Genomic DNA, 118,026 nt, shown 5'->3' with positions numbered 1-118,026 from the left:
TTTGCCGTTGATATCAATGATCCCGATGAACTTCAGTGTGCCAGGGGAGATCGCACATGTCACGTCTGTCATTCTACTGTAACATCACCTTGCACTGGCAGCGAATCTGAAAGGTCTTGACCTCATGAGACAGATTGGTGGATCCCTGTTGTAATACCGCAGACCTCCAGAGCATCTGCGTCTGGTGTGTTCGCCAGGACTCATTACGTCAAGCTTTGAAAACAGAGTACCCACAACTGGATTGTCATTGTACTCCTCTTTATTACACCAGTGTTATTGTCCATTAAAGCAGAAATACATTTCTGTCCTGCTGTTAGAGGGACAAAAATGAAGCAGAGCAATCAGATATTTCCTGGACCTACTTAATTTTGGTAACCACTGGTTCCTCCACAACTCATTCACACTTCTGATGTGAAAAATAGAAATAGCCCCCTATGGCACTGCTTCCTCCTCTCATTTTCTCTACCATACACATTATTCTGGTATATAGGGAACATGTATTTCCATTTTTACACTCCAGGGCATGAGAAATACTAATTCACATGTTTTTCCATTGTTGTCTGATTGTCAGGAGTTTATTCCTTAATGTCAATCATTCTGTAGGCGTATTTGTATCAGACCTTTCAACAACAAGGTAAACTAGAGTTATTTTCCGTTAGATATAAAACAGAAACAAAAAGACACAGCAAGTTCAAAGACAAGCATTTAAGATTAAACATGATAAGAATAAAGAGATGTGGTGTGCACCAGAAAACCCAAATGTTGTGGTCATTGCCACATAATGATCTCAATGTAAGAGATTTTTAGATGTAAAATATAGATATAAAAGTTATTGATTGATTTTATTTTTTATGATTGGATCTGTATATACAGTGGAGTCGTGGTTAAACCAGAGGTGTGTTAGAAATGTTATAATATGAAGCCTGTTTAGATGTTTGAATGAGTGAATATTAGTGTCCAAAAACTCTCAAAAACTACTGACATAAAGATTAGATGTGTGATAATGATCTACATTATGTATAGTATATATCTCCATACAACAGGATGCAACATTTGACTTCATTTGTCGATTTTCATCAGTGTGTTTTTGTACCCTGCATATCACCCGTGTCATCTGCAGCTGATGTTTTTCTTACCTAGCAGTCACTTGGTTAAAAACCATGCCAGTGACCCTGGTGCGTCACTGACAGCTCACCTCATCCCTCACCTCATCCCGCGCCTGCCAACAGAGAGCAGATTCGTTGCTCTGGCTTCCAGATATTAACAATCCTGCACGCTATCTTTCACCAAGCGGGCTGACAGATGATGAGGATCAGGAGGAGCCGCGCTTCACATCTTCACTGCCATATTCTCCAAACACTCTGCATAACAATGTTCCTCATCCATTCATGTCAAACTGCCTCCTCTCCTTTCTCGTGAATAATGTTAAGATAAAGTTAGTGTAGTACAGCACCAGTTAAGTACAAATTACCTCTAAATCTGTAGTTTGATTATTAATTATAATTTGAACCATCTGTAATATATCCCATCATTCATTGCTGGAAATCTGGAAATTTAAGTTAATTCAAATTTTGTTTTCTCTTCTCTTCCATGTGGTATTTCCACTGCCACCTAATCCAGCCCTCCCTCCTTGGCATCCCCGCGTCCCTCCACACTCAGACAATAAACACCATATCTTTTTAACCGTCCGCCTGCCTCTCTGCCCTCTGGTTTCAGAATATGGACTACAGTAATGAACAGATAATACCAGCTCTCATAATCAAGCTCCTTATCATAAAAAAAGGCATAAAGCTGTCCTGGTTTTTACAGTCAACAAGTTAATTTGTTGTCTAACAGGTGCTTATTAACTGCGGTGAAGAGTGGGAGGAGGAGGGCGCCCCGTGAACAGACTGGCTCTGTCCTTGCACTTCAGGGTGGTCCATGTGCCGTGCAGGCCTGACCCAGTATCTCTTTCTCTCTCTGTGCTGCTCCAAAGTCATCTCCATATCTGTCTGTTGTTATCTGCCTGTCAAATGATCAGTCTGTCTGTCGTCTATCTGCTTGTCTCACTGCCTATCACAGTATCACAGACATGTGATTCTGGTCTGTGTTAAAGTTCCTATGTAAACATGGTACTGTCCCAAAGCCTGAGCTGGAGACTGAATGTGGCGGTGAGGGATGAGTTGCAGGCTGCACAGCAAAGGATCACTAATGAGTGTTTTGGTTTTATGGGTATTTTTTGCTCTGGGGAAAAATAATCTCATTCATTGAGTTAATTCTCAGTAAGCAGAGCCGAACACCCACAGTTTCTCTGACTGATGGAGTTAAACTCTGGGCTTGCTGTGGTGGTATGTGTGTGTATGTTCAGCCGGTGGGGATTAGAGACCACTGTGTGTGTCATACACTGTGGAAGCCAAGTGTGAATGTGCTGCGGGTGACTTTTAAACTCCCGGCTCTGATCTCTCTCACACACTTTAATATATTGTAGAATTGTGGGTGTGAGACTAGTCTGAACTTTTTCAGTCCCAGGGGGAAAGTATGGTGTTATTGATGATGTCATTAAATTGTGACCATTCAGGATGACAGATGCAGAAGATAAAGTGTAGAGAGTTATAATTCATCTCTATGTCTTCAGACAGCATTAAAATAAGTCCAAAGCACCAACTACACCCACTTATCTAACTTAACATTATATTTGAGTAATTAATGGTGAGTTGTCATTATAACTTTACATACATTTATGGATAAGAGAAAACCTCGTAAATGTCCTCTTTGCTTTTAGGTAGTATCATGTAATGTGTTAAAAAAATGAAATAAGCAGGGACAACTAAAAGCGTGCTGTCACGGAAGTATCCCACATTTCTGAGTTCCTATGAACGCAGCATCACTCTTCGGTTGCATGAGTGCTTCACTGTCCAAAGTTAACAAACGTCCAAAGTTAACAAACGTCCAGTTATCATATTTAAATTACTTTAGTGACAATCTTCTAGAGAGACCCCTTTATTCTGGTCTCCTGCATGACTTAAGTGAGTTTTTAAAATGTATTTTTATTAGCGCTTTTACTAGTAGTTAGTTAGCTAAGTTGACGTTAGCTGGCTAGGTAAAGCTGCCTACCATGGTAACGCTCAGACTGTAGCTAGCTAGCTCAGTTCCCATGAAACAGCTTGTGTGACATTATTTACGTTATTTGCTTCATATTTACGTTTCATGTAACTAACAAGCTAGTTAGCTACTCAACAAAGTCTAAATCTAAAATCCTAAAAGTGACATCTCTGGCTGACTGACATATTTAAATGAAAATAAAGAAGCTCTTTTTATTGTGTCAGATAATCAAATTAAATGCTGCATGAAAGCGACTGCTGTCAGGACAAAGACTAAGAAATAAATTCAAGCCCTAGGTAGTTACTTATAACACTTAAGTTCTCATAGTTTGATACACATTTAAAGGGCCATGCATTCATACATTTTATTTCCTCCGTTTTCCTGTGATAACGAGTTAATTTCATTTGTTTTCTCGAGATCTCGAGTTATTATCTCGAAATAACAACTGCCGTTTTCCCGAGATAACGGGATAATTTTGCTATTACAGATAATATACACATCGTTATCTCGAGAAAATTATCCCGTTAGCTCGGGAAAACGGCAGTTGTTATTTCGAGATAATAACTTGAGATCTCGAGAAAACAAATGAAATTAACTCCTTATCACGGGAAAACGGAGTAAATAAAATGCATGAATGCATGGCCCTTTAGGGCTTCCGTACTCACCTTAGTTCTTCACACATGCATTATGACATTTTCAATTCTGTGGTCCAAACCTGCCACAGAATGAGGAGGAGACTATTAAGAAACAAAAAAGTCATGGTAGGAAAAAGTACAGGTGCTCCCAATAACTTTAATGATGTCTGTTGTATTCAAGTGTCTCAGTTAGCCATGACAGTGAGCCAGCATGCACAATGCCACGGCCATGAAACTAAAGCAGGGAAATGTAATTCAGCCATTATTCGTTTAATTATATACACCTGTGCTTTTTTACTATGACAAATGAAATAGCCTCCACTGAAAAATGCCTACTAGTATTGCGACTACCTTGTTTGCACGGGTAAAGAGGAAAAACTTAGCTTGACAGCTTCTTCTGAGAAGGTAGGGACGATAAATGCTGTGGACTTTGAAGGTAGAACAGGTCTTTGTTGTTTGTATTTAACATGTCCTTTTGTCTGTACGGTTTGTTAGCTAGTTAGCCTAGCTACTGTAGGTATTGGTAGTGATTTAGCAATTACTCAGGCTAGCCACACTGTCTTGGTACATAGCTTGCTAACTTCCAAGATTATGCTGGCTAGGGTTGCAGCATAACTGTTTAAATTAAGTATTTAGCTAAACTTTTTACCTTCCAAGATTAATGTGATTTCTCAGCATTTTGTCAGAGTTTAGCTTCAATTACATTTTATGAATATTCCTGTTACTAATGTGGATGTAATGATAAAGAGTACATTTCTAATTGAAAAACAATATTAGTGTTGACTCCAGGGGTCTTCATGTTTTTTTAGCTGACACCACCTACATGACAGGCAGACAGACTTTAACCCCTGTTGGCCTGCTGTTGAGCTGCAGGAGGCCCTGGCTTAGACACCGTGGAACCAAAGGTCACCGGCCAATCTGACCCCTCATTTCACTACATGACCCAAGCTGATGGTCTGAGGTATAGTGATATGCTTGAGACAGATCAGTATTGTCTATGGACTTTTCAACTTACTGTAAATTAACCTGATTTGCTGTAAAATTCTATGTATAACAGGAAAGTTTAGAAGTGGTAATCTTTAAGATTCAGTATGTTGTTTCTATTATTCTCTAGTTCTACACCGTCGTGGTGTTTTTACACATTACCTACCAGAGATCACTTGTCATTCTCACAACATGGACGACATACGTCATGAAATGTATTGAGTTAGTAATTGAGATTTGTAGTTTGATGCTCTAGTCTTTGCCTGTTCAGCCATGGTGTCTGTGGCTGCTCGTTCTTACTGAGGTTCTTTGTTCTTTTCTGATGATGCAATTTTTTTATAAAATAAAAAAGTGTCCTGAATGTCACAGGATTTTTCTGGGGAAAGACTAAACCAATACTAGGGATTTCATAACTGCTATTTTAAATAATTTGATAAACTATGAATAACATGTTTTTTTAAAAAAAATTCTGCTTGAGTAATATTTAAGTCCAGTAATAGTACTTTTATTTCAGAATCTTGGAACCAGGAACCTTGACTGAAAAAGCTCCTGGCTCGCTTTTGCCCATCAAAGGATTTTGACGGCAACTTTCTAAGGTATGTGTGAAGTTGTAAATTCACAGTTTAATGTATATTACCCAGTAGGAGTTGGACTTGCAATTTAAGTACAAGAATCTACATAACCTTCTTTACAAGACTTGACACTTAGTTGTTTGCTAGTTAGTGTAGGGCCTGTTCAAGTCTATAAAATGTGAACGTGTTAACAAACTCTCTACAATCTGAGCTGTTTAAAGCTTCTCAGGTTTGGGACTAAACCCATTTACACAGGAACTGATGCAGGTTCCACAGCTGCTGTTAGTGTCGTTCAGGTCCATAAAACTTTAACTGTTTATACACCATATTTTAAACGAGCCATTTTTCTTTTTGTCCTCTATAAAGCCAGTAACATGATTGGGAAATGGTGATTCTGTATGCGGTAGCACGGCTGCGTCACTGTGTAATTTTAGTTCAACAATAAAAAAATGCAACTGCTGTCGTGAACAATGGAATTTACAAGCTGTTGTTGTCAGTGTTTGCCGGTGCCTCATTCCTTTTTTAAGCTCGTTTTATGAGGTCATATGTTCTCTAGATCCTTGGCCAAATGCTGATAGCTGGTCATAACTTCTTCTGAAGTCTGGGTTAGCCACGAGGACACCGGTGTCTATCCTGCAAATGACATTTGCCAAAGTGTTTTTATGTTGTGATTGAGATTAAAATGTGAATGTAGGTTTGTGTCTCTGTCTCTGTGGCTGTGGTTGGACAGTTCTGTAAGTCGATTAAATGGCCCACGTATGATGTCAGAGCAGAGAGAAGTGAAGTGAAGCTATGTTTTAAGTCAAGCCGCTTCAGGACTTGCAGTGAAGTATGCATGCCTTTACTTTAACAAGATAGCAAGAATCCAAAGAATTTTCTTGGCATGGGCACTGATGGCAAGTTTTAGTTTTATGTGCGTGTGTAAATTCTCTGTCATAGACTATCCCATCCTGCAAAGTATACACTTCTGTAAGAATAAAAGAGAATGTTTTCTTATTGGCATAAGAATGATTCATTTGAAAATATATAATTAATGAATAGCTTTAACCCAAATCCAGATACACACTATTGTATAATGTGTATGTCAGTAGTGCTCTCTGCTGTGCCTATTCATGTGTGCACACAATAAAAGGGGCCTACTGAAATGGATACCTTCTTCTCATGCAATAGCCATAACCACATTTGACCTTCAGTGTGTATGTGTGTATGTATGTCACATGTGTTCATGAATGAATTTGTGAGTCTCGGCTTGTCACATACTGTAGCCTGCTCAGTTCTGAACATAGAGGTCTCACTCTAATGAGGCTAAAGGTAGAATATTAGAATGGCTTTAATTAACAAACTAAGCCCGCTTAATGGCTTCACACATGTCAGCTTAAATCCTCTGCAAAATAAACATTCCCGGTCTTCATGGGAATGCTCAGCTCCGAAGTGGCATTCTCAGCTGCACTGGGAGCAATTCTGGAAAACTGATCGCATGGAAAGGGAGTCGCCTCTTACTTAGCACAGTCTTACTTTGGCATTTGGCAAATGGTGTGGATTGTTATGGTTGTCGTTGTTTCACTGAATTATTGTGTCACAGAATATAATGGTGATACTGATACAGAGAAATAGTGGTGCCATTACATTTTTCACCCAACGATTAGCGCGAGGAACAAACCATCTCACTGTTCCCTTTAGAGACACTCTAAATATTTTCTTATGTATTTTCCATCACACATAACTTTACAGTATATTAGAAGATTAAAGTTGATCATATTTTTCAGCCAACCATCATATAAAACCTGCAGGCTAGCTGCCGAGGCTGTACATTCCTGTTTTTAGTGTATCAGCATAGCAGCATATACAGCAGAGAAGCATCATATACACATACTCTGTAGCACTGACAAAGTCTTTCAAAAGTAATAATTCTTCAAAATTTTAACTCCCATCGCATATAGAGTTCATCATTTCAACTGTAAAAAGCACAGTGCAACACAAGACTAAACCATTGTCTCAATGTACACACGTAATTGATTCCTTTAGTGATGAATAAAGAACAATAGTAGTAAAAGACAACCACTTGTTTGATTAATGTAAATCATTTTGGCACTGAGAGCTGAATCTGTGAGACCTGACATTGTCTGAGTGCTGAGAAGTTGTGTAGTTGTTCTTTGCCAGGTTTCTGCCACTCTCAATCATCAAAAAGGACTTTTCCTCGCTCGGCTTTTCGACCACAGCTGGCTACACTGACTGTGACAGATCACTTCTCAGCATGCACTCGACAGTTCACGTGACTGTGCTTATGTTAGCTGGTGAGGCTGTATTGGTGAATTAAGGGAAATGAGGTTTGCTGGCACAGTTTCAGAGTAGTGAGAGGGCTTTGCAAATATTCGGATAGACTACAAATACCATGATAATTAGAACTAGAGAGCAGTTTTACATAGACTGCACACAGATGGACACACACACATACGCAGATTCATTCAGATGCAGGACTGTGAAGTTCTTTCATGTCACTGTGGTACGATTGGAGTAGCAGCAATGATGTCTGATGTGTGCATGTAGGTTTAGTTTTCAAAAACTTCTCCATTCCCTAAAAAGCTGCTGCTGTAGCGTAGTGGCTCATACTTCTTACATTTCAAAGAAGATGATGTACTATATATGACAACATACTGTATGACTGCATGAAACACTTTCACTGTTGACTTAAATTTTTGAATGAAGTCCCCTCTATTGTTTAGTCTTGCCCCAACACCTTATTTAAAGTGGATATATATCAGACTGAAACAGGAAATTACAACCTGCCTTTACCGTTTCTTGTCCGTCTCCTGATTGTTGCAGTGTTCTCTGGTGAGGCCCTCTTGTAAAGCCTTTTCTGAATCTAGGGCTCATTAAAGAGAAGGGAACTGTCATACTGTATGTAAAAGAAACATCTGTGGAGGCAACTGTTGTATTGTGAATGTGGAGTTTGATGGTTTTGGATGATTGCAGGAGATCCTCTGCACAAACAGTTTAATTGTAATACACCTCTGTTACTGCCAAGCTCAACACTGAGTCATTCAGGCATGCACCATTATAGAAGCCACTTCATGCTACAGTGGTATCTGCTTTCTCACAGGGCCAAAAATAAGTGCAGGGATTGTTATGTAGAGTGGTCACATGAATATATGCTCGTGCTTGCACACACACAACGCATAGCAAGAGTTTGCTGGTGGTTGTCAACAAGGAATCTTTGAATTTTGCCATTCATAATCTGAGCAGAAAACGTGACGATGGAGAGAATGCCTCCTCTCTTGGCTGATGGTTCACCATGATTTATAATTCACATCCTTGTAAACTGATGGAAAGGAGGCAGTACGCTTTTGCCTACATCAGCTGAGTTTTCGGGTGATCAACATTGTCCCTCTAAAGGAGACAGTAACTCTGAAATACACAACGCACAAAGACCATAAACATGTGTTCAGACAGAATGTAGAGCAATTTTTTTGCCTTGCCTTATTGCTTGATTTTGACTGTTTTTTGCAGTCTGTGGGGGGGTTTTTGGCCTCAGACGGCTAATGTATCAGCAACTGTCGTAAGCTGTAAGCTAGTTTGCAATGTATATGCACCAACCGTGTGTGGACTGAGTCTGTGTGTGTGTTTGTGTGACAGCGCAGACTGTGACCGAACTCAAATTCTTTGGATTTTCCTCAAGTCTGTCTCCTTTTCCCTCTCGTCTCTGTACATTTCTGAAGTAAATTTATTAAGCCCCAAGATAAGTCCAGATGTCTGATTACACCTTAATAATGCTTGAGATATGTGGCCAGCCAAGGCCAGCTGTTGCATTGTTTTGTTCACATTTGAACATTTCATTTATTTGGCATTAGCCAAATGTCTTTTAATCTTTTGCAAATCTTAAATTGAACAATCCTTTTTAAGCAAATATTTAGTTTCAAATGATGTTTTTACATGGAGACAGTTTAAGGAAATTGGAACTCAGATTTCCAGATTGATCCTTTTGAGACATTCCAGGTTTCCAGTCACAATATCAATTCCCCTGCCGAATGACAATTACCCAACCAAAACAAATAAATGAATAAATATATAATTTAAAACCCAGCCAGGCAACACTTGAAGCCAGACCCTGTTTCTTATTTTTGAGATGTGATGTTGTTTTCAATGATTGCTGATGTGCTCTCACTCAGTACTATTCTTCCCCTAATCATGATTTATTACCAAACGCGCCCTACCTTTTGGCTCACAGATGCGAAACTTCAGACTGCCAGGCCATTACAAAATGTGAATAATCTGACACCGTGTTCCAGGGCTGGAGACTGGATCCCTCCAATGATTCAGCAGCTAAATTGATCCCGACACCTACTGACTGACTGATGGCATTCCCAGAACCCCAGTGCATCCCTTCATTGGCCAGACTATGTGAGGGTGTGTGTGTCTGTGGGTGTGTGTTTGTGTGGGACTGCAGAGGTGATAATCAGCAGTGGCAGGAGGGACTTTCTTGTCCCTGTTGTTGTGCCGCGTGGAGCTGTCCCGGTCAGGGACTCCCAGTTGGTCCCTTCAACTCACCCCCCTTCTGCTATCCCCTGAGCCCACCTCGTCTGTTATTCCCTCTTAAACTTCACTCAGTCAACCTCCTGTTTCTCTTTGAAGAGGCTCTGCTCTGATTTTCCCTTCTTTTGACACTGGCGAGAAGAGGGGAATTGAAGGAAAGTCTTGCAAGGGCATAGAGCGTAGTTTATAGGGAAAAAGAATTGGAGAGAAAAGGCTGAAGGGAGCTTTGTTGCCTATGCTGCTGTCGATCAGGAGTAGCTGAGTTGAAGTGCTTATTTGCTGGTCTTGTCCCGCCTGCTGGCCTTTCTGTCAACTGTCCATGCAGTTAGGGGAGAGAAGAACAGAGCAGGCTAAAGAAAGTTGACTCATCACGATACGCTGTCTTTGGAGTGTGGCAGTTATTTTTGAGGCGGGTGGTTAGGGGTGTTAAGGCTGCAGGTGGTGCTAGGGAGTTTGTTTTGCCATGCATCAAGCTTGGGATCGGACAAGTAGCACTGAGAGTATCAAGAAAGGCAACACAAAAATGCTTGGAAAAGGACAAAGTGGTGGATATCCTCCTGAGACAACGAGTGAACTCTTGCAGAGGTAAGAGGAAATTATGCCCACCACAAAATCAGAAGGTATATAAAGTACAGACACATGTGTGCTCACGTGGCTGTATGAAACATTTGTACCACGGGGATTTGAGTGATGACATACATGAATACACTGTAATTTCCAAAAGAAGCTCTGTTGGTCAGAAGTATTTCTGGAAGATTCATTATGTCTGTGAATGTCCACCTGAGTGAAATCTCCCGCAGTGTGTCTGGTAAAAAATGTTGTTAATATAACTAGTATCTGCAGTCTGTCTCAAAACTAAGTATTTCATATTTCTTATGAAGTATATGTTGTATTTACACTAGACTACATTCTTAAAACGAAACTGTAAATATAAAGAAGAGTATGAACAAGCTGTATTAAAATTAAATAATAAGATAATATTAATAAATTCTCCCTATTAACCTGCCCATTCTGTGACCTAATATTTAGTGGTTTGACCTATTGAAGGATTATTGAATATTTATTTTTTTTAAAAGAGACACAATCACATAAATGTCAAATTATACATAACAAACAGATGTGTGTCTAAGTAATGACTGACATGAGTACATCTGTATAAAGGTGAGAGTAGACAGAGATCATTTGATTTGAATTTTTTACAATTAATTATCGAATTTGTTCCTTGTTCCCTAAAAATTGTGACGAGGTTGTAAATAAAGAAAATGTTAACTGGCTGTAAACTATTATTTAAAACACCTTATGTAGGGTTAAGGTTTGTAGTCGTTTTTACAAAGACAAGAATTTGGGAAAGGTTGAATTTTATCTTACATTTTTACAACTATTACATGCATTGTTCACATCAAGGAGAATACAATTAAATTACTAAGACTACTTTGTAAAAGCTATATTAATAGAAAAACATCAATTATATTTAATATGTGACCATTACACATCTTTAAACTCTTATATGATAAGAGTTAAAAACTAACTGCACTGCTACTTACTGCTGTGTTGTCTTTATCTTTATTTGCATCTGTACCCACAGTGGGTAAATAATTATTTTCTCAGAGTGCAGTAATGTACATAATTTAATTTATATGGCTTGGTTAAATACAGGCACATTTTTGTGTTTATCAGCAACAATCTTTTCCTGGTAGTTAAGTTAAAATGATAATACAAAATAAGATGTTTGTCACTCTATTGTATACATAGAACTACCAATTTCATGTTGAACATAGCATACCTTGTCCATAAGACTTTAAAAGACACTTTGAAAATTGTGCTTATTTGGAATTGTGAAATTATGCTGTAGTATGAACTAAAACAAAATTGCATCTGGTAAAGGCATCAAGTCAGACCTCTTGCTGTGAAAACACGCCACGGCCCTATGTTCAGTCCGTCAGCATATATATAGATATATAAATATATATGCTATATAGCTTTCTCAGCACTGAGGTTATAAGAGACTTTACACATCTCACAGCTGAACCAAAGTCCAGTGCTTTGGAGCATTGCATGTTCAGTGAGGATTGAATGTTATAAATTAGTATTTTTGTCCACATTTGCATACAGTGATGGTGACAAACATGTTGTTTGTATTAAGGATTATATATCAGATTATTGCCATTTAAGAAAGTGTTGTCCATAGCAGCCTTAGTGTGTGCTGTACTGGATGCTACTGGAAACTGGCTTTAATGGTCAAAGAGTTGTCGTGGACCCAGTAGTGATGATGAAGAGGAGCGTGGAATGAAATTGTGTGTATTTTGTGTAAATGTGTTGTTGAGTCCAACAGTCCATACATGGATTTTCAGTCTGCTGCTTATTTTAGATCATCAACGAATTAAGGATGTGCTGCCCCACATGATATCCTGCTGGGTTGTCTAGATTTTGTGTTAGCAAATAAGATTACTTCTGAGAAATATTTTTGCATAATGGTCTGTTAATAGACAACTACTTAAAAACATAAACACACTAGGTTATATATTTATGTCATTATAATTGCAGATACTGTATGTTACCATTTTACTTGCTGTACTGATACAATAGTGTATATTGCAATTAATTTATAGTTACACTCAAACTAATTGATTGGCCTACATTGCAAAAACAGCATATGAGGCCTACAATATAGTTAAGTCAAATCAAATACATTTTATTTATTTAGCTCAGTATCACAAATCATAAATTTGCCTCAAAAGGCTTTACAATCTGAACAACCCTCTGTCCTTTTACTCCACTTGTTTTCAAGCTTTTCCAATACTTGTTGGTTACAAAATGGTTCAGTATAGGAAAACCTCATATTCCAAAATTAATAGATTAAAAGTGCAGCTGTGCTTCATGCAAAATAGCACAAAATTAAAATATTCAATTGTTCTTTGACAATTGAGGATCCATTAGGTATTGTAAGTAGGCAAAAAAGTAAAATACCAAAATAACAAATAACAAGAAAATGAGCAGAAAGTTGTAACATAAGGAAGACAAATTAAGATGTAATAAAACCAATGCAAGTCAAATGAAACATGACCAAATGGAGAAGGGATATTGCACATAAAAAATAAAGACCAATAGCAGTTCTTTACATGGACCAGGTCCAAGAGGGATAAGATCTGGGATGTGATTGGGTGAAGGAATAAGGGAATGGGGGCAACTTGGAGGGACCAGCTGTCTATATCTTAATCCTTTTTTAACACTCACACTCTTTTTTAACAACCTCTTGCAGTTTTCTTTAATCCCGTCTAAATGTCCACTTTTAAGAAAAATTAAGGACAAACTCATAAAACATATAGTTTATATATTTTGAGTGAATAACATGGACCTTGTTCTGTTCGAGTTCTGATTATAATGCAGTCATAGTTGTCATCTCAACTCTTGTCAGGGTTTCAGCTATACTGTTACAGGATCAAGATTGTGGTTTTAAGTCCCTTAAGGGGTTAAAATCTATTCTGTGTTGGTCAGGCCATCAAATATTTAATTTAATTTGTTAATTTCTCAAACTGTTAATATATTCCTGACAGGTTAATCTACAAATCTTTCTTAGAGAAGGTATGATGCTTTTGCCATTGCTTTAGCAAGTCCGTGAATACGGCTGTAGGCACCAGGTGGCCAGAGTTATGGTTGAGGATAAGCTCACTTTTCTTTTGGTTGATGATGAGTACTCTGTGATGGATTGTGCCTCAAGAGAATTGTTGTCAGAGACAGAGATTAGTTAAGCGTGGTTAACATGTTTTGACTCATCATTTTCACATTACCATTTGTCCTTTCCCTGTTTTAACAATTTCACTTTCCTCACCGCTCTTTCCCACCTGCTGGCTCTATATCACTCTGACAGCATGTCACAGACGGGAAAGTGGTCTAAGCAAATTTTACCTTGTACCACAGTCCCTGTTGCTCTTCATCAGTACACTGACGTGTGAAAATGCCGCGGGAAAGGTAAATCTCACTGAGTTGTGTTTTTCTGTCATTCACTCTGCTGTTTTGGGTGTCATGGTTTATGCGTTTATCATTTTGCTTTTTTTCTTGAACTGCGGTGCCAGCAAAGTGCATTTCACGGCATAACCTGCTGGCACCAGATGGTTTTTATATTGCTTTCCCGACACTCAGCGGTGTCAAGGGTGCCTTTTGCTGTGAAGCAGTATAGAATAAATCCTTCAGATGTCATGTTGCCTTTTCTCTTTGTAGTTAGTTGTAAAACCTGCTAGTTAGTTCACATCGCTCCTGTGTGTGTAATTTCAACAACGTTAGAACAGATAAGTAATGATGGAGTAATGGAAATATATACAAAAAGATTGCAAGGAAATTTTTTTTTTAATTCTTCAGCCCCTCATTTATTTATTTATTTATTTAACCTATTTTTATATATTTAACTATGGCTCAAAACTGGTGGCATTGTCACTGATTTAATGGAAAACATGCATTTGATTTTTCTGCAGTCATTATATTCTACACGGTTAAGCCATTAATGTTTGTTAGTTGAATCCTGCACTTTGCTATATTGTAATGAAAGATGATTTTTCTGTCTAGAACAGGAGGTTTGATTTTATGTTGTTTTTACTAGTTCCATAACTGATCTATAATCAGCCCATCTATCTCTGTCTGACTGGATATGTGGTTAAATCTTTAAAATCTTACAACAATTACAAGTAACCTGATTTGTGAAGTGAGAGTTTCAGTCCTGTCCCACATGATTAACAGGAGCTAATCTTTCCTTCACCTCATGTAACTTGTCCCGACGCTTGTCTGGACTTAGATGTGACGATTGATTAGGGAGCTGGCTTTACTGCTCGGTGACATTGGGGAAATCTGTGGCATCTGTTTGAACAAGACTGAGCAAAATCAATGCTGTTTGTATTTTATTTTGATGGACACAAATGTTTTTTCTTCAAATCCTGCGACTCAAATGTGGTTCAGAGTTCACCCATACAGGCTAGGTGGTGATAGGAAAAGGAAAGGAAGTGTTTAAACAATGGCCAGTGTGTGTGTTGCCTCCGACAAAATGTGTTTAGGGTTATACTATTTAAGGTTGTTTATAATATTAACATAAAAGCCTCTCTGGCCCAGGGTTCGATGTTATCTCTTCTTCAGCAACAGTTCCTATCAATAGGCTACATCTTATACGGATTCAGTAGATGTTTCTCTCCCTTTGCTTACAGGAATTGTATATTTATTGCTCCACCTTCTGTAGTCTTGCTACCATCTCCCTTCCCACCACCACCTTAAGCATGTGTTCATTGCTGTGTTGACACGTGGCAACAACTGTGGCTAATCTTGATGTTAAATGGCTGACAGTTGCATGGCACCAGGCAGGGACCGCTGAAGCCACAAGTCAAGTCTAGGTGCATCCTATAATTACATAATTAAAACAGCATGAAAAAAACACCCAAGATATCAGCCTAAATCACAAAGAAGTATGCCCCATTCCCTCCAACGTAAAGATAGCAAAGTTGCCCTTATTTGTCCAAAAGAAATTCTACTGGCAGAATCAAAATCCCGCTGTTGATAATTAAAAGTCACAAAGCAACATAATCTTGCCACACAGCTCTCGGAAAAATGCGTTTAACTTTTTACTTGGGATGGTTTGCAGTCTGTAAAATATGTTCATGGCAAAACACATTTAAATAATACCCAGTATTTGTGGAGATGGAGCTTAGATGGAAAATACAAGAGTGTGTTCATTTTTAAATACTAGTTTTGGCTACTGCAGCTTTAAAGGTTCTGTAACTCTTCTGCTTAGATTGTTTTATTGGTATCAGTTGGTTTGTGGTATTATTGCACACATCAAAGAACTGTCTGAAGTCAATTTTGTCTTTTGGCTTTCGTTTTACTGTTATACCAGAGTTCGTGCAACCTGCTGATGTCTGATTTCATCAGTAAACGTCACCAAATTTCCACCAGTACTGTAGATTCGATATAGTCTGTGGTTCTCGTCCTGAAGCCTACAGTATTCTGCCCTAGTGGGAAAGGGTTTACAGGCGTTGAGTTGGTAGACTTAGCAGGGCTAACTATCTGGAACAAAGGGAGTGGGCAGAGTTAAAGAGGCTTAAATGTCTTTATACACTGTACCAACATTAAAAGATAGCAATGAGAAAAGAGTGTTGTCAAATATTTCCATCTGTATATATTTACCAATGAGATTTGCACATAACTTGGACAGGCTTGAGTGGGATACACCAGTTAATCCTGAAATCATCACAGTTTCAGAGTTTTGGTCTGGTGCTGCTATAAATGTAACTGTAATGTGACCAGTGGTCTCAAGTGATCGTCCTTTTACGTGATACAGAAAAATGTCAATCAGTTAATGAAATGAGAAGCTGTGATATAATTTCTGGTTTCATGGCTTGATTAAATTCGTCTGGAGTCATCAGTAGCAGCGGCAAACTGACATACAATAAAACATAAGACTGGGCAGATACTATAATGGTTACTTATAACACTTTTGCTCTTGAAACTGTCCTACACTTCATTGCACTGAATAAATTTGTCAGTACAGATGTGACATTTGAATAAAAAAGAATGACTGTAATAGTTTATATCTACTTTCAGACCAAAAGTTACAATCATGCGAACAAAGAGTTAACTTTGGTTGACTTTGACTCCCTTGATTATTAAGCAGGAGTTGACCTTAGCTCTAACTATAATGAATCAATCAGACCTTTGGGATTAACTCTTCATCACTACTCTCCCAGTCTCTAATGCTTAAATATATGACCTGGCAGAGTTTAAAGGTCTTAGTGTGAACACAGTCTAAATTTAAAGGGTTGTTCATATGAAACTAATGAAGTGCACAGCCCCTTAGGAAATATAAGGTGCAGGCCGCAAGCATCATATTAACATGAGACAAATATGCAAGTGTTAATTTTGAGGTTTGATTGAAGATCTGAAACTTGTGTATCTGTCTTTATGTGTGTGTATAGGGACTGTGTGTGTTTTTTTGTGTTGTGTCTGGGTTTTTATATGTGCTTAAATGAACATTTTATGCATTTTTCACTTGAATTTTATTCAGTCCACATTTACACAACAGCACTAATCACTAGTGATTTTCTTACCAATTATAAGATATAATGTTTTTGAGGAAATTACTGTACAGTTAACCTTCTCTATGTCTAGAAATAATATGAGATTCTAACTCACTTTTTTTTGCTTTCATATTGCAAGGCCATACCCTCGGACGCTTAACAGTATTAAGGTCAGAACATAAGAAAGAAAATCCAGGAAATGGCAGACAGAAATGGCAACAATTTTGTGCACATCCAAACCATATGGCATAGGCATTCCTCATGCCACATGCACATTTGAATGGATCATTGTATTAACATTAACCAGAAGTCAGTCATTCCACTAAATGATGACTGATGGACCATAAAGGACAAGTGCCCCCTTGTGACAATCAAATCTTGAATATATTTAAATATCATGAAAATTCTGCGTTGAAACTCAACCATCAGTGCAAATACAGGAAGTGCTCCGCTGTGCTGCTGTGAAGATCGACAAAATAGCCAAAATAGCAGTTGTAAAAAATTTTTTATCACATTGTTGGAATGTATCACTGTATATTAATGACAATGTACGATTTGCCTGAGATCAAAATCTGAGTTAAATGTTTGTATGTGAAGTTTTTCTGTTCTTTGAGTCGAGAGCAGTTATCGCATTCTTCTGCACCAACTCCTTTTCTTGCTTCATTTGTATAAATCCTGCAAATCTTTTAGTGAGGCTTAAAAAAAATGTATGTCCACAAATTTAAGTAGTAAAGTAAATGGCTCTTTGGCAGTGAAGTGTAGGGAGGGTGTATTATACACCAAGACAAGACCATTTGGGAAACACTATAATATAATTAATAATTGATCACTATTTGGTGTATGATAGCTCGTGTCTTCCTGTTTTCCTAATTATTTTAAATAAATCACCTTGCAATACAGCAACCATTAGCCAAGGTCACACTTCATACACAGAGTTCACTGAACCGCCTCAGCTACAAATTTTGAGAATGTACTGAAAGCATGTTGCCCTCCAGTTTTACCAGGAGAGTAGGGGTGTCTAAGTGACACATACACCCACCTCCTGTTTTAAGTCCCACGCAGCCGCTCTGCTCTGCTCTGTTAGGCCGGCACCAACAGCTGAGACCAGGGGAGATTGTAGCACGTGTGCTCACCCCAAAGGCATTTTGCTTTCGTCCACATGATGTGAGGGCCAGAGAACAGGAAATCAAATTTACTGTACCTCCGCCACACACAGGTGCAGCACACGCACACACACACACACACACACACACACACACACACACACACACACACACACACACACACACACACACACACAGTTAGTTACCTTGTGTGATCTTGCAGTTTAATAGTTTTACATCTCTATTTTGTATTTAAGCATTTAAGCATTACTATAGTGACTTGTTTGTTGTTTGGGTAGTAAAGAAACATGTGTAGGTTTTAAAACAAGCATCTTACAGATCCAGATTTATGAGTCTGGAGTCAGCAGTGTCCAACAAGGTCATAGATGTTATTTTATATCAAAGGAAGATTATTACCATCAGTAGTCTTATCAATCAAATTAACTGTTTATTTGGTGTCACCAAATTATTACACTATATGTATGAGACTCCAATAAACAAGTCAGAGAGGCAACATAAGCACTGTTCACACTTCTATATGCTTTGGATCTTATGTGGCAATGAGTGGCAGCTTGAGGGGGCTTGGTGATTTGTGGTTGTATTAGGATACAGTCGGTCATGTAATAGGGTTGGCTCATGTTGCTTTTTCGACCCATTCCTATTTGTTTCTCTCGTCTGAGGCATGAGGAAAAGCTGAGGCAGTGGATGATAGCGGCTGTTCTCAGTCTGGCACATTCAGAACATATGCTATCTGGAGGGTACCAGGTGGGAAGTGTATAAATTATCTATCCAACCCACCCTCCAGCCCTCCCCATCGGCTTTTACCAGCAGGTGTATTTGGTATACTGGGTATTCAGACTTGTATTCAGAGTTAGAGGTTAATATATAACTGTACAACTCAACAATTGTCATTTGCAGATAGGATCTACAGCATTGCTAATAGATGGAAATGTCTGTAATTCACTGTGGAGTATTGGGAGTCGATTGTGATACCAGCCTCTGCCAACTGAGGAAGCAGGTGAACAGGACCACTGACATTACGTTGAGTTGTTGACAGTTGAGATTGCCTTGTTGCCTTGTGGCTGATGTAAAAATAAATGAAGGCTGTTGATACTGTGCCATGGTAGATAAATAAAAAATGTCTTTTAGTCTTGTAACATAGTACAATCAGTTTTATTTTATGAACTGGTCCAGCATATAGCATTTGGATTGAAATGATGATATTTGATATGAGCTTTAAGGATGTTTGTGGGTGTTCACATAGTGTACATACTATTTCAGTGGTGCAGGACTCCTAGCCCTATTTTAGCCCTCGATTTTAGGACAATCCGGCAAATCAATCATCAGAAACACACAAGTACAGTAAGGCAACTGTGAAGTAATTTGGGACAAAAAGCCTATAGAAACCAGCAAGAGTGAGAATGTTTGCAGGTACCAAGGGGTGTCTTTGGATCTTACACTTTTTGCAGTTATTGACTACAAGGGATCTGTGACCACATATTAAAAGAAGACTTTATTTGAGTAAAACTAACTGATGAAATTAATACTCTTCCCTTAAAATTGGTGGACTACATATGAAAAGGACAAGGGTCCTTGTATGTTTTATCTAATCTTAACACATTGCAATTAAAGCTAAGCACTAGCCCTTTAACCTTATAGTAACTGACAATGAGTCCATTGTGCCGGAGTACAAAGTCGACATGACATCAAATGTGTCAATGCTCTCCTATTTTCCAACTCTACTGTCTGCCTCATATAGAGTCATAAGCAAATCCATCTCATTCATCTTTGATTACTTCCACTTAAAATGAACTACATTTTTTCTTTGCTTTGATGGATTTAAATGTGGACAGTGTTTTTTACATGAATGGTCAACTGTTCATTTGTGACCTTTGAGACCTTTGCTGACTAAGATGATCAAAATACTTACTTTATTTAATTGCTTGTTATATCTGTCCGATGTTACAAAAGCCCTACCAATGATTTATTTTAGGTCTATGTATCCATCCTTTTGCAATCTAAGTTAAATGAATCTAACCATTACTGTTTGACAATTTTTTTCGCCATTATTTTAATATACATTCCCTTGGCATGCTTAAAACTAAAGGTATTAATATACAACTATTACCCCTTTCACACAAAAAATCCAGTTACACCCGAAATATCTGGCTTTTGTCTTTAATGTGGGTGCAATTTGCATCCACTCCCACGTCGAATGACTCAGCAGTTGTCGCAGGTGATGGTTGGCTCCAGCTCCGAGCGGCTGTCATGGAGACACGACACAGAGGTGGGTGGCCACCATAATTTTTGCCCATTGTCAGTCGCAATGCTGTGACCTGTATAAAAGTTAAGGACGCCGGCTTGTTAGAACTTTTCCATCCGTCTCTGTTCAAGGCGGGCTCGAACATCGTTCAGTCGGCACCGAGTTTGAAAGAAAGACTAAGATATTTTCATAGTAACAACAGTAACATAGTCAGTGTCTTCTGTGTCACTATCTGAGCCTTATCAGCTGTCTGATCAGTAGTCAGATCATATGCGCATGTGCAACTCTCAACAGAGATGAGAATGAAGCAAGATGGCTCAGTCCTTAGCTACAACCATCATCAATTCCAGGAAAAAACATTTGTCTAATTCAGAATGCTATTGATTTTTTTTTTCCTTTAAGTTTAATGTCTTCTGGATGAAGTCTGATGAGGCATATGATCTGCTGCTTTCTACTGTTCTCTTTTCTTTCAGAGCATTTGTGATAATGAATTTGATACAAAAACACACAAAAAAAGCAAAATTAAAAGAAACAAAAAACAGAAATGCAAACTTCGTCTCCTGGTAATAGAAAAGAAATCAATCTCCTATTTTTAGTATACATTTGACTTGTGTAGTAGTGTTTCTGTGGAAAAATATTGATGATGCTGTCCACAGTGTCTGTCAGTTGCTGTGGTGAGAGGAGAGTTTCATGTTGCAGTTTGTCTCCTGGGTACTGTAAAGAGTACTACGTTTACAATAAAGGACCTCTGTTTTGCAGAAAACTGTAGCTACAGTTACACATGAACTTAACCACTCTTTCCTATTTCGCACTTTAGCTGCAGATTTAACACCAGTGGGATACACACAACTTTGGAACGGATTTACATTTAGGGATTAAATTTAAATGGGCTAAGCAGGGTGGCAATAGGAAGAGTGACTCTCATGAGACTTCATCGCCACCAGTGAGACCCACTCAATCTGTCATCAAGCCCACTTTGTATTATCTTTCCTGTAATCAAAAACCATGGCACTCTGCCAAACTCTCTGCACCATAATAGTAAATGAATTTAGGGCAGTCATTTATGAATATGTTTTCCAAACTCAAAAACTGAGTTAATTTCACAGAGCATCCCTGCAAGGTTGATCAGCATCTATGAGTATAAAAAGTTTTAACAACTACATGAAAAAAAGATTTTTCAGAAGAAATTGGGAAACAGGAAAAGGAAATTAGAGAATGTGGTAATGTGTTGTGCAATAACATGGTGATATCATGCATTTACATGCAGTTGGTCAGTAATCAGAGATGCCCCCTTAACCTACCAGAGTGGCTAATTTAATGCACTTTAAAAGCAATGCTCTATTAATTACCTGTAGTGATATATGACTCTGCAACTTGAAGAGTTTTATTTTTCTCTTTTTGGTCAGAGTAGTTAGACTTAGCTCAGTGAGAGGACTGGCTCTGTAGTGGGAGAGCGCAGAGTATTTTTATACTGTGTTTGGGTTTTACAAATAGCTTACTCGGCTCTCTTGGCTTTTCTCATATAGGATTATTTACTTATTGGATTTACTCATGTCCAAGAAATCAGGTTTCTTCCTTCAGAAATCCAGCTGAAATGGTTTAACCCTATCAGTCCTAGCAGAGTGCAGGCATCCTATCCACCATTAAAGTGAGGCTTCCACACAAACTGACCGGTCTATCTCACTGTCAATCAACATATCAGAAGGCCTGGTCCTTATCAGCAAAACAACCAGTTACACTTGGTTTATTTTCAGATTAAGAAGACAATATGGTACTGCAGAAAGTTATAGTACGAGTGAGCAGGCTTAAAAGCAGTTTTGTCTTCTGGCCACAGACCAGTGCCTCTGGACCTGTTTGATGTTAGATGGCTTGCTCCACTAATTAGTAAAGTGTGTTATTTCTTACCTTTAATCTAAAACTGCAAAAGTTGACCAAAATCAAGTCATGCAGTCAAAACATGGTTTTCACAAAACCAATGGAGCCGCAGCAGGTTTATAAGGAGGTGACTGTTGGTTCCAGCAGCATTACCTGGGAGGCTATGTGCCTTTGCATATATTCATGAGCATATGTCTACCTTTGTCTACAATCATCCCTCAATTTCAAGAGTCTGATCTGTGATGAAGCTCAACCTCCTCTTAAATTTAAGTGCCATTGAGTGTCATTGTGTGGAGCAGCAAAAGTTCAAAATGTAGTATATTTTGGGTGTAGTGGTGAGTCATGTAAAGGTTTGTGGGTCTGGAGTGAGTCACAGCAAAAACCTTACATAACACTAAAATAGTTACTTTGGAAACTAGGTCAGGTCATGCATCATCATTGTGTTGATGTAACAACAAGTTTGAAGCTCAGAGTGAATTGCTGGGTGTTGGGATTATTATTAAAAAAAGCTCTTTAGCTTTAATAACAGTGTTATAACTGTTCTTACAGTTCATTGGTCTTGCAGGTTAATGGCAAGTGAGTGAATGAAAGCAAAATAATCCTCTTCATTCTATCATTACACTTGACTCATCACTGTTTTGTAACTTTTTTTCCACCAATATAATCTTTTTCTCTTATATTCTCTTCCCACATGGATGCACATTTGTCTACACATGCATACTCACCCACATAAGTTGACCGCATAGAGGTATAGTTGGTTTTGGCTTACTTTTGGTTTGACATTTTGGTTGACCGTGTAGTCCAAACAAATCTGATTCCAGTATATCCAACTTTAGGCAAGTGTGATGGACTTTTCTTACCATCCTTTCTAGTGTTCATACTAGACAAGACAGTCATGTGATTACCTGGTGATGTGGGAAGAGGTAAAGCTACAGCTCAGGGTTTCAAGGTAAACGAGTACCCTAGTTTTACTTCAAGAAGCTCACAAACTATGCTACTAGAGACATTGTATCTCCATGTCTTGTTTGTGGCTCAACCTGGAATAAGAGTTTACATTTGCATTCTTAAACTCCCCATTTCCAACATTAGCTCATGTTGCTGGCTCCAAGGTGGAACCAATCTTACGTCAACCTCCACTTTCCTGGCTTTTATTAGTCTCACTGCTGCTGCAATCAGGGTCAGGTATGGATGAAGGGTTGTGTGTGTGTTTGCATGACTAAAGAGAGGAAGAAAATAGGATGTAAGACAGGGTGAAACGGAAAAACTTTAAATAGGTAAGGAGACGCTTAGAGAGCGAGTTGTAGATGCATACACAGAAAGAGAAAATGATAGAGCACTGCTGTAATGCCTGGCAGTGGGGGATAGATTAGAAATCAGGCATGCTAATTGGCCACCTAAAATACCCAGTGTGACGAGGGAGGGGGCCTAGAGGGTCTCTGTTTGTCAGCACAAGGTCAAAAAACCATACCAGAGAGCTTCCTGTTGATTAACCTCCCAGGTAATCAATTGCCCCTCAGGGAGGTGGGAGGGCACATGTGGCAGCTTATGAGCTGCCTTTTGAGATTGTTGTTATGAAGTAATTTGCTATAACAGCACTGCTGATATAAATCTGTTCTTCCTTGTTTATCTCACTAACATGAACTGTCATGGCTAAAACCTGTACAGTGTGAGTGCGTATAGTGCAAATGAAATAAATAAAATTGCATTCATGTTTGTGTGTGTGGGTCTGGAACAACTCAGATGCAGCTGTCAATGACTCATCAATGTGAAGGTAGCTTAGCAGTAACCTTCCTGCCTCAATGCAGTGTGGATTTTCCAATTACCCCTTGCAGACAGTAAAGTGAGGATAAAACTCTCCATCTCAGATTGACTGTGTGAAAAGGTATTGTCTTGCACAGGCGTTAATAATACCTCCCCGTATAATTCACGAGCACTTTCTGAACAAATAAGTCAATCCCACCATGTCATTTTTTCTTCAGATGTGACACGCTTGGCCTGGCAGGTTTCCCCAGTCTCAGATGCTGTGTGGAAAAAAGCTTAATTTTAGTTTAGTTTCGAATTATACACGAATGAAACTCAAGCAAGATCTTGATACTGTATATTTGTGGCCATAAAAATATAAAACACAAAATTAATAGTCTTATTTTATTGTTTCTATTTTATGAGAGTGTATTATTTCAATGACCAGGCTGCATAGAGAAATCCCTCGATAGTCATTACGTCGGGGCATAGCCAACCCATTCTGTCCACCGGCTTTGAGGGGGATTTCTCACTTACACTGGGGTTTTGCTGGGCAACTTTCTCTTTTTCCTTTTCCCTCTTTTGTTCATGTGTCATTTTGGGGGTTTGGCAGAGCAGCTGTTCGAAAAGTTGCTGAGTTCAGTCACTTTCATTGTTTGTGTAATTTGTACTAATGGCTATTTGAGCAGCCTGTGATGCCAGCAGCTTCCTGGGGTGAGACATGTCGAGCCATATGGCATCACTGCCCTCCCTGTCACTGTCAGACCTGTATTGTGTCCACCACGTGTGTGCGTGTGTGTGTGATTGGCTGTTTTCCCCTGAATGTTTCACCCATCTGTTCTCTTCACTTTAAGCAAGGTTGCCTTGTGGTGTGCCTATTGATTTATTTCTAAAATGTGATAGCACGATACTGTATTTCAACATTTCAGGACACTTGAGACAACCATATTAATCCATTTTCATTCTTAACTCAAGATGGCTGAACTATACTCATTATTTGAGTGGAATCCATCTTAGTTAAACAGTTGTCAGTACTGTAATTTTAGCAGGAATGATCAGATTCTCAAGTATTAGCATCACCATTCTATTATTTACTCTAATCCTCATAACCTCTGTACTATGTCAGTGCTCACTATTGGGTCGCTTAGATGTGCCAAATGTTGAACTTGCTTATGTGACTCAACGATAGGCCATACCATTATTTATCATGTCTTTATCTTTCTCTGGCTTCCTTCAGACATGTTTGCATGGGACCACTACTAACCAAGGGAGTTGTCCTCCTTACTGTGCTTTCAATCAAGTTCCCCTCACTCTGAACAGAATCAGAATTAGATATATTATCTTTAAAAAGTTGTTTCCTCCAGTCTTCTATTTTTCTTATGCTTTTTTCTGTCTGATTTTGTACAGGCACCTTCATGTAGGGAATCATGCACATGCTTGCCTTGGTTCTTTATCATTTTCAATTACATTCTTGATGCAAAAACTGAAGTGTTGAGTTCCACCCTGGAAGTCACTCCAGAGGTGTTATGGCTCATGTAAGTACTAAAATGCAATTTCCCACATCTTAGTGAGAGTATGTGGAAGGTGGAGGTCTTTTAAAAACAATCTTTAAACAACTTTGTTACTGTATGTTATATGTTATTATTATATATTATACATTTTATGATTGCTCTTATTTGGTGTATATTACACTGAGTGAACAGTATTATTTGTGATCTTTTGTTTCCTGAACAGTAGTTTCGACCCTCAGGGCTTCCCTTGGCAAGCATGTTCAACCACCTGCCGCAGTCGTGCTGGTCTTGGACTGCTTGTTTCCTCTCAATACATTTTTTTAAAAAAATTAAATTTTTTTTATCACTAATGCTATATTTTGATTTGTTTTGAAACCTTAAGGCTAGCTGTCCAAAAGGAATGAAGTATTTTTCAATGATGAGAGATGAGAAGGGTGCTGTACTGCCATTGGCTAGGAAGTCAGCTAGTGGGACGACGTAACTGGGTTTCATTGGTATTTGTAAGCATGACAGCAGTGACAGATGGTAAAATGCAATACTTGCTTTGGACAGAAATGGAGCAGAGTGGGAGTGAGGTAAGAACCTGAGAGAGAGGGTGATGTGAAATGAAGAACGGAGGGAGAGAGGGATTGAAGGAGGGGTTTTGGGAATCATTGCTACGTCACCTTGTACACCAATATAGCTCTGATGTTGCTGACCACTGTCAGGGAAGACTGTGGTTAGGTGTTCATTACTGTAACCTGCAGCTACTCATCAGTAGAACAAATCAGTAGGCCTGTGAAAAATGTAATGTGAGATTTCATACGTTTATAGCTGGAACTGCAGAATTTCATAAATGAAAATTGGACAGCACAGCAGCAGCCAGTGAAAAAGAAATTTACTGTCTACACCCGGGCAGCAGCTATAAATAACTATTTCAGAGCTGCAGGAAAAATGGCTGGCCAGGCTCAGTTGTCAGAGCCAACACAATCTTCCCCCTCACCTCGTATTACTTCACCTCAGAGTCTTGTGATGCTTCCTGTGGTTGAATCCCTACCTGGGAAATATTTCTCTAACAACTACTAGATTAAATTGCTATAGAAATTCTTTCTTTTTTCTTTTTTTTAATCTAATAATTTGGGCTCTCAATTTCCCTGTAATTCTGCCCCTTATTCACTTAGCTCTCCCTCATTTGTTTGACTGACCTGAGGATTAAGAAACAAGGAATGTTTTTTTGTCAAACTACTGTGTCGGTAGCTATAGCTGCTGTAAGGTTAGACTTTCCCTTCAGCCTGTGCGAACTCCATACTTCTTTTTGTCGGCAGCAACTTTGACAAGCCAGCAAGATCTCTGATGTCGCTCTGTCCAAGCAAGCTGTTCGGAGACTTAGTCACCTGGCCCACAGCTCTCAGCACCCAGTTTGACACTCAATGTCAGCGGATCCCAGGTAACTGGAGGGCTTTTCTTAGCACTTGTCAGCACTCTCACATCAAAACTGACCACAGAACAACTGATAGGCCAGAAACGAGGGGCAAGTGTTGATAATCTGTCAGAAAAATGGTGTTGTTGGAATTTATGGTTTACTTTTTAAATACGTGCACGTGAGCACATTTTTAAAATACATAAATTGTGTGTTTTACAACGTTGTTAAACATTGTTCAGTTTTGTTTCTTTTCCTTTTTTTTAGAAGTTTGTCATCAAGCTTCTAGTGATATTTTATTGCATAGCAAATGCCCCAAACAGATGTTATCCTCAGTAAACAGTAAATCCAAGGACTCAAGTGAACACTATGTCAATAGAGGACTGAAGACTAATTGCAGTTTCCTGCTCGGGGACTTTTTTATTGGAATGCTCTTAAAGTTCCACACTTGGAAGGCAGCTGTCAAGTCAGAAGGTTCCTTTTGACCTGTATGTTCCTCTTTGACCCCAGTATCCCGTGTTACACGTCCCTAATGGTTGAAACACGATCACCTACAGCTACCACGTGTATGTGAGAGACAAGTGGAGAAAAATGTTTGTCCAGCGTAAGCCTCTTAGACTTTAGTTGCATGTATTTTGGGTCTAATGTGCGTTTGTGCGTGACTAGTCAGTGACTTAATGTCAGGCCTGTGACCCTATGGGCTTATTTGATAGTGATAGGCCACATGGGATTTAGTTACCTCACAAAGTTTTGTTTACTTTTTGATATCACATCATAAAACCCTATGACTGATCCCCAACATAAATCTGACCATTTTACAAGCATCATCGGAGAAACATGGTATGAATCAAAGTGATGCCTCACTGTGGACGCGCCGGCCTTGTGGTGGTCGTCAGGGGCCAGACCCGGTGTCTCTGTGGCCAAGATATCTCAACCATTGCTAGGGTGCCATAAATCAGGAACCACCCCCGTTTGCAACTGTGCCAAATGTGGAGCACAGCAAGTTGACCCTGCATCCTCACCCATACCTCGCCCCATGAAACCGTCTCTCATGGCATGATGGTAGCTATATGTTGACTATGCAGGCCGCGGATACGTGTCTGATTTGTTGAAAAGTTAAATTAAGGCTCCGGCATGTCAGTAACTGTCTGCCATATTGGGAAGCGTAAGGTTGCATGTTCTCTTGATCAGCGTCTTGAGTCACATATTCTGAAGTTCATGCGTCTGGGTGCATTTGTTGTGTGCAGTGAGCATGTGTATATGGCTGTAAAACAGTCTTTAAGCCAACTGTTTATAAGGTATTGGAAAAGGTGTCTTGTAAGCACTTTCATCTTATACCAAAGGTGACGTACCAAAGTGACATTATGTTTTAAGTCATAGTGTGTAAGCAACTGCCTGCAAATTGTGTTCTACCAGGCTGAACAGGAACTGCTGATGAAAATGAGTACAGTGCCCTCTTATGGCAGGCTGATACATCCCTGTCAGACCTCCGGGGCCAGTTGTGGCAATATGTGGCACCACCTAGTGGGTCATGGGAAAAGTGTTTTTTGAGACAGCCCTATGTGTGTAGGAATGTGCCTTTTTTTCCCCCATGACAGCCCTTTCCATGATCATAAACTCATCATCATAAAATTTGCTAAACAACAATTACAAATAAGCAAAATAAAATAAAAAAAATAATACAATTTCTTAAGCATCATAGAATCAGATTAGCAAGGAGTGGAAGGTTTTAGGTAAATACAAGTGACTAAGATGTGTTACTGGTCTTAATTTCTGAAAGGTTTTGAAAATATTTCCTGGCATACATAATTATGCATTAATCATTATCATACATTGGTCATACAAGGTCATACATTTGTGTACTAGTATAAGACAGACTATGTTATTGCCAGAGATGGTAGTCCTTATGACACTGAGTGGACACTCGTCTGGGTCGGATTGATGTAACCCTTCCATTATAATAATGATATAAATAATAATAGTGGTAAGAATGCACTCAGCTGATATTGCTTTTTATTATCATATAGCACTTATGGTATTGGCACTGGATGAAACGTGGCTTGTCCTCTCTTTGCTGTCTGGGTGTGATGCTAACAGATGGAGTGACTGTAAATCTGTCGGGGTAATACCTCCCTTGGAGCTGAATACTTGTCCGCTTAGGTAAAGTGCTCATTTACAGCTGTTAAAAATCTACAGATGGAGCTCTATAGAAGAAGGCAGATACGAAAAATAACTGATACAGTAGATGAAGTTATAGGCTTACATGTAGCATTTTTCTGAAAGATTAATTTTTTCATTTGACACCAGTCAGTTTTACAGTGCACACTTATCAGTTTTCTATTTCCTGGAACAGACCCAAACTGTGATACATAATTCTGAATAAGGTTGTTCACCAAAAGAAATACTGTACCATGCCAAAATAACAAAATCAAAACAAAACAAAGGAGGAAAGAGATGAAAAAAGGGTCCTGCATTCTTATATTACTGCTATCTTTAATTGAGTGATAGAACATAAATGTAATCTAAACAGCACCCTTAGTAAATGGTATATCGAAAACAGAAAGATTAATTAATTAATAATGTATGCAAATATATTATTATATTGTTGCAATTTTAAATTAATTAAAAAAGAACGTTCAGTTTCCTCTCTTCAGTCACACAATGACGGCACGATGAATAGAATTCACTCTGGCTGCGGTGTGTTAAAGCTCGCCACGCTTTTAAAGAGAAAACATGAAATTAGGGATGGATCATTCACAATTAGTTCTTTTAATTAAGTCACAACGTCATCATAACTGCATATATATCATTGTGTGTCATTAGAAATGTGGTTGTACAAAAAGGTTTGTATGTGACAATTTCATGCTTTATCTTCCAATTGTAAAGCTTCAGCTTGTGTAATGCTTAACATGTGATATTTAAAATTATATCTTCTGGCCTTAATTACCATTTTCAATTTTACTCAACATTCTTATGAAAATGGGAGTAATACACTTGTTTAGTCACTCATACAAAGAGAGGCTTATTGATTGACTTCATTAGGATTGACTAAGAAATCATTAACCTTATAGTTTATCTTAAAATTATACAAAAGTGTGGTTTGAGTTTATTTGCTTTTCTGGTTAACAAACCAACCTTTTTTATATTTTGAATTTATTTTATTTGTTAAATGTTCCAAAAAACGTCCCTTACAGTTTAGTCAATGGCAGCTTATTGATACTTGATACTAAAAGCAGAGCAAAAGTCTAAAATGCACATAAAACCTTGCTCAGTAAAATAGAATTAAACACTAATTATTTCATGCTCAGTTTTTACTGTAGTTGCTCAAACAAGAGTAGTGCCAGTATGTTTAAATTTGTGCCAGCCATCAAGGAACTCTTTCTTTACATTTTGAAATAGAGAGAGATTTTTTTCAAAGCACAGAGAAGCCACTTGTGCAGTATAAGCACTTCCACACGGCAATAAAATCCATTAGTTGAAGTCTTGTCACTATCTAGTTGGCTGTTACAGAAATGAATGTGAACATTGCTTTTTGCTCTCTGTCTGTCAATCCCCATGAAACACAAATCTAAATCTCTGCCAAGAAACAGTCCATCAAAACCGCTTTGCCTCACACATTAAATGGCCTGTATCTGTGAGTGGCATATTGATTGGTGTTTTTAAAATAATGTGTATTTCATACAGCTTCGAGAGAAGGGACGGCATATTTTTATATTTGATATGTTACATTCAGTATGTGCCGAGAAAAGATGGATGTGGTTGTGGGTCAGCAGTAATTAGACATTGTGCTTTTTTCTACTTTGAACCTGACTGCCAGCTGTCCATTAAGCTTTACATTGGACAAGCTGTGGACTGTGTGGACTGACTACTGTGGATGGGGCAGCTTCATTGCATGACTGCACAGCACTACCCCAAGGCCTCCTCTGTAAATACTTTCCTCCCTGTGAGTTGGTCTACCCCCGTCCTCTCACACATGCTAACCACTTGTGACTTTTAATCACATGTGTCTCCTCTGCCTGTCCAGCGTTCAGTAACACAAGGAAGCAGCGTCTCTCACACAGTGTGAAGACCCTTAGCAGTGATGTTATGCTAATGTACATGTGCTAGCATTAGTCGTCATGTTAGAGGGTAGAGACATACGTCAGTCTCAGCTGCTGAGCAGAGGTCAGGCTATAGAGAAGCAGTGCAGAGTTTAGTATCAGAGGTGCAACTTGGACCTCCGCTGCCTGTCTTTTTAAGGTTAGTGTGTTTCTTTATTATCCCCAGGTGAACATCTCAGCATAAGCCTGTTGTAGTGTCGTGAATGTGGTGGTAAGTCTCGTCAGCTGTACTGTGTACTGTGTTGGGGAGCCATGTTGAGGCAGGATTTATAGCTGTCTGTGGTGCAGCTGTAGTGTGTTTGGACGTTGTGGGATATTTTGTTGGATGTCTCATTGGAGTCAGTGTTCTGTAGTTGGACTGCACTTGAATCCTTCCTGTAATGGGTTACTTCCTCCGAGAATCTGTGGACTGATTGGGCCCATGTGGCATTTTGTTATGACTATTTAGCTGTCTTTGATCTTTTTGAAAGTATGTGTTTTTGTTGGGTTTCATATCTTGTTGTGTTAAAAGGCCACCGTGGATACATGTGTTGAGGTATGTAAAGAGTATTGTTGAGCTTTCAGATCAGTTGAAATGTTTCAAAATATTTGTGCATATTTAACGGAGCATTATAGGAAACCATTATCATTTAGTATCTTTTCATGTCAGCTGTTTATCATTGGTATTTAAACTGTATTAAATCTCAGATGACTGTTTTTGGCAAACTAAACAAAGATTTAATTATTGTCATTTGTTGCCAGTAAATGTTTATATTGAAATGTTACATTTAATCTTCTGTTCATTGTATAATTTAATAAAAAAATGTTCTTAGGAGTCGTGTTACTTACTATAAACATACTTAGTACCTTTTATTGATGCAGGGCAATGTGTAGTTTTATCAAGTATTAGTATTGTGTATTCTTCAATCAATCAATCAATCAATCAAACTTTATTTGTAGAGCGCTTTTCATACATGGTAATGTAGCGCAAAGTGCTTTACAAAAATTAAAAAGGGCAGCAGCAACAATTAAAACAACAGCCCCCCATCCAGCCCCCGCACCCACCCCACCACACACACACACACACGCACGCACACACACACACACACACATAAACACCCACACCCAGCTACTTAAAACCCAACAGGAAAAATAAAAAGGTGAGTAATAATAAATAACTAAATAGTGATAAATGAAACACGGCACTAACAACAGGTATTGCGGAACTGAGGAAACGCTATCATTATTAATAAAAGGCTGTTTTTTATCATCAGTTAATAATATGCAGACATAGATAAACATCATGATGTGATGTTATGCTTGTAAGATACTTTGTTGTGCAGGAGAAGAAGGCATGCAACGACTATCACATTTTCTTCTTGTTCTTTGTACCTGGGTCTTGGCGCTGGATGAAAAAGTCAGCAACAAAATCAGTAAGAGGTGATTTTAAATATCACGGCCATTTTTGATATACAAATATTTGCTTCACAAATTCAAAATTTAGATTATATGTTTTCACAAATTGGTCACTAGACGGAGTTCCAATGCATAAGCCTACACATTATCACTAACAGCAGTGTAAACGTTTACAATTTCCCATGTTCTTTCAGTAGATACTTTGTAAAACCCGGACAAAGTAAGAAACATTTTTTTCTCACATCGCTGAGACAAAATGGGTGACCCTAATGAGAACAATCAATAAGAATACAATCTCACTCATGTCTCAGAGTTTAGTTTTTAGATTAAAGTTAGAAAACAGTAAAATGGACTCTTTCTAAGCCATTTGAGCTGCAGGTTAAAGCATTGTTAGATGTGAATAGGGTTGCAGCGGTATACTGGTATCAAGTTATACCACAGGGAATTGATGGTTACTATACCATGGACATTTGTGTGCCTACAATATTGAATTCTCAATTTTAGTATTATTTTAAAAGTTTATATCAAGTTTTATGTCTGTCAGACAGTTTGTAAAATTATAATAAAGCTTTTTATTCAACCAAAAACCCTTCTGTTTTCTTTTCTTTAAGGGTCATTGTAACTGAAAATACTACTACTACTAGTACTACTACTAATAATAATAATAATAATAATTGTGCCATAACATATATCGTAATCCCATTAAATTGTGGTACTTTTTTGAGATGGCTATCGTACTATTAAAATCTCATGCCGTTGCAACCCTAGCTGTGAAAATACAGTGGTCAGCACATGAGTCAAACGCAAATTACTTGGAATCGTCACAAATTGTACTTTAACATTGATGTCATACATTCACTAGAAATAGTTCATTTTTTTCTTTAATTAAACCTGTTTTATATGTTTTGTGTGCTTTTTAAATGTTTAATTGTGAAACAGAAACAGAAATACTTTGATTCACATACATTTGCAGATTTGTTGTAAATGACGACATAAAGCTATTTCTAAGACTTGAATACTGTGTTGCTATGACATGACTTTGACTTTGAGAGGCTATGTTTCAGCTATGAAAGGTTAACAGTAACAAATGCAAAATGGACTGGCATTATAATTGAAAAAGCTCTTTGGGATGTAACAATACAAGTGTGTAGCGAGATTGAAATAATGGGAACTTGCACCCTCTGAGGTCTCTAGTACAAGATAGAGATCTGTTGAATTGAATATTTGGTATATTGGTATATACCAAAATGGGTTTATACAGACATGTGGGTCTTTGTGTGCCCTCTTGAGATAATTCTTCTGTATGGAAGTAAAAGTATGTATTTTATGTATTTTGATTTACGCCAATGGGGACGTGTCCATGTGATGTGGCTGTCTGAGTCTTTCAAAATAAGATGATAAAATCACAGCGAGACACTGTGAGACTTTTCTTCATGATTTAATTAGCAAGCCGTTGTGTCTTGTCATCTTTATCTATAATCTCCTGTGTTACTTCCCTTCCACACCTGGTTGCAGTTTATTTGACACCTACTTTCCCTCTTTTCATCACAAGATTGGTCTGAAGTGTCTAGCACACTGTGCCAGCTGCCCAGGAGTCCATATTAGTCTATTAAGGACACTGTGTGTCAGGATGGCAGAGGGCAGCTCTAGTATTTATAGCTTTGAGTCATAAGCTGGAATGGTGTAAGTGTATATCTACATCAGCATGCCTGCTCACCTTAGTGTGTGTACAGGCGGCAGTGAAACTGGGGATTGTTAATTGTTTCAAAGTAAGTCACTTATCATAATTTAACTTGGGAACTCCTAAGACCATGGTACGTGACTTTGTATGAGTAAACAGCTTTTTCATGTTTTTGATATCGCATGTACCGCAAATATATCAAACCTAACCCGTGCAAAAACAATATTAATACCACAGTTTTGTATAAACCTTTTTTGAACAAAGTTACAAAGTGCTTTACTGGGAGAAGTGCAGACATAACAAACTGATTTAAATAGATTTTAAATATAATTTGACATAGCATTTTAATGTATTTTCAGCATTGGTCTTTCAATAATACTTTAACTGACTGACGTTGCCTAAATTAGTTTTTATAAAATCTGTGAAACAATGTCATCTATTATTTGTGAAATTTGACAACAGTAAGTGAAAGTGATAAACTGGTAAAAATCAATAAATTGTTTACGAAATTAGAAAAATAGAAGTTGTTATTTAAGAAGAAGACTTTTATATATGAAAAAGCAGCATCAGTGGATTTCATATCCACTGTTTCCTTAAAATATTAATATTTTTAGTATTTAGTCCATCGCAAAATTATCTTGTTATGTGTCCAGTTGCTTAAGGACTTCAGTCCAGTGTGTCAGACTGCTAACCAGTGAGGTTAAAGTCTGAACTGGTGAGCAGTCTGAATCACTGTCTCTTTCAAAATTGAATAAATATTATTATGGTCATAACTTTAATATAGAGTATAACTAGTAAATAGAACAAGTAAGCTGAAAGCAAAGTTATATCAAGCCATGTAGACCTGTGAACACGAAATCTGTTACCAGCTGACTTTATATTAATTTTGGATTATTTGATTCCATTACTGTTATTATTTTCCAGCCATTACACCACAGTGTGAAGTGTGTTTACATAACCTGCATTACAAAATCTTAAGTATGGTTGTGATATGATGAGTTTATGATGTGGCAATGTAATTGCAAGACAGTCCTAGAGGTGATAATCCTCCACAAGATTCAGTTGCATAGATTAATATTTGAAAATGTGTCTCAAACTTTTTGTTATATTCAAGGACAGCCACTACCTATTTTATATTCCGTCTCTCAACATGTGCAGTACAACCGTTTAAGCACGATCTTCGTAAACATGATCACAAGTAACTATGAATTCATTCCGTTGGTGTTTCTGCATACAAAACTTCACGGCTGATGTATCTTTGTCTTGAACAAATTGGGATTTCATCACGTCTAATCCAATTGGTCTGTCACCTTTCTGGGAGCTTGGGAGCAGTGGCTAGATAGGCCAGTGTCAAGTGCTTAGCATAGATGATGTGATGAATAGCTGAGTAGACTAAGTTTAGACAACATGTGAGAGCATTCATTGGAAATTGGAAGGAACAGCCCAGTCAAACAGGGTCAATATGCACTTGGGCAACCAACCTCTTGATATTTGACCCGTGCTCTATACAGCTGTCCCTCTTTACTTTCAACTACTATCACTTTATTAAAAAATGCTAAATGTTAAATAATCTTCCATATGTTGGTGAGAGCTAATTGAAATTTGCAGAGCTTCAAAAATTATTCTTTTTATATTATGTCACAGTCTCGTGTGTAAACAGCTAATTTGCTGGCTGAATGAAAATGTCCTCAATCTTCCAGGTAGCCTCTTTGATAATATATTTGTTATAGTGATGAAACTACATGCTTAAAGTAGTAAGAGCATAGATTGTATGACATGAAAGTTATTACCCACTAATTTACTTTGCATTGCCTTATAATATGTTAGCTCTGGTTTGAACAGATTATATCTCAGCAGTATTGGTAGCAAGAGGAATGAGACTGAATAGTGGAGCAGAGACAGTCTGTCCATGGTAAATGGGCCAGTCTAGTGATACAAGGTAGTTGTATAACTAGACTACTTATATCTATAGTCTGAGAGGAGAACTTAAGAATGAGTTGTCTCTCTAGATGTTCACTGACCTAATGGGTGAGTTTTCTTGTTAGTAAACTGGACAAACTTACTGTAGCTAATGGGAAGTGTAGTGACTTCTGTACACATTGCAAGTTGCATTAATTAACATTGGCTCAGTTTATAAACTGACATAATCATCTTTCCAAGCTACTTTCATCAGGCATGCAAGCAAAGGAAAATGCATTTTCTGACAATAAACAAAGACATTGTTAGGTTAGAGAACAACTTCATCAGTAGCGAACTGCTGTCTAATACCTCTTGGCAGGGATTATTTCCTTTGGTTTATCCTAAACCCAGCAGCACTGACAGACAGTTGATGGCTGTGCCCAACTGCCGGCCATCTGCTGGTCAATCACTTGTAAGACTCGCCTTGTTTGCTGATGCTAGCTGTGAGGAACGCAATTGTGTGAATATGGAGAGCAGCAGAAAATCAGTGCAGTACTGAGTAAATGTCTCTTTGTATTACCTAGTAATTCGTTTTTTTTCTGTGTAGTTTCTAATGTTAATGAGAGTAGCTAATGTAACGTAGCTGCTGGTGGTTACTAGTTAGCCTCATGTGAATGTTCGTTAACTCTATCTAACTGAACAAAAGTGGTCATTGTTAGGTAGTTTTGTAATAGTATACAATTTGCGTTGTTTGTACTATATTTACATAAAACATAAACACTTGTTCCAGGCAGCTAACCAGCATTACATTCTAAAAATGTATGCAGAGCCACAGTTATTACAGTGGTATTGCAGTAATTGTTATAACAGTGGGAACTTAGCTGTAGACAGAACAGCGTGAACAAAATCGCATAGGGACATTTATTGTATTAAGTGATTCTATATCCTGTTCAACCAGTAGTTATTTTTGAAAAAACAAAAGTCTTTGCCGTTACTTGCTGATTCTCAAAATAGACATGCATGGCTTGCATCTTAGTGTTGGCACCATTCAACCTCAGTCCCATTGGTCCCTACTGGCATTGTCTCTACATTCATCCAGTTTAGCTTGGCTGGATTCATGCAGCTGCGGCTGTATATTAAACTTGAGTGATAACGGTTTCTGGGCCGGTAACTCAGAACATCTGAGTTGCAGACAAGAAGCCACAGTGAAGTGAAGAGAAACCACAGAATTTAAAACAGCCAATTAAAGGCAGCTAGTCTGAACCCCACTTCAGGAGCATGCATGTGATAATGACACAAACATTAGAAGCTAACTTCTCAGCTATTGTGTTACATTTAATAAAGCCTGTGTATTTGTCCTTTGAGATTCATGAGGATTGTGATGTCTTCTTTTTCTCGATAGCATCAGTGCGGTGCCTGTCGACAGCGCCGATAAGAAGGGCTTCCAGGTGGGGGGCCAGCTGCAAGGTGTTGTGCAGGCGGGGTCTCAGCAGCAGAACCAGCAGCTCCTCCTGACACCAGCCAGCCTCCAGCTCGCACAGCTCCAGGCCCAACTTACCCTCCATCGCCTCAAGCTGGCTCAAGGGGGCAATACAGCCACTGCCGCCACTGTTCTCAATCAGGTTCTTTCCAATGTCGCGATGTCCCAACCCCTGTTCAATCAGCTGAGGACTTCGACTATGGTTGGGAACCCTCAGAGTGCATTCCCCACGGGAGTGCTAGGGTTTCCCTCCACAAATTCAGCCTTGGGGGCCTTGGTGGGTGGGGGTTTCAACCAAAACCCAGGGAATGTGAGACTGAACCATCCTGGTGGAGGTGGCACACTGGGCCAACAGGGTGCAGAGTATGGTAAAAAGTCAGGGTCAGCTTACCCCTCTGATACTGACAGGCGTCTTCAGTACAACTTAGTTGGGGGTACATCTCCAGCATCAGGAACTGCTGGTGATAGTCATTACTCAGCGATTAACTCTCAGGTAAAAAACATGAACAATGTTGGTTTTCAGAGAGATTTCTATGGGCATGATATGTTGGGGCAACAAACTGGGTTTAGTGTCAATGAGCAGAACATGAATGTTTATAACTCCACTGGGCATAAGGAGCAATGGAAAGGCCCCGCTAACCCGAGTCACACTGGAAAGATGGATATGGTTTCTAATGCTGCCAATGTGTGGACAGCAGCTGGGCAGCCAATTAGGCCCAGAACGGAGCTGTATAACCCAGAGGAGCCGACCCCTGACCCCAAATTCAATCCCAGTAGTGGGATTTCCTCTTTTGGTTCAAGTGGCACGCAGGGGTTTGGGGGCTACCAGGCCCTGCGTGGAAGTGAAGAAGCTCTATCTTCAGGTACCAGGACCCTTCAGCCTTACCAAGTCAATGATTACCACGCCGTCACACCCACTCAACTGCCACACCAATGTAGCATCTGTGACAAGAAGGTCTACAACCTTAAGGTCAGTGAACTCATCAATCAAAGCATAAATGCATGTATGTAAATGTATGAGGAGTTACTTGTAATTGTAACTGTGGCTGTAGAAGACTTGAAGATTAAGAAAATTATTGCATAGCACTAACCTCCCACTAAATAAAAAGTACTAATATGCATTTATATGCACTTATATGTTCCTACCTTCAGCACTTACATCATAGCACTTATGGAAGGTATCCTCGATAAATAGCACCTACTTTGCTCTGATGAGGGCTTGAATATTGTTTCTATCTTTTCTACTTTATCAACAGAGATATGTTGTGGTTTCTTTCTTGTGACAAATGTACTTATTGTAAGTCGCTTTGGACAAAAGCGTCTGCCAAATGCCCTAAATGTTAATGTAAAATTATTCACCTGCATATGTTACATTTGTCTGTCCACACTTGAATTAATAGACAGTAGAAAGTTTAACAAGCCATCCAATTCTCAAGTATTTTGTCTTTAAATAAAACAGGAGTAAGTGTATTTCAAATGTTTTGATTTGATGGGCAACCACAAACTAACTTGTTTCTTTACTACTCTCAGTCGTGAGCTTATACAAGGGGTATGATGGGAGGGCAAGCAGTGAGCCTCTGGTGTGTACAAGCCATTTGAATCTATGTTTGGATGGTGTGTGTGTGTGTGTGTGTGTGTTTGTTTTTAGGACTGGGACCAGCATGTGAAGGGAAAGCTACATCTGCAGAACCGAATGTTGTACACAAATGAAAGGTGGGTTATTTGGGACTCTATTATTAAATTGATTTGACAGAGTTTAAAGTAGGTTGTAATTGCTGTTTTACTACTGAAATACAATCACAGTTCTCAAAGCTCATGGCTTCTCATGGTTAAGTCTGTTTTTAATTGATTTTCAAACAATTTAAGGTAAAAATGTTTGTTCATATTGATGAGTTCAGAGAAAATATCTCTCTTGTTAGAAACATTTTGTTTTCCTTTTCCTCGCTCTATATACAGCTGTCTTAATGTTTCTATGAATATGAGCTCTGTCACAAGATATGCGTGAGCAAGGCAGGGGAGAGGCAGCTATAATCAGCCTTCAATGATTGTTGCAGCTCCGCAGCGGTATCAGCTGGAGCTGTTCACTACGGTGTCGGCAGGCCTTCTGATGGAGGTCTGAACACAGGAGGGACGAACTCCATGGTGTACTCTGCTCAAAGTCAAGGTAGGATAACCCATTAGCCACCATGAACGTCCTTGTTTACTAGCATTATTATGAGTGATGTTTTTCTCGTCGTTGGAATACGTGAAACGGAGTGATAGATGGAGGTCAGGGAGTATTTTTAGTTACATGAGGGTATGAGGCAGCATGTTTTTAGAACTTGACAGTGTATTTTGATACGTTGATGTATGCTGTTTGAAGAAAGGGATTTGAAATCCATAATATGGTGGACGAGAGCACCGATCCAAATCTTAAGTTGTACTTGTTGGGGGTGTATGCCTTTTGGTGCGCATATTATAAGAGTAAACCGTGGAGCTGATGACACATTTGAAGTACTTTTCTACACAGCAAATTGAGCACCTGTTTTCTCGGCGGGTCATTTGTGGACACGCCAGATGCCAAGAGAGCGAGGAAGTCATTGAACGTGACGAAACGTAACATGAATAAAAACTCCCATGATCCAGCACAACTTCACAACATCATCAAACTATGTTTTCATTGTTTTCATTGAGTGACCCCCAGCAGCAGAAATCACAAACCAGGCGTTTAAGTATTCATTTTTAAAAAAGGATGCAGTTAACAGCTATAAATGACATGGGAAAATTGTGTCAGATTTTCAGCGACTAAATAGACAGCTGTTGTAGAAAGCCAGCACCTTGGGCCATTGTAGAGAAATCCTGAAGCCATATCATTATAATTACAGCACATTCAGCATATTCTATGTTCAGGAAATCTTCGCTGGAACAAACCACAGAGTGTATCTGAGAACCTGACAGTATATTGATATCACAGTAGAGGATGACCACTCTTACCAGATGTCAGTTCTAAGCACCGATGCATGTTTGTGCTGCATCTATAATTCCAACATAGTGTTTTCAAATGCATAATTATACAAAAGTTAGACAACTAAAAAGTGAAAAATCAAGTAATGATTTCGATTGATACAGATTTTAGGTCACATTTAACACATTGAACCAGAAAGTCAAAAAATGTCTTTCCCTCTCACTTGGTTTGCTGCATGAATACATTTTAAATCAAGATTTCAAATTGTTTCCACAGATGCATCTTCAGGAGCCAATACACCATACTTACCAGCTCCAGCCATGAAGACTTACCCCATGTCAGACACAGGATTTGCCCCACACCAGCCAGAGTCAAAGGTCAGACAAATGTATGGATGTTTTCTCAGGATAGTGATGACGTGGTAAAGGACAGTCACCATCCTGGATTGATGACATTACATAACAGGAATCTAGCTATACCTTGATTATATCTTGTATCATGAAAATGTTCAAAGTGATGAATTATAAATATTTGACTAATATCAGTAACGATCAATAATAGACTTGGATGGTGCTGGCTAGTTTCATTAGTGTTCTTTAGTGCAGAGTATGTTTGTCAGACTGATGATATGGTATTATACTTGTCTAATTACGCACTACATTTCTTGTAAATAGGCTGTTCCCTTCATATTTTCCTATGAGTTCAGAACAAAGGAACAAATGTTTTTTTTTTTTATCAAAACAAGAAGTAGCAAGAGAAATAACAACAGGCAAGTACATTACTGTCCAACATTTCATTTAGAAATGAATACCAAAATGCAATGAACTAAAAACATAATAGATAAAAAGTAAACTGATCATGATTAAGATTAAAATAATTAAAATACATTTTAAAAATGAATGAGTTTCTCTGCTTTTCACAGGGGTTCCCCAATTATCATATTTAAGTTTTCTTTTCGTTATTTGCGTGTTAATGTCCAGCTCAAATACACAGTTCTCATCGCTACAGATTTTGTAGCTTAGCAGCAGGAAAAAGCGTACAAGGTGCGTAATGAATTGGCCCTCAATGTATTATGTATCGTGAATGGACCCATATCGCCTTGTTGACAGCTGCTGGGGCCCGACAGCAGGCCCCGCTGGACTTGACAACTCGTTCCCACTCAACTGTATAGCCTGGCAATTAAAACGTTGGCTAGAAACTGTGAGATTTTTTTTATATAATCGTATTTCACCACTTAATGACTGCCCAACTATTTGATTTGTGAAATGCGGATATTTGCCAAAATAGCTTCTCTATTGAGGATGTTTGTATAGCATGTGTCAAGTTATCCATACCTTGTCATTTTAGTACATTTTCTATGCTGCACTGTCAGACATTCTGCTGCTAATAACAATTACTGATTTATCGGTTCCATTTTAGGTGGGAACACATGTTCACATTCACAAGTGCGTCCTACTATAAAAATGTCTTAAACGGACTCAACTCGGCCGTGTCGTTAATTGTGTGCCTTTCAGAACAGAAACTGTTTCATGTTAACTGCAGCAGCTGTCTACACAAGCTCTGCAGAGGCCCATGCTCCAACTACATTGCACACATGTCCTGTAACTGCAGAGTGAACTGAAAGTGTTTATTTGCACGGCAGAAATCTTTTTTTTTTACTCTACTCACACGTGATGAAGTCGTCTACGAATATAACTCCTGCTCCTGCTACACTGATGGAGGATTTGAATAGGCTGCTGAAGAGCTACTGCAGTAACACTCGTAGGACATGACACAGTAAAACGAAATCATTAGTAATAGTGGGACACCAACAACATTTATGGGGACAATAAAAATAACAAGCATTAGTTCAGAATGTTTTATCTGTATTGTAAAGACAGGAGCATATTTATCAATGACTAAACATTTATTTTACAAGTCCTGTTAATTGTATTAAAACAGGGAATAATAAAAGGTAAATTACTTTTTCTTCAGCTAAGATTTATTAGGAGTATATGAAAACGTATCTGTAACTACTTGCTGCCGTAGTCAGTGTGCCTGTTCAATAGTGCTGGACATTGACTGGTTGACTAGGGTTGAAAAACAGCAGCTGTTGACGGTCGTCCATCATGAAAGAAGGTCTCTTGAAAAGCACATTGCAGATGATGAGCGAGGTGAAAACTTGCCCCGGCAAACCAGGGGAAAGCCTAATTTGTTGCCCAGCGAGCAGCTTTCAACAGTTAGCAGGCATTAATACGCACTCAATGCTGGAGCACATACCTGTACACAGACACATACTGTACACACTTGTACAGTGTGTACAGTATGTGTCTGTGTACAGGTATGTGCTTGTACCAGCTTACTATGTAATTGAAAGACTTTAAATGTTTTGTCAGTCAGTTTATAATCAGTTGTCCTGTATTTCAGCAGGATGTATTTTGTTATGTTTGGACATTTTAGGACTTTTGCAGAAATATAAAATAATGTGCACTTTATATAGTGTAACTCGACTGCACAGAATATAAATAAACATTTATACAGACAAACAATAATAAAAGCTCAAAGGTATAGTGAAAAATACATTGTTTAGTGAAGAGTAAGATTAAAAAAAATATACAGGACAGTTTGGGCTCCATAAAGAAATGTTCCAGATTCTCAGGCCATGTTGTTTAAACTCCATCCATCACTATAAAACTTTATTGTGTACGCCATTTGTTCTTTTCTTCATTGCCAGGGGAACCTATTCAACAGGAGCCAAGACTCTGTGCTGTGAAAGTCATATGCGTCATTGGTTGGTTATTGACAACAGGATTTATTGTATCAGCCCAAAAATATTTACGGGCTGTGCTACATGAGCTAATGTTAGTTGCCATAAACACACACCTGTCTAAGCAGAACAGGTGGAGTTTTACTGTTCTTAATTCCGTGTTTTGAACAGAGAGTCACACAAATGCACCGTACTGCCACATGTGATGATAATTTGAGAACTTATTTTCTGTATGATAAGTTTGATTGGTGATTGTACACATTGATAATAAAAAAGGAAACATTTTAAATAAGATTTGTAGAAACTTAGTAGAAAATTGTAGAAATCAAAGAGAAACCTCTTTGTAAAGCGACATTGAAGAAACATTTCTATTAAATACATTTTTCAATCAACATAAAGTAAAGCAATTGTTACAATCTGTATGAAAATGCCAAACACCCATATTTGCATAACCACATGCATGCATGCTTACACATACATAGCCGTCCTGTTGTCCAGCAGCCCAGCTTGAAGTTACACAGTAGCTTCATGTGATAACATAACTCAAACGGAGATAAACACAGGATTACAGCTAACTGCTGTTAGGAGCACAGACCTTAAGACCCCCGGGTCACACCCCCAGGCGGTGGTATAAAGTTTCAGACTGTTGAGAGACTGTTAAAGCGATCTGAGGGATCAGCGTGCGAGCGCTCTGCATCGGAACGTGGAGAGAAACTGTGAAACCAGACTGGCCATCTCCCTGGATCCTCCAACATGGGTTCTGCTTTGCACAAATAAACAGACATGTCCTTGAGTGAGATGCCAGCTTATGTCAGTCAGCATGCTGTCAATGAGAAACAGCAGATCGCCGTGTGAAATGGTTGTTATCTTTTACACCATTCTGCCCTAACTTGGTAGGTCATAGTGTTGAGAGTGTGAAGTTTTCAGCAACAGAACATAACGCTGAACACACTGTGGCAGGTGAAACCAGTACCTCTGTTGAATGTAGTGAAGGGTGCAAATTGTTTGATCAGTGATTTATGAGTAAATATGGGGAAAATTCAGTGTTTTTAATAATTGTTTAGTTTAGGATTAACTTCAACTCAAAGGGGTTTAGTTACACAAGGTACCATCATAGCTAATTACCAGCTCAATTTAATTTTTCTTTACCATTTTTTGGTGCAGTCCAAGGCAAAGTAGCTTCAGAATGACAAAGTATTCCCTCTCATGTATTTCTTTATGTAGTTGTGTTTTTAAATTAATTATTAGAATCAAGCTGTAGCGAATGTTAGTGCCTAACCTTTTGTGCAAGTGACTCAAAACCTCCTTAAACAGTGGCATTGTTAGGCTAAGATACAGTTGTAACTGAAAATGTAACTTCATCTGGAAGTTTTGTTTTTGTTGGTCTATCAATTGAAAGTCCCATTTGCAAAAGCAATCACTTAAGGAGGCCCTGGCAGTGTAGGTCCTCCTTGTGAGTATGCAATGACATGACAACACTCTGCGCCTCTGGTTTGCGGTCAACAGAAATTGCTACTGTTTAAATCCTCAGCCAACCTTGACAGTGATATCAATGCTGTGGTCAAACTGTCTGGCCAGTCAGACACAGACGACATTTTACAGGTCAGACATTAGTGAGTGCAGTGAGCAAGACTCTTGTTCTCTCTTAATATCCCAAGGACATAAACTCCCGTCTATTCTTGGATGTGTTTATTGAGCCAACCTGCATTGACCTTTATGTATTCTGATGCTGTGGCTGTGGCACTGGCACTTCATGGAGCTGTTAATAGAATTATCACTCATATCTGAAGCTGTTGATGTCAGCTTGCTGGCCAGAAATCATTAAGTTGTGTCATAGAAATTCAGTTATTAGTCATCCAGATCATCTTTTGATTGTGGTTGTATGAACAGTAATATGGCCTTTCTGCCATTTGTGAATAGATAAAGTCTGATGTGTAAAAGAGTTGTATCATTATCCAAAATTGCTGTTTTAAAGGAAAGTATGAGTCTTCAGTTGAAGAACTACTTTATCTGTATTGTTATCAGTCAGGTTTTTGTGAGACACAGCCACTTGTTATTTATGGATTATTTCGGATTAGGCCTTCATGTATGTTTTGACTACTGATACACTTGCCTCTGATTATGTTTCAACATGCATAGTAAAGTGACTTTGAGACTGTAAAAGTTTCCTCCACGCCTTTATTCATGCTACACTTGCTGGCTATTGGACCCGGTGTGAAGTGTCTGTTAGGATTGGGTTTTCCCTGAACAAATTCCCTGTAAAAACAGAGACCCTGGCTGCTGGTCCGAGTTGGAATAAGGATCCCAGTCTATCCCACACATGGAACTGTCTGTCATGTCTATCAGCCAGAGAAGCAGGAAGAGGAGGAGGGGCACTGTAAAAACTGCAGCTGCAGCACAATAGTTGCAGAAATAAGACTCCCTGATATGACAAGCTGAATTTACTACCGCAGTGATATTAAAAGAGGTGTCAAGCGGTATGTCCACTGGCTGGTTTGGTGATGAATAAAGATAAACACATTAAACTTGAAAGGGGTTCTTGCCTTTGTGTTTTTAAAGTTGCAATATGCAGAAGGTAAACTGTTCAGCAGAACAATTAACCTGAACAACATACAGAGCCCCTTCTATGGGGAAGTTATATACTTCTTAAGGTTATCTTATAGATAGAGGCTGAAAAAAAAAGAATGGATTAATAATAAGAAATCTGACAGAGAAACAAATTAAAGAAAAAAATCTTCATCTGCCTTACAAATGAAGCTATAAAAGTAAACAATGATAATCATAATAAATCAATAGATTCAGAAATAGTAATAATAAAATGTGTAGAACCAAAACAGATTAAATTACCAACATCTTGTCTGTATTGTCTCTATGCAGCCCACTGTGTGTCTCCATGAAGAAAAGTATAATAAACCGGTCATCTACCCACTTTTCTTCAGATGAAAAGGGGGGTAGACAAAGGGACAGCCTGGCAGCCTACAGGGATTTGTGTCAAATGTGTGAAATGTCTGGGGACAGTCAGCTGACAAGTCTGTAAATCCAAACAAGAAAACTTTCATTATCACTGCTGCACTACTGCCAAGGAACTATTAATAGATGCAATGAGGTGGGCTGTATCAAGGAGGGAAAATGACATGACATCCTGTGTGATAGTGTTTCACTGATGTTAGACAGACTAGTCTCACATATTGTTCAAAGATCACACACACACTTTATCTAGTATGTCACCCATTTACAAATAGACAAGGAGTCAGTGTGGTTGGAGAAGTTAGCTTACAAATCTGACGAGTCGCTGACCAATGACAGCTGGGTTTAAAAGTCCTGTCCTCGTTATAGGGTTGGCAGGTTTTGCCACTACAGTTAAGAAAGATATAAAACCAGATGACTAGCCCAGTAAATACTGGTAATGTTGTTAATGTCATTTTACTGTGAGGAGGATAAAGTTTCTTGATTTAGTGGAAAGGCTGGACTCAATTCAAATTCAAAAAAGATATTCAATACATTGAAGACACTGATCCATGCAGAATTTTAAACAATACTCGCAGTTGCTCTAAGTTTGTATTTTTTGTTATCTGCAGACATTTCCACCGAGAAAGGCAACTGTAGGGCGAGTCATTCACATCTGCAACCTTCCTGAAGGCAGCTGCACAGAGAATGATGTCATCAACCTGGGACTACCATTTGGCAAAGTTACCAACTACATCCTCATGCGCTCAACCCATCAGGTAACAGGACATTATTATTTATAGATTATTTGTGACTCAAGTTTATCGCTCAATATTTTCATTTTCTAATGTACTTTCTTGGATATCATGTCACCAAAAGTCATACTTGAGTAAAAGTAAAATATTGTGTTGAAATATTTCTAACTTATAAAAGTGAAAGTTATTCAAACAAATAGTACTCGAGTCTTTTTAAGTGAAAATAATTATCTGGCCATACATGTGCTTAAGTATCAAAAGTAAACATAAATTATACATATATTTACATGTGTGTATATACAGTTTACTGTCGGTTGACTCATTATTGCATGAGATAATAGGAATCAGTGTTTTCTCATACCATTACTGATAAAATAATTAAATTAAGGATGTGCTACTTTGGCACTGATGCAGCATGCAAATCTGCAAATTAACTAGTAACTAAAGTTATCAAGTAGATGGAGTAAAGTAAAAGTACAACATTTATTTATTTTAAAGTTAACCAACTTGAAAATAAACACCATAAGTGTCCGGGGTAACAGCTGCTTGTCAGACCTACAGTAGGTCTATGGCCGTTAATTGGTTCAAACTAAAAGTCTTGCTCTGTGTGTGTGTGTTTGCAGAGACCTCTGTTCTGATGAGCTCCTGATGATCATGTGAATATTTAGCTTGAAAGAAATTTGCCAAAAAGCAAATCACCAAATAATCTATGTGCATTTTTATGATTATCAACAGCTTTTCTGTGCTGCAGCTGTTATGTGATATTATGTACTTTGTCATAACTTACTGGCTGTTTAACTACTAGTACATGACAGCTCACTCAGGCTCCCAGGTTTCAGTTATCAGAACTCAGCTGCAACATGAAGATCACCCCTATCAAATTTAAAGCATTCCTACCAAAATCATGGGATTGGTTGCAGGGACTAAAGCGATGGTTCTTGCGATTTATTATGGTCATGAAATGTGATAACTCGTAATGATGATTTTCAAAGATTTGCCTGCATCCCAGTCTGACATATGAGATGTGAAATATGTTTGTGCAGATGTCCTGCAAGGAAGACCATATAACTGTCAGAGGGGGATTATTGTTTACAGCAACTTTGTGTTCTCCCATCAGGCATTTCTGGAGATGGCGTATGTTGAAGCAGCTCAGGCCATGGTTCAATACTACCAACTCACTCCAGCTATGATTAACAATCAGAAGCTTCTCATACGAATGTCTAAGAGGTACAAGGAGCTTCAGCTCAAGGTATGACTAAGATCAAAGTAAACAGCAGGTTATAGGCCATAATAGCCAATTACTTAACTTGAATTTCTTTTTCTGTGTAGAAACCAGGTAAAGATGTTCAGTCAATCATCCAGGATATCAGCTGTCAGCGGGAGCGGGATGAGATGCAAGAACTTGAACAGTAAAGAAACTCTTCATTCTCCCTCTAGTCTCAAATGCGTCTGTGTGATCTGGCTGGCGTGTGCATTTGCTTTGAAAGAAAGTTGAAAGAATGTTTTTCTTTTTTTTATTAATGTGTCTATTTGTGACTATGTAAGATTAATAACTGTAATAGGACGATGGTGAAACATATAAACTTTAACTTAATGCCGTGCTGTACCGCCAGACTACAGACCCCTCAATTCATCCTCAGCAATCTGCCATAAAAGAGTCTTATCTCATCTAACCATGATAAGTCGGACTCAGACCCACTGACAGCCATTAAGAATAACTATAATTATTACACAGAAAGAACCAATCTTCTCACTGATGGTCTAATTTACCTTTATAGGTCATAACGAGGCATCAGTATTAAATTGAGACTGTTTCATAACTAGTTAAAAGTTTCTTGTAATACATTTAAGTTGAATCAGTGTTAGATTTCGGATAGAAGTTTGTGCTTTAGAAAATGTTTCCATCTAATCTACCTATCATATCCCTCCAGCTACATGCCAGAGAGAGCACGCTCCCGCAGCCCTATCAGCCGCTCTCTGAGTCCTCATTCCCACAGCCCCAGTTTTACATCATGCAGCTCAGCCCACAGCCCCCAGGGGGCACCGTGCAGAGGTCCGGAGAGAGGCAGCAATGGCATGGGCCCCCGCAGAGGCTCTTGGGATTGGTCAACACACATAAGAAGGGGTGAAGACGAAAGGGAGAGGGATGACCCATGGAGAAACGGGGGCAGCGTGGATGACGATCGGCCTAATGGACGGGCAGCCGACCGTCGGAAGGCTTACCAGAAACCCTTGGATCATGTCAGCTCAAGATCTGCAGATGAACGAGGAGGAGGAGGTGGAGGAGGTGGAGGTGGTGAAGGGATGAGGGCCAACAGAGACTGGCACCCACGAGGCAGCCCTCAAGGCATGTCCTTCAACTCTTACAGAAACATGGAGGACGACTTCTACATGAAGGAACAAATGTACAAGTCTGACAAGCCGCCCAGACCTCCATACCAAAGGCACGATGCAAAGTCAAAGAGAAGGGATGGTGGTGACTACCACAGTAGATCAAGGCATTCAGAGTTTGAGGTGACTGAGGAGCCACTGCGCAGAACCCTGGAAGACAAGAGACAGGCGTCACCAGGCAGGGACAGGAGCAGGAAGACAAGCAGGAGGCACACCACTGCAGAAAAACATGACGGGGAAAATGCTGCTAAAAACTCTGTGAGTAACTCATGTAAATGTGCATTATTCTTCTATACCTGCTTGACATAGCATATCCTTGCAGCTGCTAAGTAATTTCTTTTCCCAGGATCGCCAGTCAAAAGAAAAGTCTGTGTCACCTCATCGAAGCAACAAGCCAAAAGAGGCGACAGAATGTAGTCAAGATAGAGACACTGTAAGTGAGCATTTTGATCTTTATTATACATACAACTGTAAAGTTGCAGGATACTGCTACTGTATTTGGAAAAGAGTATTTATAATTCTTTTCTTGATCCATTTGTGTAGGTGAAGGAGTGGGAAAGTGGAGATGACACTGATGGAGAGTGTTGGTATCCTAAGAACATGGAGGAACTGGTCACTGTTGATGAAGTGGGTGGAGAGGATGATTCCATTATTGAGCCAGATCTTCCTGAGCTGGAAAAGTATGTGTCTTGCCCCAAAGAGTCTGCAGAAGAAGAAGTTGTAGAGGAGCATATATTACCAGCTTCCTCCTCCTCCTTGGAGGTGCAGGAGACATCTAACGAGAAGTCTAACCAGGACAAGTTCTGTGAGGATGTTGGACACCAGGCAGAAACATCTGCAACTGTGAAACCAGAGAATGTTCTGACTACAATGAGTCCTGAAGACCAGAAACTCCAATCGCCCCAGTGTCCAGTGGCTCCTGCGCTACCATTACCTAACCTTAATGATTTCCCCAGTGAGGAGTTCAAGGCTGCGCTGGAGGAGACATGTTTAGAGGAAAATGCAACCAAAAGTGGGCCATCGGAGGAGTCAATGGAAAATCACATTTGTGCATCAAAGGACAGCAAAACCGTGGAAGTGGGACAGGTCACAGAAACGGTCAATAATGGGGTTCAGCACAAGGATGACAGTCTTAAAAAAGGTGCATTTCAACAGAGAAGTCAAATGTTTGCCATACATTATATTACATGACTTTAAGCATCCTGACAGTCTAATCCAATAGGATATATTAGGCTATTATTCAATTAGTCAATTGTCAAAAAATGTGCAACTATTTTGTTCATCTATTAATTCAATTATTAATGTTTCTACCAAAAATGCATTCTGAAGTTCAAAGAGGAAGTTGATTCATTTCAAATGTACAGTTTTTATAACACCAGAGTCCCTCTGTGTTTTCTTTGTTGAGCTGCGGTGGAGGGATAGTAAGAAAAAAAAGGGGGAATTTTTTAACAAAAAACTGTGGAAGATTAACTTACTTTGACTTATTCAGACTGTTGAAGCCTCATATAAGCTTCAGCTGAAGTTTAGATTGTATCTTGTGAGAATGAAGGCATATGTGGCAAGGTTTTGTTTATCCTGCCTTTCTCATAATTTCTACATCTTTTACAGAGATTGAGGCCCCCTCGCCATCTCCTGAGCAAGACAAAGCTGTCAGTGAACACAGCATTCCTTTGGGTAAGCATTTCAAGTTTTATTATCACCATGACTAACTTGAAATGTTGTGAAATGCACTGAGAATAAATCAAAGTTTAGGATCTCAAATATAGTTTGTATAGTTCTCATTTTGACAGCAAATTTCAGGTTATGTAGTAAACATTCAACCGCAACAATAATGATTAAAACTAATAATGAAACGATCAGATTTCTCTGGCTGGATTAAAACCAGTCCAAGAGTCCTTCAACTGGTCTATATTTAATCGTCGACACAGATACAGGTTCATGGAGTCTTGAGCCTGCGGTCTTAGTCCTAAAGATAAAGTGTTGTCATGCACACCATTAATAAGTGCACTGACAACCTGTTGCATTAACACTCTAATTGACTGGAATTGCTTCGCCACTTGCTGACCTATTTCGATGAGCAGGTTGTGAAATGTTCCCCAGGGAGATGAGTATTTATATTGTCATTAGGGCTAGAATGACACCGCTGAGCACATGGCCGGTGCTGGACCTGCTGCATGGAGACTGACATAAGCCGTGGTGCAGTGTAACAACATTGGACCACAGTGCAGACACGAGAGCGTGGCTATTTCTGTTGTATGATGCCCAGCAAAATGTGTGTGTGTCCAGAAGAAACTATATCCAGAGGCTAAGACTAATATAAGGTTGATGAGTCATCTGGTTGTTGTTGTTGCCATTTAGTTAATTTTTTTTACGCCTGATGTTGAAATGTACCTTTGTACTCACCTGAACTAGAATAACATGTTGTTGTTCACACATACTTGTTTTTACTCTCTAATTTTGTGTAATCAGTTGTGTAAAAGTGTAGTTGTACTAAAATGCACACAGTGTGCACACTTAGTGGACTCTCTTGGTCTGTAGATACACTACCTAAAATGTTTTGTGTGTGTGTGTGTGTGTGTGTGAGAGAGAGAGAGGGTATTCATGTTACCAGCATAAGCCATTAAGTAGGAGAACAGTGTCCCATCCTCTTTTATTCATTATACATAGAAGAAAATAAAAAAGTGGTGATTTTTTTTACACTTTTCATGTGGAGATACATTTCATTTCATGTGTTCAGCATTTCTAAATGTTTTTTAGGACTATAAAATTCCATTTTAGTTGTATTTCATAACTTAGTGACATAAAACGCTAAAGTAAAAAAAAAAGTAAAGAAAATAGTTTTAATTTGGTTGAATCTTTTTCAGTGATTTATGTTGTCCCTTTTCTCATTCTGATAGATTTTTCTTTCATTTAAAACACTTTTTGTTGACTAGAATCAATCAAAGTGGCCCTGAAGAGAGTGGTGCAGTGTGGGGTGCACCTGTAGAGGTTACAGTACTCGTCATTGATAGAGGCTTTGTTTAGTTTGTGTCATTGTTGAAAGAAAATACTGAGACTGACAAAAATGTAAATAAGTGGTAAAACAAACATATACATTACATAAATTAATTTATTAAATAAATATTTTTACTTTCAAAATTTGGATTAATTTACAAATGCGTCTTTTTCGCTTTTTACTATCACTGTAAAAATCCTTTCTGAGAACCTTCATCTGTCGGATGCTGATTTTTGGGGCTGAGTTCTAATTATTATGTTCACTGTCTGATAGGAGTTGAGTTCATCGTACCACGGACCGGCTTCTTCTGTAAACTGTGCGGACTGTTCTACACCAGCGAGGACACTGCAAAGACCTCTCACTGCCGCAGCACTGTCCACTACAGGAACCTACAGGTACACACTGCACTGCAACACACACGGTTTTCAGGTGATGTTGATCATGGCAAGAAGAATTAAAATGAGAAAATGGAATTATACATTTCCTCATTTTATTTATTCTTCCCTCCCTAAATTCCTGAATTATATGAGCATGCTAACCCCCACTAAGGCCAATGTGTACTGTACGTACATGTACAACATGTCTGCCTGTGCATTTGCTTTGATACTGCTGGTGTGGTCCAGAGTCAGTGTGGTCTGGTAGAAACATTTTATACACCACCTGTTGCTGGTTTGAATGTCCTCACACTCAGAGAGATCATACATGTTATGTTATTTCTTTGCCTTTCTTCTGATGTTCGTCTTATATGGGGGATTACATTTTTTTTCTGAACAGAACCACAAAATGCAGTGAAACTTTACGACCTCTCTGTTAGCGACATGAGGGTCATTTTAGCGTACAAACATTAAACTGACTATTTTATTCACAAAGCAAACATTCCAATATGCTCCTGGTGTATTTTGGTTGCTGAGTTGTTTTATATTTTGTACCTAAATCCTTTTCCTGCTAAACTGTAATTTGGAAGTTTGCCTAATAGTGCGAAAACAATTAGTTAAACATTTGACAGTCGGCTGAAAATCTATATTATTAATATTAATTTTAATAATTGATTAACTTTTTGATCGTTTGAAGGAATACACCAAAAATTCACTGTTTTCGTTTTCTCACACCTATATGATCTTAATGAATTTAAATGACATTTTATAGGTTTTTTATAACCTAAGCTGCCTGTAGTGGGGACAGGGTTGGCCTTCTAGAGGAAAATTAGAAATTTATTTCAAAAAGCTAAAATATAAATTGCTGTTTATGCTGTTTTATTATTATTTTTAGGTAAAAATGCTCTTTAAATATCTAGGATCCCTAATCGTTAATTCCTTTTCAAGATTCAAGTGACACGCCCAGGAAGTCGGTCAATTAAGGAAACTCGGGATCCGAGTTTTGTGGATAATATTATACAGTAGTTGTTTGCTTTGTTTCGCCCACCATCACCTTTCAGATCTGCCCCCCCCCCCAAGAAAAAACATTTGGGCCCCAATAGACTGAACAGTTAATTGAAAATAATCAACAGATCAATCAAAAACACAGGAATTCGATCAGATGGGCCAAAACAAACTCAGACAAAAGCAAAAATGTATACTGACACACTCTAGCACACATACACGCACGAACATAGACTTTGCATATAAACTTGCGACTGTATTAGGTTTCTCATTATTGACCATTCAGTGCCAAGCCGTCTTGCATTTCTCCCCGTCCCCGACAGCACAGCTGAGGCAAGGCGGAGGAGCAGCAATTCCCTGACATGGATTACATTCCAGGAAGAAAAAAACCTGTTTTAAACAGTTGTGCTGTCCGTCAAAGCTGTGCATGTGTGTGTGTGGGTGTGGGTGTGGGTGTGTGTGTGTTTAATATTTTTTTATTAGTTTTTATTCTTTTTTGACCGCAGATTTATGTTTAACTCTACTTTCATCTATATAGTCTAACTTCAACACATAATAAAGTTTGTTGTTCTGAATTTGTTTCTGCATTTTAAGATAAGACCAGAATATATGAATTTACAGATATCTTTCAGGTTTTAAATAATGTCAGTTTAGTTTCAGTGTGGCAACCGCTGTACTAAATAAAAAGATGTGGAAGAAAGAAAGACAAACTCCGACTGTGCGAGGCTTCCATTCTCATACACAGTATTTGAGTCAACTAAAGGGATACGGTTTCACCAACATGACTCTTTGGTCTTAATGCTGATATTTTTCCGACTGAAGCTGGTAGTTCTTAGCTGCTGATATTAATTAATTATTAAATAATTTGTTAATTATAATGTGTCACATTATAATCGCCTTTGTAGGAAATCCTTTAATAGTCTTGAGGTGGATGTGATGATGACATTGTTATAGAGGTCTTGGTTTAGTTATAATTTGGAGAAAAAAATATTACTTTGTAGTCAAATAATAATTCACATACAATTATATATATAACTAAATTTTTTGCGATTGTACATTTTTTCTTATTCCTTTCTTCCATTTGTCCACAGAAGTACCTGTCCCAGCTGGCAGAGGAGAGTCTGTCGGGTGCACTTGCTGAACCTTCAGCTGCACAGTGACAGCCGCTTGACCTGTCACGTGTTGTTCAGCGAACAGCAGAGGAGAGAGTCATGTATGTGTGATGTTGGTGCAAGGCTATGGACAACCACAGCATGGATATGTGACACATGGAAGCTAGAGAATGTAAGCAATTGTGCTGGTTTTGATATTTTGGGAGAAGGGATGCTTGGATGTCTTGAACAGACAACCTTAGCCGTAGATGCTCTTGTACAGACCTGAAGCATTATGTATAGTGAAGCTACAATATTTAATTTTATTATTTGGTTTTTAAATTTTCTTACAATTTAGTTCATTGGATTGTGTGTGATTACATGTACTTGTTTATGTTTTTGGAATGGGAATGTATTTACAATTATTTCTAAGTACCGAGAAGGCAAACGTTATCAGTATGGGCTTATGTCAGTCCATTAGCTGAGTTTAAATCAATTTTAACAACAATACAATAATACATTTAAAGCTACAAAATGACTTGAAATATGTGCCAAGGAATGTTTTTACTCAGTTAAAGAACTGAGGCTGATTCTCAGGTTTGTTGTATTTGTTGAACAGATTTTAATGTTTAGCTCAGAACACAACATTTACATTTTTATTTATACTTGGGGCTTTAAAGGCTCTTGCTGTTTTTCTTTAATCTTGTGCCGGTGCACTACAGTATTTTTCTGTCAGGTTAAAATGTAAATCATTTGGATTAATAATGATGCAACTATGCAAAAGATGTTTGTAGTTTCATGTTGGATTTAATTCATAAGACGATCACAGTCATATTTACCAACATATGCGATGCCTTAAATATTGAAGACCTTAAACCGGACCACATGTTTAACTTAACATGCAATGTTTCATGTTACAGTGACTTGTTCAAAAGGATTATCAAGCCAGAACTTGTTTTTGTATACTGTGAATACTGTGACTTCAACAATAGTTGTTTTATTTTATTTTCATAAGTTTTTTGATGCAGCAAAACTTGAATAAACGTTTTAAACTTGTTTCAAAGGGTACTTTGTTTTTCAAAAGAGTATCATGTCTAACATATTGCATATTCTGTGTGGTGTAATGTAATACAGTCATGAACACCACCCACGGACAGGGTACAGTACACCATCCATCCATCGCTTTTCTGCACCATGACCATGACTTGAGTGCATGAGTTGTAGAAGAGCTCCCCCAAGTGATGAGGCAAAAAAACACCCGGGTGCAAAAAGTTAATCAGATAAATATATTTGTTAAACTCGGTTTGGAAAAATAACATTTATCCTGTCCCAAATTGTTGGCCTATTTTTAATAAAAATAAATGCTAATAATAATAATAAATAAATAAAGATAAATATTTCACTGTCATATATGTTGTAAGCTTAGTCACATAGGAGGTTCGTACAACGTAATATTAAGTGAACTTCCTGTTCCTGTTTTGTTCAGTCATTTTAATCAATATCATCATCACCATCATCATGAATTAACCAGAATGTTGTAGCTGATATCAAGGGCTGAAACTGCCAGGATCAAAAATAAACAGAGAAATAAGTAAATGAGTCAATAAATGAATTATCACGCCATTAGATGCACCAAAATAATATTCAAAATAATGTAGACATTAATAAATCTATGAAATGTGACATAAATTGATATTTCTGTTTTACTTGGCTTCTATATTATTTACCTTTGCATTAATTCTGATATTTAGTTTTCAATTTTATTTAACACATTTCTTTTTTGTATATCTTTATAATTTTCCCTTTGCATTTCCCCCCTATTTAATCCCACCAACTTTTTTCTGTATTTTGTTTTTACATGTCTTTATCATGAATGTATTATGGACCTGGACACCAGGGTGTTGCTCAGCCTTTGCCTCCAATTTTTTGCCAAGTGGCCAATTTCAGTATTAAAACGAAAAATTCCCCTTTGGCCCAAAAGGCCACATAAAAATAATCCAGGAAATTAAACCCAGAATCAATCAAGCAATTAATTAATTAATTAATTGGGAAGAAAATAAATAGGTGAATTAATACAAAGGTAAATACATACAGGTGCAAATTAAAACAGATAACTTGGTGCATGTAAAGAGCCATTTGTTTATTTAGTTGAGTAGTTGCAGTCCTCCACAGGCTGCAGGCTGAGCAGGCCAGAGGGTGCAGTTCTCCGCACCACCGGTAGGGGGCAGCACCCTCTCAGCCGCACAGACCACACAGAACATGCGAGAAGAAAATCCCGTGTTGCGTTCTCATTGGCCCTTTGTTTTTAAAAGCCCACACACCCCCAGCCAATCACACGAGGAAAACATACACCTACGCGCCTGAGTTGCTGGGTAGATAAAATAAAAACAACAGGGTCCGTGTCAGAGTTTGAAGCTCGGACACAACAGACGGTCAGTGATTTCACTGTGAGTTATTTAGTCGCCAGAGCGATAGAAATGCATATTTTCCATGCCAGTGTTCAGGATTTAATGATTTTTGTCGAAGTAGCTTAAAGATATTCACCGTGCGAGCGGACTGCAGTTTAGATTAAATCTTTTACTGACTTTTGGTCTTTAATAACAGATAAACGGCGAATGAGCGATGTATAATAATCTCTAACGAGCTGTAAACTGCAGGTTTTGATAATATGTATGTAGTGGTAGTTGTGTTAACTGTGCAGTTAGCGGCTCTGGAGTTTGGTCTTTTGACGCAGCTATTTCCTTTGACAGTGAACATTCAAGCTAACGCAACGTTAGCCATTGTTTACCAACAGAGTGACTTTGAATGAATGGGGGGGAGGGGAGGCTGTGGCTGTGCAGCATGTCCGGGCATGTTATTAAAGCACGTCTGCGTATTACATTTCTGTTTCCTTTTCAACATTGCAGGTATCATTTGGAAATTATTGTTTTTTGCACGCTGCAAAATCTCTTCTCTATTGCAAAACATGGCAACTGACTGCGAGGCCTGGCTGAACGCAAACCCCGTCGGTAAGTGTGAGCCAGTCACAGCGGTGTAATGCTTCATCAGCTGTATCTGATTTGGGGCACTGGGACTTTTTCATGCGGAAGTGGTTGATTGCTTATTTCTTGCACTGCCTGCAGTATTTGGGGTTGTTGAATTTGCCATTGATTTCACTCTGCTTCTCATCCTACATGTTGAGGCTGAATAGATATTGACAATAGTAATATAATCTGACAAAAACATCTTTCCCCAAGTTTATTGTATTTGCACATAAACAAATAAAAATGTGTGTATCAGCTGTAGTCTCTCTGATCTGTCTTGCACACAATAGCTTCTTACTCCTAAACTCTCCCCTATTTTTCCCTTGTCATGCTACAGAGGCTGAGGACCTGAGTGACTCCTTTGCATCTGGAGATGAAGACAATGGTGGATCAGTTATCGCCAACAAAAACATCAACAATGAGATCAATGGCAACTGGGTGTCCTCGTCCAGCAACAGTATCCATGAAGCGCGTCTCAAGGCGAAGGCCAAGCGGAGGCTGAGAAAGAACTCCTCCAGGGACTCCGGCAGGGGAGACTCTCTCAGTGATAACGGGGATGCAGTCAGAGGAACCACGGTGGCACCCACCAGCCCCAAGAGCAAGCTGCTGGACAGAAAGTCTCGATTGGGCAAGGGGAGAGGTCTGCCAAAGAAAGGTAGGATGAAACATTTCATAAATTAACCATAAGATGGTGGTATGATAATGTTATGTTGTTGCACAGTGTGATACCAAATGTCTCAGTTTCACAGGATAACCATTTGCCTGTCGTTAGCACAAGTGAATAAAAGTCAAATCAAAGAGCCCCTGCTGTTTCAGAGCTTCAAAGGGAAAGCCTTCATCAGTGTGTGACCTGCTGCTATCATCACCTGGTGGCTTTCCTTTCAGGAGCCATAAACCAATTGACATGTACACAAATGGCTGCGTGATCTGGAGCAGGTCACGTCCATTTACAAGCACCCTTTTTTGTCCTGCCATCTGGTCAGCCAAGCTTTTCTGTACATTTCCATTTGAGGTTAAACGGTAATCTTGGCAACATTTTTGTGTAGAGTACCAGAAGTTGCTTTTGTTTGTGATATTCTGTTAATGCATGGATGGGGCGAGCATATTTCACCCTTTGGACCGTCATTAGTGTCTACAGAGGCTGCTTGCTGTTGTTTTGAGGGAACTTGATGTTAAGTTAATACAGTCAACGCAGCATTTGTTTGTCCTGTGTTTGAGTTTGATTTGTTTTTGTATCACTGAAGTGAGACGGTCTTGTGCTCAGGGCACAGTGACAAGTACAGATATATACCGACTGATTGTGTATGATATTGTTGCATAATGGTTCCTTATCCAATTTATATATCAAACCAAAGATAGCTTCTCTGCCCTGCCATCTCCTTGTCCTTATCTGTATTTGATAAGTAACTACAGCGCATCACACACGTATAAGAAGATTAGAATTTAGCAAGTATCTACATCTTCTGGTGCTGCTCACTGCGAAACCTCATTCAGTGACGTACGCACAAAACGTCTACATGAATGTCCCAGCAGACTGCATCACAGTTCAGTCACTTTGCTCTTCTCATGGGCAGTGGAACTGGAGCAAGTGTAGTTTCTCTTGGCACATTGTCTGTCCGTTTTTTCTGGTTACATAACAGAAGTGCCACGCCACTGGAGCCCTGTTATTTGAGCTCTGAGCTCTCCTGCATTAAAAGTTCATGCATTGCAGTTTTAAAAGACAAATGCAGTGGATGCCTAGAATCTCTGGTTAGAGCAAACTAGTGTTAACTTAAGTGGGACATGTTCGCACAACCAATGTGGGTTGCGCTAAATATAGTGGCATGTCATATGCCACATACTGGGTGGGACTAATGGAGGTTTCAAAGCATGTGACACAAGCTGCTTGGTCCTGGGCTTCTTAAACTGTCTGCAATCTGTTGGTGCTGACCTCAGACACAGCAGATGTTTGTTTGTGTAACATGTACAAAGGCGTCACCTCTCCAAATAGAGGGATTATATCACAGCATGTTTGGTCGTGGGGTTAAAGAATTTATCTTGGGAATTAGTACAGCTTATAGTTTATACACACTGATAATGATCCATACGACATTAGCAATATTATGACAACAACTGTAGTATTATCTTTGTTGACCAGTGGACAAGAACTTCTTAAGTCTAACTTGTGTTATGAACTATAACTGAGAGATGTGCTGTGTGAGAAGAGTGCGTAAGATAGTGAACGGTTGAGGGGTTCAGTTGGATACGGAGATCCTACAGTAAGTGGAGCGTCACCTGTGATAATCTGTTGTGTGGTTCTGAGTCAGTTCAGCCCCTGCCTGCACACTCAGTGTAAAGATAAAGGCCTACTGGTTGATGTTTTTTTTCCGAAATGATTGTTTTGTTTCCTTCTTGAAAATGAATCTGTGAGACTTGACACAACACAGCCTGTGATGAAAATATCATGTGTATTTGAAAATAAGATGGATATATCAGATTATGTTTGGAGCTCAGGAAAACAAAATAACTGGAAGGGTACCGACTGCCTCACAGCATGGGGCTGGTCATGCTCTTAGTGAGTGAATTCAGGAAAAATGTCTGGAACTAGTTCAATTTTTAAAGTGGACATGATGGGAGACCCTAAATTCCTTGTTACAAAAACACTTTAAATTGAATTAAATTCAATTAAGTTTCTGTGTCTCCGTATTTAAGAAATGACACCATCCTTTGTAACCCGTACCACTCCACCTTCTTATTAATTCTGCTTTGAAAAGGGTTTGAAGTTGTTTTTCAGGCATCATATTTCAGGGAAAACATGTTAAGAGATCCTCATGCTCTCAGAAGCTGCTACTTATCTTTCTTTCTATATTAAATTATGAACACTTTTGTTTTTTACAAAACTTCTCACGGTTCAGGTAACCAATATATGATTACCAATGAGTCTTTTGAAAATGATACTCCACATGGCGTTGCTTTTTACCATATCCCCTATTGTGATGATATCAGATATCATGTCTAACATCATCACTGACCTTTGTCTGCAGGTGGGGCTGGAGGGAAAGGTGTGTGGGGCCGATCTGGTGAAGTTTATGAACCAGAGCAGGTAGATGCAAAAGACCCCAACTATGACGAAGCTCAGGTACTGACCATGGTGTTGATATTATACATGTAGCATGATCACTTGTAAAATCAAAAGAAATCCAATGCACAACCCTGCAGTTAATATTCCTCAAGTGTAGGTTGTAATGTGTAATTGTCTAAGACCTGGAATGTGATTGTGTTTCACAGGAAAACTGTGTGTATGAGACTGTCGTTCCTCCGCTGGATGAGAGGGACTTTGAGAAGACTGTCATCCCCATAGTGCAAGAGTACTTTGAACATGCAGACACAAATGAAGTAGCGGTACGTGTGCAGGAAACAACCTGTCAGTAAACTTGTTTGTCAATGAGCACAACCTTAAAGCTCGTTCCAAGTTAACGTCTCTCTTCACATTCAGGAGCTGCTTGCAGAACTGAACCTGGGCCCCATGAAGAGCGAGGTTCCCTCGTTGGCTGTGTCGCTGGCCCTGGAGGCCAAAGCCAGCCAGCGGGAGCTCACCTCCAGGCTGCTGGCTGACCTGTGTGGGTCCATTCTGTCCCGTGACGACATGGAAAGCTCCTTCGACAAACTGCTCCAGGAGCTGCCCGATCTGGTCCTGGATACGCCTGGAGCCCCGCAGGTGAGCCTCCTAGAACACCATGGATGTATTGAGGAGAATCTTGATGAAATACAGAAGTTTGATTCCTGGGATATAATATTACGCAGATCTTCTACATAGCTTCTGCATTGTTCGGCCTATAGAGGATTTGCAGCAGAGACTTCTGCCAGCCAAGCTGGCTAACTTCTGTTCAACCCCTTCGCTAACTTGAATGGAAATAAAATGGTTTAATTGTTGGGCTCTTCTAGACTTTCCAAATGGATCAAATTCTGGCAGTGAAACAAATAATTTCACCAGAAAATGTATCCACTGTTTTACAGCTGCTTGGCCACTATGTACAATTGGCTTTAAAGCCCATCACACTTCGTGGGTTGATGTACACCTATAGCAGTGGTACTTATACATTTTTGGTCCACAAGTGCCACCAGAATCAACAAAAAAATGAAAAGTTTCTTGTAGCAGTTTTAACTTTTTGTGACCGTCTTGGACATTTCAACAAACCAGTAGAACGGGCTCATGCCTAAATGAGAAGTAAACAAATGAGGCTTTCAGTTTGAGTTTTTACTCAGTCTGTGGTGGAGCACAATGGAACAACAGTGTGGTTTGACATGTTGATGTGTGAGAGAGTTGGTGTGTGGCGTGTGTGTATTTGAGCTCTTTCCTTTTCAGCCTGCACAGACATGAGATCTCTGGCCATTGTCTGTCTGCGCTGGCAAAATGCAAGCTCAGCGAAGGACGCTCAAAGGGTTATTGGTCTCCTCCCCCACACCCCTCCTCTCACTGTCTCATTTAGGCTCCCTGGTCATTTCTGTCCCACTCTCACAGTTCTCTGTGGGTTTAAAGGCACATTATGACTCTGCACTGTCTCGCTGTATGCCTTTCACTCTTTCTTATTTTCTCAAACACACAGACACTCACACAGACTGCACACTCCTCTCTTTCTCCTCATGTGCCTGTCAGTCTAGCCTTTGCCACAGTGCGATGAGACGGAGCTGCCTCTCGTCTGAACAGGAACAATGATGAGTGATGAGCGCAGGCTTTGTGGAGGCCAGAAGAGCAATGCAAGCTCTTTTTGTTTCTCTAAATCATGTGCTCTCACTACTGTAAACAAACACACACAGACACACACACACACACACTGACGCACACAGACACGTGCCCCTGAGGCCACTGTCAGTCATCTGTAATGTCAGTGTTTTTGTGGGGTGTCCAGTTCTTCAAACTAAAAGAATGTGTAACAGCATTGTTGCAGGTCTTTGGTAGTTCACTTGATTGCTGTTTGTTTCACTTACGAATATACTCGGACTTTCTAAAAGGAGTGGATTAAGTTAATTTAATTTTATGTATTCTGATGCAACATAACCATATACTGTTTTTTTTGCTGGGTCTAATAGTAATAGATTTTTTTAATAAAACAAACAACTACCTTAACATCGCTTTATTATAATGGATTTGGTCTGTCTTTTCTAAATAGAAAAAACAAAAGAATTCCCACATGAAAGCAAATAAAATGCAAAAAATATTGATCTTTAAAAATGCCAATGGCTTTCTGAAAAAAAAGTTCATTCCTTACAGCATTCCTCCAATTCTCCTGCACAAAAAGTGCTGTGTTTTGACTGAGTCACTCATGAACGTGAGGGCCTTAACTTTTGGCTTCAGTCTCGATGACTTCCCTGCTCTATGATCATAGTGACAGGTCTGAGAATAAAGTTCCATCAAACTGTGCTCTGTTCAACATTGTTTGTGGTTGTTAAGATTTTTCCTCTTTTGTGTATTTTTCAGTTGGTGGGCCAGTTCATTGCACGTGCTGTTAGTGACCAAATATTGTCTAAGAGCTACATCGAGGGCTACAAAGGCAGAGTTGACTGTGAATATGCAAGGTATGTTTGTTTGTTAGATCAGCTTCCTGTTTGATGATATTATCATTCAAGTCTTAAGAGATTATATCAAGTGTTTACAAGTGACATCGACTGCTAAAGATCAGAGTATTCAGTCAACAATATCAAACAAAAGTTTTGTCATATCTGTAATAGTCTTATTATTAAATATAGCATAAAGAGAGTTGTCACTTTAGGAGGGAAGGTAAGAAAGAGCAGGCCACCTGAACTTTTCTTTGAGTTTTGTGTCTATGCATGTAAACGGGAGTAGAAATGTAGTATTAAAGGTAAAGATAACAGAACCTCTTTTTTTATCTTCCAGGGCTGCACTAGATCGGGCGGCGGTGCTGCTGAAGATGAGTCTAGGTGGCCTACGCATTGACAACCAGTGGGGGTCAGGCGGGGGCCAGAGACCTGTGACACAGCTCATCAAAGAGGTAAAACAGCAAAGTCGGTTCACTGCAACGATCTTACACACAAACTAAAATCATAGTTGGTCATTGCTTTTAAGAAAACAAATCACCTGTCTTCTTCTCAAAAACCGAAAAACAAACGATACAACATGAACATCGTTTTGCTGTATCAACTGTATGTAACTGTCAGACTTGGGCTTTTTTGATAAGGGAATTCCTATTATTGGGTGTATTACTCTGATTTGTCAAATCCCAGAATTCCCTATAACTATCGTGTTTTTTTCCCAACAACTCTCTGTGGCTGTAAGAAAAATCAACCACAGGTTATTAATGTTAATTTCCTGTTCTCTGTCCTGTCAGATGATCCTGCTGCTGAAGGAGTACATCCTGTCTGGAGACAGCAAGGAGGCTGAGAGATGCCTGAGGGATCTCGAGGTTCCACATTTCCACCACGAGTTTGTCTATGAGGTAAACCCATTGCTTTAGTCCGAAGCAGAATGTCCCAGCTTGGTCTCGTCTAAAATAAGTAGATAAAATAACTTGTTTTTATTGCTTCTAGTCGATGGTACCAAAGGTTTTGTGTATTGATACAAGGCTGTGAATATTTCTGTCCTCAGGCGATTGTGATGGTGCTCGAGTCCAAAGGAGAGAAAACATTCAAAATGGTTTTGCAGCTACTCAAGTCGCTCTCCAGTTCCTCCGTCATCACTGTGGACCAAATGAAAAGGGTATGGTGCCACCTGGTGTTTGAATTATGCACTGCACATCATTATTTTTTCATCATTTGTTTGCAAACCTTTCTAAGATGCCATTTCATATACAGTGTTCTTTTTTTCCTTCGTAGGGATATGAAAGAGTTTATATGGACATTGCTGAAATCAACATTGATGTCCCTCGTGCATACTTCATCCTAGAGCAGACTGTTGATAAAAGCTTCAGTATGGGAATCATTGATGTAAAGTTAAGAGACCTTTGTCCCTGTCGGTAAGTGTACACAACAGATAGATTTTCACACACCTCACACTTGTCTCTGAGGGCGATGTGTTTCCTTGCCTTTTGTTTGTTTGTTTGTTTTTTAATTAGTTTGTCGATGTGTTGTGTCTCTTGTCAGGGGCCGGAAGAGATTTGTCAGCGAGGGAGATGGTGGTGTTGTCAAAATTGAAAGCTACTGAGGAGCCCTTTTTATGTGCCAGATGTCCTGAAAAGAAGAGGATAAAGCTACTTTTTTACTTGCATATTTTTCAAAATAGTTGGGTACATTTTCTTTCCCTTTGAACAGTTAAAAGAATGTACATAACTGAAATCGAGGTGAGGTATACAAAAAACAAACAGAACTGCACTTTTGATTGAAACTGAAGTAGATCACTTTCTCCAAAGTGTCTCAGTATAAACATTTACATAAGCTAACCCCTTAAAGTGCCACACCTCTCAGTGTCAGTCATTCCATGTTGTTTTGTACAGTATTTTCTTGAGTTCACTGCCACTCCTTTTGTGTTTTCTAGAAAGCAGTGTTTGTACAGAGATGACTGGTTTGTGTCAAGAGCTTTATAAAGGGGTATAACAAAATAAATAAAGGGGAGCGTGTTGGTAAAAATGCAATACTGGCTCCCTAACTAGCTGCTGTTTCTATGCTGTGCTTGACTTTTTTTTTTCTTTTTACCCTTTAAATTACACAAAGATGTCATTATTGAAGGTGTCAAGACATGAGTACAGTGCAAAAACAAATACCAGTCGGGTAACTTCACAAAATGGTGTTTAGAGTGTTTATTTTTATATCTGGGGGATACCGGTGTGTCAATGTACCACGTATTGCTCCATGTTTGTTCATTAAATCACTCTAAAATAATCCAAGACTGTTTTTCTCAATGTCACAATATTATAATTCAATGCTAACTACATCCAACTTAAGTCTGTTATCTGACACATTATTTGCCCTCATTTACTTAAGATGTAAGACGTTAACTAGGCATTACGGCCAAATTACAAGTGTAATGACACAATTAGACATTATAAAGTCTTAGTCGCCAACCATACTGGAAATATTGGCAGGTAAGAGATCTAATCCATACTACTGACAAGCATACATCATTCATCAATGACTAGTTAACAGCAAGACTTATGAGTTGAGTGTTTTAGCTCGTGCCCACAGCCGCGCCACTTCATTTGCTTTTCACTGGGTCTGTGCCATCTATCAGAAAGAATTTTCTGCCAGTTTGAATTGTCCTGCTGCTACGAATCTTCCACGAATCCTCCATTGGGCGTCTACTGCAGCTGCTCCCTCCCAGCCAGTTCCTGCTGTTTGACAGCCTCTTGAGCCTCCATCTGCATCTTCTCCAGCTTCTCCAGGGTGACCGATTTGAGTGGGAGCAACTTTGGCTTACACAGAATCATGGTTGGGACATCTTCCATGGAAAGCTGCCCTGTGGATGTTGTGAAAAACAGCAAAAAAAAACAACTTCAAGATGATTTCTCACATTTCATCAACTAATCTTGGCATAAATGCAGAGATGATGAAAAGACTTGGCTGGGTCGTGTGTATATTTTACAAATGCCTCTTGCACATTAGCAGTGAAGAATATTCTACCTACAAATAACTTTTAAAGTACTGTGATTGTGAGAGCCTCTGCAGTATAATTGTGCCTTTCTGGTAGCCTGCAGTCCCCAGGATTGGAAGGGTGGCCCAGTGTTACATCTGTAAGCTCTCAATGCAATTGTTCACAACTGATCTCTGTTGAACGAGTGGTCAGTTTGAAACATCTGGATATTTCAAACATCTGGTACTCTGCCCTTAAGCAGCTTTCACACATTAATAAGCATTGCACTTCTAACAGCATTGATATCCTGTCATACAGCCATGGTACTGAGCCATATTATATAACTGTTGGTACAGCTACAATGACAATGGTGTTGAGCTGTAAAAGAGACTGTAAAGAGGGAGCACACAGCACAGAACACCCACTGACTAATTTTGCAAGCTTAAGCAAATTTCTAAACAGTTCACATGTTGTATCGGGCTCCACAAACAATCTTTTGTTTGTAACTACTGCTGTCCAAATAGCTGCTGTGGTACGAACCTTGTTTGGGCAGAACTTCTCGGAATATCGACTTGACTTCTGGCATTTTGTCCTCTGAGTGCTCGCTGGAAGGTAAATTAGTAGATTTGTTTATTACATTTAACACATTTAATCTGACATGGATTCATGAAAGCAAAGCATTACAGGGAGTGTACTTGACTACACATATCTTAGACTGCAAAGGAGAAGTCAAAGATTTTAGAAATGTGACACTGAGGGGTCATCAAGATAGCTGCTAAGGCTGCTGGGTATTTCTCAGTTGATAATGAATGGTGCTCTGAGTCATGAGTCCTGTTGTAAATTGAGAGAGATTGAATTCTGGCAAGGTTGAGGCATGAGCTTATTTTGAACTTTAGCATTATCAAATGCACAGCGATCGTATTCAGCAGAATCAGCACTACAGAAGATAGTAAGATCTCATTTTAAATTTAGTCCGCATCCTTAGATACACATCAGTTTATGTCGAAAACGGTGACATCAGTAACAAAACATCGGACCATCCTCAAGCCTCGAGTAAAGTTACTGAGCCATTGGTGTCACTTAAAAGACTGGGAATAGAAACCGGAGCCCGTATCTTATAACAGCGAGGTAAAGCTGGAGGTATTGCTAGCCAGGTTTAGCCTAGCACGTAATTAGCCAACTAAACGGGACACCATAGGCCAGGCTAAAGTAATGGTAGCTTTCATTTAGCGAACTACCTTTCAAATATGGTCACTAATACTGACGATAACGTAAAACTGCAGTTTCTTTCCGTGGTCGCATGTGGACACACATCAAAAACACTGTTTGTAAAATATAATTGTTGATAATCCTACCTTCAGCACGATTACAGCCGTTGTCAAGCCAACACTTCCGCAAAAATCACGTGACCTTCTTCTTCGCTTTATCTCTCAGGCGTAGTGTTTTACTGACACCTACAGGTGGCTCTCAGAACAACACCACTAAATAAACTCATGAACGTGTTTGTTTTGTTCGCTTTTAATTTGTTTCATCAATAGTTTTGCATAATTATTGTAGAGATGTGTTTTTGACTTGAATTAAATAAAACATGTACAACAGTAGTACAAAAGTACAAAGCCCTGCACTATCCATAGGTGCTCGTTAGGCATTCACATTTATAAGATTTTGCTTTCATTCTGTTTAATTTATTCCATAAATTCTTTCTGATGCCATTCAAGTCTCCACGTGGGGTTTTATCTATCAAGTCGAGACAGTGACTGACTACAGTCACATAAAACCTATTTTCCTACCGATGAATAATTTATAAATTCACATCTTTTCAAGTGTCTTTGTTTGAGCTACTTGAACTTTACTTGAGTATTTGCATTTTATGCTAATTTTGCTTCAACTCAGTCAAAAATATTGTCCCGTTGACTTATTTTAAGTGACGTTAATTTACCAGTTACATCACAGAATATAATTTTTTAAACAAAACATATAATCATATGAAAAAACATGATTCATTGACAAAGGTGAAATTACCCAAAACTGCAACAAATAGTTAAAATTAGCTCCAACTCCACCAGCCTCAACATGTAAATGCTGCGTATATGTTAATGCATCAATAATAATCATCCAGTAATACACTACAGGATAAACCTCTGATAAACCTCATTTCCTTTTACTTTTGATGCTTAACGCATACTTTTACTTAAAGTCCCCCTTCCACTCAAAATATGTTTAGCTTAATTGTTACTTCAGTTGGATTTTTGGGCTTCATTGTATCGAATGATGTATGTGACAGGGATTGACACTAGAAGGCTGTTTATACATCTACTGAAGGAGTAAAGTTTATCTGCTTCTCTTATCAGCTTTCTCTGTGAATAGACTCAGTGGAGACGACATGAAGAACTGTAATTATATCAGCAGCTTTTAAACCACTCAACTGTCTTATATCAATGCCTTTAACCTGAATAATGTGTGTGTGTGTGTGTGTGTGTGTGTGTGTGTGTATGTGTGATGCACTGCTCTGTGTTACTGCGTTATGTTCGTTATAGTTTTGTTTTTCCAGTGACGTTTTATAACTATGTGAACTTTTAATTATGACCTGCAAAGAAACTGCAACATTTATGTTTATTATTGCACATGGTCCCTCTACAAATAAAATCAATCAAATTAAGTCTGTGCTCATCTTAAATCTGAGTTTAAGGCGTGTACGCACAAGCATGACTTTGGGCAATGAAAGCTTATTTTGGAGCCAATCATGGTGAAATATTCCATTTGCTCAATTGTGAAGAGGAAACTTGAAACCCCTCACTGAGGTCACTGAGGATGGACTTCTCAGTGAAGTAGGTGTCCAGCAGTTACAGATATGAAATGAAAAATATCTGCATATTCATATATTCTGGATTTTTCCATGAGGAAAGAGTAGATGTAGACTCTAAACAAGGTGATTGAAATGTTTTGGGAGAAAATCATCGCAAACATAAATGACTATTCCAAGGAGAGTATAAGTCTGGAAAGGCTTCAAGTAAAGTAAAGTAAGTAAGATTTGTACTTATAATGGACATTAATAACAGTATTATTACACAAAACAAGCCCTTTACTTGCGAGTTATATATGTAAATGAAGCCAATGTTTATCCAGGAATATGTGATTGTATTTCAAAGTCTCGTGATAACATTGGTTAGGCGTGCGAATGACGCAGTTTGGTGGCAGGGGAGGGAGGGGAGCAGAGCAGCAGTGTAGGAAAAGAGGAGGAAGCAGCAAGGATGGCGGAGTCACACCTCTGAAGGTAAAACAGTTATATTATCACATTAACAGTGGACGTTTTGACCAACACAGCACGGTTACGCGTGACTCCACAGATAAAACACTCGTCGGGCTCTCGTTGCGGCGTGTGTAGCGCTGAAGTGTCATTTTGCGGTGGTGAGTAGGAACGGACTCTTTTGTTCAGCTTCGGAATGGCCGCTGTTTTTCACAGTGTTTTCTTTTTTTCCTCGGCTAATATTCAATACGGGAACGGCGCTTAGACATTGTGTTAACGGTGAGTCCACACCTCAGTGTGTCTTCGGTGGCCGCTCTGCTGGGATAACAACTGCCTCCACCGGCTGTTGTCTTCGGGTGTCTGCTGCCCGACTGCGCTCAGCTGGCTGCAGCAGAGGTTTCCCCTCTCGGTCGAACTCACGGCGGACGGGTCGGTCCGCGTCCGACAGCCGCTCTGCTCGGGCCTACACACACAGTTAGCTCTGCCTGAGATGAAGCTAACTGCTGGATGTGAGTAAATAGATCAGGGGAAACCTCGACACCATCTGCACCCTTTAATACGCGTAGCAATAGACGTTTGTTTTATTGTCTCATCCTGGCCGTGCTGTTTCTCTTCCTCGTTTGACTCAGAGGATCGCTCGCTAAAATACTGTTAGCTGCTCGGCTAACTTGCTCGCTCGCTGACGTTAGCAAGCTAGCAGTCTGGCATAACTGACGTTTGCTTTGCTGTTGACGTTTAGCTTAGCTGGTTTGATTTCCTGCCTTGTTGTCAGTCGTTTTAGTAGGCTCAGCCTGTGTGCTCGAGATATGTAATGGCAATATTTTCTTTCAGTCAGTTTCAAGGCTGGCTCTGCTAACATTTAACATTTTCAGCCTACGTGAGTTGGCTAACGATAGTTAGTTAGCTAGTTGATATGAGGTTAACAGTCACAACGTAACGTGTAGCACGATTACTATCCGCGTAAAGGATTTATTCTCGCTCCAATTACCCTAGAGTGGCACCAACCCTGGCATGCTTTCCTTGGGTGTTCATATTATGTAAATTAATTAATGTCGAAAGGCGACTTGACTTCTCGACCTGGTTCCGTTTTGTCGGTAATCTGTTTCCAAGGATTTGTCATTGGCACACGTAGCCATCAAGCTAGCTGCGCCCTGTGGAGTGCTGTGTAGCAGCAATACCTATCTTTAGCTGATAGCTGCCACCTCACCTCTGTTTTGCTATTTGCCCCACAATATTACAAGGATAAGCATTTAAACTGCTAGGCCAGGTCTGTAACTTAATGTACTTGGATGCTAGTACGCTGTCAATCAATAATACAGCAGCTAGCTTTCAGATATTCCCTGACTTTGTAACATCACAACAATGTTCATTTGCTTTACACATCTGTTGTATTGTTATTCTCCAATTAGCTAACATAGATGTATTTCTTATCTAATCCAAAAGGCATTGTAATGCATAACACAAGCGTGAGGACAGTAGACAGCTAGCTATGCTTAGGCCTAAATGCACTGACATCATTAGATGGGCTCAAGATATCCTTAATGGAAACTTCATTAGTTTCTATGTGGGTTGTTAGTGCCATGAAGTCCAAGTGTTTAATAGCACTTGATAGTGGTGTTGTGTTAGTGTTGATGGACATGCATTAGCTATTGTCCAAAGCTGTATGACTTGAACCTCGTATTTACTTCAACTAAATAGGAAGTACTAACTAAATGGGACTGTAAAAACGGTTGTAAGTTTTGTAAGTCCAGATCACTTTCCTATTCGATTAACATTGTCCAGTGGTTTTGACCAACATACACCACAGGGACATCTTGCACAATGACCCCCCACCCACACCTGATTGCCAACGGTTGTGAAAAGAGCACCTATGAATAGTGTAGTTTTCTGATCAAAACATATAATTGTATGGCCACAAAACGATTCTGCCATATTTCTGCTGAACTAATCGGCTGTTTACATCTTCGATGTCCCTTTCCTTAATGTCTTGACTGCTTAGTCTGTCAAGCCACGACATTCAGGCACAACAAGTGGGCACTGCCTGAAACTTGCCAAGGATGGAAAAGTAACTGAATATCATGAACCCCTGGTTCTGTGGTTTTCTAACAGAGCCATTAAACACTGTTTTTTTGTCTTCCTCACATTCTTCTGAAGTCGGAGCTTCTTTGGTCACCTGAATATTAAACTGATGTGCTGTTTTGCAGACATCTATGCATGCATTTGAAAGATGCAACTAAGAGTATGCCTGCTGTGGTTAGGTTAATATCGATATGATTAAAATAGTAGATATTAACTAATAAAAGAACTTGCACAATTTGATGCAAAACTTTTCTTTTGCTTTCATTCTTTCTAGTGAGGTGTTCATGCAGAAAACATAGTCTTTAAATACAGAGACAAATCTATACAGATAACCTTCATGTGTAGTTTGTTATAAACAGAATAATGTACCAGGGCAGGGACATTGAGAGTACAACCATAAAAGGAAGTGGCTTGCACAGTTTGGTTTAGAGGCCCCAGTTATTGAGCTGGCCTGGCTGTTCTCATTTTATGTTAATAATTATTTGTACACAGGTATGCCCATCACAGCTAGTGTTAGATGCACCCTCTTATCTATGACAGGCTGAAAGAGCAGTGAATATCTTTTTTTATTTACAGAACAAACTGTCAAGCATTCTATCATGGAAGGGGTTCTGCTATTGACCCAACATTTCTTTTAGCCAAAAGGTCATATGACCTGTTGTTGTGGGGCCTTCATGCTTTGAAGGCCACTTCTAAAGATTACTCTCAGCAGTCCTAACCTTTTCACTTAGCTCTGATCCGGAGCCAAACCTGCCTCTCTTTTTGCCACGGCTTAGCTTGTACAAGTGCAGGATAGCTTTATACACTCACAGAGGTACAACAGCAACAGAGACTAAACAGAGACAGGCCGCCAGGGACATTCTGGCTCAGTTTGTCATGTAAAGATCCAAAGGGTTGTGTGTTTCGTCTGCGTGTCATTGAGATGTAAATATTCAATGTGGTTGTGGCGTTGCAGACTTTATAGGGGACGGCTAAATAGCTGAATGCATGTTTAGGTGGGGCTGTAGGCTTACAGTAATGTCAACACCCGCTGGGCCATGTTTGTTTAGTAGGAGTAAGGTGGTGTGAGGTTATGCTTAGTACATTCAACAGATTTGCTTTGACTGGCACAACACTCTCAATACCACATAACTCCTGGTACTGACTGACAACCAACCAAACCTGTTGATGTATTCTTGTTGTCTCATGTATAAGGGAGAATATTTTCATGGTATAAGGGCTCCTTTTTATTGTACATTTTTACATAATGCACACTAATCCCGCCAAATGATAATTTATCAAATAAGTTGCAATGATTTGTATAGTAGCATATAGTATTATGCATCTGTTGAGCGAGGAGTGTCGGTGTGGATTTGTTGAGGCAGGATGGCTTAGACAGTCGCTCTTTCTTTCCAGCATGTTGCAAAAATGTTTTCAGCTAAGAGCTGTTCGTTACAGGTGTGGTTCACCTGCAAAATGTCACTCAAATAAGTGCAAAACGAGAAAATTGCCAGAGGTGCGTCCCTGCATGCATCAGTTGCTGCCACATGTAGTCAATCTTTAGTATTTGACACTGCATGTTGCGCTGGATTTTACATACTCCTTTTCATTGCTGTGCACTACCATTTTTTTTGACAGAGCAAACACTGATTACTAGACCACACGAACAACTGCTCAGAAATTAATTTGCTCAATATAGCCAACACTGTTCACAAAAAGTTGTCTGGATTGTTTCTCATCTTGCGGACGAGTCCAACGGATGCTGGATTTTTGGGGCAAATGCCGATGACCTATATTAATAAAAGAAATACAATTCTGATATCAATATATCAGCCAATAATCTGTACATAAACCAACATTTTTTGCAGGGATTCCTCATATGTGGTTATCAAGCACTTCTGATAGAGATAACAGAGGCAGGATATTTTACAGTTTAATAATAAACTTTATTGTCCTTTATGGACAGGTATCAGAAAACAGATACAGATATAATGATAGTGATAGGAGATTATATCGGTGGCAACAAGTCACTTTATTCACCAAACATTCTTAACATGTCAGAACTATGCTGAATAGATGCAGCTTAATTAACAGACACGCAGGTAGATTTATTTAAGACAATGTGCATGACATTGTGAAAAACAATCAAACATTCGCACTGTAACCAAACGTCATCTAGGTGGTAAGGCTTAAGACTGGCAGGCTGTAAAAATGTTTGTGCAGTTAGCTATTTAGTAAAAAAAAACATTGGGTTGAACTATTTAGTATTATAAAAATAGAAATCAGACCAGGTGCAATATCCAAATCGCAGGAGCTGCAATTTGGACCCTAGCAAAAATCATATCATCATCTGACTGATTCATAATATCTCTTTAAATAATTGCAGCTTGAATTTATATTTGATTTGATTTTTTTATCTTTCATCAAATCACATAATTGTAACTTTACAAAAAACGACTTAAAGTTGATGCTTTTAAAAATCATACATTTCATGCACTTCCTACTTGGTCAGATTGATCAGAATGTGGAGCTGAACATGAAAATGTCTGTCTTGGAATATGAAGGACTGATTGTTGTCAGTTTGCTCAAGCAGAGCGCTCAGTTGTTGAAATTTGAAATGCTGAGAATGTTTGTTAAGTGTCAAAATCAAATTGTAAATGTGACCAAAGTGTATTTTTCTTTTCTTTTCCCCAACAGCAAGTCTTGGAGGGATTTAAAAAACTTGATGACCTTTGCAGCCTGAAAGAACTTCTATCCGAAGGTCCTGGGATTGTATGCAGTTCAAACACTTAAGCATGTGGCCCATGGGTGCCACAATCCAGCTACTTCAAAGGATTTTTTCTCCCATGGCATTTTAACAAAGGAACAAAGTTTCAGAAGTATCCAAAAAACCTTTGGATCACAAGGCCTTTATTTCAAGGATAATCAAAAATGTGTGGGCCTGCACAGGGATGTTTTCTTTAAAAGCCTTCTTGGCTGTCTGTGTCCCTTTTTTCCCGAATAAGTAACCTGACAAGAGAGACTCCCATGAGCAACTCTGCAGGAGGCCCGATAACGTCGACATGAGTAGTACTTTAGGCAAAGAAAAAGATTCGAAAGAAAAGGACCCCAAAGGTGGTCCTGCGGGGAAAGAAAGGGAAAAGGAGGCCAAGGCTCTAGCCGGCTTAGTCAAGGATGGTGGCAAAGAAACGAAGACCAAAGGGAAAGATGCCAAAGAAGGAAAGAAGGACACCAGCAGCTCAACACCGGGTGTTGCCTTCTCCGTTGACAATACGATAAAGCGGCCAAACCCTGCACCAGGTACGCGCAAGAAGTCCAGCAATGCCGAGGTGATCAAAGAGCTTAACAAGTGCCGGGAGGAGAACTCAATGAGACTAGATTTATCTAAACGGTCCATTCACATGCTGCCCACCTCCATTAAGGAGTTGACGCAGCTGGCTGAACTCTACTTATACAGCAACAAGCTGCAGAGCCTGCCGGCCGAGGTGGGTTGCCTGTCAGGCCTGGTCACTTTGGCCCTGAGCGAGAACTCCCTGACCAGTTTGCCTGACTCCTTGGACTCCCTTAAGAAGCTTCGAATGCTCGACCTCCGGCACAACAAGCTGAGAGAGATACCGGCTGTTGTCTACCGGTTGACTTCGCTGACCACGCTGTACCTGCGCTTCAACCGCATCACAACAGTGGAGAAGGACATCCGAAACCTATCCAAGCTCACCATGCTCAGCATTCGTGAGAACAAGATTAAACAGCTGCCCGCAGAGATAGGTGAGCAGAAACCTTTGTGTAAAGACAGGACAGATTCTTCAAATGTAGGCAGGGCAAGAAGCCAGCCTTTTTGCCCTAGTGACCAAGAGACATCAAGTAATTGTGGGAGGGAGTCAGCTACCTTTGTGTGTATAGCATTAAGCTAATGTTAATGTTCCCATCCAAAGTGCTCATAATGTATTTTACACATCTGATTCTGTTCAGTACAACATTCTCACAATGTGCTGGGTCCTAGCAAATAATAGGTGTAGCGAGTACACACCCTTCTTCAACTCCATTAGTAATACAGATCTTGCTGTTGAAACTCACATGTGAATGAATGACTGAATGAATGAGTTTATCTGCTGATTGTCATGTAAGAGAGAGTTCTGTATATTAAACCTGGTTAGTTGTCCTAAGTTGTCCTTCTGCATGAAATCCACTCTGACTCTATAAAGAGGGAATGAGATGAATGAGTGGATATCTTCAGGTCACTGAGAGCGCCTTCATCTTGAAATGGCTAAATATCTGAATTTGGTGTTCATCTTTCTGTAGGGGAGCTATGCAGCCTCATTACTCTGGATGTTGCCCACAACCAGTTGGAGCACCTACCGAAGGAGATTGGCAATTGCACACAGATAACAAACCTCGACTTGCAGCACAACGAGCTCTTAGACCTCCCAGAGACTATAGGTAATTTTTATTTTATTTTATGACTCAGAAGCGACACTTCTTGTGTCTTTGTTAATATATGACATCTGCCTTTTGTTTTCCTTTGTGACTGCTATTGAAACAGCTCTGATGAAGGTTTCAAAGGTAAAATAATGTTTACTTAACATACATTACTCTTTTGTTGTTTCAGGCAATCTGGCAAGCATAAATCGCTTAGGTCTGAGATACAACAGATTGTCAGCCATTCCCAGATCATTAGCCAAATGTCGAGAACTGGAAGAGCTAAACCTTGAAAACAACAACATTTCAGTGTTGCCAGAGGTAAGTAGAACCAAAAATAGAATTTAATTTTAAATATAATTGTCCATAATAACAAATAATCATAATAGTCACGCTAACATTAACATCATCCATTTCCTGCAAACAAATTCATGTTGGAGCCTTGAGCCCTAGAATGAACACTTATTTAAAATACCTGTTGCTTGCCTCACGTGGAGCTAATCCACTTGAATTCTTGTCTGTGTCTAAAGGCTACTAGTGAATCCAGAGTAAATATCGCAGCCTGTAGTGAGTCCTGATTATATGGTTTTGTCATTCTGTTTCTGTGCATCACCAGGGCCTACTATCAAGTTTGGTCAACCTGACCAGTCTAACACTGGCGAGGAACTGCTTCCAGTCGTACCCTGTGGGCGGACCATCCCAGTTTTCCACCATCTACTCCCTCAACATGGAGCACAACCGCATCAACAAGATCCCCTTTGGTATCTTCTCCAGGGCCAAAGTGTTAAGCAAGCTTAACATGAAGGTATTTTTGCACGTTTGTCTGTGAATTGGTTTGATAAATTCTTAAGTCGAGTGTTGTTTAAAATCACGAATCAACACAATTTTATGTCTTTTTGCTAAATTATTTATTGTTTCGCCAAAGTCAGGTTTATCACATCATCACATGATAATTGTCTGTAATTAGTACACCTTTTTGACTTGAAGCGCAGGTGTTACTGGAACATTTACAATAGTTCCGTTACGCTCACGTTTGCAGGAAGCCATCAGGGTTTGCACACTGTCGGCACCCAGAAAACTGAAGAGGCTAAATGAAATTATTTTTAATTTTTGTTATTATTATTATTATTATTATTATTTTATTTTCACCTGTGCTTTTCCTGCTGTGACATGTCAAAACATATTCAGTAAATATTAATGATAATAATTGAATTTGACCGTCTTGTCATAATGTTCTCTCACATGAGTAACAAAGAAGTTTTAAATCGCCTATTTGCTCTTATTTATCTCAGCTGTTGTTTAGAACTAATTTTGTCTGAGTGGCATCACTGTTGAAGTTCATATTTCCCCCAAGTCAGACATATACAGGCAGGCATTAAAAACCCTTAACTTGTTGTATGTCCACACTGGATGTAGTTTGGATTTGAATCTCCACTGGAAACATTTTATGCTGGCGCCAGGTAACATAGCTGGCATAGTGCACAGCTTTTCTCAGCCGCTCGAACTTTCTCAGCCGCTCGAACAACACTGTCCTTGTGTTAAGCCTCTGAATTGTCACTTATCTTGCTTATAAAGGTATGCCATTGTCTTCCCCAGGACAACCAGCTAACATCTCTGCCACTGGACTTTGGCACATGGACTAGCATGGTTGAGCTGAACCTGGCCACCAATCAGCTGACAAAGATCCCGGAGGACGTCTGTGGCTTAGTCTCTCTGGAGGTGAGACTTTCATACACACATTGTTGGAATTTTAGCCCGTCAGCGATGAATCCAACGAAGAACTTAAAAGATGTATATTTGTTGCAACCAGTTATTAGGAATAGTGTTGGAGTCATAATGTCCAAACATTACAACCCTTATCTTATGGGCGAGTCTTTGAGGGCAATGGCTAGTGTAGTTATCATAGATAGCATTAGGGTTTGCTCGGCAACTCTTACTCCTGGTGTTTTAAGTTTGGTTATGCGTATGTATGTCTGTCTGTCTGTAAGAACTGTCTTCGTCATGTCCTTTTTTTAATTTCTCACCATTGTGTTTTGCTTCTACATGTATGGAAAACCAAAGTTTCTTTCATATTCTAAAAGCACTAAAAAAACTATAGTGACCAAAGTTTTGGTTGAAGATGGAGATCTGCAATCATGGCAAAATGTAAACACACTTTTTTTTCAAGATGTGTTGGGACAGCACAGCAGATACATGATTTTTTTTTTACCAAATTTCCCAACTCCATTGTGGATTATTTGACATCTTTAGAGAAAGTTGTGATAATTGTGTGCCAGGGGTGAATGCTTTATTGCTTGTGAAATGATCCCAGACTTTTTGATCTGTTTCTAACTGTGGAAAACATCTTTGTGTTACAGGTTTTAATATTGTCCAATAATCTTCTCAAGAAGTTACCACATGGTATTGGAAATCTGAGAAAGCTACGGGAGCTTGACTTGGAGGAGAACAAGTTGGAATGTCTACCTAATGAAATTGCTTATCTTAAAGATTTACAGGTAAGTTTTCTACAAATGCAGTTCTCTGTTAAACTTTAGACTCTCTGTTATTGGTTGTTACAGAGATTTGTCATGTCTGGTTTGTTTCTATGCAATGGGAAATAGCAACAACTACTAGAGATACACTTTACATAGTGATTTTATCCAGAAGTAGTTCTTACTGCCCCACTGTCATTTGATGAAGCTCTTTTTCAGTTTATGGTTTAAGAGGCCTATATGTGGATTTTTTAAAAATCCACATATAGGATTGCTGACTCCTGTAGTCGTTATCATAAAAGACACAGAAGCCGATGGCGATGCATGTCTCTAATGTTGCTTTAAATAAAGGTCCATCTTTGCATTTTATATATTTTGGATTATTTTCTTGCTCTAATATTAGGCTGATGAGTAGAACCAGGAATTAATGAGAACCTGAATCAGTAAGCATAATCAGAATTAATCATAAAAGTCAGCCCTAGTGGGTTGAAAGATACTCAAACTGAAAAGAAATGTAAAGCTTTATCCTTCACTATTTTGAAATAATGTTAGTTCTAAGAAACGTTAATGGACACCACGTTTACCCATTCGATAATCATCATGAGGAATTAACAATGGTGGTAGATATAACTAGCTGCTACACATTGATTGTAATGACAACCAGAGAGATATTTGAATTTCCATGGTATGTTTAGTAAATTAATCTAAGGTTTTGTAATTATACTATGCGATTAGTAAATTAAATTCTCATTTCATGAAAACCTTTAAACCACATTATAAACTTCCTGTGTTCCTCCTCTCTCATCAGAAATTGGTGTTGACAAATAATCAGCTGACAACGTTACCCAGAGGCATCGGCCACCTCACCAACCTGACTCATCTTGGTTTGGGGGAGAACCTGCTGCAACACCTTCCAGAGGAGATTGGCAAGTATTCTCCTCAAACTCCACCTACTTAGATCAGCATCATGCTCAGTTAATCTATTCAGAGCTGGGGGGAAATGTTAGTTTAGTGCTGGAAGCACAGTGTCCTTCAGTGATGTTGAGGAACCAGAATTGATCTACTATGAGTGGAAAAAGTTGTATCGGCCACAGACCAGTTATGTTTTGCTACCGCCATGACACCTAATATTGGTCCCATGTGAGGTTAACATGCACTGAAAGAATATATCTATTCCAACCAGAGCGAGATGGTGGGATTTAACATGTACATGGTTAATAGGCGCTGATAATTTCCTTTTCTGATTGGGCTTTTTTTGTGGAAAATAAGGGTCCATGTAAACGTTGCTGATGAGGTGAGAGGAAATGAATATTCGTATAACGCGGCTGATTGTCTTGAAAACAGTCTTGAATTTTTGCAACTTATTCCGTCAAAAGTAGTTAATTCTTATAATTACCTTAAACTAATAAACAACAGTAGTACAAGTTATACTTGCATTCAAAAGCTCATTATTTCGATTATAAAATGGAAATAATTTTAGCCACAGTTTTCCAACATGTATATTTGCACATTGTATATTTATATGCATTTAGAATTTAGAGTGCATTCAAGAAAATGTTATGCGTTGGAGCCACTCTCATTTCACAGATTAGTTGTAGCATTTTTAAATTTAAAGCTCGACATTGTTTCCGCTATAAAAGCTAAACTTAACCATTAGGATTTAAGAGCTTAGTCCAGTGTGTCCAATATGGCAAGACAGGTTACTGCTGCGGTTAAGAGTTAAGCCAGAGATTAAAATGGGTGGAAGAGGAAGCTAAGGTGGGTGTATTTTTAGAGTATTCAGACTGGACCCAGAATTGAACTATACCTGTGCCTCGGAGGTATTTAGGTTTCCATTTAGTAGCCACTGCATATTAACACATTTTTAGTATGGCAGTATAACATGTATACACATCATCACTAATAGTTTGTCATTTTAAAAGTATCTGGTGTACCAGGGTCTTGAGGAGGAAGACCATGTCAGTCTCTTCATCATCCCCTCAGAAGCATTGAGGATTTCCCCTCGTGTGGTTTAGCTCTTTTTACAAAGTCATCCACACCACAGTACATCTGGTTTTACACCATGTCATGTCTTTTCAGGTGTGGAACAAATAATGAATATAGCAAAACAGCATAATTAGGGGGCAATTTTTCTATAGACAGAGAATTAATCAGTTTGATAGTGGTTCAACTGTTTAAGTCTAAGCAAAGATACCAAACGTTCTGTCAGAATGTGCTGCTTTTCTTTGTCAGATATGGCTGTACATTGAATACTTTTCTTCTTTGGACTGATAGTCAGGGAAAGAACAAGGAATTCGAAGATGTCACTTTTTTTATTTGCGTCTTTCTGCATCGTAGACAGGGTCGTCCCTCCAGCGGTGAAATACTTCTTTAACTACTGTTTCATTTGTACTGTAACATCCTCAAAGCTCAATTATTTTTATCATTGTGGTGAGGGGCAGTTTATAATACCAGAGTATCATATTTTATCGACATGTATTGCTCAGAGTCTGTTTATTTCAGACCCTGCTTCTCTAATCTAACAGTATCTGACGTCTGTCCTTAGGTACACTGGAGAACTTGGAGGAACTGTACCTCAACGACAACCCCAACCTGCACAGCCTCCCGTTCGAGCTGGCCCTCTGCAGCAAGCTGTCCATCATGAGCATCGAGAACTGTCCCCTCAGCCACCTGCCGCCCCAGATTGTCGCAGGAGGCCCCTCCTTCATTATCCAGTTCCTCAAGATGCAGGGACCATACCGTGCCATGGTCTGAGCCAAGAGCAGCTCAATCCCAGTCCTACTTAACTCCAAACCCTCCACTTGCTCTGCACCCGCTCGCCTGCCCGCCCCCATTATGTGTATCATACACTGTAAAGAAAACAGACTCGCCACAATCAGTGTCGGGGGCAAATACAAGGAGGAGGAAGAAGGAGAAAACGTTTCTTTCACCATCCTTGGGCAGAAACAAGCCGAATCTTTGGAGACTTGACTTCTGTGTTACTCCAGAGTTTATCACGGTCATTTCAGGACCCCAGCCACCCCCCCTCATCTTTCATTCCCAATCATACAAGAGGAAAATATTTCCATCTCTTTGCCAAAACTGAAGATATATAAAGTTATATATATTGAGTAACTGTGAGCTAAGTGGCAAGTCTTTTAACCATATAAACCGTGCTCCCATTGCCAATGTATTTACAGTAATTACAAGCATCTATTATGTGAGCAAGGATACAATTGTATGCAAAAACAAACAAAAAAAGTCTTTGGAACTTCACATTTACTGCTGCTGCCGTAATTTTAACTTTGTCATCCTGTTTTATTTTCTTTTGATATGCCCTCTTTTTTTACATCACCTTCACTCAAGATAACTTATGTTAATTGCTTCTTGACCATAGAGAACAAAGGTCTAATGATGGCGTGTTTATAATTTCTTTTTTGTATTTTTTTTTTTTTTTTATCGTTTGTTTTTTTTTTAAAAACTGTGCCTATGTTTAGAGTGATCCAGTGGTTCATTTCTAAACACAATTGTCCATGAGAATACAAAGATATAAATTATTTCAATAATTCTTTTTTTATTACTGCTGTTTTTACTTTAGTTTTTCTTTTTCTTTTTTTAGTGTTCCTTTGCTGTTGCATTAATCTGTCAAAGCAAGTGATATCAGTCGTAAAATAGGCTGATTGGAGATCTTTTTAACAAAAAGCAGCAGTAGTTGTTAAACATTGAGCTAGTAATGTATACATATGAGAAATCCCAATCATACATGCTTGGGGGGAAAAAAAGCAAATTGGACTTTTCTCCGAAAGGGGCGGTGCTGCGACCCCCGTCTGTAACGCTTCTGTGTGACAAAAAGGTATTGGAAAAAAGTCAAACATACATGGGTGATGGGATAAACGATGGAGATGTTTTTATATATGTATACAAATCCTGGTTGTTGCCTTGAGTGCAATTTTTAGTTATGTTTACTTATTTGAAATTATCTTCAGTGTTGGGCTGCAGAGCTGTCATTCAGTTGATCATCGACCAACATATCAAGCGTTTTTAAAAAGACGTTATCTGGGTCTCTGGAGCAAGTGATGAGTGTATCAGAGCTTCAAAAAAGGTTTGATAATAAAACATTGACAGGTAACACTTCCTTTTTTGTTAATATCCTTTATTTTCTGTGTTTTTTTAACAGGGTCTCCTCAGAAACTTACTTACATGGTGGGAAATGTTCCCTTGATTTAGATTTGTAATTTAATCTTTTTTTTTTGTCCCACACTGTCCCAGCAATGCTGCTGCTCTTATGCACTTTTTTAAACACATTGGCATCCTCGATCTTAAGAAAAAACACACAGTAGCCTCTCATTAATTATTTTGAATGGGGGCATTTTGTTTCATAAAGAAGTATTTTATCTGTTAAACAAACGGTTTATCATGTAAATTTGTATCAATTAAATATAAATGTTGAATTTTAGAATATACTAGTAACTTTGTTTGGGGAAGTTTTATCCTGTCAATCTTTAAATGAACTTGCTCTCTTGAACTGTAAAAGGGTCTGTGGCTTTGAGATGTTTTAAGATTCCCATATCCTGCTTTCTCCATCACAAGAGAAATGGCTTATTGCAGTTCAGACCAGGATTGTTTATTTTAAATCAATTTACATTGAGTGTTTTCTTTTCTTTTTTTTTTCCTCCAAAATGATGAAATGTGTATTCAGTTAGTATTATTTCAAGTGACTGTACATTAAAAATCCCAACAAAAGGTAATCAAACCAAACATTTTTTTTTCTTTTTAAAAAAAAAAAAAAAAAAAATGTGTTGCATCCCAGCTCTATATTCAATCATGATTCTGTTTTGTATTGAAACGTGTGGGTCTACTTTTTTTTGCAGCAGCTTGGTGTGTTTCAGTGCGCTGTGGTTCGGCCTCCTACACAAGGAGGCCCGAGTGATGAGAGTGCCACAGCTCACCTCGGGGTGGGGGCCGTGTCGGGGGAAACGATGTACCGCTGCTTCTAATTTACCAGCAGAACCTGTTGCTGCTTTTTCGTGGACTGAAACATATGCTGTACAAGATGAGGGGGGGAGGGAGGGTAGGTGGTGGGAAACGATCCACTCCCAACACTGATACAGACTTCACTCGGAAACCTGACGAGGGACAAATCCACTGACCTTTTCGATTTGGCGTCAGGCCCGGTGGTTTTCTCACAGATCAAATCGTTTGGACACAACGATGAGACAACACAACAAGGTGCATATTTGAGCTTAACGCAGTTACAGTACAAGACTGTCGGAAAAAGACAAAAAAAAATTGTAAAAAGGGCTTTCTGTGTTCACGCTCAACAACACACCGGAGGCATTGCATTCCTGGGTTTTATATAAAAGCTTTGGAAGTTTCTTTTTTTGTGTGTATTTACTTTTAGCTGTAAACAATTGTGTGAAAAATGCCTTCAACGAGTACTCAAAAGTGAGATGTGCATTAGGTATGCAGCGGGAGTGCTGTGACCCATTTTTACATTCAGTCTCTCTGTTTTTACTTTTTTCATGTGCCATTTTGCAAGGTTGAGAATGCCTGTGTATGAAGACGCAGAGGATGATGGGAGGTGGGGGCAGAAAACTGAACCGGGCCGATCGACCGGAGAGCATTTATCAGATCCTGGAATGTAGTTTGAACGTGTGTGGAGGTGGCTGGAGATCACCGACCGGCCCGTTCAGTCAAAGGTGTGACCGGGAGGATCAAAGTGATGACGATGTATTGCATACTGGTGCATCCAAAATAATCGGAGTATAATTGGTGTTTATTTTTCTATTGTCTGTGATTTTAGGCCATGGAGAGCATCGCAGAATCAAAGTCATTTTGCTCCTTTTGCTCTTTTTTTTTCAGATCATACAACTTGTCTTTTTTCTTGCCTGGTTATTTTGTACAGGAAACAAGCATGTTGAACAGATTTGACATGATTTGTCTGGGTCAGAATCGGGCGTTTTTGCATAGAGGACTTCGATTTAGTGGCTAATTTGTGTATCTGCAAATGCTCCCTTTTTTGTATATTGCAAAGGGTATCGAAGCATTGTGTGGCAATGCTTATCCTACTTAATCTACATTGACAAGCAGCCTTAATGGTCTTTTTTTATGTGTTTGTTTGGCTATTCCTTGTGTCTATGGCCACTGACTGTACTTGATGACAAGCAACTGGTCATTACGATGTAAATTTGGGTCTAGTTTCTTTGTCTTATTTTTTCCTTTTACTCTGTACAGTAATCTGACGTTACAGTAGACTCAGTATTACAAAATCTGTAATGTGATGAGAGTTTTACAAAAAGACAAAGAGTGCAATGGAAAATAATGCCATTATGCTACCAAGTGGATGTGCATTAGCTTGCGTCTCACTTGTCTTTGGCATTAAAGGGGAATTCCACCAAAAACTGACTTGCATTTTTATTCTGGCTTTTCCAACAGAAGATTTTTGTTTTGTTTTTCACATGTTGTTTTCACAAATCATATCAGGTTAGAGTCGAGATTTCAAGATGAGAGGAAATACAATTCTGACACATCATTTTTAATAGTCTGATATAGTTAAAATTGTTATAAACTTCTTTTTTTTTTTGTTGATACATTTATATCAAGAGTGATCCATTTTGGAGAGGAAGGAGTGATACTCTCATTTTCTGAAAAGACCGATGTTGGATCACATGTTCTTCATCTTTAGAACACATAACTACATAAATGTCCGCTTTTTGTAATCAAACCAAGTCCATTTTGGTGGAATGGCCCTTTAATGTGAAGCCGCCAGCTCTTTCTCCTATCTGAAACCCTGAATCCCACCCACACACACCCACTCACAAACACCCGCGCTCTAGTATCTCCATACATTTACTTGACTGCCTTATGCGCACCAAGCAGAACCTTTATGACCGTTTGATTTCATCAACAAAGACAGATAATCACTTTTTCTTCTCTAATGTCAGTAAAGGGATCTGGGTCCACGGATTGAGCAGGAGTTGAGAGCAAAGGTTTTGGGTCAGTTGTCTCACGACTGGACGAGCAGATGCAGACATGACTACCTCTATGTGAGTCTTCATTGCTAACCACAGTGACCAAGATCCAGTCTGAGGCGTTTCTACCTGTGTACATACAAAGCCGCGTGTTGGCAGCAGGAACTTGGATTTGGACCAGCAATTCAGTACCGATTTGTTTTACCAAGCATCCTCCCGTTGTTTCTTTTTGGTTATACGCCTTTTACTAAGTATTATTTGGCAAATTAAAAAGAGGAAAAATACACTGATTTGTGTGCTTGGTTGTAAATGACAAACTTAATCAATGCCGCCCCATTGTAAGACAGTTATCCTGAAACCAACTAGTTGCAGAGTGCTACTTTGCAAATGAGTGAAAATGACCATGTTTGGTGATGTTCTGTATGTACATACATCTTTTTAACTGTAATAAACCGATAAATATTTACAAATTTATCATGTGTTGCGTGGATATATTTCACCGAAGTCGATTGAAACTAAGAACATTTTCAACCACAGGGTTTGTTTTGTTGAAGTTATCAGGTGCCTCATTTTTACATACTTCCTTAAAGAAAAGTTAATTCTCTTAAACACATCTTACTTATTTGGAAGCCCATTTCCACCTGTTAAAGAAAAAATTATCTAAAAGGTAAATAGAGAGATAAAAACCTACATTTATTAGACAAAAAGTCAGAATTAGGAGATTTAACAGTCATTGTTATGAGATAAAAAGTCGAAATGATGGTATTTTACAAAGATGGACACAACAGGGTAATTTCTTAAAGTACAAAGTTACTTTTTGATATTTAAAACAAGACACAGCTGGACAGCTAATATTAATGCTTTAAAAGAAACAACAATATGTTTATATTTGATGTAAAGGCTCTTTCAAAATCAAAGACTTTAACCAAGATTTGTCTTTTGGATTTGAGAAATTATTATCACATTTCCTGGTAAAATAAATAAATAAAAATTCTTTTTATAGATTAGACTTAACAGTCGCCTTGCTGTCCTCACATTTCCATTATTAACAAAAAACCCATAAAAAAATACAAAAAGAAACTTAGAAGGGGGAAAAGGTACAGTGAATACATTTATTCAAGTATAAATATAAGTATAAATGATTTTTCAGTTAACTTCACTTACAGGTTGCATCACATGTTCATCATTGCCAAAATCTTGCTGAAGTTGATCCAGTTAGTCACTGTTTACACTTTCAGTCATCCCCATCTTATTAATATCTGAATTTTAGTTTTGTTTGTAGTGCAACCTGCACAGTTTACATGAACTAACCCTAAAAAATCCATCTTCTTATCCAGGTGTCACCATTGACCGGTGTTGGACATGTTCTGTACCGCTGCTCTTGAAGGTTTGTTGTGATTAATTATTTTCTTGTACATTCACAAAATATCGTGCAGAGAACAAACTTGCAAATCCTCCTGAGAATCATATGTAGAAGCAAACAGATTGACCCTGTGCTGTCTTTTTGTATTTTACATCCATTGTATCATATAAATATACAACTTTTGTTGCCTTTCCAAGGTTTCAAGTGTCGTGTCATTCACTGTCATCCCTAAAATCTATTTTATTGTGGCGCTGAGGATGAGGTCAGGTGTTATTTTTCATACGTCACTTGTGCAACACAGAACATTTTAAATAAAGAAGAGCAGAAGGCCACAGTGAAATACATCTTTTTAGACGTGTGCTCTTATTGTCCTGAGCTGTCTGCTCCAGTGCAGCACCGCCCCCTGCTGGTGAATGAACGTCTGAATATTATTACAGGGTGAGGCCGCCTGTGTTTCTCTAATACTGACCGCTCTGCTGTCAAGTCAAGTCTGATGATGATGATGATGATGATGATACTTCTAACATCACCATGTTATAGTCGCTTCTGTCAGGCAGGTGAACATGTGCTCTGGTTTTCATTATGAGGACTTGTGGATCATCTCTCCTGTTCGCCCTCTGCCCTCATCGCCAAATGGGCTCTTACCCGTGAAAACAAATGTAGGCGAGTGAATAAAGGAAACCCTGAGCGCACAAATAAAGGCGTTATATTAAACCCAGCTCCCCACCCTCTGAGCTGTCATCACCTCTGTGGACATCATGCTCGTGCTCCTGAAACGAGGCTCTTGCAGGAGACGACAGGTGTCACTGTATCCTTGCGCTTCGTCTGCACCCTCATGCATCAACAAGACTGCTGTTTACCCCCAAACATATCCGTTTTTCAGGCTTTGCAGGCTGATATGAGTCGTGTGTGTGTGTGTGTGTGTGTGTGTCTCACAGGTGGGCGCTCTGAATATTCACGCGCCTCCGAGTTAAAAGCCCAGCTCTCACACACACCTTGTGGTTTCTGAGCACTGATGGTAATCATCATCATCATCGTCATCATCATCATCATCATCATCAGGCAAATGAATATAAAGTAACGCATTAGTCGGGACTCTCTGCACAGTGTAAAGTGTAAAGTTAGGACAGGTACAGACTTGGAGAGTCCACATCTTGTAGGGGAGAACAGGGTCAGTTGACACGCCCCCCGTTCCCTGCAGGGACAGGTGTGAGTGACGTCACTCAGCACAGTCATGCTCAGGTGTGTGTCTTGCTCACACAACCACTGGAACTCATTTTACATAGAAAACGATCTGTTTCGCTAACAGTGGCGGATGTTTGAGGGGCCGGGGCCAAAAAGATAGAGAGGGCTCTGCATGTATACGGGGAGGCACCAGCCTGCAGGGAGCCGTGGTGTATTTATAGTGAAGAGAGAGCACTTGACCAGTCCACTGGAAGGACCCCCACAAGGGCACTTCAAGGGAATCATCTTGGAAATTATTTGGAATTGAAAGATTTAATATGTAACATTTCCACATTTAAGAATGTCTCAACAAGGCCAAGAGTCAGAGAGTGAGGAAGGAAGACGACAAATGAGACTAAATGTAACTTGATTGAACTTGAACTTGAAATTGTTACCTCGTCTGTGAACATTTCTGTCACGTCACATAGATTTTCTACGCAGGTGGTTTTTAAACGACGAAAACAACATCTCCCATGATCCCACGCTACGTTCTCTTTTGTTTTGTTTTGATTTAGAGGCCTTTAATGGCAGAAATTACATCATGTGCATTTAAATAGCAGGTTATCAAATTGAAGTAGAAACTGGCTTCAACAACATCTAACAAAAGTGTTTTTTACTCTTTATTATATTTTTATTATTATAATCAATTGGATAGCAGCTGCATACTTACAGCATAACAGATTAAATATTAAACCTAAATTAAATAAAAACATGAAAGAAAATGTAACATCAAAGACACATAATCACGCCTACAGACAAAAAAACATATAAAGTAAACACGGATACTCTCAGCTTATAAACATGTAAAAGAGTCAGCATCATGACAAAACTAGAGAGCACTTTGATCCCGTGCTCCCACAGTGAGTCATGTACCAAATGTGACCATGCCCAGCACAGACTGATGACGAGGAGGAGGAGGAGGAGGAGGAGGAGGAGGAGGAGGAGTGTACGCCGTGTCCCCACAGTTCCTCCAAACAGCTCCCTGAGTGATCCTAAGTCTACCAGAACACCAGCAGTGCATCCGATTGTGTATATGAGAGATACAGTGTTGGTTAAAAAGTTCCAGTAAAACTATGGGAATTTTAGAAAATGATTAAATCTGAAGAAATGTCTCTCTTTTTTGTTAATTTGCTGACAAAATAACCATCAGTGTCCTCTATCCATAAAAACAGGGAAATAAATGAGGACATTGGCTTCGTGGCTGTGATAAAACTGAGCCTGCTCACAACATAAGATCGTGTAATTGCTCAAAATTTCAGACGCTTCTAGCAACACTTACCAACAGAGATGAAGAGCTAAACTTCATAAAAGTGTTTAATCAAACATAATCCACTTATCAACTTATAACTTGTTTTAAAGGGTCAACATACAAACAGTAACTGTTGCATGTCCACCATCGCCAACCACACCTTACTCACGTGCAGAAAGTCAACAAGATGGAGCTTGTTTTTCGGGTGCATGACGTACATTTGACAGCTACATACACAATGTGATCTGGTTAAACAGCACTGTCCAAATGACTGTCGGGTCAAATATTTGCATTGTCTCAAATGTGATTTCAACAAATACACATCAGGTTCTTCAGCTGTTTGCAGAGAAGACACGTGTTGCTTTGTTAAAATGAGTTTATATGATCAAAATGATATGGTGTTTTTATAGTTATCCTCAAGGACACAAACTCCGCCGTGCTTTAGAAAATGGCTGTATAAACTTGCCTTGGTTATGCACAGGGAGAAAATGATTGAATAATTCAGAATGTCAAAATAAATGGGAGGAATCTGACATCTGGACTTAATGTGACTGCATTTGTATTCATACATTGATCAGGTCAAGCCTGATGGTTGCATTAAACAGTCACATATGGATGACATGCACTGCTATGAGCTTTCATGTCCTTGACACGTGGTTGAGATGAACTCCTTCATTGTGTTCCTCCTCCAGGATGTGCCTGTTTGTGTGTGCGAGGGCATGTGAGTGTGTGTTCCAGTTGGGTTTGGGATATTGATTTACAAGTGGTTTAAACGTTGCTATCAAAATATGTCAATAGAAATTAATATAAAAAAAAGCTCCTCAGTAATCCTCTCCCTGCTCATTAAACTCGTACTGTTTGTACAGTTTAAAGACCACAAGTTGACATAATACACTGAGAGGGATTGAGCTTTAAGACTCTCAAACAAGAGGTGACATATTTTAGCACAGTGAGGATGGATAACAGTCTGCCACTGCTCCCCTGTCATATCTGTAAACACTGAAACACCCCGTCAGACGTTTCCTTCGTGCAAACCTTCACCAAACAGGTCTGTGAATCACTCTGCTCCTGACAAAGTATGTGGACTCCCACATGAAGTGAAAAAGGTGGCTAAATAAATTGAGTTTGGACGAAGTCATAAAACCTCTGTGTCGAGATCCACGTGGTGTGGCTCTGGATGCTGCTAAGCAACGGAGTCTAGCAGCTGCACTGCAAAAAATGTCCTAAATATTAGGCCCAGTTTAAATCTTTTTTTTTAGTCTGTGAAGGTGAGCTTTTTGGTTTTCAGCTCAGCGTCAGGACTTCTCTCGTCTAAAAGAGCACATTAAGTGACACTAAACCTTCATCTTGTGCACATGTTTTTATTTTTAACCATGTTTTTGTGGGAAAAAGAAGGGAGGGTGAAGATATAAAGACATTACCTGTCTGAGGACCAGGGCCGGATTAAATAGATAAGATTACACTAGGCCAACTGTATTTGTTTGTTGGGGAGGCCCCCTACACACGTTTTAATATTAGGTAAAGAAACATATTGACTTAACTGCTACATGATTATTATTATGCTCATATATTTATTGTAGCTCATCTATTTATATTTCAGTATTCAATTGGTTAGGTATGTATCCATATAGGAACATTATAGCGCTATATTATAAATTTTATGTAAACATTTTTTATCTTAAAATGTGTATTTTGATTTTTAAAAGGAAAACGTACATGCACCTAAAATGCCTGTGCCTAGATCCAACCCAGCTGACGACGGCCCCAACATGTTTGGACTATTTGATTTTAATTACAACTGTAGTTAACTTACAAATGAACCTCCTCGTTAACTTAAATGGTCCCAAACTTTACTCTCTTAACCGTCCTGTGCCTTTGATTGATTTGTTTTCTCTATCGCACTTTTATTTCTCTTATTTAATTTGGAGCATCTTTTTGCCACGCTGTAGCTGTAATTCAATTTTCATCGATTTATATTCTACTTTGACTTCATTTTCCCTTTTCTATCATGTTTTTAACTTCATTTCTTCACTTTGTGTGAATTGCCTCTGTGTTTAAAAGGCACTGTATGAATAAACTTGCCGTCATCATCTGTTTAATGGGGCGCTCTGTAGTTTTAAAGGAAGAAAATTTAAACTCAGAATTGTAATATTAATATTTAATACTAATAACATTTTTAAAATATTAATGAGGTAATAATACAACCTGAGAAATATTTATTTTCTACAGAAGTGAATAAACAAGCTGTGTTTCAGAGGAAAATAAAGTCCCCAGAACGCTGTTTGAAGCTAGAAAGGTGGCAGGGTCCGCCAAATATAAAGTAAAACACTGCGAAGTTGTGTTTGTTTATTCACAAAAACAAGAAGAGTTTGTTTATTTAGTTTGTTTCGGCATAAAAAAAACCTACATAGTGCACCTTTAACTCTCCTTTTATTAGTCATTCACGTGGCTGTATCCATTTTGTGTTATTATACCAACTCACAACTTGACTTTGTTACTAAGTCATGTCAGTGTGTTAAACGCACACAGCACTGACACGTCTCCTGACTGAACATCATATCATGTCCAACACCTTCACCTGCATGTATGAACTGTTTCCTGTCATTCCTCCGCTCTGCTCCGAGCCTCCATCTGATGTAATGGTCTGTGTTGTCACATGTCCTCCGGTGTTGACACTCCGTGGACGCACAGTGACCCCGTGAGCGCGCGGTGACACTTTTTGCAGCGTGCGGGCTATAAAGAGAGGGAGTGGCGCTCCGGTCCACACTGAGGAGAGAGACTCCACACGCAGACAGCAGCACGGCAGCGCCCGGGATAACATGATTAGCGCTCTATTAGGTCCGCTACTGAGCACCGCTAGACGCAGCACAGGGATCATTGTGTGTGGCGAGAGAGGAGACACAGAGGGAGCACTTCATCCGCCTCATGGATCTTCTTTGCTGCCTATTGATCTGCTTAAAGAAGTTACCCGCTGACTGTTTCCTTTTTAACGCCCGTGCGTCTCTGGCACTGGAGAGGTTGTGTCAGCGCGCTGCCTCTCAGGTAAGATTATTTCGCACTTTTTCGTGCCCTTTTTCTCACTCTTATTCAAGGGAAAGAGCTGATGTCATTCTTAAGCTTATTATGATAGTAGTTTTTTTTGTCATAGTGGATTGAGACATGTAAAAAGCATCTGATTTGTCCTCTTGTTGCCTCATTTTCAGATGAACTGACATACAAAAAAAAAAAAAAAGAGCTTTTCACCATGAGAGAGAAAAATCCTCAGAGGAGTGATACTTCTTTTCTCCGTCCTGCTGTGAGCTACTAGCTCTGTCCCTCCTGGTGATGATTTTTGTTAACCTCAGGTGAACTCACGCAGGCAGTGGGCCGATCTGCCCTGATGGGGTCCGACAATGACACCAACCAGACTCTTCCAGGTGTGGCCCCGTACAGCCTCCAGATCTCGCTGCCGCTCACCGTGCTGGTGGCCATCATGATCCTGCTCACAGTGTTCGGCAACGTGCTGGTGGTCATAGCTGTGTTCACGAGCCGGGCCCTGAGGGCTCCGCAGAACTTGTTCTTGGTGTCTCTGGCGTCGGCGGACATTTTGGTGGCCACCCTCGTGATGCCGTTCTCCTTGGCCAACGAGCTCATGGGATACTGGTACTTTGGCGAGGTGTGGTGCGAGATATATCTGGCGCTCGATGTGCTTTTCTGCACCGCCTCCATTGCTCACCTCTGTGCCATCAGCTTGGACCGCTACTGGTCCATCACGCAGGCCATCGAGTACAACCTGAAGAGGACGCCACGACGCATCAAGTGCATCATCTTCATTGTGTGGGTCATCGCAGCGGTTATCTCCTTCCCACCTCTGATCACCATGGAGAAAGAAAACAGCAAGGAGGAACCTGTGTGTAAGATCAATAATGACAAGTGGTACGTCATCTCCTCCTGCATCGGCTCCTTCTTCCTCCCCTGCGTCATCATGGTCCTAGTCTACGTTCGGATCTACCAGATCGCCAAAAAGAGGACGCGGGCGCCACCGGGAGACAGGAAGCGGAAGGAGATGCAGAAGACGGCCACCAACGCCGCTGCCAACACGAAGCAGAATGGCGTGGCCGCGGGCGACGCTGAGGACCGCCTCTGCCACGAGAAGCTGAACGGCGAGCGGGACATCGAGCTGAAGGAGGGAGTGGGAGGAGAAGGTGGAGCGGATGAGGAGAAGGGTGAGGAGAACGGGGTGGACCTGGAGGAGTCGTCCTCCTCCGACCACAAGGTAACCAACCCCTGCTCGATCAAAAAGAAGGTGTCCAAGGGCAAAACCAAACTGAGCCAAATCAAACCGGGGGACAATGACGTCCAAAAGAGGGTGCCGAGCACCAAGGGCAGCCGCTGGAAGGGCCGACAGAACCGGGAGAAACGCTTCACCTTCGTCCTGGCTGTGGTCATTGGAGTGTTTGTCATCTGCTGGTTTCCCTTTTTCTTTACGTACATGCTGATGACGCTGTGCGAGTCCTGCGCGGTGCCCGACACCCTCTTCAAGTTCTTCTTCTGGTTCGGCTATTGCAACAGCGCACTGAACCCCATCATTTACACCATCTTCAACAACGACTTCAGGAGGTCGTTCAAAAAGATACTGTGCAGGAGGGACACTAGAAGATATGTATGATGGACTCCATCTTTGTGTAGATGCTTTTTTTTTTTTACTTTATTGTACATAAATGATATATTATAAGTACATCATTGATCATAGTGCATGGGTCACTGGCTTGTGAACGCTCTCTGTGTAACTGCCTGGAAATACTCTGCCAGGATGAGCTTTACGTGCTGAAACATCCACCATTCGATCACACAGAGGGAGGTCTAAGCAGAACGCCGCAGCGGAGCCATGGTTATATCGTAAATGTTTTTTTTATTTTTATAAAAGAAACGGTGAAGTCGTGACATGTGTTGTACTTTACGACAATATGTTGTACAGAATGACCTGTCTGTATATTTGTCTTTATTTTTGTTGTCATGGATACAATGTTGTGCCATTTTGTACAATGTAATTACGACATTGGTCAGGTTGATGATGATGGTGGTGATGATGACAAAGATGACAAGATGCTGGCTCTTTAAAGAATAAAACCCATTTCCTGAACTGGTCTCAAGGCTCTGGAACAAGTGGAAGCATCGTGCTGGTGACGTGATCTCATTTTGTGTGTTGACACATGCATGTTCACACTCTGACATAACAAAAGGGGAACAGGGTTAAAGGCAGCAGTCTGAATTTGCTCTCGCCTGATGTTAAGAGAGAGTTCCCACAACGATGACCCGCTTTACCTCTGATCTGTGTGAGGGTGGGACCAGGAGGGTAAACCCACATATCCTCTTGTGTCGGCTCTTCAGCTGCACTCCAACAGAAAGGTACAAATCCTCCGTTCTGTTGAATCTGACCTTTGCAAGAGATTAACAAGCAGCTCAACTCTTAATGAGCCTGACTGGAATATGTGTAAATGTGCTTTGGTCCTTGGATTAATCGTCTTTGTGATTAGACGGAGGTCTTTTGTCTAAGATGTCAGATACCGAAAATTAAATTCCTCCAAGTGTGTGTTTGCTCAGGCTTCAGATCTCAGAGTCAGTCTATGAATCAGCTTGTGGATGATGAATACAGATGTAATGCGAGGCAGGGGAAGTGGAGAAGTAACGGTTCGTTTGCCGTCTTGTGTTACCACGGTACGCTTCATTAAGTAAAGACATGGAGCCTGTCAAACCAGAACCTGATTGACTGGTCTCGCTCTCTCACTTTACTCTGGGTGCATGTGTGAATAAAACAAAAGAGTGATTATCATCTGTGCGGTGAATACCAAGAATATAGCTTTCCCCAGTGTGGTGGGGGGAGTGTGTGTAAGTAAATGCACGCCTTTTGACAGTCAGGAAGGCGCTCGCACAGCACCATCCTCAGAAAGCTAAATGATTCTTCTGGGAGTTTCTCTGTCGGTATATCCAGCACCTAGGCTAGTGTGTGTGTGTGTGTGTGTGTGTGCATGCTCGTATTCAGCTGGAGTGTTTCCCTGCACGTTTACAAAATGCATGAGTCTGTGAGAAAGACAGTGTGTGTGTGTTTGTGTGTGTGTGTGTGAGAATGTGCAGCACATGGAAACACATGGGGTGAGCTCCCACCGGAGTTTAAAGTCATGATGACGCTCCAGATTTTGTGGGATATTTGCAGATTACTGAAGAGATAACCCAAACATTTGGAAATCCTCATTCAGAAAAAAAGAGACCCTCTCCGAAAGTTAAGGGGAATTCATTTAGGAGAAACGGCCTTTAAATCTCTTCTGACACTGACAAAATATGTCATAATGTCATACTCACATGCCCTTATTTACAGTGTGCTGGTCGCTGTAATCTTGCTTCCTTTTCATTCTTCAAGTGAAAAGATCTCTTCAGTGTTTCACTGTAATGTAAGAGATGAGGATACAAAACTGTCTGTCCTCGACCTGTTCAAAAATACATACTCAAAGCAACTTTTTAACCTTCAGACATCAGCTTCAAATCATTTTGATGGCACAGTGTCTTGTAATAGGGTGAATGATGTCTCTGTCTCAGCCACTCTGCCCCCCTAACACTTGTTTCTGCACTATGTAACTTCAGTGAGAGGGGAGGATCACAGCGTGACACACAGTAGTTATCACCTACATTACGTCTGACAAATTGTTAAACATCTGCGATTTGTGTTTTACTACAGTGGTGTTGCACTCAGAAACTGTGGAGGGCACCAAATTGCACAAAATGCCAATTTCCAGGTAATGTTGCTTTCAAGCAAAACTACTTTTGAAAGGAAAAATAACACATTCTTCTTCTTACAAATCAAAAGTTTGATACATAAGCAATAAAATGCACCCCTCCTTAATTAACTGACTCAAGGGATTTTCCAATACAGCCTGACTTGGTCTGATATGACCAGTAGCTAAAGCTAAAACTTCAAAACTTGTTGCTTTGCTTTACCACCAGTGACCCTTGATCAGCAAGACTTTCTTAAATGAATAAAGCTTTTTTAGGCTTCTTGCTGTCCGACCCCAGAATAAATGTTAAGTATACGTACGTTTCTGCAAAACCACAGATGACAGAAGTTAAAACTTAATGTTTTTAATGTTTTCACATCTGTTTAGGTTGAATTTTCTCTCTTGTCACAATGCTGTCCTTGTGTGGGTTTAGGCACAAAACCACTTGGTCATGGTTAGGAAAACATCAGGGTTTGGCTTGAAATACCTCTTTTTGTCGCCACAAAAACGGCTGGAAATGTCTGTGGCTCTCCTTAAAAATATCCAGTGGTGTGTCTTGAACTGCGATGGGAGATTTGGCAGCCTTGTCGGCTGTAATAACGCCACCGTCATCCCGTCCACCTCTGATGTGAAACGTGGCAATAAGCATATAATGTGTACGTGATATGCCACGTGTGGTACAAACGGCAACCTTATATGTATCTGTGGTTTGCAGAAACGTGAACGGGGGAATTCCACACTGAAAGAACAGTAACTTTGGAAGGTAACTCAGACTTTTGAAGACTCATTTTAATTCTGAATGCATTTTTGCACAGAATGAGGACTGTGGGTTTTGCTCCCCTTCACTATTCACATGTTCCACATCTGCTTGGACACTTGAAAACGTGTGAACATGTCCTTTAACACTGCGCAGCAGCACAGGGGGGTCAGTGGACATTCAGTGATAAATATGTGTATGTTTGTCTTGTCCTGCCCTCCTTTCCCTCCCTGCCTGCTTCTCTTTACCTCACACATCAACAAGCAGCAGTGATATCATTAAGCGGATGTGCTTGCTGACAGCCTATTGGAAGAAGCCAGCTGTTGAAGTCAGCAGACCCCTCTCTCCACACACACACACACACACACACGCACACACACACACACACACACACACACACACACTTTCAAAGACACACACAGACACTTAGCCTCTGGGAAATCGGGGCATGGATCATCAGGTTAGAGTGCACATCCGTCTCCAAAAGGCTAAGCATGGCGGCTAAGTGCAGCTACCATTCAAAGAGACAGGGACAGAATGTCAGCAGGCACAAAAATCACACAGGACAAACAATCATTTGCAGTAGGAGGATTTGTTTGAAGTTGCATCTGACTTAGCTGTATTCTCATTCGAGGTGACAGTCTGTGTTTGTTTCTGTGTGTGTGTGTGAGGTGTAGTTTTATTGGAGGAGGGGCTTGTAGGTGGCCGGGGTGAAAAGGTCGCGATGACGATGAATGCTGACTGAAGCACCCACATGCTACATCTTTTTTTTCCCCCCCAGTGTGACACCCGCCCATTCGAGGTGGGAGCTGCGGTATACTTGATTATTCCGTGTTACCGATGACTCACTGTTTTTGCCGCTTACTTTTGTTTGCCTGTCCTTAATGCAGCAATCTGACAGGAGTTCTGTATTTATCATCTAAATGATACTTTGCACCACCAAGAACAGTTTATTGGAGCAGGATCATATTTTCAACAGCTGGCTCATAGCTGGCTGTCAGCTCCTCTACGAGGGGGGACAGAGGTGTCATTTAAAATAGAGTCTCATTAACGGCCGGCTGATTAGCTGTCAGGCCTCTGGGTCTGAATGGAGACACAAAACAAAGCTGGGCAGCGGATATTTCCCTGGAAAATAATTTGCCCAGACAAATCTATTTTCCAGGAGCTCATTATGATCGAGAGCAATCAGTTCCCATCGTCCCAGAGACCACACAGCATCGTGCGACGTGATTATTAGACCTGCGAGGTAATTCGGTCAGACTGGAGAACGGAGACGGCACGAGGTTTGACGTTTCCTTGCATAAAGAAAAACATTTGAAAGGATGGAACAGCAGGGGATCCATTTTCTAAAAGGCCAAATTTAAACCTAACGCTTGTTTTATTTTCATGCGGATCAAGAACAGTTTTAGTGACATTAACATCAAACAGCACTTTGAAGAATGTAGGATTGCAACTCATGATTTATTTTTGATTAACTGATTCATTATTTGGTCTGTACAACATCATAAAATGATGAAAAGGCCAATTAAAAATGTTCAAAGCTGAAGATGTCTTTAAATCGCTTGTTTATGTCCGATCAATCAGCCAAAACACATAAATGTTTCATTTAAAGTTATTTTGAAAATGAGAAAAATGATCAATTCTGACATTTGAGGAGCAGGAATGTTGATGTTAATCTTGCAAATACAATTGAAGTGATAATGTAATAAAATGTAGTAATGTATTCCAACCACAAATAAAAGGAAGGATCTAAAGTCAGAGGGAAGATGGACGTGTTGTTCTACGATGCAGATCAATAAAGCTGTTAAAGTCTATTGTTGGTGAGAAATGTACTCTAAGTTACCTGATTAAATTGGTCTGTATGTTATGAAAAACATATTTATATAAAGGTGTAGAATGCACAATACAGTTAAAAGTAGAGTACATATACACACATACATGGACACATACATCCATTCAGTATCCATATCCGTATTGATACACCAGTACTAGCTGTGTTTTAATGCCCCAACACCTCCTGAAGTAAATTAACTTAGATGTAACTGTTTTTTAACACACAGAAAGCCCTTTTATATTTATCTTTTATTAAAATCTTAATTCTATCCCATCAATTTCCCCCATGGTATCCAACATAGTTTATAATATTGATATTTTTCAAGGTATTGTATTGAAGTTAGAAATTCCAGTATCGTGACAACACTAGTATGTACATACACATGTACACCTACACATTGTTACACATCACATTTGTTAACTATTGCTTGGCAACATGTGATAGTGTCAAGAAATACGGTGGTAGACGGCGAGCTGCAACTTTATTTCTTCATTCAATGCTGCAATAACATTACAGCACCTCTGCTGCACCAATGACAAACCTTGGGTTTTGGCAACTGCAGTGATCTACTCACCGAACATCTGCATCCATCTATTGCTGACAGATCCGTAACGGTTACAGCAGCATCGTATCCAGGAGCTGTGACTGGAGCAGTCGGGTTCAAGGAGCCTGAAGGTCCCAATCCTGGGGCCGTGACTGGAGCAGCCTGTTTTGGTTTAAAAATGCTGGAGGGCAGAGGAGCATCCTCGAAAGCTGCCGTCTGAGTTTTCCCAAGACTTTCTTGATGCGTGGCCTCCTAAAAAAACGTGTTCAGAGAGTTTTGTTTTGATATCTTGCCATTTTTTTTACTACATCTCTAAGCCTGTGCTGGCCTTATGCTGTGTTCAGACCAAACAAGACGCAAATTATTTGCACAACTAGATTACATACAAAGTCAATGATAAGACACAAATTTGTGCTGTGTCGGGGTGGACGTTCACTCTGATGTAATGATCATCATGTCGCTGATGTCCGGACATACGTGAGCAACAAAGGAGGAGACACCCAAAGCTGTACAATAACACATCTACTCCAGACACCAAGACAGGACAAGTAAGGAGCTGCCGTGGAGGGAAGTGAGCTAGAAAGTAAGACTACCTGGTATGTTTTGACGATACGTGTCAGCACGGCACAGCATAGCTCTTATCTATCCAAACTCCATTCAGGGAACAAGCATTTTAAAAGTTGGTTGCTTGTCAACCGGGGCAACAGACCTGATGAAGCATAGATTCAAGCTTTTTGAATCCTTCTGATCCATTTATTGCGGTCAGTTCACAGAGAAATCTCTTCATACCGATGTGGATCGAGGTTAGTTTTATTTGCGTTTGGTCTGAATTCGGCATTGATGATCTGCCAATTGAATAACGTGATGGCGGCCACGCCACACTCAATTGAACTTTCATTAGAAGTCTGGTCTTAATTTTTCCAATAATTTCAATTTTAGAAGTGTGAGAAATTATATAAAGACCCTTTCGAAAAATTACTGCTAATTCATACCTCTTGATGTTTCTGCTGGGTGTGCCAGCTTTAAGTTCAAAGCACAGGCAGACCCAGGTACACACATGGGAAACTATTTTATCTGAAAAATACATGGTTTTCGTTGGACAGCTATGATAATGCATTCTAGTACATAACATCATAACATCAAATCAACGGAAAACATTTTAATGAAATTTTAAAAACAGCTCTTGAATCATTTTCTCTCTCTTTCTTATTGTTTAGCTGAACGTATACTGACCCCAGCAGAGCCTCCTGGTAAAGAGCCAATCACCCTGATGGACACACAATACACACCGTCACACATCAATCACCAGTCCAGTACCGTCACACATCCGAGTGGTGTTCTGGCACAATGCTGGTTAAAGTAGAGTATTTTGTTAGAGTGTTTAAACGAGGTGGAAGATTAAATAAACAACGGACACATTTCTCGGCCTGAGCTGGCTGTAATTATCGCAGATAAAAGCAACAAAGAGCTGAGCGCTCTCGCTCTCTCTCTCGCGCCATTATTCAGACTCTTTGTGCTGGAACTCCTCGACTCTCCACGAGTGACGGACAGCACAGAAGAATATCTGTTCGGTGACACGGGGACAGCAGAGCGGGTGTGAAGCAGAGAGGGCAGTTGAAGTGGGCTGCTGTAGTGTCTGTAATGACTGTCTAGTGTGTGCTGATGGACAGGCCGGTGGGCGTTTGAAAAAGATTATACCTGAGCACTCTGCTGTTTCATCGCTGCAGCTCTTAATGACGCTGACTTAATGAAAGCAGCTGGTTGGTGAATAGCAGCTTGTTGTGTTTGTCATGAATTTGTTTGCGTGAGTGTGCTTTAAAGAGACAGGGAGAGAAAAATAATCTGTTTATGATGTTTATCTTTGAACATTGGTTTATAGTTTATTTCTTGAATGCCAAGTGAGCAGTTTCAATTTGAGTAAAAGTCTACAGCTGCTCAGAGAGCGTTTCTGTGAATCAATCATTGATCAAGAGATCATTAAAGGAATGTGTGTAAACCGTTTTCATTTGTTTTAAAGCTTTTTGCGACAAAACAGAAGTCACAACTGCAGTTTGTTGCACTTTTGAAGTGTTTGTTTTTTGTTTCTTCAAACAGAGAACCTGATGTGGAGTACAAGCAGCAACCCTCAGGGCTGAAAAACGAAGCCAATGCTGAAGTGCCAACACCGCATTTCTTAAAATTACCTCTTGAGATTGGATCTAAAAGCAATTCGATCCCTAAACAGCCCATACCTGCCAACAGTCACAATTTTCGCATGAGTCTCCGACCCTTTCACCTGCTGTGCTCCTGATTGGTTTGGATTTCATAGTGATAAGAATCAAATGGGTGTTTGTCAGTCTCTGTGTGGGATATGCTAGTACCTGGCAACTCAACCCAGAGATCAACGCACATACGAAACGAAACAGATCCCAAGATATACGCTTCCAAGTTTGACTCCACAATTTTGGGCCTTTTTAGACAGCAGTGACAGGAAACAGGATGACATGCAGCAAAGGGCCACAGGTTGGATTTGAACCCAGGGCCACTGTGGTGAGGACTCACTTAACATGAGGCACACAATCTTCTAACAACCGAGCTCTCGGGGTACCGCAACCTATACTGGCATTTGCCTCCTGTCTCACTTGCTCGTCCTCCTGCCTCCACTGTATAGACTATAGTCCTGCATCATTTTGTCCTTCCTCTGCTTCTTCACACACACACACACACACACACACACACACACACACACACACACACACACACACACACACACACACACTCTATCACAGTGTTTGTACTTGAAGGTGTTTAAGTTTAGATGTTGACTATTCTACTATTCTTAGCTTTTTTGTACATTTTGTATTTTTTTAAATCTATTTTACTGTAAACTGATAATTTAAAGGGACAATGTGTAAGAATTTAGGTTGAAAACATAAAAAAAATTAAGTAAATAGTCAACAGAATGTGAATAAATAGCAGTTTTGACAATATGATGTCTATGTATTGTGTTGCAGAGATTTCTACTGAAGTTAGCATGCTGACCAGTTAGCCCGGACCGTCCCGGTCCAAAGCTCCTGTGCTAGTGGTGTAAACACTCCCCTTATCCCTGAGCTCCCAGTCCAAACTGCAAGCTGCATTGCTAACTGAGCTAACTAGCTAAGGGCAGCTACAGTTAGCAGCAGTTAGTGGTTACGGTGGTGATATGTTTCCCCCTTCCCCAGGGTTATATGGAGGTGGTGGGGGAAGGGGTGGGCTTTATATAACTCACTAAATTGAATTAGATTCAGGCTCAAATCTATGCATATTTAAGGACGTGGGCGCACTGAGTTACAGCTAGCCGCTGGCTAGTTGTCAACAACCAGGCTTTAGTTAACCCGCCTCTGCTCCACCACGCTCCACCTCTTTGTGGATCAGCTGGGAGTTAACTGGAGTCAGGCGCTGCCAAGATGGCAACAGCCGGAGCCACCCACACTGAGCTTCACAGTGGCTCTTCAGAAACATGTGGTTGACATCATGGAGATCACTCCATGTTTTATACAGTCTAGGGTGAAAAGGCAACATTGAAATGCATAATTTCCTATGGAGCACTGCAACTTGAGGCCATAGTATGCTATTTTCAAGGGTTAACGCCCTCTTGCATCCTGCCTCATACATTAGTTGATCTAAAGGGTGGGCAACTCAAATATGTGAACATCAGTTCCCAGAAACCCTGTGAGGTGTTTTCAGTAAACTGCACACATTACACAACCTGACTGTACTGTGGTGTTTCATAGCAAACATTCAACCTGCTAAAGATCTCTTAGCTGACTCACTGAAGTGAAGATTATGCTTCATTCATATCTTCTTTGTTGTGACCAGAGACGTGTCTATAAACAACACCAACGTTTGATTTTGATAAACAGGAAGAAGTGTTGGAATCTTTGTTTTTGTTGCCGCCATTTGAAACCCATTGAAAGATGATGACAAGCCTAAAGTTGGCCTAAACCAACTCCTTTGAGCTAGAGCTGTGCAGTCACTGTATTAGCCAAGGTTATTTTCCCTTGTCCATAGAATGACCAGTAATTCTGTCCTCTACACCAACCAAAACTCTCTATCCTGACAAATCCTGGGACTGTCTGCAAACTACAAGTCTATGTCATGTCCACCCCATCACCCCCTGGTTGGACATGTAAGTACAGCAGTCAGCTGTCAGCAGTGTGGACAGTGTGTAGTATGACTGACGTAAGTAATAACGCCTCTACTACGTGGAAGCTGGTAGTTTGTGTGTTGATCGATGTTATAGTGTTTGTGACATTTTTCGACACTCCACTGCCTCTGCTGCATCCCTGCTAGGCTAAGCTGGCAGTAGCTACAAACAGCTCTGAACCACAGTTGCTGTCAGTGAAGGTGGAGACTTGGGGATGTGCATTTTTCTATGTGGGGACAGGATAAAATGGGATTGTTAGATAGCCTTTAAATGTACTCTTTACCATTAAATATTCATGACTAAATAAGCCGTTAAAGATAAACTATATAGATAAAAATCACCCTTATGTGTCATTTAATAACACATAACTTTAAAACTAAGCAAATCAGAAATGTATATGTGTGAGAAGTGTGAAATGTAATCGACAGTGGCCTCCAAACATGAGCAAACAGCCCACCAAATGTCATCAGATCCTGATTCAGATGTTGTTAAATCCTAACCGGTGCATGTACCTGGTGATATCAGACTTTTCCAGCGGAACAATTCTTACTAAGTTTGTGCCTTTCACTTATAGTTAGAAAGTCATTAAGAAAAGGGTTTCAGGGTCTCTCGGATGTGGCCTGAAAAAACATACGAAACTTACCTTGTACAGCTGTAAAGGAGCATAAAAAACAGGAGTAGCTGAGCAAAAAAGTTGCCATAGCAACAATAGGAAGTGTTTTGTTCATTGTGAGCTGTTCGAGCAGACACCATAGATCTCAAGAGTGCAGTGAGGCCACTCAGTGATAACATTGTGGTATCTATCCTCAGCCAAAAAGTGAAATCAAGTCAAATCACACAATTGCATTGCATACAAGGGACACCACTGTCTGGCTCAACAAGTGCGGTCACATACAGAGAAAGTGTATTTTAAATGTCTGTGTTGAGTTTTCAGTGAATTTGTAGTTGCTAGATCTACCTTCTTGTTCTTACTGTCATTCTAACAGACAGCAGCCTCGCTGTTTCCTGCTCCGCTCTTCTGTATCTGGGATCTAAAATTGACTGACAACCTCCTAGTATGACATAGCATTATAAGTTATACATTTAATTACATTTTATAAGCACAAAAGTATTCACATCAGTGTCTGGTTAATATGAATTATTCACGACGTGGTGTTTAATATGCAGGTAAAACTTTTCAGTGGAACTAAAAGGGTGGCTAGAAGCCTGCAAATAACAGAAGAGAGCTGCATTATAGGTAATTATCAGCGGCATGAAAAATTGTAATGCGTGTCAGTGAGCATGAATCCAAATGGCGCAGAATATGATCTAATATGTGGGAGTTATCATGATATAGATCCCATTTGTTTCATGGGAGACGGGTGGATGAAAATGTTAGTGGAAATGCAATAATGACAGAGAAGGAAGAGACAGACAGAAGCAGGGAGAGAGAAAAAAGGTAGCAGGTAAACTCCCGGGATGATTTGATATTGTGAAAACAAACAGCTAATTGAGAGCAGAGCCAAAGGTTCACGAGCAGCAGGATGGTGTTATGTGTCTGAGACAGAGCGGGTGAAAGAGACGCCGAGAAACACAGGGAGAGAGAGCGAAGTGAGCACACGAGCCACTTTGGCGGGAACACAAAGTCCATCTCATCTATATGCTAAAGCCCTCGGCTCTATTTACATGACAAGACGTCGAAACGCCTACAAGCTCCGCCCCGCTAATTCTGTATATATCACAGCCGACCCAAACTGCGTTCTGACTGTCATCTTCTGATGCAGCAGTCCCCTTTTCTTCAAAGATGATGTGATTTTCCCCTCTTCCCATCGATGAGAATAATTCTATTTCGCCGAGACAAAAGCTCATCTTTCATATCAATGCTAGTGGTAAATTAGTCTGAGGCCCAGGCATGGAAAATGGACATGATAGCCCATATTTATGGCTGAATTGGGTTATGTGGCTGGCAAACACAAATGGAAGAAAAACCGCCGGCATCCTCTCTGGAACGTTCCCAGCAGCAGCAGCAGCGGCAGACATGCAGTGTGTACATTAAACAGTGGAGCGGCTGGGAGAATATGGGTTTGAAACCCCTGGGACATTGTGCACAATTGAAAAAGTCATTACAAAAACAGCTGCATGTAGCAATGTGTCAAAATAGAGCGCCGGCGAATCCGTGCTTTCTCACTTTCACCGACTGCCTTCATTCATTTCCTTCAGCGCAAAATTGGGGAGCCTCCTGTTGTGTTTTCTAGAATTCAACAATGTCCCGCAGCATGGCCTCTCCCGGAGAGCGCTTACCCACAAATTGAGTTTAATGCTCCCCTGAGAGCGTGCTTTTGTAAATATTTGAGCGCCGAAACATGAAACATAATTGCTCAAGAGAATTCAGGTGGGGGACAAATACTCCTTTGTTGGATCAAGGGGAAAGTGGCGGCTGCGGCTGGACTTTGCCACCATGTCGGCATTGTTCCTTCAAATAAAGTGATAACGCAGGCTTGTTACACCACATTAGACTGCATTACACTGTGTAAATAATAGGCTACTACTTGTGAGAGAGAGGATAAGGCCCAACAGTCCTTCTAAATAGTGCTGCTTTACAAAGAGAGAGCCCACTATTGCACAACAGTCTTAACGTCCTCAAACAGCAGCGTTCACACAGTCACATCTGAGAGGTTCTCCTCTGTGAAGCCTCTGCTCACAGATCTCTGCTCAGGTTGTGCTCAGCACAAACCCTTTTAAACTATGCCAATGAATTCATTGCATCCCTCCCCAACAAAGGTCAGACTCGAAATGGCTCTCTGAGAAAGTCTGTGGGGAGCCACATTATTTGCTCTCAGTTTCACAGGGCACTGTTAATCGATACAGCGCAACGTCTTGGTGTGTGTTTGTCCATCCATCCATACGTGTGTGTGTTAACTTGACGGTGTAGGAGTTACAGTAGACTACCACACATTTTAAACTTAGTAGTAAGAGAGAGATAAGATTTGCTGTCTGCTCCACGGTGCAGTATCTCCCCTTTAACCTCCCCTCCATCTGCCTCTTCCCTTAGCAATCCCATGAGGAAACTCCAAAATGCCCAGCATATATGTACATATATATACGTGCCAAAGTTCTGCTTTAAAATATTTCATTCTTTCATTCTTTAATTTATGGTGCCTTTCAGCGGGGGAGTTGGAGGTGGGCTGAAAAAGATATGCAAACGAGAAAAACGAGAAGGCAAGAGACGGCTACGCATGGGCAGCAGAGAGACGGCAGCGGGGAGAGGGCCTGGCTGTGAATACTGATGGGATAATCATTTGTGCTTCAATTGTGCATAAAAAAGCTAGTCAGCATTGGAGGAAAAAAAGCAAAAAAAAAGTGGGGGCCGAGCATCTGCCGCGGCCTCTCACTCTTTCCTCGTCACGTTTTTGGGGTCTTTGTTTGTTCCTGGGGGAGTAGCTCTGGCCGTGGGGGAGTTATCAGAAACAAATACAGACATCAATCTGCCAGAACGTGCTGGAGAAATAGCGACACACCAGAGGAGTACTCTCTGTTCTTGGTTGGGCATTATTCAAGAATTACGTGAAGTGATGCTCAAAATGCCTCCCATATTACGCATACATGGGAAACAGTTCACAACCCTCGCTCCCGTTTCATAAAGCATGTCACAATCTGACTATAGGCCAGCCTTGAGAGGTCGATCAAGCCCAAGCTGATGTTTACATTCTGGCTATCAGTCATTCACGTTCATCATTAACATCTTGACAGCAAGAAAAATCTATTTCTTATGACTTAATGTCTCGATGAAAATGTGTTTCTATCAATAACTCTGCTGTCAAAATGGATTGTGACTGAGCAGGTGGCAGACAGTCCTGAACACTTAGCGCCCTGCTGAGTTATGATCATAGCTGAATCCTCCTGAGTGTGTGTGTGTGTGTGTGTGTGTGTGTGTGTGTGTGTGTGTGTGTGTGTACGCAGTGCCTCCCGCCTTCTCCATGGAGTCTGTCCAGGGTTCCACAGTAGTCAGTTCTCACAGGATTTCAACCGTCCTGTGGGAATTAAATGATAAACAGCTGAGCTTATTCTGGTCCTCTCCTCTCCTCTCCTCTCCTCTCCTCTCCTCTCCTCTTTTTGTCCTAGCTCCTCTCCTTTTTCTATTTCTTGTCTTTGATTCGTCTCCCCTCTTTCCCACCTCCTTACCTCTCTACTTATCTCACCTTCCTCCCTTGCTTTTACTCTCAGTTCCTTTATTCACCTTTCTCCTTTCCTTCCCTGCTTTTTTGTTTCCTCATCTTTTCTTTTGTCTCACTTTGTTTCCTCATCTCCTCTCTTTTACTTTTTCCTCTTCTTTTCTCCTTTCATTTGCTCCCCCTTTCCTCCCCCGAGACATTCCTTCTTTTTTCTCTTTTCATCTTATCTTCTGTCCTCCTCCCCTCTCTTTTGTCATTTCCTCTTAACTCCTTTTTTCTCTTTCCCCTTCTCTTCTCCTCTTTCCTTATTTCCTCTCCTCTTTTTCTTTCCTCCAATCACATTCCCTCTTTTTTTCTCTTTGGCTCTTCCCCTCTTCTTTCATCATTTCCCCCTTTCTCTCATCTCATCTCTTCTACACTTTCCTGCTTTCCATTCCTTTCATTTCCTCCTTTTCTTTCTTTTACTTTCCCTTTATTCCCTTTAACTTCCCCCTTCCCTTTCCTATATTTTCCTTCCCTTTCCTTTTGTTTCCCTTCCTTTCCTAATCTGCTCTCCTTTACTTTTTACTCCTTATTCTTTCCTTTCATTTACTTCTCCTATCCTCTTCTTCTCGTGTGTCCTCCTCTCCTCTCTCTTCTCATTTCCTCTTTCCTCCCCTTTCTCCGTTCTTATCCTCTTTCCATAGTCCCTCCCCATTTCTTTTTATTTCCTTTCTTTCATTTCTAATCTCCACATCTCTTCTACGCTTTCCTCCTTTCCTTTCCTTTCCTTTCCTTTCCTTTCCTTTCCTTTCCTTTCCTGTCATTACTCGCTCTCTTCATCCTCTCTCCCTCCTCCTCCTTTTCCTCCTCTTGCATCTGCTGACCTTTCCTCCCCAGCGACCGCTTGACTAAGTGGGAACTTGTAGCAAAAATATGAAAACAACAAGGCAGACACAAGGCAGAGGGATGTTACTGCTGCCTGCAGATAAGAGACAAACTGCCTGTGATTTGGCTGTGAGTTGGTCCCCATCACACACACACCCACCCACACACACACACACACACACACACACACACTGTACATACGGCAGCAGACACATAATCGCTGCTACGTTTCGGTGGACAGAAATTATAGTATTACCAGAGGGGGATTCAATTGCGGGGACCTCGTGCATAATTCCAGGGACCTCCCATAGGTGCTGCATCCGCACTCCCATTACACTGTTATTTTACTGGGACACGATGAACTTGCCATTCTGATGTGACGCTGGGGAGATGCAACACAAACAGGAACATTCACAAACAGTACAATTAATAGCCTGTTGCAGGGCTTCACCACAGTAAATCTGCTGCAGTGGAAAAATAATCGCAATGATGTTGACTCAGGCATCAGAACGGCTCGAAGACAAGGAAGGAGCAGAAAACTAATCTGTTTCTTGTGTTTTGGAGAAGACGTGACTAGAAAAAACAAGGGTAAAAAGTAAAAACAAGGTAGTTTTAGGAGGTGTGGAGGTCTCTTCTTTTGACACAGCCCGCGGCAATATTGGATTGGTGAGAGATTAAGGTGTTTACTCAGAGGATGTCTGTCCGTCATAGAACAAAGGTAATTGACTGAGCGAGTGTTGCTGAGCCCCAACACTGACAGTAACACAAATGTGTACTGTATGTGTGTGTGTGCATGTGTATGTGCGTGTGTTTGTGCTGTATCCTCGATACTGCGGGCTACTCTCAAGCCATCTCAAAAAACATCTTGCAAAAACTGTTGAAAAGTGGGTTTGGAAGTGAATTAATTCAAGTCAGAAGTGCAAGAGCACAGAATTAATATGGAGCCAAATCACAGCATCCCCCGAGGCCCATACTACGAAGAGAGTTCAACATACCCAGGATATATTTCTGTTATCTGCTTTCCCTGACCCTAACAACTGCGATCACGCGAAGCGGTCACAAGACGCTGGCTTTCAACTCAATAAGTCAACTCACGTTCTCCACATCTTTCCATGAGTGCGCTCACATAAAAGTGGAGGTGTCTGCAGCATCTGTCCAATCACAGGTCTACTGGCAGCAAAATGTCATGAACAAAGTAGAACATTAGACAACAAGAGGCTCAACGGGCTACGGTATAGATTTATAATATCACTGCTCCATCAATAGGGCTCAAGTAGATCCGACCATAATTACATTTTTGTCTTCCATTAAATTAGTATCTGCGTAGATATACTCCTGTCGTATGGCGTATGTATGATAATTTTAGTCTTAGCTTTAGTCTTGCCTTTTACCTGGCATAAACCTCTAGGTGGACGGTCATCTGCCTTGACGGGCTGGGTTGGACCTGGACAGACAGACTTACCTCATCGCGATCCATCCTGTGGTCTCTCTGTCACCCGTTTCCAAAACGAAGGTCTTTACAACAGCCGGTGCTGGTGTCATACCGCTTGTGTCAAAGGGGGCCGCTAGAATCAACCAAAACTAAAAGTTCCTCATAGTCACTTAAATTGCTTAAATTGTCTTCCAGCTTCAAACTTTCTTCATCCTGTATGTTTATGTGACACAAATGAATGAATCACAGTCTTCATCACTTCAGGAACAACATAAGTATCTCTAACACTCTGTGTTGCCCACATTCTACAGCAACAATATTTCCTGGTTCCTCAAGTCTGTAAAGCAGCTTTTGGCACGTTGTGTTGATGTTAATGTCAAACTAACTAACTGGAGGAGAACTCTGACTCAAGATCAAGTATTCACTGAGCTGGTGCAACAGACTGCTCTCTAATGTTGTACCGGCTGTCTATGGAGAGCAGCTTGAAGCTGACGGACAGGATCCCCACAGGGTTGTTCAGCGGCTGCAGCTCCACCTTTTAATCTATTGATGTGTGGAGGCTGCAGTCAGTGGCTGTCTTTTGCCTGGTAAACCAACTTCACAAAAAACACACAAGCGGAAGTTCACAGCTTGTACGACTATAATCCAGGGTGTGTACAGATGAACTTACCTGCTTCGCTGACTTCAGGTCCAGATCCTCTAATTTTGGCTGAGGAACTGAGGGAGGAGTGGGCGCCAAAGGCTCAATAGGCTCACCTGATTTGTAGCCGATTTAAGGCTACAGCCATTGGAGACCTTCTTGTCTGTTGAGAACAACATAGATGTCACTTAAAGTTTTGCTAATGTACTTTAAGAAGTTTTATTTAGAATAAAGCAACCCTTTTAAATGGACCTTTGAGAATTTGAGGCAACATCCATAGGTTCAAGCACAGAATTTTCATGTTGTATGACACTTAGGTTTTTAGAGAAAACACTTGTGTCCTCCTTGGTGGAGCCGGTCCAGGAGGTGGAGTTGGCCTGGGATACTACACCTCAACAGGGCTTCTAATCAGATGGATAGCTCTCAGCTCAGAGGTTGTGTGGGTGTCCACAGAGCCGCGGCTGGACACAGATCTGATAGAAGCTGTTGGGCTCTTCCCTCTGTCTGCCATCTGGCTGCCAAGAAGCACTCTGCTCCAGAAGGAGTCGTCCTCCTCATCCAAACCTTCAGGACTCCGCTGGTTCTGGTTGAAATCCTCCATGTTTGAATAAGGAGCGTTTAACAGAGGGCTGAGGTTAGAGACCAGTAAAGTTGGTTACTTACATCACCATCACTGGACCTGTGCTGGGTCCACTTCCAAAATCATTGGAACATGGTTGATGTTTCTTTAATAACACTGACTTCAATTGTTTGTTTGCTTCTCTTTTGTCTTTATGTTGTGAGGCCTATTTTTGCACCAAAATCTCCTACATTTCCTGGTTTTATAGAAAAGTTTTAAACAAAATCATTTTCCGAATTGTTGTGATCTATTTACCATTTGTGGTTTTCTCTCTCTGTCATTATTACCCTGGTTTTAATCCGCTTTCTTCAGACGGGTCGTGGTTTTTAATTTAATTCTGCAGAGCGCTTCTTGCCTAATTTTATCAGTGCTTTTACACTTCCATGAGCCTGTGAAATAAGTAAGTGTGTCAGTTTGTTAAGAAAATAATTGAGGTAATGAATTGAGAATTCATGTAATGTGAACTTTCACTCTTCAAGCTGAGATTCAAGAATAACAATCGGCAGGAGAACGTAGTCGATAGAGGTGTTGACGTATAGATGAAATGCAGCAGCTGCACTGACGTTCTCAGCTGAAGGGCAACTTTTATACTTTCCACTGTCACTGTGCTACTTTTGACACTGAGCTGAATGCATTACTTCTGCTAAACATTCACATTACCTCTTGTAAAGAAGTATTTTGAGGTACTTTGAAAATAAATGTTTTCACTGTATATCAGTAGGCTCAGTATAATAGACAGTCACTGAGATGATGTGCTGCCACAGAAGAGAAGTTAAAATCCCTTTTGATGACTGTTAACTGCTTGAAGGACTTTAATAACAAGCTTATGTTGAGTAGTGGTAAAGGAAGCCAGGCTTTTTTAGCCAACCTTTGAGGTGGCCAAGCTGTATAATTACAACATCACTTGACGCACTGTGGCCCGAAAATACTTTTCCCTTTAAGCTTACATTGTGACAAACAGTGGCTATTCTTTTTAAGCACCACATCCCCCGCAAAATGACTTGTTTGACTATCATAATTTGAGTTTAACATAAGTCCAATGAAATTGGGAAAGTCTAGAAGATCAAATCATTTTATCTCTATTCAAGTTAGCCAGGCGCTAAACCGGAAGTTAGCCAGCACATTGCTTTATTGACATTTTTTTTTAGTTGGGTTTAGTATCCTCTTGAGTTGTCTGATATTAAAACTGGTTTGTGACAATACATTCTCTACTCAGTGATATGTGTCTGTAATATGATAAAAACTTGTACAATGGCTCAGCACCCCATTCTAACAAAATTGAGTCTTTATTTGTATTAATGGTGGTGATTTGTTGGCGATGGTTATAGTGTTTTTAGGCCACAAACTCACAGTTGTTTAGTGCGACCCAAACCCTGGGGGCTGTTCTGTTTCGACATTATCGTTAAACACTGTCTGCTCTGCGCTGTGAATCCACATTACAGCCCCCACCTATCTGCCCTCTTCTGTTTTCCTCCCAAAGATGAGTAAATATCTAATTTGCAGAAATGGTTTCATCATATGATGCTTTGGCCTCCGCAATATCCGCTTGCCACTTGATGCATTGTGTTTCATTCATTCCTCCCAATGGGAGATTTTTTACACTGCCTCGTGTTTCCTCCTAGCATTAGCGCCCCCACCCCCCGCCTATCTGCTCAACTTCCCCAAAGTGCACAGAGGTGATACTAATAAAACACCTTGTTATGTAAAATAGCCACATGAATCACTCAAAGGTTTTACTCCTAAATGGAAATGTTGTCATGACGCACAGAGTTTGAGGGAGAGCTGATCCTCCCACAGCTTTACACAGATTGTTTTCTTTGTTTTTCATAAGATGCCGTTCTGTCAGTTTGTGGCGTTTTCATTTTGACGAAGACACGAGAATGAAACACAGAGCAGCCAATAAAAGCAGTATCACTTCGCAGTTTTTTCAGTGTGTTCTTATGAACAGCCTGGAGACAGATTACAGCTGTTTGTTTATTAGTCTTCTTTTTGCTGAATTGCTCGGACAAATACTTGTGAAGACGTATGAAGAATGCGCAGCGTACGATATGCTTACTCTCATTTTCTTTGTAAAAATGAAATTGATTTTTCTCTTCTCCTCACACAGCAGACAATCTCAACAATACTTCACTCGGTATTCAGCGTTTGTTGTCGAAGTGTTTTCCTGCAGCGACTCAGCAACATATTTAGAGACGGTGTTGTTGTTTTTGGACAATTAAATGAGGTCTGCAAGAGGAGATTAACACAATTAATTACCCTGCTGATTGTGTATGTATTGTGTCGTATCAATTTCCAGCCTTTGTTTAAGCAGGCACATTGGCAGAGGACACCTTGTTATGTAGACAATCAGCCCCACACATTCATACTTTCATAGCTGCCAGTCACTGTTGTTTACTGGCAGCTGCAGATACCGGGAGCATCAGTGATTCACCTTTTCCCAGCCTCAGTGTGCAATATGAACAGTATGTAATAGGCCATATTAGCATCATTATAAAGATCAGTTTCAGATCTATGATGACTCATGAAGATGACATCATGCTGGCGTCATCACACTGAGATGTTTCCAGTAAAATTGTAATGTTGTTTAAGGGTATTTCATGAATTTTAAATTATCAACAGAAAAGATCGGGCTTTGGTGTCAGCCCTTTGACTTCTTTCAAGATTCACCATTTCCCTACTAATATTCAGGTATGGCAGCTGAACCTGCTTAATGTCTGTGGCTTGATCTCCTGGTCTGACAGCAAACCTCCTCTTTAGACCAAATGTATTGCACCTCATCTGTAAGCAGCTTTTAAATGAGCTGAAACATCTGTGTTGTGTGTGAAGCTGGTAGTTTATGTTAGCTGACCCCAACAGTAGCTAAACTAATGCTATCTACTGTTGCTCTCTGTTAGTGGAGCGGAGAGAGCCTCTGAGACGAGGCACTCGAGAACGTGCATTAATTCACATCCTTTGGCCTGTTGTGGACAATCTGACCAAAGTCCTTCACAGTGAAATCCACAGTCCAACAGCATAATACAACTTCAACAAATCATCCACAGGCTTGTGTAGGCAGCCAAGAGAGACGGGGAAGGTCTCATTTTTCACGTCACGGTACAATCTGCTCACATACGGCCAATAAAAAAGTGGCTGTTATGTATGTAGAAGACTTAACCATATAAGCACGTTTGCCTATGAAACATCTACCAAACATCACAAACTGGAGTGTGAGGTCGAGGCTGAAAAAAACCTCTCTGTCAGGAGAACAATGGAAATGAACCGAGGACAGTCTGTGCTGGTGGTTATGATGAGCAAAAGGTGATATTGTAGGTTTTGTTTGAACACTCTAGATTTACCTTTATGGCTTGCTGGAGAACATGCATTAGACTTTGGTCAGAGATAGATCATCTCTGTATCGTAAATAAAGGAAGAACCACAGGGTGGGGATAGATAAATAAAGCATTAACACAGTGGGACAGTACAGAGCAGCAGCAGGAGTGTACCGACAGTAAAATACATGAGGATCATTCAGCTATTCACAAGAATTCACGTTAGTGTGATTTTTACACACACGCGCCTTTATTGGAACAAGAAATGTCCAAGGCAGAAAAAATAAACGAGTTGTTTTAACTTACAATTGTATTAACTACCATTGATAAATGTCAAAGCATCATTAGCATTACAAGCAATAAACTTTAGCAATACATCATCATAGCATTTTTATCGCCCTCTCCAGCATCTGCTATAATGATACATGTTTTTTTAATTGGCATTTTGTTTGTTTTTTCACAAAGATTAATCGTGTATAAATCTGTATGCACTTGATGAAACACTGGCACCATACTCTCAATTGGAAGTGTATGAAACGTACAGAGAATTAAGTGTACAACAAACATTTTGGTAAGGACTTTTCTCTGTCCTTGTCCAGACGTGGCATTTGAACATGCCACACAGTGGGATGCTTTTATCATTTGGACACTACATTACTGTCAACCTGAACTATTAAAGGATAAGTTTGCCCAAAAATGAAATTATCATTGTCCACTCACCCTCATGCTGATGAGCTTTGTTCAAAACAAAACAAAACAAATATAAAATGGCTCCAAGTCCCTGGAAGCCTGGAGAACCCAAATAGAGAGGCAGTCCCCACCTTCCAGTGTGCCCAATGGGACCAATTATTTCGGGAAAGATTCGTACAGTTTTAATTGTAGCATAAATTGCACATATGATTTTTGTCAATGTAAAAGATAATTTTGCAAGTCAAGAAAGTCAGTTTGTTGTAAAGATAGTAAATATCATTTACTTTTGCTTAAAACCGCACTGTGAAACATATCTCCTCACCCAATAAACACCACCAACACCAACATGGCCGGCACCAAAATCAGTTTGGGATCTCAGGGCCTAAAACCCCATTTACTTCAGTTGTTTCAGTTAGGTGGGTAGATAACAACTGAATCTTAATTTTTGGGTGAACTTATCCTTTAACTACACTGACCTATGAAGAGGTTTGAGACACAACCAGTGCGTGTGTTTGTTATCTCTACAGGACCAGACAGTCAGTCAAAGCTAATGGAGACAAAATCATTCCCAATCAGGTGGTCAGCAGAAGAGCTGCAGTAGGCCTGTGTTTAGAAACATATTCTGAAAGCGCACTTGTCATTGGAGTTGTTTGAAAACTGAGCTTTCATTTAATAGTCATCACAGACTAGTGGACTGTATAGTTCCTCACTTTCAGGTTTCAATGAGGAATGCTTATGTAGCCCAGTCTGAAATACGTCATTTCAGACTAATAATTATGTTAAAATGTCACTTCACACTGACAAATGTTTACAAATAAACAAGATGAATATGTTCATAAAAGAGATGAAATGGGTTAGGGTTACATTAAAACTGGTTCATATAAGTGTTAAAAACATTTAATCATGGATTAAAAACTAGCTATAGCAGACTAATAAGTCTTTGTCATTGAGTTGGTAAAGTTAATTGAAATTCAAACAGGGTTGTTTGCAGTGCACAGTAGAGTAGCGTGGTTAGCTCTTAGTTATAGGTCCATGTTAGCTCAGCTCACAACTTAACCAGGGTGTTAAGTTGTCCATCTTCAGTTTTTGATATTTGCATTGGTTGATACGATCCTGTCATCGGAAAAGTGGAGGGGCAGGATTTAATGGCGAGCCTCACTGACTGACTGTTCGCCTTGTCGACCATCGCCCTGCTCTTCACCCATCTCCTCTGCTGCAGATAAGAACTGAGGGATTCGTGAGTAAACACTCACAATTTATGTGTTTTATATATTTTCATGTGTTTAAATCATTTTTATATCACTAAGTTTGGCATTTGAATTTGAAGTACTGTCTTTGTGTCATGTTTGCATTTCATTAAGGTATTTACATGTCACTAAGGTGTGTTTTGAGCTAAAAAGGATGTATTAAATAAAAAACATAATTCTTAGTGGGATTTAAAACCAGTAATTTATACTTTTCCTGCTAAGTGGAGGCACTGCCATTTAATTAAAATTCTTAAATAAGTTTAAAAAGGTTTAAAAGCAAGTAATTACTCTCCTGTTACACAGGTTAGCATGGTACTACAACCTCCCTAACTATATAGCTACATTGGACAGGTGCTACACTTACATTGTCACTTTATGGAAACCAAAGGGCAATGAAAAACCTTTTCCCCACAGTGTGACAAATGTCTGCTGAAGAAAAACGACCCACAAAAGTTCAAAATGTCAACAAAACAACGTCTTGAGCTGATTGTATGAAACCCTTTTGGCTGTTTCCTTTATTTTCTGGTCACTTCTGTGTTAATAAACTTTGTGTGACCTGAGGGGCTATGACATACAGTAAGTGACAAATGCAATCTTTTCCATCATCTTTTTAACGCTGTATACCACGGTATAGCTGACAGGCTCTCGTGTCAGACACAACGCGTCGATATTATGGCTGCTGCGTAGGAGACTTTAAATGTCACAGTAAAAATTCAGCCATACATCAATGTGAGCAGGGAGCTGTTTTGTTCTCTGCTTGTGAGAGAAGAGCAGTGGGAGATGAGAGGCCTTCACCTGATGGACAGCGACAGACACCCTCTTAAGAACGAGAGAAGTTAATGCTCCTGAACATTGTCTGCGCTGTTCGTGTGCCTCACAGCCAAAAGGAAAGTTTCCTCTGAGCCACTGAGGAGACATTTAAAGAGGGCTAAACCTAATAAAGCCAGAGCAGCGAGGACCGCCATTTGTCAGCTGCAGAGTGTTTCATTACCACAGGATGGTTTATCTGCCCTCAGCATCACTTATATGCATGTGAACTAAACCTGCCAGTGGACACATAATCAAAGGAATGGAGATGAATATTCAAAGGAAGCGAGAGAGGAAGCCTTTTATTGACACATCAAGTCTTTTCTGGGAATGGCTGTTATTTTTTAAAGACAGAAATGAATCTATAATGCTTTGACATTAAGCGTCGCAGGGTTTTATTGTGTTTGAATAATGGCCCCTGAAACCGCCAGATGATTTGGCACGTGTAAAAGCGCACTTGTTATTGGAGTTGTTTGAAAATTGAGCTTTCATTTAATAAAAAAAGTTGGATGAGAGCTTCTCTAATACGAATTGAAATGACAAAGTTTACAAAGTTCCTGTTTTTCTCTCTAACTTTCGTCATCCATCAGCAGTTTTATGACAGCTTGATTTCCTGTTTTGCATAACAAGCTTTTTATTCACTTTTTTGCCTCACCTTTTAAAGCTCGCTGGGAGATGATGATGCCTCAGGGTTGACTTGTATCTGTTCAGACGCGTCTTGTTGTGATTCTGTCTCTTCCTCTGCCTCCTCACTCTGGCAGCCTCAGCACTGGGAATTTCTGGAAAGCAACCTCTTTCTTTGCACATTGATTTTCTGCAGCAGCTTGTGGGCTAATTGCCCTTATCAAAATCATGACCTGCTAAATGATGGCTGTCTTTAATCGCCAGCAGCCACTGACATTTAGTACAATTAATTAATGCAAAGACAACAGGGAGTTGGTATCTGCTCTGCTTGGCTAAGATGGCAGCTTGTGTTATGTAATACAGCCAGGGGAGACCTCGGAGAGCAAGAGAGCTGGCAGCTGATATCTCACTATCAGAGAAGCTGCACTGAAGCACCGGAGATGCTCAATTAAAAGCTCATTGGTTGGAAGTAAAGGTGATGTGGGAAGAGTTGCCATAGTAAAAATGCCGCCAACAGTAGTGGCCTAATGATTTCCATTTGACG

General features: G+C 39.9%; 5 protein-coding genes across 15 annotated transcripts; 4 read left to right on the top strand and 1 right to left on the bottom strand.

The window, feature by feature from the left end:
• Positions 1 to 2,883: 2,883 nt before the first annotated feature.
• Positions 2,884 to 55,603, top strand: rbm20 (RNA binding motif protein 20). 5 transcript variants are annotated; one of them, XM_084377732.1, is made up of 17 exons: positions 2,884 to 3,005; positions 4,590 to 4,677; positions 5,215 to 5,296; positions 26,651 to 26,772; positions 37,223 to 38,270; positions 38,949 to 39,013; positions 39,355 to 39,464; positions 40,521 to 40,621; positions 46,569 to 46,715; positions 47,809 to 47,940; positions 48,021 to 48,100; positions 48,623 to 49,340; positions 49,429 to 49,515; positions 49,626 to 50,223; positions 50,691 to 50,756; positions 52,351 to 52,472; positions 54,548 to 55,603. In XM_084377732.1, the coding sequence occupies exons 4-17, from the start codon at positions 26,756 to 26,758 to the stop codon at positions 54,614 to 54,616; spliced, it is 3,360 nt and encodes a 1,119-aa protein (XP_084233858.1). In that variant the 5' UTR covers positions 2,884 to 3,005; positions 4,590 to 4,677; positions 5,215 to 5,296; positions 26,651 to 26,755; the 3' UTR covers positions 54,617 to 55,603. The 5 variants fall into 5 exon arrangements, with proteins under 5 accessions (XP_084233858.1, XP_084233857.1, XP_084233856.1 ...); XM_084377731.1 differs by having other exon boundaries at positions 4,526 to 4,677; XM_084377730.1 differs by lacking the exons at positions 2,884 to 3,005; positions 4,590 to 4,677; positions 5,215 to 5,296; positions 26,651 to 26,772 and adding an exon at positions 9,780 to 10,387.
• Positions 55,604 to 56,887: 1,284 nt separating this feature from the next.
• On the top strand, positions 56,888 to 65,161 carry pdcd4b (programmed cell death 4b). Of its 2 annotated transcripts, none has more exons than XM_084375191.1 (12): positions 56,888 to 56,979; positions 57,454 to 57,555; positions 57,908 to 58,225; positions 60,594 to 60,688; positions 60,838 to 60,951; positions 61,046 to 61,267; positions 63,029 to 63,126; positions 63,446 to 63,560; positions 63,897 to 64,004; positions 64,154 to 64,264; positions 64,381 to 64,520; positions 64,648 to 65,161. In XM_084375191.1, exons 2-12 carry the CDS (start codon positions 57,513 to 57,515, stop codon positions 64,706 to 64,708), a joined length of 1,425 nt encoding a protein of 474 aa, XP_084231317.1. In that variant the 5' UTR covers positions 56,888 to 56,979; positions 57,454 to 57,512; the 3' UTR covers positions 64,709 to 65,161. The 2 variants fall into 2 exon arrangements, with proteins under 2 accessions (XP_084231317.1, XP_084231318.1); XM_084375192.1 differs by having other exon boundaries at positions 56,896 to 56,994.
• A 124-nt stretch (positions 65,162 to 65,285) lies between these two features.
• bbip1 (BBSome interacting protein 1) lies at positions 65,286 to 67,477 on the bottom strand. Of its 2 annotated transcripts, none has more exons than XM_084375214.1 (3): positions 67,426 to 67,477; positions 66,611 to 66,675; positions 65,286 to 65,956 (listed from the first exon to the last, which is right to left on the bottom strand). In XM_084375214.1, exons 2-3 carry the CDS (start codon positions 66,654 to 66,656, stop codon positions 65,799 to 65,801), a joined length of 204 nt encoding a protein of 67 aa, XP_084231340.1. In that variant the 5' UTR covers positions 66,657 to 66,675; positions 67,426 to 67,477; the 3' UTR covers positions 65,286 to 65,798. The 2 variants fall into 2 exon arrangements, with proteins under 2 accessions (XP_084231340.1, XP_084231341.1); XM_084375215.1 differs by lacking the exon at positions 67,426 to 67,477 and adding an exon at positions 67,309 to 67,333.
• Positions 67,478 to 69,279: 1,802 nt separating this feature from the next.
• On the top strand, positions 69,280 to 82,999 carry shoc2 (SHOC2 leucine rich repeat scaffold protein). Of its 4 annotated transcripts, none has more exons than XM_084369493.1 (9): positions 69,280 to 69,344; positions 74,073 to 75,140; positions 75,675 to 75,812; positions 75,982 to 76,112; positions 76,408 to 76,596; positions 77,388 to 77,510; positions 78,149 to 78,286; positions 79,071 to 79,188; positions 80,808 to 82,999. In XM_084369493.1, exons 2-9 carry the CDS (start codon positions 74,438 to 74,440, stop codon positions 81,014 to 81,016), a joined length of 1,749 nt encoding a protein of 582 aa, XP_084225619.1. In that variant the 5' UTR covers positions 69,280 to 69,344; positions 74,073 to 74,437; the 3' UTR covers positions 81,017 to 82,999. The 4 variants fall into 4 exon arrangements, with proteins under 4 accessions (XP_084225619.1, XP_084225621.1, XP_084225622.1 ...); XM_084369495.1 differs by lacking the exon at positions 69,280 to 69,344 and adding an exon at positions 69,394 to 69,478; XM_084369496.1 differs by lacking the exon at positions 69,280 to 69,344 and adding an exon at positions 69,510 to 69,596.
• Positions 83,000 to 91,829: 8,830 nt separating this feature from the next.
• On the top strand, positions 91,830 to 94,175 carry adra2a (adrenoceptor alpha 2A). 2 transcript variants are annotated; one of them, XM_084370372.1, is made up of 2 exons: positions 91,830 to 92,090; positions 92,393 to 94,175. In XM_084370372.1, the coding sequence occupies exon 2, from the start codon at positions 92,428 to 92,430 to the stop codon at positions 93,694 to 93,696; it is 1,269 nt and encodes a 422-aa protein (XP_084226498.1). In that variant the 5' UTR covers positions 91,830 to 92,090; positions 92,393 to 92,427; the 3' UTR covers positions 93,697 to 94,175. The 2 variants fall into 2 exon arrangements, with proteins under 2 accessions (XP_084226498.1, XP_084226497.1); XM_084370371.1 differs by having other exon boundaries at positions 92,252 to 94,175.
• Positions 94,176 to 118,026: the final 23,851 nt, after the last annotated feature.

Source organism: Pagrus pagrus (genome assembly GCF_965226575.1).
Source record: "Pagrus pagrus genome assembly, chromosome: 2".
NCBI classification, from domain to species: domain Eukaryota; kingdom Metazoa; phylum Chordata; class Actinopteri; order Spariformes; family Sparidae; genus Pagrus; species Pagrus pagrus.
This window is presented reverse-complemented; position numbering and strand designations above follow the sequence as displayed.

Excerpts from the sequence above, each read along its gene's own strand:
- adra2a (XM_084370372.1), top strand. The coding sequence starts at position 92,428 with ATGGGGTCCGACAATGACACCAACCAGACTCTTCCAGGTGTGGCCCCG.
- pdcd4b (XM_084375191.1), top strand. The coding sequence starts at position 57,513 with ATGGCAACTGACTGCGAGGCCTGGCTGAACGCAAACCCCGTCG. Across the intron at positions 58,226-60,593 it reads GAGAGGTCTGCCAAAGAAAG|GTGGGGCTGGAGGGAAAGGT; the intron begins GTAGGATGAAAC and ends CTTTGTCTGCAG. Across the intron at positions 64,005-64,153 it reads ACCACGAGTTTGTCTATGAG|GCGATTGTGATGGTGCTCGA; the intron begins GTAAACCCATTG and ends TTCTGTCCTCAG.
- shoc2 (XM_084369493.1), top strand. The coding sequence starts at position 74,438 with ATGAGTAGTACTTTAGGCAAAGAAAAAGATTCGAAAGAAAAGGACCCC. Across the intron at positions 76,113-76,407 it reads ACATTTCAGTGTTGCCAGAG|GGCCTACTATCAAGTTTGGT; the intron begins GTAAGTAGAACC and ends GTGCATCACCAG. Across the intron at positions 78,287-79,070 it reads CTTATCTTAAAGATTTACAG|AAATTGGTGTTGACAAATAA; the intron begins GTAAGTTTTCTA and ends CTCTCTCATCAG.
- bbip1 (XM_084375214.1), bottom strand. The coding sequence starts at position 66,656 with ATGCCAGAAGTCAAGTCGATATTCCGAGAAGTTCTGCCCAAACAAG. Across the intron at positions 65,957-66,610 it reads AGAAGTTCTGCCCAAACAAG|GGCAGCTTTCCATGGAAGAT; the intron begins GTTCGTACCACA and ends CAACATCCACAG.
- rbm20 (XM_084377730.1), top strand. The coding sequence starts at position 10,266 with ATGCATCAAGCTTGGGATCGGACAAGTAGCACTGAGAGTATCAAGAAA. Across the intron at positions 10,388-37,222 it reads ACGAGTGAACTCTTGCAGAG|CATCAGTGCGGTGCCTGTCG; the intron begins GTAAGAGGAAAT and ends TTTTCTCGATAG. Across the intron at positions 46,716-47,808 it reads TCATGCGCTCAACCCATCAG|GCATTTCTGGAGATGGCGTA; the intron begins GTAACAGGACAT and ends TTCTCCCATCAG.